The sequence below is a fragment of the Polypterus senegalus genome, chromosome 11, assembly GCF_016835505.1.
Source record: "Polypterus senegalus isolate Bchr_013 chromosome 11, ASM1683550v1, whole genome shotgun sequence".
NCBI classification, from domain to species: Eukaryota; Metazoa; Chordata; class Cladistia; order Polypteriformes; family Polypteridae; genus Polypterus; species Polypterus senegalus.
In genome coordinates this window covers 27,183,791-27,327,969 of record NC_053164.1, presented here as the reverse complement: position 1 = coordinate 27,327,969, position 144,179 = coordinate 27,183,791, and the positions used below count along the sequence as shown (strand labels likewise).

The 144,179-nt window shown below is 37.8% G+C and overlaps 2 protein-coding genes across 2 annotated transcripts; both read right to left on the bottom strand.

Annotated features, from left to right (window-relative positions):
* Positions 1-10,581: 10,581 nt before the first annotated feature.
* LOC120539730 (cytochrome P450 2B19-like) lies at positions 10,582-37,924 on the bottom strand. The gene is made up of 9 exons (XM_039770112.1): positions 37,751-37,924; positions 37,502-37,664; positions 32,696-32,845; positions 27,864-28,024; positions 27,606-27,782; positions 20,417-20,558; positions 19,815-20,002; positions 17,371-17,512; positions 10,582-10,763 (listed from the first exon to the last, which is right to left on the bottom strand). Exons 1-9 carry the CDS (start codon positions 37,922-37,924, stop codon positions 10,582-10,584), a joined length of 1,479 nt encoding a protein of 492 aa, XP_039626046.1.
* A 22,102-nt stretch (positions 37,925-60,026) lies between these two features.
* Positions 60,027-142,689, bottom strand: LOC120539728 (cytochrome P450 2C11-like). Its single transcript, XM_039770111.1, has 18 exons — positions 142,470-142,689; positions 142,214-142,376; positions 129,647-129,796; positions 126,107-126,267; positions 125,853-126,029; positions 121,154-121,295; positions 119,499-119,686; positions 117,385-117,526; positions 114,636-114,812; positions 86,747-86,928; positions 84,550-84,712; positions 78,305-78,454; positions 74,375-74,535; positions 74,097-74,273; positions 69,453-69,594; positions 66,700-66,887; positions 66,031-66,172; positions 60,027-60,496 (listed from the first exon to the last, which is right to left on the bottom strand). Exons 1-18 carry the CDS (start codon positions 142,641-142,643, stop codon positions 60,312-60,314), a joined length of 2,964 nt encoding a protein of 987 aa, XP_039626045.1. The 5' UTR covers positions 142,644-142,689; the 3' UTR covers positions 60,027-60,311.
* Between the last annotated feature and the right edge of the window lie 1,490 nt (positions 142,690-144,179).

The window sequence follows — 144,179 nt, the reverse complement described above, 5'->3', positions numbered from 1 at the left end:
GGGCAGGAGGAGGAGTACAGGAAGCTAATCAAAGACTTTGTTAAATGGTGCGACTGAAACCACTTACACCTTAACACCAGCAAGACCAAGGAACTGGTGGTGGATTTTAGGAGGCCCAGAACCTTCATGAACCCCGTGATCATCAGTGGGTACAGACCTATAAATACCTGGGAGAGCAGCTGGATGACAAATTGGACTGGACTGCCAATACTGATGCTCTGTGTAAGAAAGGTCAGAGCCGACTATACTTCCTTAGAAGGTTGACGTCCTTCAACATCTGCAATAAGATGCTGCAGATGTTCTACCAGACAGTTGTGGTGAGTGCCCTCTTCTACGCGGTGGTGTGCTGGGGAGACAGCATAAAGAAGAGGGACGTCTCACGCCTGGACAAACTTGTTAGGAAGGCAGGCTCTATTGTAGGCAGCACTGACAGACTGAGGAGATCGTTCCTCCATCACACTATGCGACTCTTCAGTTCCACCCGAGGGAGTAAATGCTAACATTATTCAAAGTTATTGTTTGCTTTTACATGTGTTTTTATTACTCTTTAATTTAATATTGGTTTTTTTTATCAGTATACTGCTGCTGGATTATATGAATTTCCCCTTGGGATAAATTATCTATCTCCATCTATCTATCTATCTATCTATCTATCTATCTATCTATCTATCTATCTATCTATCTATCTATCTATCTATCTATCTATCTATCTATCTATCTATCTATCTATCTATCTATCTATCTTCAACAGCTTTTATGATATAAGATAACATTTTATTTGCCTTTTTAGTAGCTTCTCTGCGTTGCTTAAAAAATGAAAATGCTGTTTCAACATAAACCCCCTAAATCCTCTTCAAAGGATATATATCTTGTAGGACAGCATCCTCCATCTTGTATTTATAATAGACTAGTTGTCCTCCACACCTGCACCCACATAGTAGTGAAACAGGACAAACTTTAAAAATCAATAGATGTTGGCATTGTATCTGATCATGTTCAGGTCTGATGGGATAGCATCCCCAGCAAGGAGATAAAAGCACATGATCGGGATATCTCTTGCAATCAGAAGCTACCCTCTAAAACACATGTAGCTCTGATCTCTCAAGAATGTCAAATGTTACTCCTTAACAATCTTTAGATGATATCACTATGATAAACAGGTATCACTGGCTAAGTGGAGGCAAGTATGCTGCAACGCGTGGCAACAAGCAGTCTGACTTGAATGGAGGCTAGTGAGGAGGGCCACACCCTCGACCCCTCAGTCCGAAGTGTCTCTCTCGGATTTGCATAAATAAATTGGTACTGCAAGCAAACTATGATACTTAGCGCAATGAGAGAAGTTGTGAAATCAACCGAAATGCTCAAGCAAATTCTAGAAAAAAACCCAATCTAAGTTCGTTAAGTAGTTCTCTCGTGAAATATGGACACACAGATAGACAGACAGACGTTGGATTATTTATATATATATATATATATATATATATATATATATATATACACACACACACAGTGGTACTTCTGGTCACGATCGTAATTTGTTTCAAAACTCTGGACACGACCCAATTTGGTCGCGACCCGAATGTAATTTCCCCATAAGATTGTATGTAAATGCAATTAATCTGTTCCAGCCCATACGAACTGTATGTAAATGTTTTATTTAAAGATTTTTAAGCACAAAAATGGTTAATCATACCATAGAATGCACAGTGTAATAGTAAACTAAATGTAAAAACTTTGAATAACACTGAGAAAACCTTGAACAACAGAGAAAACTAACATTGCAAGAGTTCGCGCTACACCCTTACGAACCGCTCGCTGTAAACACTTTTTTTATGAGTTTTAAGTACAGTGAAAAATCTTTAACTTATACAAAAGCTAACCATAAACAACCAAGAAAACTAACCTTGCAAAAGTCGAGTTCTGGTGTGAAGGAAGTGAGGTGGAAGCTGGGTGGAGATGAGGTTACAATTTTAAGGGAGAGTCCGACTCCGCTAAGGAAGATTTTGATGTACAAATCGATAGATTACTATTTCGACTTCTTGTACTCGGCAGCAAGATCGATAACACGAACACCACACTCATACTTTTAAATTATTTCTTTCTTTAATTGGATTTCAATTTTCTTTGAACTTTTCTTTTCACCAACACTAACACTCATCACTTACTTAGAGGTCATGGTTAATTGCAAAATGAATGCAAAAGCACACGAAATAGAGCACAAAGAGTTCACAGTAAATGCATGCACGTCTGACTGAGAACGTTGTACAGGGAGACACTGAAAATGTGCGGAAATCATTGGCGCGAACGAACCGGAAGGGAAACTGGCCACCAGTGTTTTTGTTCACTACCAGAGTGTGTGGTTGTGAACAGATGCAAAAGTTTGACAGACTTTTTGATTGTAACCCGATTTGTACTTGTTCAGAAACATTTGTGACCAGAGGTTCTTCTGTATATATATATATATATATACTAGCAGAATACCCGCGCTTCGCAGCGGAGAAGTAGTGTGTTAAAGAAGTTATGAAAAGAAAAGCAAACATTTTAAAAATAACGTAAGATGATTGTTAATGTAATTGTTTTGTCATTGATATGAGTGTTGCTGGCATATATATATATATATATATATATATATATATATATATATATATATATATACACACATACATATATATACATATACATATATATACACATACTGTATATATACACACACATATATATACATACTGTATATACAACATATACATATCTACATATATACTGTATATACACATATATATACAAATCTACATATATATATCTATATATATATATAGGGTGGGACTCGATTAAAAAATTAATCCAATTAATTAGAGGCTGTGTAAGAATTAATCTTGATTAATCGTATGTAATCGACACGTAAATTTGCCCCAAATCGCAAATGTTTTTTTTTTTATTTAAAACGGTTTTAGTGGGCTTACAGAATCAAATAATAGACATGGACATGAATATTGTAAACTGAAGCTGTTTTAATTTCTGAAAAAAAGCCTTTAAACTGCATTTGAATTCAAAACAGAAACAAAAATATCATCCCTGGTTAAAATTGGGCAGACTTAAAAATAAAGTGGTAGTTTAAGTACTTTAAGTACATTTGCAGAATAGTATTGTCTTTAAATAATAATAACCAAAATTTCACCATAAAGTGCAGTTTTCTTCTTAAAAAATAAGTCAGAAACATAAAAGGTAATTTGACCAGCTTACTCTTTAAACTCTGAGTAACATTAGCCAAAATTATTTTGTACATTAGGCTAAAACAGTGTGATCATTGAACATTTTGTAATTAGATGTATTTAGAATTACTAACGGTCACGGAAGTCCAATGATCCCCAGTAAGAGCCACAAAGTCCGCTTTCTGTAATGCATCTAATTTTGCTTGCTTTTCAGTGTGCACAAAACCATGCTTTTATCAAGGCTTCGCTGGAAGTCGAAATGATCAGTCGTAGGAACGCTTTATTCCGACTCTAACATTTTTGTAGCTGTGATGTGTGCATCAGTGTAATGGATGTACCAGGAAATCATGCATTGACAAAAGTTCCCGTTTGCTTGGAATTGAAAGTGTGATTAAATCGTTATTTTTAACGCTTATGGAGTACATGCATCGAAGCTTCTCAGCTGTGCTTGTGCTAAGAAAGGGAAAATTTTAAAAATAACGTAACATGATTCTGCGTTAACCTAATATTTTTCATACGTCCCAAACCAAGTAGATGTGAAGGTAAAATTAATCGGTAGCGCGTACATAGTCAGTACATCCCTCTCGAATCGAACCTCGAATGTCGGCGTTAGAGGTAAGACTCTACAATTAGCCACAGCGTGTGGCTTGTCTATGCTAAAGTATGTATTGTAGATCGGGTATATATATACATTTATATATATATACCCGTGTATCGCAGTGGAGAAGTAGAAGTTATGAAAAAGAAAAGGGAACATTTTAAAAATAACGTAACATGATTGTCAATATACAGTAATTGTTTTGTGAGTGTTATTGAATGTTGCTGTCATCAAGGATTTGATTATCATTATTTCTTTCAATCAGGCTCGTATTTGTAGGATGTGTTCAAGTTACATTCCGTGTTTGTCAATCGTTGTAAAGATAAGAGGTTTCATTCATCGATTAGTTCCTTACTGCATCAATAAACAGCTCGTCTTCCTTTTTATCTGTGATGTGACAAACTGCATGCACGGGTTTTTTTTACACTGTCTTCCTTTAGCAGGACATTCACTTTTTCCACCGTGTGCTTTGTTTCCGCAGTAGCTGCACTTATGAATATGATTCTATGTATAAGTCGCTTCATATTTTTTGCTGCCTTCTCAATTGTGTAATTCGGTTTTTGTTCAGCACTCTTTGGAACTGTTGCTTTTTGTCTGTGCACTGCGTCAGTTCACGTGAGCCGCTTGGTGTTCTTGCATCGAAGGTTCCCAGCTGTACTGGTGCCATCTCGTAATGTCAGCTAAGACCCGCACTTAAAACTTTCTCTCGCAGTTTCAATGAGTTTGTGCCAAACACCACCCTGACCATCTCATCTTCCTCTGCATAAGCACAGTCCTTCACACGTGAATATTTACCGGCAGTGTTTGTATTGGATTGCCGCTGATGGACGGCCTTATATGGGCAGGCACTAAATTACAAACGCTAGTGGTAGCCTATGAACTTAATTTAATATAAACTTACGGTTCACGCCGTGCTTTGTTTCCGCAGTAGCTGTACTTATGAATATGCTTGTATGCATCATTTGCTTCATAATGTTTTTCTGCCTTCTCAATTGTGAAATGGCGTTTTGTGCTGATCGCTGTTTGGAGTTCTTCCTTGTGCTCTACGTACTTACGTAGGAGGCGTGATGATGTCACATGAAACTCCGCCCCCCGCGGCCATCTCCAACTCAAGACTCCATTACATTATATGGGGAAAAATAGCTTCCAGTTATGACCCTTATGCGTAGAATTTCGAAATGAAACCTGCCCAACTTTTGTAAGTAAGCTGTAAGGAATAAGCCTGCCAAATTTCAGCCTTCTACCTACACGGGAAGTTGGAGAATTAGTGATGAGTCAGTGAGTGAGGGCTTTGCCTTTTATTAGTATATATATATATATATATATGTTCCTTTTGCCATTTTGTGACAATTTGTACTTTTCTATGTTAAACTGCATTTTCCAAGTGTTCACCCATATCTGCAATTTGTCCAAATCTTTTCGAATTGGTTTTGTTGCCTCCACAGTGTCTGCCACTGCTTCAGTTTTAGAGTTGTGTACAAACTTCACAAGTTTTCTGACTTTAACAAAATATATGACATTACAATAAATCAGATAAACTGTTTTCAAAGATAGAACCCTGAAAGAATCCACTGTTGACTTTGACCATTCTCCTCTTATCTGTACTTCTTGTTTTCTGTTGTATAACTATTTTAAGATCCAGTTTCTTAGGCTACCTCTAATGCCTACAGCCTCTAGTTATATTAGATATGGGAATCATTTAAACGCTTTTTGAAAGTCCAGGTGAATTATGTCATAGCTTTGTTTTTGTCAACTACTCTACTTGCCTGTCCAAAAAATCAAGATCGGTTTTGCAGGATCTTTCTCTCATAAACCCATGCTGACAGTTAATTAGCAAATTATTTTCATACGGGTACTTTAATAGCTCATTTCTATAGTTTATATCATTTTGCATCATATAGAAGTAATACTTATTGCTATGTACTTACCAGGGTCCATTTTCTCTTCCTTCTTGAAGAAGTAGGTGCTTCTAAATCTTTAAAACTTCAGAACAGGTGAATCAACTTTATCAATACATTCATAAAACTTAAAAACGTGGATTGGGTTCCTATTCAGCTTATTGTCATAAGGACTATACAAGTTTATTTCCCTTATCTTGTCACAGTGATAAAAAGCCTTGTCGTCCCTAGGGTACACTTGGTTGCAGTTCTCAGCACATCTTTTAGACATACTAATGTTTTATTTGCCTCTTTTAACTGCTTCTACATAATGCTAAGAGAATGAGAATTTTTCACCAATATAAACCCCTAAATCCTTTCAGACGTTACTTTGTGGAGGCCAGTATCGTACATTAGTTCTCGTTTTGCCTACAAAGAGCACGCTGGACATCTTTGTATTAAACTGCATTTTATAAGTGATCTCTCTGTTTTGATGATTCCTCTTACGTTATATTTGCTTGCTCCTCCAGTTTTGGCTTCTGTAACTGCATATTTCATATATTTACTGACTACATGCTACTAGTCCAGTGCTTCCCGATTGGGGGTTCTGGCACCTCCAGCAAGGGTGCCAGAATCCATCGGGAAAGAAAAATGAAAAAAATGATTTGTACAAAATCTTAATTTATCTATCCATTCCTAAATAATTAAATGGGCAGGCTATTTCATATCAGTGCAATACGCTGCTTGTTAAAACAGATGACTTCCGCTCTTACACGCACTTAGTGCTGCGCGGGTATTATGAACTATCGTATCTGTTCAAGTTCCATTTAAATTTTAAATGTAAATAAGTTTTATTTAGTCGACAGAAATATCTTTGGTAGGAATGTAAGTTAAATGTAGTCATCATTGCATAAATTTTTCTTCACCATAGAAATTTAAAGAGTAAATTCAACTTACATTCCTACCAAAGATATTCTGTCGACTAAATAGAACCTACTTATATCCAAATAGAACTCGAAAAGATTTATTTTTTCGAATCTGACCGCACATTTTAGATCAACTTGATGCGCATTACATCAAGCCTGCGTACTATTGTGCTCTTGCCTGCCTGCCTCAATAAGTCACCATTGCTTCGCTCTTACTTTTTTACTGTTCATTTAATCATGGCTAGTCGCGAAAAAATTAGAAAATGGAAGGAGGATTACACTGAGTATGGCTTTACCAAAACAATTATTGATGGAGAATAAAGTATCCATTATTCATTAAGCGTCAATTGGTGATCTGTTTTTCTGCGTTAACCTCATATTTTTTCATACTTCTTCTCAAACCAAGGGGGTGCGAAATCGGCCTCGTCCGTCACAGTGGGTGCGAGGGTAAAATGAATCGGGAAGCGCCGTACTAGTCCATTGTCCTCTTCTCTGTACTCTTTGTATCTGGCTGATTAACCAACTTAATGTCAAGTTTTTAAGTTACCTCTGTTCCAAACAGTGTTTTATTTCATAATTATTATTTTATGTAGAACCATTAAACAGGCTTTTTAAAACATAAATAAACTATTGCGTATGCCACAGTTACCACTGAAAACATCTAGCATCTTGGTTAGATGGACCTTTCTCTCATTAATCCATGTTAACTGTTATTTAGTATTATTACTTTCATGCAAGTTGCTTTCTGATTTGTTTGGGAGGCCTGAGAGGAGTGACAGATGGATTGGCTGGCGGAACAAAAAGATACATTTCTGCCAAGCTGGTATAAAATAATGGATTTACCAGTGGAAGACAGAACTTGGGAACAGTTCAATTTTCCATAAATCATTTGGTAGTGGTTCTCACATGGGAACCAAGCTGGGACACCCGCAGGGATGGTTGGGGTATCGAGCTAGTAAAGGCAGCCCTGGTGGGGTCCCCGCATTCCAACAGAGGGTGCTGTTCTCCCTACTTTTTTTAATGGCCCAGAAGTGCTTCCCAGAAAATATGGCACAGAAAGCATTACCAGGTCTGGCAGAAAAGGAGAGCCCTCTGCCACACATAGATGAGTCAGAGTCGAGAGGCAGCAGGCATCACTCAGTAGAAGAGAGAAGGAAGAAAAATGATTGGTTTACTCTTAATTTATTATATAATTGTGGCACATTTCAGAAAATAAAAGGTCTGTAAAAGGTGCTTGGTTTGAATAGATATTCTTTATTCTATGCATATATCGGGGTTGTGTTACTGTGTCTGTTGTTTGGGGCTCTCTGGCGCCTGCGTGAGGTCACAGGGTATGAAAATAAAATCTTTTATTTATTTCAGATCATCTGGTAAACCTTATCAAGTTTTCAGGTTTCATTCATCTTCAACATAATGAAGATTTGAGACAAAGATTCATGTGCTGTTATTAGTTGTTGGATGTGGAGGTCTGTGGCTAATTATAATTCAAATTTCTTAAACATAGATTTTTCAAATAACTACCTGATGGAGATTTGAAATGTTTGCAAAAGTCTCAAGCTAAACTTCTTTGCTGACTCCTAACTGGTTAGATAGTAGATTATTGTGGTGTTTTGCCAATTAATTACAGATTCTAATGAGTCAATGTGGTCTGTAGACAGTAGAATTCTGCAAATAAGCTGGATAGACAAGATAATGAATGAAGAGGCATTACTTAGAATTAAAACAATAACAACAAAAAATCTGCCAATAGATTTAACTCAAAGAAAGATGAAGTATGCTCGTCATGTGTTAAGGGGATCAGCTGGATGTCTGGCCTTGAACATCTTAGAAGCAAACATGGATAGTAAAAAAAAAACAAAAGATTAGGAGTAAAAATGAGGCTAGCAGAAAATCAAGTAAATGGAGAACCATGTCAGACAACCCTCTGACAGAGAATAGCAATTGTTGATGATGAGGTTGTTTTCAGTGTAGCAGAAATCTTGAATGTGTGTTTAATCACTGTGGCATAAAGTGTTACTCCACGATCTTTCACACATTTCTACTGTCGCACATGCATGCCAGAGGATCGCCTTCTGGGCTAATCTTAGATATTTGGTACCAACGCAGGATGAAAGGAGGTGTTGTCATTAACAATCTTGACTATTTTTTTCCCTCACATCCTCGAGAAACTGTCACTTGTCCAGTTAGCACGCCAAGTTTTTTGGAACTTGCCCCACTACGCTACATAAGTTAACTTGCTTTTATCTTTTAGTTTTACAGACATGAACTGCATGTCATTTACCCACTTAGATTTCAACAAGCAGGAAAACTGAGCTGCTGTATTTGAGGTTTTCATAAGATGCCACACAATCGCAAAAACAAGTGAGAGATAAGGCTGATGTAGAAGCCAGACTGTGAGCATTCAAGGGGACTTCCAGCTGCCTTTGAATAATAAGTGAATGTACTTTCCTTGTACACTGATGGATAAATTAACAGTATCATTACTACCATATAATATCTACTACCAATAAATAAAGAATATCATCTTTTAAAAATGGAATAATTAAATACACAACCAACATCATGCCTTTCGTATTTATAGTAACACTCAGCCAACTGACCCCACCTATATCTGATCAGCTTCAGCAAACACAACTGCAAGTGTTTCACTGCTTTGCCATTGACAGGGCTGTCAAGTGAAGTAAAGAAAAAAAACTATCAAATATACCAGTTGAGGAAACTGTTCTCAAGGTAAAATTAAAACAGTAACATAAATCATATTTGAAGCTGTACAGGTTTCTTCATTTTAAAATAAACAAGTTCACAAATTTACCAATGACTTCCAAGGGGAAATTTTGAAATGTCAAAAAATGTTTACAGAGTACTGTAGCCTAGAAATTTCAGTGAAAACTGAACTCTCCTGACAAATTTCCTTTAAGAATAAGTGAGCTAAATTTCAACAAAATTGGTCCACTTGGAGCCAAGCTGGTTCATGAAGAAAGGCAGACATGGTTATCGCAATAGGTGATTACAGATTGTATTTGAACACACCTAAGAAGAGTTTTCTGCACACAGTAAAAAACATCAATGTTAAAGTAACTCCTATATTAGTAGGTTTTAAAACTGTATATATTGAAACATTCTTTTCATATTACCAACTTTAAGTGTTAACTGAACTCAGGTGATTTGAGTGTGAAGTGAGTGCAGTTCCATTCCACTCTCTACTGATGAGCAGTTGAGGTTATTTGGCATCTCTTGATTGACTCAGTGTGCATGCATGTGTTAGTCTCGTGAAGGTCTAACATGTCCCAGATTGGTCTCTGCCTTGAACCTGCATAATAATTTGTCACCCTATACTTCTTTAATTAAAAAGTGGCTTCAGAAAACTGATGGATAGATACCAAGTAATAAAATACAGAGGAATAATACATATGAAAGAAATATTATCTTTTATTTTCTGCACAAGTTCTTTATTGTTTTTTCAATTTACTTTCTCAATGAAATGAAATCTCTGAATTACAGCAGACTTGCTAAAAGTATTTTCAAATATTCAATTTTCTTAATATTTTTAATAATTTGAGTTAATTTGTTTTTGAGGTAATTTATCCAGTTAAGTGACTTTTTATTACAAGTCTTTTGTCTGCTCGGTAGGTGGGTGAAGGGGTTTATCACAGGGACATGAGGGGCGTTCAAAAAGTTTCTGCACTTTTTTTTAACTCTATTTATTAAGAATTTCGAATTTAAGAACTTTTCTACATAGTCACCTTCCTTTACGGTGGAATTTTCACAGTCACGTGACACTCTCCGACACGACCAATTACTGTTCCTCCCACCTTCACGGTTTCCAATGAAAAAATAAAAGTGCCGGAAACTTTTTGGACGTCCCTTGTAGATTGGTAAATTCTCTTCAAAGTTTTTACATCACAACCATGATAAAAAAAAAGAGATCAAGCCATCAAAAAATGTAAGTCTGTTCATCTTTTCTTTTCTCGTTACCGAGGATAGACCAGGAAGTTGTAGGGTCGTGGAAGTTTAACAAAGGAACTTTCATCTGGAGAAAGATTAATTTCTGCAGGGCTTACAATGGAGCGAAAGGACAAATTCTGTAGGAGGATTGTGAAAAACAAAAACAGCTCCATGCGGGCCAGACCCTCTCCTAAGCACACTCTCTTTCCTGCAAAAGAAAAATAGTTTGGTTTATGATTTGGTGATTGACTATGGTGATTAGGAATGCACACATTTTAGAATCAGTGATATGCATTATTTTATTGTATACTAAGGGGCATTGCCCCCTGCTTGCTTTGCTCACCAACCCCTAGGTTTGGTCCTGTGGAAATACAATTTAAAGTGTTTTTTTTTCTTTCATGGGAAGTGTTACATATGCATTACGTTCACTTTTTTTTTTAGAACTTCAGTAAAAACAATATTTGGAATGAACTGTTCTTCAAAATCGTATTGAATTTTGATTCCTTGTTTGGTCTTACAGCATGATAATGCAACATATAACTGGCCGTGAGTGAATATTATTTCTTTGTCTTTTATAGATAAACCGACTTTTTCAAATGTTTGTCCTTGTGATTTGTTAATTATCATTATTCTAATGGGAAACTGTAAACATTTTAATACGAATGGCATATTCCCGTTTCGAGGTCATTCAATAAAAATCAGACTTCCTGATTAAACAATCTACTTACGAAAGTGGGAATATCCAGAGCCGATGTAGCCGGTGGCATTGTTCTCAAGAAGCTCCGGATTTCTGGCCATTGTGGATTGCACATCATTGTAATAAAGAAATCTGGCCGACTGATAGTTCTGGTTGCATCATGATATAACTGTTGCAATGTTCTTGGACTTCCTTGATATGATGATGGTAATATTACTGCTTTACCTATTTTTAATTTGTCTGACCTATTGATATTTGAATTGTGAATGGGATCAATGAGACCTTGCATATGTTACATTCTAAGTTTAGCGTGATTCGATTTAATAAAGGAGAGACGATTAGGTGTGACTTTTACCGGAAATACTGTGTGGGTATTATCAGTTTTTCTGAATTCTTTTGTTTCATATTGTATGACCATCCTGTTTCACCATCTGGGAAAAACAAAGGAAAGACTACAGGGTCGGCATGTGGCAATGTATTTGACATACACTACGAATCATGCTTTGCCTTGGGATATACATGAATATCTACTCTGTTTTTGATATCTCCGTTTTTCGAAAGTATTATCGCTGACAATTCCTCACCCTTGGGATTTATCTATCTATCTATCTATCTATCTATCTATCTATCTATCTATCTATCTATCTATCTATCTATCTATCTATCTATCTATCTATCTATCTACATGAGGTTTTATTATAAATGAAAATATGATCTTTCGGATTCATATAGACATCCAAGATAATTTCTTTGTCCGTGTTTTGCTGACAACTTTGTGTAAAGTGGATACTTTCGGACGTATGGATTTGTATCCATTATTGGCTGTATAATTTCCATTACATCGGATCATTTAACTCTTTCAATTCTATGTTGCATTACTTTTCCATGATCATAAATATACACCTGACCAAATTGTGTTTATATCGAAATTAAACTTGTCGTAGCTGTAATTGTTGCAGGAACACAGATTCTCATAGCGTATGGTACTTTTCCCTGATGACAACACGAATTAGACGATCTACAAGTCTCCGACGTAAACTGTACAGCCTTACAATATCTACATACTTCCGACATATCACCTATGTCCATATATTTGATCTCTTTTTGCTGTTCCATCATTTCACCTAGTAATAATTTATGTTTGTTTGTGTGAATGTGATCTGTACTCTCTGTTGTTTGACACCTTCAAATTGTAGTACTGTCATATTTTTTGACTTGCTCTGCGTGTGTATCACACCAAGGTTTGTTATGAACCTTTCGAATTCCACTGCTGTCATAATCTGTAACCTGCTCTGCATGTGTATGTTTGGACCTGCAAGGTTTTCAATTCCACTTGTTCTGGGCTGATTATTACTTTCATTGCATAGGTGACAGTCTCACGGGAACATGCTTCTAATGGATGTCAGTATGATGTGACTTGCCCATGTCGTGGGAAGTGAAAGTGTCTCTGCCTCTCTGAAGTGTCTCTCTGTCTCTCTTCCAGATCATGTCTTGTTGCAAGATTTTTTTTTATAATAGAGAGATATTAAAGTGTTGAGGTTATTATAGACAATTGATGCTTATGATGAGTTAATATTAAATATTATTTTTTCAGTTTATCTTTTAATTTGAACTGTTGTATCATTGCAGTGATAATTTGTCTAAAAAACACAACAATGGATGTGCTTGCAAAGGTATTTTTACTCCTTAAAGCAGAGCAGCAAAATGTCAGGCACCAAATAAAAGATTTAGATGGTCATGTCTGGACTATTTGCACTTAAGGTTCATTAGAAAATGTTGTGCATCCAGTCAACGTGAACATTAACTAATTGGATATCCTTGTGCATGAAAATTGCTTGAGCATGAGCCAGTATCATCTGTCAAAATGTCACTGGACATAGTATATAGAGGTGCTCATCTTGTGCCCCCAAAAACTTTAAAAGCCTTAGAGGCATTAAACAAAAGAAGAATGGGGAAAAACAAGCACCCGCACACTCATGCTGTGATGCACGCACAGCAGAAATAACAATTAAAAGTCACTTAACAGGGTCACACTTTGGGTGTGTCTGTCAGCACTGTCAAAGATAGCTGCTAAATATCCAGGAGATATGTTGTGATTGTCACACTCATTTTCTTTGCTTCTGCTTCAGGCATATTACCTTTTTTCACGTTTTGCTGTGTATAGCCTTGTGCTAAAATCATTTCAATTATTATTTTTTCCTTTGTAACCCATACCCCAGAATAACAAAGATAAAACAGAATTTTAGTAATTTTACTAAATTCATTAAAAATAAAAAACTGAAATGTCATGCTATGGGTTTGTTTTTCAGTGAGAGGGATTTTGAGACTACACAAAGTTGAGGGAGAGCTGAATAAAACCAAGTATAGAGGTATCCTTAATGAAAACATTCTCCAGAGCTCTATGAACCTCAGAGTGTGTCAAAGGTTCAATTTCCAACATGACAACGGCCATAAGCACAAAGAAAATACAACACAGGAGTGACTTAGGGACAACATTGGGAATGTTCTTGAGCTGCTGAGCCAGAACCCAGATTTGAAGTCCATCAAACGTTCTGGAAGAAAATAAAAATAGCTGTCCATTGACTGTCTCCATCAAACCTGACAGAACTTGAATGGATTTTACTAGAAGAATGGCAGACAAATCTTCAAATTCAAGTGTGCAAAGCTTGTCATGTCATACCCAAGAAGACTTCAGGCTGGAAGTGAAGTTCATGATAAAGGGTCTGAATACTTGGGTCAATTTGGTATTACAGTTTTTTTATGTCAGTCACTCAGTCAGTCATTATCCAGCCCACTATATCCTAACAAAGGGTCACGGGGGTCTGCTGGAGCCAATCCCAGCCAGTGCAGGGCGCAAGGCAGGAACAAAATCCTGGGCAGGGTGCCAGCCCATCGCAGGACACACACACACCAAGCACACACTAGGGACAATTTGGGATCGCCAATGCACCTAACCTACATGTCTTTGGACTGTGGGCGGAAACCGGAGCACCCGGTGGAAACCCACGCAGACATGGGGAGAACAATGCAAACTCCACACAGGGAGGACCTGGGAACTGAACCCAGGTCACCTAACTGCGAGGCAGCAGCGCTACCACTGCACCCCCGTGCCGCCCCTTTTTTTTTATTTTTAATAAATTTGCAAAAAATTCTGAAATACCTATTTCACATTGATACTAAGTGTTACTTGATGTAGGGAAAAAATAATTTAAATAATTTTAGCACAAGGCTGCCACATAGCAAATTTTTTAAAAAAGTGAAGGGGTGTGAATACTTCTGAATTCAATACATGTGTGAGTATACATGATGAAGGATCTAAAAAGCCTTCTATGATAAAACATAGACATATTGTATGGTTTTGTCTTATCTATTAATTTTATAACCTGATGTTGGAACCATCATTGGATGAGGTTTCAGTCAATTGCTAGGTGCATTCATTGGAGTTATTTATAATTACCAATGAACATTATCTACATAATTTTGGGATACAACAGAAAAAATTAAGAAAAAAGCATGGAGTCACAGTGCAAATATCCTCCAGGCAGTGCTTGGAACACCATTTAAAGCCAAGCTGTTGGAGCTCTGAAGCAACCATGCTGACCACTGCAGCACCATAACATTGCTCATATTATATGTCTCCCATATCTGATCTAGAAGACTGCTAGAGAAAAAGAACAACTTCTTAATACTGTGGACTTTAATACAGCCCACCAGGATCTGAGTTTAAACCTGCCAATCTAGACTATCCACCCAGAGCTGATTAACCAGCATGAGTTTGTTCTAACAGTAATAACCAGTCCATGCACTGTTGTGATAGATTGGGCTCAAAGTGGGAACTAGACAGGTGATGGGCCTGACAATCATTATATAAAAAAACAATGTGGTTGAAGAGAAGCTAATATTTTTTTAAGGAAATTTCTTTTAGGACATTAAATTAAGAGAGGTTCTACTGACACCCTCCTGTCCCCCTTTTTAAAGAGGGGACCGGAGGGTGTGTTCCAACTACAGAGGGATCACACTCCTCAGCCTCCCTGGAAAAGTCTATTCGGGGGGTTCTGAAGAGGAGGGTCCATCGGATAGTCGAACCTCGGATTCAGGAGGAACAGTGTGGTTTTCGTCCTGGTCGCGGAACAGTGGACCAGCTCTTCACCCTTAGCAGAGTCCTGGAGGGTGCATGGGAGTTTGCCCGACCAGTCTACATGTGTTTTGTGGACTTGGAAAAGGCGTTCGACCGTGTCCCTCGGGAATCCTGTGGGGGTGCTCCGGGAGTATGTGGTACCGGACCCCTGATAAGAGCTGTTCGGTCCCTGTACAACCAGTGTCAGAGCTTGGTCCGCATTGCCGGCAGTAAGTCGAGCCCATTTCCAGTGAGAGTTGGACTCCGCCAGGGCTGCCCTTTGTCACCGATTCTGTTCATAACTTTTATGGATAGAATTTCTAGCCGCAGCCAGAGTGTTAAAGGGGTCCGGTTTGGTGGACTCAGGATTGGGTCACTGCTTTTTGCAGATGATGTTGTCCTGTTTGCTTCATCAGGCTGTGATCTTCAGCTCTCTCTGGATCGGTTCGCAGCTGAGTGTGAAGCGACTGGGATGAGAATCAGCACCTCCAAATCCGAGAGCATGGTCCTCAGCCGGAAAAGGGTGGAATGCCCTCTCAGGGTTGGGGGAGAGATCCTGCCCCAAGTGGAGGAGTTCAAGTATCTTGGGGTCTTGTTCACGAGTGAGGGAAGAATGGAGCGTGAGATCGGCAGGCGGATCGGTGCGGCATCCGCAGTGATGCGGGCTCTGCATCGGTCTGCCGTGGTGAAAAAGGAGCTGAGCCATAAGGCAAAGCTCTCAATTTACCAGTCGATCTACGCTCCTACCCTCACCTATGGTCATGAGCTATGGGTAGTGACCGAAAGAACGAGATCGCGAATACAAGTGGCTGAAATGAGATTCCTCCGCAGGGTGTCTGGGCTTTCCCTTAAAGATAGGGTGAGAAGCTCAGTCATCCGGGAGGGGCTCAGAGTAGAGCCACTGCTCCTCCGCATCGAGAGGAGTCAGATGAGGTGGCTCGGGCATCTGATCAGAATGCCTCCTGGACGCCTCCCTGGTGAGGTGTTCCGGGCACGTCCAACCAGGAGGAGGCCCCGGGGAAGACCCAGGACATGCTGGAGGGACTATGTCTCCCGGCTGGCCTGGGAACGCCTTGGGATTCTCCCGGGAAGAGCTGGAAGAAGTGGCCGGGGAGAGGGAAGTCTGGGCCTCTCTGCTTAAGCTGCTGCCCCCGCAACCCGACCTCGGATAAGCGGAAGAGGATGGATGGATGGATGGATGGATGGTTCTACTGATTACTGCCTGGAAACAGTTATATGGCAGCAGAATATTCAAGGAAAAAAGCATGTCTCAGAATGTTGTGTTATAAAGGTACTTTATTGTCTGTGCTAGAGGGAATATCACGCCCTTAATAGAAAATGAAGTAGAAGCAGAAACATCTAACAGGACACCATGCTAAAGAATGTGAAGTGCCAGGAAGGTTTTTGTTGTGTATAAGACAATCAGCCATTATATTGGTCAGTTACAGTATAAAAAGGAGTGAGAGAGCAGCTACAATGTCTTGTCTGTCATTTCTGTGGTGCTCTTTGGAAATTGTTCCTTCATTTTGTTTATATTCAACAAAAGCTAATTTTCTGCAATACGTAAAGTAAGCACAGCACACAGAGGTGACTCATGTTATATGTTACGTATAGATACAGTATAAGTCTCTCTTAACATTGCAGGACATTATAACAATGAGTACACAATGCTAGGTATATTTCTTCAATACTTGCATGACTATTACATGTTTCGTATCTGCTGATTTTTCTTGATTTGTACAGTTGGAATACATGTTGCATAAAAATATCATGTCTTATCTTAATATCACACATATCTAATCAATAGATTTCTAAAATATGTTTTCTACTTTCCTCTGTCACGTTCATTGCTTCTGTCAGTAAAATGTAATTGGAATTGGATGATGATGTGAATTAGAAAGTGGAGGATAAAAGAGTCTAGAAGAGATTTTTAGTCTCTCGTAAAGAGCAATGGTGCTTACTATAAAAGGTGAAAAAAATGTATGTCAACTATTTATTTACCTGCAGAAAATGGTAGGAACGCTGGATTCATTCTGAAGCAGCCATTCTCATCCAGGAAGTGATTTGGATTGAAGGAGTAGGGGGTCTGCCAATGCTTATTGTCAAACAGGCAAGAGTGAAGCAAAGGAATTACTGCTGTACCCTGGGTGACAATGAAAAAAGATATCATTCATTAATTGTTTTCCAAGATGTTTTCAAGAGCTCAAAAATGTCACCATTATTGTAGCATTCTGCATGGTGTCACAGTTTCATACAAACAAGCCATTTAAAAGTAAAACACCAGCTCTAGAGCCTGTAGTTACTGATTTTAGGTTCTCACATCTGATGACTCTGCTAAATCAAACTTAGTTCTTTTTACAAAGTTCAAGGAAATTATTTTGTGGTTTACACTCATTGCTCCTCTGTAAAGGACCTAATAAATATTCTAGTAGGATTACCAGAATAGATTTAATATTCTAAAAGTTTGTGTTTTTATCTGATTAATTTATTTCTCATGTAATCTCAAATTAACTCACAATTTGCATTAAAATGGATGATGAGTGATGTCGTAATTTTATAGCACCTTGAGATGCAAACCTTTGTTGGAAATCATGATGATGTTTTCTGACACTAACACTAAAGCTTTACCTAAAAAAAATAAAAATAAAAATGATAAAGTATAAGAAAAGGGCAACATAATAAAGCAGATTATCGAGCAAAGCTGCACAAAAGTGTTGCTATTTCAGAAAACAATCAAGGATGATATTGTAACAAGCAACAAAATGAAAAGACTGAGACATACAAACTGAATGAGAGTAAAGCCTGATAACAGGCACATTAACTTTGCGCTGTTATGGCCACGGAAAAGACCTAAGAAAGTAACAGCTACTGAAACTAGCCACTGCTATTCAAGTGCTGTTACTGAAGTCACGTTTACTCTTCTAGTGATCCCAATCATCTTCCAGAGTTGCGTTGCTTGCCTCTCTTCATGATCACCTCTTATCTTCTTCAAGGTTCTATTTATATATAATATTATATTTATAAAATGTTATGCAAATGTTCTAGGTGAAATGTAGAGCTTGGCATTCCTGTACAACATTTTGGTGTCAATTACCCATACAGGCCTGTCTATCTTCAGTGTAGTATACTGGCTACTACAATACATTTTGCATTCATAGTCACCTGTGTGTTGATATTTTTTGCGATTCGCATATGTGTGCTCATCCACACTTGGAGCAATGATCTTTATGTATGTTTCATCGTTGACATTGACAACTTCAGGAAAAACAGTGAATTGCGGGAGAGCAGCCTGCTTTAAGATTACCACACATGGAGTGGAAATGCATAAATCTGCGTATTACGTCATTTGCTGTTAGGATGTTTTGCTGCAAAATTCAAGAAATAGTTGGTTGTGACATACCCACATCATCTTTACTGTACTGCTGTGTTTTCATCGTGGCCAAAAAAACATAATGCTACTAACACTTTCATTTTGGCTGACAGCACATGGCTTCACCACGTAGATGGAGTGATCATGTGATGCACAAGATTCATTATGAATAATATTACATATCTGTCAAATCAAAGCCTTTTTATGAGTTCATCATAGTGCAGAGTTTCCAAAACATTCAAATCAAAATCTTATGAAATAAGCATAAATACATAAATCTTTTTACCTCTCTTTCCATTACATCAATTCATTTTTTAAAGAGAAACCTACTGGTTTAACTAGAGTAATAACATTGTATTATTATCTAATGTATTACATAAACTGAATCAAAACGTTATAGAAAAAGAGCCTAATTTAATAAGTAATTTATTCCTGATGGCTTTCATCCATTACATCAGACTTGATAATCAAATTAAATAATACTTCTAAGCTCTTTTGTGACCAGCATGGTGGTACTGCAATTAGCACTAGGTTAGGCCATCCCAATAGCAGAAGCCACTTATTACAAAGTGTTTACTGGTGAAAAGCCCAAATGAAGAGTTTTGACCAGTCTACCCACACTCATTTTTGATTGACACATAAAGTTAGCATACTGGATCTCAATCAATGGTCCTTGAAACTATGAGACGTGAGTGCCAATGACTGCATCCCGAAACTTTCTTATAAACATTTTAATATTTTCTGAAATACATTATCATTAAATGTTAACTTTCATGAAAAAATAAACATTTGTAAATAATAAGTATTAGTGATATGCTCTGCATGTGCCAATACGGCATACTGAGATGTTAATGTACTTTATTATGCTTAAGAAGTAATTATGCAAACCTAAGTAAAATTAAATACTTAATTTTTCTAAAGTGGTACTACATTTTCGTGTGTTAATTGGAATTCACTGTCATGTTACCTAGATGGTGGATTGTGGATTTTATTGCAACAATATAAAAACTGTAAAGATAATTTTGTTTAGTATGGTAGCAAATTTTAGGCAAAATAAAAAGTCAATGTTTCTTACCGAAGGTATAGTGTATCCTCGAAAAATGGTGTCCTTCGTGGTTGCATGCATTAAATTCACTGGGACGAGATCAATAAACCTCTGGACTTCATGAATCACAGCTTCTGTATAGTGCATCTTCTTGCGGTCTTCATAGGCAGGGTACCGCTCCCTTCCAATCACCGTATCAATCTCGTGCTGGATCTTCTCTAAAAGATAAGGTATCAGGTCTTTGATTAGATGGACAATGTGACCCATGATCTTGAGTACATACTACATTTCTTCATTTCACTGAGACCATTGCTTATCCCTAGAAGATATAGTTTTAATATACATAAGTGTCTTGTCTGTAATGTTAAGAAGAGCTGTTTTCACAGTTTCATGTTTTTTTTTCATCTGTACCACTGCCTTGTGAGCTGTGTGTGATTACATCAAATTATTCCACATTTCAAAGGCTACTTCTTTAGCATTTAGCTTATATGTAATTATTGAGACCATATGCATTTTCAGTGACAAAGCCATATGATTTAGTCATTAGAACACAGGAAAGTTGTTTTTCTACTAGTGACTTTGGTGCAGTAGCTCAGGAGTGTCCATATGGGAGTGACCGTCTTGAGCTTTACCCTGGATGTGGGGGTACTTGATGAGGATCAGCAGTCCATAGCGCAGTGTGGTGCTTGACGTCTCTGTTCCACCCATAAGGAGATTTGAAACTGTTCCATTCAGATTCTCATAGGTGTAGTTTGTGCTTGGGTTGTTACTTTCCTAGAAAAAAAAATAATAATAGACCTCACAGAATCTCCAATTTGGTCTTCATTGGGAGCACTGCCATTTAAAGTATATAATTCATCTCCTTTTACTGAGTTTAATTTAACCTCAACCACAGGTAATAGGACAGTTTCTCCGTTGACTAACTGTGTTGTGCTGATTTGGAATGTTTTGATGTTTAATTGATAAAGCAACATCATTGTAGGAGTTGCAAAAAATCTACTGCCATATTGAGTTAAGGGACCTCAGCACCTTCTAAACTGGATATATATATATATAATTTTCTGTTCAATTCTAGTTGAATCCATCCTTCCTCCCAATTTCAAATCTTCTTCGTCTAAAGTGAGAGGGAAAATGTCCCAGAGATTATTCTAATAATATCAAATACAGGGCTGGAGTAAACCTGGAGTGAATTATTGGCCCATCTAAATCAAATAAATCAAATCAAATTTATGGTAAGTATTCCTGAAAAACATTTCCATCCCTTAAAACAGAATAAAAGGTCTAACATGTCAATGACAAGGATGATCATAAAAATGTACAATTCTTAGTCCAACGCCAGGGGCCTCATGTATAAACAGTGCGTATGCAAAAAAATGTTGCGTTCGCCCATTTTCACGTTCAAATCGCAATGTATAAAACCTAAACTTGGCGTAAAGCCAAGCACATTTTCACACTAGCTCAAACCCTGGCGTACACAAGTTCTCCGCTCGGTTTTGCAAACTGGCGGCACCAAGCATCAAAGCAGTGCTTTTGTTCCAGTGTGGTTTCCTTTTATTTTTTAGATCCACATCTCTGATGCGGCTTTATCATATACATTGAAATTAACCACATATTGTTGATTAGTTTAATATATCTGATTGTAATTAACCTGTAACAATATAATGCTCCACGGAATGGCCAAACTATTCTGAATACCATAACTGCTTTAGCATTATTACTCTCACTGCACCTTTTTCTTCTTCTTCTTTCAGCTGCTCCCATTAGGGGTTGCCACAGCGGATCATCTTTTTCCATATTACCCTCACTGCACCACTCGGAGTATTTACAGTATATCACTCTATCTGAGTGTGGAATAACAGCCCTATAGCGGCTGATCGGAAAGAGAATTATCGGTATACAGCATCTAGCACACGCTGCCTCAGCCATTCTGCCTATTGAACTGCTCTCATATGGCAAATGCTTCACCTCGCCGTTCAGAAACAGTTTCATCCCAAGAACTATAAACGCACTCAATCAGTCCATCAAGTGCTCCTTGTAGAACTGTTTGTACTTATTAGTACAATCACCACACTGTAAACTTGTGATACAGTTATAATATTGCACAACCTCCTCCACTTTATAAGGAGCGTATTTACATATGATGACAATATCATTTTTAAGATGAATTACAGCAAAATATGTTTATTATATTATACAGATAAAATGTTAACATCATTTAAATAATCTATATTGTTAATAATTAAATATGTCAAGACAAGGTGTTGCAGAGCTAGCAAGGAGCTGGCGTCCCATTCAAGGATTGTTGCTGCCTCGCGCTGTATTCTTGCTAGGGCTGGCGCAACAAGGGAAGGATAGATGGATAGAATAATTAAACATGTACTATGAAGATATTTCAATGTTCCTTAAAAGTTTTGAAGAATCAGAATTCTAAGCTTACAGATGGCTTATTGTCTATTACTGAGCTGATTCTGTGGCAATTGGGTTTTTGGAGCAATAAAAGGAAGGACGGGAATTGGGGGTTAGTACGTTTGAAAGAGATCGTACTGCTGCAATAAATTATTTCATCGATGGTTGCGCATGGCGCAGCATGTATCTTGCGTGAGACATGAACAATCTCTGGACAGGGTGCCAGTTCGTCACTATCACTGTGCCACCGTGTTCCATGTTTAATACATGCTTTAATTTGATATGATATAAATACTGAAATGATATCAAGTATACATCTCAGTATTTTAATTATTCAGAGAGCTGTAATATTAAAAATGTAATGGATTCTGTGTCCTCGAAGAGAAAGCCAGTTTAAGAAGCATGTAGTATTTCACACATACATAGAGCACAAAAAGATCAAATACAAAACAAAGCATTTACCGGGCTAATTTAGTTACAATGGGATTTGAGAAACTAGTAAATTTAACGATTTTAAGATTAAGTTTATGATGTTCTACTTTAATGACAAAATAACCTAGGTGATTAAAGAGGAAATTTCGAGATTAAAGTTGACATTTCAAGCTTTTTTCCCACTGTGTGGCTTTTTTTTTTTCTGTACCTTAATAAGCTTTCATATGACACTCAGACGTTGGGCTACGACTCGCCTTTTCACTGTGACTTTGATATCTGACAACTTCTTTTTTATTTTGGCACTGTGCGACTTTGTGAGCTTGAGAGTTCGAGTTTCTTCGACACGCTATGTCACTCGATCAACTTCCTTTTGTTGTTTATACCACTGTTTAAACAAAGAGAACGTTTTTCCTTTGCCTCCACTTGGTATTCGCTGAAATTCTTCTATTTTCTCCCGTGCTTTTGCCATTGCCTTTTCACAGAATGCTGAGCATAAGGGATATTTATATTGATTTGCATATTCAAAGAGGCGTACTTCTTGGAGGAGTTGGGGCGGGACAGCAGGCGCATGCATTACTTTTCACGCCGACCGGGATTTATGTAGCGGAAGAACGTAAAAGTTACCGAATGCACAGATTTATGCATCTGGATTTTTTTGTAAGTACGCACATTTCCGCTTCTGTACACCATTTTTTAATGTGAATTCTACGCACGGTGTTATGCATGATGATTAATAAAGAAAATAAAAGTTTTCTAGATTATTTTAAATAATGTTTAATAATATAATGCAATAGCAAATTTTAAATAAAAGGCAAAAAAGACAAAGAGGATTGTAGAGTTCATTATGACTTTTGAATATTTACTTTTACACCTAGCTAAACAACTTTGTGTTAAGCTTAAACTGAACACTGAAAGAGTGTATGAATCTCATGCCTCTGTAAAAAGGTTTTCCCATGAACAGGGTGATCTATAAGAAAATGCTTTGTTTTTTATTCTAGGAACTACAAGTTATCCTTGTGATTGGAACAGACAGGAGAGACTGTAAGGAATAAAAAGGTCACTCAAATATTGAGGTCCAAAACCATGCAAAGCTTTATGAGTAAGCAGCAATGTCTTATAATCAATACGGAATTTAACAGGAAACTAAGCACATTCTTGAACACACCTGACCAACTTAGAGACATGAAGTACACAAGTATGTATTCAGGAAAATTCTAGGCTGGAGTCTGAATCCAGGCCTCTGGAGGAGTGGGGTGTACGATAATTAAATTTAACTGAAGAACATAGTGTGACCAACAGGGGGTGCCACTGTGCCTCAAAACCCCAACACAATTCCAAAATCACAGTTATGAGTTCAAAATACAATGAATTTTATTCACAGACTGTATCTTTACAAGCTTCTTCTTTATAATATCATAATGTAATTTATCTTCTTCCACTTCTTCCAGGCAAGTGTTGACCCAACTTCTTTTAGACCTAGGAGGGCACCTGGTGTCACACAATTACACCTAGAAAGCACTTCCGGGTCAGATAGTTCTTCCTTAATGTACGGGAGACTGCTCTCCATAACTAGCTCAGGCAGCACCAAAGTTTCCTGACAGGGCTGTCCATGAGAATTACAACTCCCGAGATGCCCTGTGGGTGTAAAAATGGGAGCTCCAATAGAGGCAAGTTACCACCTGGCACACTAGGGAATTATATGACCTCAAGAGACAATCCTTCCCTGTCCATCCATTATATTTTCCCAACCAGGAAATGTACCAGGAACTACCCTGACTAGGGTGCCTGCCCATCCAGATCCTTCCTTTATGGCCTCTCATCTGGGTAAAGGACCACCCTGAACAGGATGCCAGTCTATCCACCTTGGCTCCTATAATAGTTTTTACATATGTCACCCCAGTACCACTTATTTATAGTGTTCAATGATGTCTAAAGCTATCTCCAACTGTCGAAAAAAAATTGTAGTGCTTTTGCTTTAATAGGAGTGATAGCATTAATTTTGGGTCATGGAATAGCCTGCAAAGAAATTGTAAAATTAAAATATAACGTCTCTGTAAATTCTAAGGTTAAAATGTAACATCTTTCTAAATTGTAAGGTTAAAATGTAATGTATCTGTAAATTGTAAGATTAAAATGTAACATCTCTGTAAATTCCTGCTACACTTGCTCAATAAACAGGCCTTAGCCTAATGTTATTCGATTATCTTACCTCCTTTATAAGTTGCTTTGTATAAAAGTGTCTACCAAGCAAATAAATAAAAATGTAATGCAAATTGTAAGGTTAAAATGTAATGTATGTAAATTATATTGTGCAAGACAGGAAAGAGTGTAATGCTAAATATGTCAAACTGCACATACACAGTTTGGACTTTATCCCTTTAGAATAAAGGAGATAAAGTGGACAGCACGTGATCAGCATGTGAATGTAAGAAATAAACAAATCAATGAAGTTTTGCACATCGTGTTTAATCCATTATCTTGAAAGGGCTAATCAGTAAAAATGTTTGCTTTATATGATGTGTTACGCCTACTCTGGTTATAAATATGATTTTGTGCCTCTGTTCAAGGATCATTCCGCCTGCTACACAACTGGTCACAGCGATGCTCCCTTCTCTCGCTGACAAGCTTCCTCCTGCCTGGGTTTTCTCTGTCTGACTTTCTTCATAACAACACAAAAGGTTTTTATAAACAAAGTACAGATCATAAAAACAATAATGAGAAGCATGAAAAGTAACTTTCTGCTAGATCAGGTGTGATGCCAACCATAGAATAATTCTAACAAAAATACAGCAACTATAATAGTGGCAAAAAAGGATTGAGACAAAATGAAACAAAACAGACATATGCAAGGTAAAATTTTAGATAATCTACCATTTGTGGCTTTCTATAATACGTTTAAAACATCTTGTCAACTTCTATTTAACTCTGCTCCCCTATAGAACGCACATTTTCCTTAGGTTAATCTCTGTTGTGTATGAGTTCTAACACACTTGCTCATCTAAGAAAATATTGCTTCAATATCTAATCTTGATATTGGTATATGGAATATAAATGGGGATACCATTTTTAGAAAGCTAAACCAAATATGGACACTGAAGATACCTGAGTGTAAGAGTGAGAAGCGAGGGTCAAAATAATACATCAAAAAGAGAGAATCATCAGAGCCAAAACACATGCTAGAAAACAAAGTCAAAATGCAGAGCTTGTTTTGAAAACAATAAATCAAAGTAGTCAACAGGTATTTTAATATAAATTGGGTTCAATCTCAGAAACTGAATGACTAGTTGGGGAAACTTTATACTGGTGCACTCGGCGATGTCATACTCCAAATTCACCAAATTGCAATGCCTATTTCCAATGCTAATGACATCAGAAAACACGGGAAATAAAAAAATGAAAGATATGATTAAAATTCTGATTACAGAATTTGATTCCTGTTGTGTAAAATCTCCCAGAATGACAAGAAAACAATGTTTTTAGCTCCACAAAAGCTGTAGAAAAATGGAAAAAGATCACCAATTATAAGTCCATAAGGGAATTTAGGATGCTTAATCAAGCACACCACCGTGTTTTACACTGATAGTGTTGTGACGCCGAATACCACAAATACCAGAGTCACCTGGTCTACAACTGTGTATAGCATTAGTAAACATGGCTTCACCCATAATTGTTCCCATAATTTATTTCACCATCTGACTGTGACGATGTATGCCCACCTGCACAGAATCATTTTTGTCTGGTGGAGAAATGGACAGGTGATTTATTTATTGAGCTAAACCAGGAGAAGTGCATACAAACCAAAACAAAAAAATAGAACTAGCTACCAAATCCTAATGAGAGACAAGAATTCAATTTGAAAAAAACAGGCAAAGAGGTCAAACCAAACAAAACTCATGAGAAGCACAACTAAAGATTTCTTTTAATTTTTTTTTAGGAGTTTTATATCTGCAGAGCAGATAACAAAAGGAACCCTGAGCCAACCTTTTATTCTTTTATTTGTGTTGAGTACCCATGGGTCATGACCCTAGACTTTAAAGGCCATGTCATAGTACGTCATTTTTCCAGAGATGTTCAGTCACAGACTTCATTTACATAATCTTAGTGAGTTTCGTACACTTCCAAAACCACCAGCCATGTAGTCCGAATAATCAGTGACTCATCCCTACCATATCAAGGAGGTTTGTCTTAAGGGGTGGTCTCTGTGTATGTGGCAGCTGAGATCCAACAAGCACTTACTTGGAGGTATAGTGTATATAATGCAGCTACACGGAATTGGGAATATCAATATTTTGGACCTCACAAACAGTGGAGAGGCTGATTCGTCTGATGTCTCATGTTTTATATACCACCATGGAATGAAAAAAGAAAACAAATGACAGAGATTGTGACTGGACTGACCACACTGTAAATCCTGCACGTGTGAACCAGCTCCATTATGCAGCAAATTATTGGCTGTCAGAAAAAGAAGAGAGCTCACAATACAATACTTTGGAAATAAAAAAACCGTGCTGGAAAATCATCATAATTTGTCATAATTTGACATGCTCTATGATTGATATTCATATGATTTAACACACTCTGGTGACGAGAGCACAAAAAAGTTTGAAATCCCCTGTTGCTAGGAGTTGTGCAATATGACATTGGCTTAAATTGGCCCTAAAGAGAATGTGAGGGTATATAAGTGCTTATGTCCTATAATAGACTGGCTCCATATTCAGAGTTCTTTCCTGTGTCACACAACAGGCTACTCAGAAAGGCTCCAGCTCTGTGCAATCCTAAAAGATATAAATTGCTCAAGAAAGAATTGATCTCCATACTCTGAGCCAGCCCCATACATGCTGCATTTTGTGCTACATTTAATATTTTTTTAAGAAAGTAACATTGCCTGTGGTTAATTTTAACATTTAAAAGATGGTATTAAAGGACACAAGTAGCTGAGATGTGAGGCTAAAAATGATCAGCCGATGATTTATGATAATTCACCTGCTTCATTTTCATGATGTAGACGTCAATAAAATCCCGGGGACTGCCAGCAGTCACTGTATCCATGTGTTTCTCAATTATTGTAGCTATCATCTTTTGGTACTCTTTAATCTTCCGAAGAACAATGTGTTGCGGTCCAGGCAGGAATCTTAGTATATTTGGAAAGACATTGTACAACTAGACCAAAAGAAAAAATATCTCAATTGAAGAAAGAGAACATTTTTCTCTGTATATCATACAAGATAAAATATGTTTTACCTGTGCTAAAGGAGTGCTCATTTGATAAATTATGGCATTAATAACAGACATGAGTTCTATGAAGTTTTGATCCTGGTATTCAAAACGCTCTCCACATACAACTGAACAGATGACATTACACACAGCAGTGCTCAGAAAGTACATGGGATCACAAGGGGAACCTTAAAGAGAAAACACAGCAAAACTTGTTAATTTAACTTCATTCTATTCTATTAGTTTTTCACTATAACTTAGAGTACAATGAAAGTACACTACATGGTCAGTCTTTTGTTGACAGCTGACCATCACCTATATGAACTTGGTGGACATCCCATTTCAAAACCATAGGCATTAATGTGGAATTGGCCTCCTCATTGTGACAACAAAAGCGTTCATTCTTCTGCAAGGATGTTCCACAAAATTTTGAAGTGTGTCTGTGGAAATTAGTGCCCATTCAGCCAACACAGCATTTGTGAGGTCTGTAACTGATGTTGGATGAGAAGTCCTGGCTTGCAGTTAGCACTCTAATTCATCCCAGAGGTGTTCAATATGGTTTGAGACAGGGCTCTGTGGAGACCACTCGTGTTTCTCCATGTCTTTATGGACCTGGCTTTGTGCACAGTGGCACAGTCTTGCTCAAACAGAAAATGGCCATCCCCAAACTTTTGTCACACAGTTGGAAGTGCACAATTGTGTAAAATGTCTTTGTTTCTGTAGAACTAACAGTTCCCTGTTACTGGAAGCAAGGCACCAAGCCCAGATCTTGAAAAACTGACCCAGACTACAAGCTCACCTCTACCAAACTTTACAGTAAGCAGTATGTAATCCAGAAGGTGGCGTTCTGCTCGCATCAGTCAAGCTCATATTTATTTATCAGACTGACAGATTGTGATAGTCACTCCTAAGAACACGTTTCCACTGCTTCAGAGTGCAATGATGGTGTAAGAAGCTCGGCCATGGAAGCCCATTTCATAAAACTCCTGATGCACATTTTGTGTGCTGATATTGCTTCCAGAGGTAGTTTGGAACTTGGTTGTAAGTGATACAACAGAAGATTATTTTTACGTGCTATGCACTTAAGCACTCAGTGGCCCTGCTGTATGAGTTTGTGTAGTCTACCTTTTCATTCCCAAACTGTTCTTCCACCTTGGCACTTCCACTTTGCAATCATAGCTCTTACAGGTGACTGTGTCAGATCTAGGAAAGCTCACATTTAAAGTTATCTACCTCTTCAGTATTGCCCATTCTCCTGCCAATGTTTGTAAATGCAGATTGCAAAGCTATGTGGTTGATTTTATGCACGCTGTGAACAATGAGAGTTGCTGAAACACCTGAACTCAATAATTTGGAAGGGTGTTTACATACTTTTAGCTGTATAGTGTGCTTGTTGCTAATTCAACTAAAAATAATCCCTTGACAAAATAGTAAATGGTAGAACTCAGCAGCCATAATTTAGTAATGTATCAAATTAAATAATAAAAAAGTCAAACATATACAGTTTGTAAGCTACAAGTAATAAACAATGCCTTAGATAAAGATGGTCAGTTACATTGAACTGAAAGTATAGGTGCGGGTATGTGACACTTCAATGGCCTTCTGGTAAATGCTATTTGCAATTCCACTTGGGTGAAAAGAGGTTAATTAATTATCAGTTTTGCCTTTGGCAATGTGTAATATAGAGGGTCCACAGCTTAGCAATTATTGGTCAGTTTTTAAATAAATAAATAAATAGCATGCTTAATTTCCATGCAAGACTGGTGGAGCAGTCGAGACAGTTTGCTCCTGCATATGAGTGTGTGGTCTGCCTTGATTGCTTCATTGGCCCTAATAGTTTGTGTGTGAGGCGTTGTGTCCCTGGAAGTATATAAAGAGAGAGAGACGCTGAATAGAAGGAAAGGACAAACAGAAGGAAAAAGGGCAATTTGGAATTTTTGAATCAGTCAATATGTAGAAATTGAGTCAGGTGGTCAGGGCCCCATGGTGGAACGAGCCAAGGGGGGTAGTTGGGAACGATAAAGAATCTCCCTAGGGATCCAGAAGGTGCCAGTCTTGAATGTGAGGAAAATGGAAGAGGCGGCTTGAAGGATGGAGGAAGTTGTGTTTGTTTTACCTTTGGTTTTTAATTTATTGATTATGTTTTAACCTTCATTTTGAAAAACAGATTGCTTATTTATTGTATTTTTGCGTGGTGTTTTTCAAGGGAAAAAGCATTACGCTTTCTGTTTGTTTTATCCTTTTTAATAAAAGCAACTGCACTTGTACTCCTATCCATTGCTGATCGTGTGTCCTCACTTGCCGAGAAGATACAGTATCTGACAAACAATAAAACATATAATATATCTATATATGTATATATATATATATATATATATATATATATATATATATATATATATATATATATATATATATATATATATATATATATATATATATATATATATATATATAGTATATATATATATATATTACACACCCAAACACATATACAGATATAAAAGTGGCAGTAACAAAAAACACCAAACAAAATTATGAAAGCTTAACTGTACTAATTGTACTTTATCTCTTTTATAGAAAAACACACATAACTTATAAATTCTGACCTTTCAATTAATAGGGTTAAGCTGGATAAGTTTTTAAGCTAGTCATGAAACCTCTCATGTCTGCACCATGGCATTCATCTACTCACAGCTAATCTCTACTGACTTAACTTCCACCACACCACCATGCTTGGAGTTGTCTAGGGTATGGCAAGCTTTACATCCCTGGATCTGGTGATTTTCTGCCATTCTTTCCTTAAAGATCCAGTCAAGCTATTGGATTGAATGGATACTGCTGGTGGACAGCTATTTTTAGGTCTCTACAGAGATTTTCTATTTAGTTCAAGTCTGGGCTCTTGCTGAGCCACTCAAAAACATTCATAAAGCTAATCCTGCATCGTTTCTCTGTTGTTTTTGCTTTCTGCTTAGGGTCATTGTCCTGTTGGAAGATGAACCTTCAGTCCTGTTTGAGATTCAGAGTGCAGTGAAGCAGACTTTCATTAAGGATATCTCTGTATGTTGCTCTCTTCAGATTTCATTCAACCTTGACTAGTCTCCCTGGTTTCATCAGACCAAACAATCTTGTTCTTCAGAGTCTGAGAGTGCTTTAGGTGCTTTTTTGCAAACTCAAAGCATGCTTTTATGTGTTGTCTGGTCGCTATGCCATAAAGTCCTGATTTACTGGAGTGTTGCAGTGATGGGATTCCTTCCGGACGTTTCTCTCATCTCCACACAGGATCTCTAGAGTAGTGTCAGAGTGACCATTGGGTTTTTGGTTACCTCTCTTATCTCTTCTCTGATTGTTCCGTTTGGACAGACAGCCAGGTCTAGGAAAAGTTACATTTTTTCTGAGTGCCTTCAATTTGATGATAGATGTTAGATAGAACATTATTTGCCCCAGGGGGAAATTTGGCATTTAAGAATTATGAAGGCCACTGTGCTCTTGGGAACATTCAGTACTGCACAATTGTTTTTAGCGTTCCCAAGATCTTTGCCTCAACACAAACCTTTCATTAAGCTCTGCAGCCAATTCCTTCGATATCATTGCTTGGTTTTTGCTCTGATACACATTGTCAGATGTGTAACTTTATAGAGCCAGGTGTGTGTCTATTCTAATCATTTTCAATCCATTGAAATGATGACAGGTGGACTCCATACAAGGTATAGAAACATCTTAACAGTTATCAATAGAATTGGATGCACCTGAGACAAATTTCAAGCAGAAGAGAGAATCTAAATACTTGTGTTTATGGGAAATATCAGAAATTGAAATCACATAAACAATTATGAAAAAAATGAATTAAGGATTCGTACAAACACACATATGTATCCATTCATTTTCTAAACCCTTTCTAAACTTTTTATGATTTATGTTAATGACATTGATTCTGGTATAGTTAGTAAATTTGTCAAATTCGCAGATGACTCTAAAATTGGAGGGACGACGACACAGTAGAGGCAGCAGAAGGAATTCAAAAAGATTTGGATAACCTTTAGAATAGGGTGAATGCCTGGAAAATGCAATTTAATATCAAAAAGTGCAAAGTTCTACAAATGGGCTAAAGTAATTTCAATCAAAAAAATATACATGGGAGACATTGTTATGCAGGAATCAACCTCTGAAAAGGGTTTAGTTTTTGTTGATGCAATATTTTTATCATCGAAGCAATGCACAGAAATAATTAAAAAGGCAAATAAATTATTAGCAAATAAACTGTTAGCTAAACAAAAAGGCTTGATGGACTAAATGATCTCTGATTGTTTGACAAATCTTTTATGTTCTCCTAAAATGAACCCGCTCATCCAAATCAAAGTCACAGGGAGGCTGAAGACTCTCCAGCAAACTTCAGGTACAAAATCAGAACAGTATCTGGACAGGACTCAGGCCCATCACGGGGTGAACACACACAAACACACACACATCAGGGAGCCAATTTAGCATCCTCTTTCCCTGCATGTCCTTGGACTGTGGGAGGAAACCCACATAATATAATATAATATAATATAATATAATATAATATAATATAATATAATATAATATAATATAATATATCTGCGGTGGACTGGCGCCCTACCCGGGATTTGTTTCCTGCATTGTGCCCTGTGCTGGCTGGGATTGGCTCCTGCCTTGTGCTCTCCTTGTGCCCCCATGACCCTGTAGGATATAGCGGGTTGGATAATGGATGGATAATAATATAATATAATATAATATAATATAATATAATATAATATAATATAATATAATATAATATAATATAATATAATATAAAGATATGACCCATTTTTTGTACTTTCATTTAAAATTTATCTCACCTTCATACTTCTGAAACTCTTTCACAAGGCATTTGGCTTCTTCTCGGATACACTCCTCAATACTCCTCTTTCCAACTCCAAAATCTTTTAGTGTTGCCATTGAAAACCGTCGGAGCTGCTTCCAGCATTCTCCATTAGTCATGCCTATTCCTGAAAATCAAGACATAGGAAATATACTACAGGTAATTGTTTTTCAAGACATAAAATATTCTGCATTATAGGGGTTTACCTGTAGAACACTATTAAGAAAAGGGAATACTCAGTACATAACTACAGTCAAATTTACACTCCAGTATACAAGTCAATATTATTTGCTTGAGAATCTGATAGTGGTGTTTGCAGAGATGCCTAAGAATACACTTTGTGTACCTTTAGAGCTAAAATATACAATATTTACACTCAACAAGTAAACATAAAAAACAAAATGATTTGCAGGTGACTCTTTTTTTAGTGAAATGCAGTATACACTGTGAAACTAGAGGCCGCTGTTGCTCCTCTAAACCTCACAGACAAATGTCCAGACACCAGGTAAAAGTACCAGAAATAATTTCTTCTTTTATCAATTGTGCCACAGTGCACCGCAATCACCACCATAAACCATAAACCATACAATAAACAATAATAATAACACAATAAATCTTCCTCTCCTCCCAACTACGGCTCTGCCTTCTGGGACTCGAATAGTCCTTTAAATAGTCCTTGATCCAGAAGTGCTCCTGTCCTTCTGTCCATGTGATTCCATAGCACTTCCAGGTCAGATAAAGACTTATATTTTTCTTCAGCCCAGAAGTACTTCTGTTTCTCCGTCCTCGGGACTGGGGAGTACTTCTGGGCTACAGGGAAAATAGAAATCCCTGCGTCTTCCTGCAGCATTACACGGCGGCACCCACAGCACCCAGCAGGGCTGTGAAGCCGAACTCCATCTTCCATGATGCCCTGCAGGAATCCGGGGTACCTCTAGGCTGCAGGGAAGACGCCATCTAGCGTCTTGGATGTGTCAGCTGGGATAAGCTGCTGGCTGTCCATCACAACACCCATGCCACACTCATGTATTTCCATTTTCCTCCCATTTATAACTAATAACGATACCCCCATCCACTTGTTCCATTATATATTCTGCTTCATTAATTCAGTCTCTTGGGTTAGAATCCCGTGCTCATTTGCGTTTAGTACAGACTTCAGGCTCTCCCTGTAACTGAGTGGATTTTTTTCCTAACACAAGAGTATTTGATTAACTGGCTCCATGTCAGCAGTGATTAACATGAAATGGCCCATACAGAAGACTAGCCAGCTGCATTTGGTTCCTGTGTTGCACCTGATGCTAAGTAGGCAACAACTGAACTGGATCAGGTAAATTCGACAGCATTGTTGTGTGTCAGTAATGGAACTTTTTTTTTTAATTCTAAATGTAAATTACAATAGTTTTATATTGCCAGTTAATAGTACTTTAATTTAAAAAAAAAGGGAAATCAGTCTAGGCAGAGGAAGATGGTAACAGGATGCCACAATCCAGGCTGTAAGTCATTAAACTCATGCTAGGAAAGCTAGTGTTTTTGGTGTGCTTTGGATTTATATAGTATTGCTTGCCCATAACTTTGTTGGCAAAGATTTCTTTGAAACTATGTATAAAATATACAAAAACAGAACATGACAAATAGATAGATAGATAGATAGATAGATAGATAGATAGATAGATAGATAGATAGATAGATAGATAGATAGATAGATAGATAGATAGATAGATAGATAGATAGATAGATAGATAGATAGATTGGAAAAGTACTATATAATATACTATATAAGCATCTGGCATAAAGTAAGAACAACCCGCGGACAAGGCACCAGTCACAACACAATGTTGAATTCACCCAGTCTCCACGTCCTAAAGTCTGCACCAAACACTCCACCGCTCCTGCAAATGAATTGAGGTTTAAACTCAGTAAGCAGAATCTATGCATTGGCAGCATTTACCACTACAACACCACACCACTAAATATGCAAACAAAGGTACTTTATTGTATCTGTAAAGCACCTTAAGGCATTGCTTGGTGTTTGGTGGTCCATAATAACATTGACCTAATGGATCAGAGTCATGTCCAAGGATGGTCTCCCATGACCCTAATTTGGTTCAACAAAGTTTAAGAATGACAAGCTGTAAAATAAATAAATAAAAGGGTATATCCATTTTTCATTTTTTTTTAAACTGTGGGTGGGCTGTGGTTAGGCTGACAAGTATGTTTGGTTGGCAGGTATTTCTTAAAGTGCCATGGAGTAGTAGATCTGTTTGCGGATTGATTTCTCCTTGCCATATCCCTGATACTTCAGCTCCCTGTGACAATGCAGTCATAGATGTAGCTGGGATCAGCATAGAGATTTCAGGTTTGAGCTTCATGAAATCTATTGTATAGCAGTTCCAACTGATTAATCATAGATGGATCAAGCATCTTTTCATCCCAATAAGTTCCTGGCTATGCCCTTGTTTGCAGTGGAAAGTGTGAGTTCAGGAAATGGATAAATAAACATGGGAAGTATTTTATGCAAAAAGAAACTGAAAATTAAAATTATAAAATGAAAATGCAATCTCCCTTTTGCCATTTATTTTTCAAAGTGTATTCTCAATAAAGCTACAAAATTTAAAAATACTGTGGTGGGTTGGCACCCTGCCCAGGATTGGTTCCTGCCCTGTGTTGGCTGGGATTGGCTCCTGCAGACCCCCGTGACCCTGTATTCGGATTCAGCGGGTTAGGAAATGGATGGATGGATGGAATTTAAAAATAAAATGAAATGATACTATTTGCAATTTCATTTTCACCCTGAGCTGCAATGAAGCTGCAAAAATGAAAACTCAAATGCAGATAAGCACTGGCTCCACCTGTTGCTCTTTGAATTTTCATTTTCCATTTTGCATTTTCATTTTCAAGTTCTCAGCATGCAAATAGTATACTTTAATTAGAGTTGGTCAACATGTGGGGCTTTGCATCTCGATTCTGCACAATTATTTGTTCTTTGTAGCTGTTGCCCCTTTGATCGATTGAATACTTCTCACTTTAACTGTGTTTAAGTCACCTGATTTTGATCATATTTCCTCCTTACTGCGAGCTTCACAGACTGTTTCTGTTTCACAAACTCCGAAGACCTTTCGTAATTATAGTTCTGAAGTAACTAACTTGCTGTATAATAAATAAATATTTAATATATTTAACATGACAAAAATTAACCTTTATTACGTCATAATTTACATTTATTTACACTGAAGCAGAAATGGGACATTTGGCATTTTTGTAGTATTATCTAATACATGTATCCGTCTACTGTTTTCACTAGCTCATCCTCTTACAGTTACGTCACATTCCCCTGTAGCCGATTGATGACTCGATAAGACTCTTTATTGTTATAACATTTATAAATAAGGTGATACAGTAGTGATTATTTTATTCACTATGAAGACCTTCCATAATCCAGAATTTTCATTTAATTTATGGTCCCTTTTCCATCATTAATAAGATGTTTTAAATCCAACTCATTATATGACTAACAAATACGAACTGTACTACACAACAAAAATTTATTTATAAAGCACATTTTTAAAAATTGCCAACGATGACCAAAGTGCTGTACAAACAAAAATAAAATGAATCACATAGAAACTGATCACACAGAATTAGAAACAAACATAAATAAAGAAAAACAGAATAAATTAAAAGCAACAGCCAGACAACAATAAGAGAAAAAGGAAAAAAATCCTTTTCAATTAATTTCATATTTATGAACCAAATTTTTTTTTAAACAAAGCGGAATCTATTTTCTGACCATTCCAGAAAGTATTGAATATATCATTCCAAAAATATAACTCCAAAATATGCTTCAATAGGTGCAAGAATATTTTTGAATTCCATTATTTTTATATTGTTGTTTCATAATATCTTTATATATGTATCTGTATGTGATCAGAAAATTGTTTCTATAAAATTACGTCATTAACCCGTACTAATTAAAATATATTTGCATGTTGACAACTTGAAAATGAAAATGCCAAGGAGCAAAGAAAATTCAATGAACAGCAGGAAGCGCAAGTGTAAGAGTAAAACGTCATTTGCGCTTTACTCTTCATTTTTGCAGCATTCTTGCATTCAGATTTTGAAAAATAAATTGCAAAAAAGATTGAATTTTCATTTTATAATTTTAATTTTAATTTCCCTTTTTTGCAGAAAATACCTCCCATAGATAAATAAATTGATAGATGATCTCACGGGTTGCTCACTTTATTTATGTAATTTAAGTTATAACTTAAAATAATCATACTTGCTGATATAACATTTTTCAGTAAGACTTTTAAGTCAGTAATCGTCGGCACCACTGCCGTTTAATTTTGTAATTAATATTCAATCATCCCATTTTAGTATACTGTAAAACTTCACTTGCAACGACATCTCTTGTGTGTGTGTGTGTATATATATATATATATATATATATATATATATATATATATATATATATATATATATATATATATATATATAGATATAGATATAGATAGATAGATAGATAGAGAGAGATTGATTTTTAACTGCATTATGTAAAGTACATTTTGATCTTTGATTAGGCTCTTTATAACTAAGCATGCACTAAAGCTTCAAAAGTTCTAAAACGGTCATTTTTATCCTTTGAAAAAATATTAAGTTCTCAGTCAGAAAAACTGTACTAAGGACTATACCCCCGTCACACCTCCGGATCTTCGTATTGCTTAGCAAGATAAAACGGAACAGCGCTTTAGAATGAGAAGCTCCTAGCAGGTGTTCCACTCACCTGTACCGTCGGTGATTTTCATGAAGAGCGGTATGTTGGCTCGCCCTGCGAACACGTCTGCCTGCTGCACCAGCGCCTCATGGACCGCGTCAAGGCCGACCAGAACCACGACGGGCTGCGGCCCGAACTTTACCGTCATTACCGGTCCGTAGGTTTTACTCATCTGTGGGGAGATGCGCACGTTAGCAGGTCGATACCGCGATCCTCTGAATTAATAGTATGCTTTTAAGAAAGTCATTAGGCGCTCACCTCGACCAAGCTCTCGTGTGGCGTCCTGCCGTTCACTTTTAGTATGTTACCTATCAGAGGTAACGGTGTCGGCCCGGGAGGCATCTTGGAATAGCGGGCGGAGTCCTTCCGAGACAAGGCAAATAGTATTAGCAGAACAATCGCGGCCAGAACTAACGTGCTACTTGGCTCCATGATCCGGGAAGTATTAAAACTGCTGTGCCAGACCTGTGATGGATTTTAAATAGGGTGTATTTTCGTTACCCAATACATTTCTTCCATGTTTGGACACTCCCTTCAGTTCTTTCTATACTTATCCCCAAAATAAAGCGCTGCTACATAAAACTAAAGAACACCAATCAGCTATGCCATGCCATCTCCTGGAACAACGTGAGCATCTACCCAGGTATGAAACATCCTTTTGAGGAAATGATAGATATCCATCCAACTGTTTGAATCTTTGGCAAAAAAGTTCAAATCTTCTATCACTGTCTGCTTCTATGTCTTTAAGTATTATATTCTGTTTGGCAGAATGTACTCCTCAGTATTTCTCTCTGTGCAATAGTATTACAAAATGCCCTATTAATAAAAGTATCCTGGACAAGATGACAGTTTTAACAGGCAGCCGGACCTCAAAACTCATTTTTGTGTTAGTGAGATCTGTGTGGCCCTGTGATGCCCTTCCAGGTTTCCTGTCTTACATCCAAAGTGACAATCAGTATTTATGATGTTAGTATTCAATATTGCAAACCAAAAAAAAAAATCTCTTTATCTTTACTTATCACAATTATGTGATGTATTGGATAAAGTGCTGGACTTTAAAGTAAGCCTCTGCTAATTTTGTAATTCTATACTAAATCCGTCCATTCAACTTTTGAAACATTTGATTTCATTTCAGCCAGCACAGCAAAGGAATTGTAGAAACAAGCAGACCTGCACATAAAAGACCCACAGAGGCTATTTGTGCTCCAGCCTTTTACACATAGAGTTATTTTCTGGATGTTTTAGAAATTATACATGTCACTTGTGTTATAGCTGTGTCCGAGAAGGCTTTTCCTTTTGGCAGCACTGGATACATCTAAAACACTCTGTGATGTTATTCACTGCAGAAAGTCATACTTGTGAAACAGCAATAACTATTATTATCTTTATCCTCCACCTCTCCATAAATTATTAAATCTGGGTTATAAGGAGTGTAAGGTATAATGCCAACTACTGTGCCAATGTGCTATCTGAACGATTCATATGTTTTTTCTTAGGATTATCACCCATCTTTCCATTTTCTAATTTTATTAAACTAGTTCAGGGTTGAAGGAAGTTTGAAAATGAATAGATATTGTTGTATTTTCATTTATTATTATTATTATTATTATTATTATTATTATAACAAGAAGAAGAAACTTCTCCAGCGCTGGTCAATACCTTGTGCCCATCTGTAGATTCCAGCTGTCTAAGACCATAAAATTAAATTGAGTTGGTTCAGTAATTGGATGACTAAATGAATAATAAATAAATAAATGAATAATAATAATAATTAATAATAATAATAAATAAATGAATAATTTTGGCCAAAGCCAAAAGTGTGATCGGACAGATCCAAGCAACTACAGGCCAGTTAGCTTAATGGGCATCACAGGTGAATTAAATAAAGGAATTATTAAGGGAAAGATTGAGCAACACACAGCAAGAACAGGAGTTATACTGAATTATCAGCATGGGTTCAGAAGAAGGTCATGTTTTATTAACATGCTGGAATATTTTGAAGAAGCAACAAAACGATTGAATCAAAGTGGAACGTTTGATAGTGTTTAACTTGACTTTCAGAAAGCATTTGATAACGTGTCTCATGAGAGGAGACAGATTGATGGTGCGAGGAACCTTATCAAAATTGGCTGATGTTAATTAACTATGGTGCTCTGCAGGGGTCAGTACTGGGGCCACTGTTATTTTTACATATAAGCTGGATAAGTTTGCAGATGAAAACAAGATATGTGGATTAGCAGATGGTGAAAAATTTGTGGAATTGTTACAAAGGGTCTTGTACTTCCGTGAGAACCCTAAATACAAAGAGGACTATTTTATTTATGTCAGGTAGAATGCACAGAGGGGACTGGGTGGTCCCGTGGCCTGGAACCCCTGCAGATTTTATTTTTTTCTCCAGCCTTCTGGAGTTTTTTTTTGTTTTTTCTGTCCTCCCTGGCCATCGGACCTTATTCTTTTTCTATGTTAACTAATGTTGTCTTATTTTAATTTCGGATTTTGTCTTTTATTTTTCTTCATTATGTAAAGCACTTTGAGCTACTTTTTTGTATGAAAATGTGCAATGTAAATAAATGTTGTTGTTGTACTACATACAAGCAGATGAAATTTAATGTAAGCAAATGTAAAGTATTACACATAGGAAGTAAAAATGTTAGGTTTGAATACACAATGGGATGTCTGAAAATCGAGAGTACACCTTATGAGAAGGATTTAGGGGTCATAGTGAACTCAACACTATCAACTGCCAGACAGTGTTCACAATCCCCTAAAAAAGATGCATATTTACACACATAAAATAAAACTACCATTTGTCTTGACCTAGGATCGATATACAGTAAGCGGTAGCAACAGGACTATCCTAGAAAATACTTTGAATAATAATAATTAAGCTAGATGACTGCATTAATAACAATAACATTAATAATAATAATAATAATAATAATAATAACATGAAATAATGGTTGACATTGCTGCCTTACAGCACTTTTTTGGTGAAGCTGGGTAACATAGCTAGTGTTTAAATATATAATACATATTAGTTAACCCCGGACACAGACAGACAGGCACCGGATGTTGCAAACACATGGTTCATTTACAATAGTCCGGCACACAGCACATTGCTCTTGCACCAAACACCTTTATAAGAGTCCTTTTCTCTCCCTCCGGACTTCTCCTGCCACTTTTCCTCCACTCCTCCCAAGCTTTGTCTTCTTCCTCCCGACTCTGGCCATCGACTGGGGGAAGGCAGCCTCTTTTAAATCCAACCAGGATATGCTCCAGGTGCCCTCTAACAATCTTCCTGCGGCACTTCCTGGTGTGGCCGAAGTGCCGCATGAGCATCTGGAAGCACTCCAGGTGTCCCCAGTATTCCTTTCAGCAGCACTTCTGGGTGGGGCGGAAGTGCTGACATCCAGGGCTCCACAATCCTTCGGGTGCCCCCCTGTGGTAGCCATGAGCCCCAGTAGGGTTCAGCTTCTATCCTCGGTTCCCGTGGCCCCCATACAGACCAGGGCGGCTGCCCTCTCATGGCCCAGGGGAGGTATAAACCCTCTCCTGATCCTTCCAGGCGTCCCGGTTGGGCATAAGCCCCCAGCCAAACTCTACAATATATAAAATTCATGGGACACCAGCCAGGATACCCATTCACTGTATATTCATGGGAAGCAGCCCTGAACGGTGCAATACCTCCCCGTGGATGCTAGATAGCTGCCTCCCTGGGTTGGAGAAGTGCCTAGGTTTCCCGCAGGGCTCCATGGGAATTGGAGTTGGGTGCAGCCCTGTTGGGTCCCACAGGCATAACCCGGAAGTGCAGCCGGAACTTGGCAATCAACCACCTGGAGCACTTCCAGGTGGACTAGGCCCTTAACTTGCAATTGCTTAGTGCTTTGAGTAGTGAGAAAAGCGCTATATAAATGCCAAGAATAATAATTATTATTATTATTATTATAAAAAGGCCCAGCAACCACCACTCAATGGCCAGAGTGGGGAGGAGGAGTGGTGGAAAAAGAAGAAAGGAGAAGAGTGTGTTTTGGGTGCTTTATTTGTACTGGGGACTGTGTTGTGCCTGTGGGGATTACGGGGAACACGAGTCCCACAGGTGAAGAAAAATAAAAGTGTATTTGTTTAAACGTGCCTCTGGTGTGAGTCTGTGTCGGGTCAGGTACCCATATAACGCCTTTGTTAATAACACCTTAGCATGGACTAGTGACTCATCTAAGTTAGGCTCTCTCCTTATACAGTAGCTGATGCTGCTCCTGATGAAGCACCAAAACTGTGTAATAAAGGTCAGAAATGGATGGATGAATCCATGCATTTCAGTATAGAAGTGAACCCCAATCAATAGATCCACCATGTTACTAAAATAAATCTCTAATAAATGTTTTGTTTTTTTAATCAACATCATTTTTTTAAGGCCACAGCTAATGTAAATATGATAACAAACAACAAATATGGTAATTTAATTCTTATCCAGTGTTTCTTGCATTTCACCTACCCTTAAAACAGAGAAACATTCTTTATAAATTACGGATTACTTTACTCTTTCAAATTTAGTTTGAGAGGGGTCACTTCAATTTGTATATTTTATATTCAGTATATTCCTCTTTTATGTGGTAGAGAGCCACTCCTGTCAGCAAAAGAGACCCTCAAGCAGCCATTTAAATGACAGCATGCATGTTGGCATCTTATGCCTGAATGTGCCACCTGTACAAACAGTTGACGGGGTGATCTTTGTCACATGCATTCTACTTATTCGTTTGACATCTTTATTTATGATACAATTTGAACCCAAAATCTCAGGCTTTGAAGACCAAAGCCTTAGCCACTGCACCACACAACACCCTGACATCTTTAAAAATGAAAATGTCTCTTAAAAGACCTAAATACATTTTTTTAAAAGCTCCAGCTTTACATCAATCCAACCATTATAGGTGTTGTTGTTTATTTTGCCAAAAAAAAACCAAAACATTTAGCACAGAAAAAAGTTTTCTGTCATTGCAGTCATTAACAGAACTCATTTAGTTTTTCATAACAATGTAATTTTTGAGATTTATGTTATACTGTAGATTCCAGAATATAAACCGAAAATTTTGTCCTAGATTTTTGGCTTGGAGTTTGGGGGTCGGCTTATACAACGAGTATCGTTTCAGATTCAAGATTTCCAGCGCAATGCCAGTTTTGCCGATGAATACGGAAGTACATAATGATGAAACCACAGCGCCATCTTTCAGATGAAGAAGTAACTTTGCATGCCGGTAATAATAAAAGAATAAAAAATAAAAATAAAATAAATAAAGAATTTATTCAAAACAGTTTTTTAGTTGTTGATTTTATTAATAAAATTTATAATAAATTATCGGGAAGTTTAAAATAAAATACCATTGTTTTGATTTACGACCAACATCTTGCGTTACGACCCGAATGCGGTCACGTGTATCCGCTTGCGCGATTGTAAACAAACAACCGAGAGCGTTAGTAACCGTCAGTCGGAACCCAGATACATGTGTTTGTGGATGTAATTTCGGTCATTGCAGTGATTTACCTATATATATATAATTCACTAAGACCATGCAAGCAAGACACATAATTGCTAAGGAAGGAAGAGAAGGTAACGAAGGTAAAGAAAGCGATCACAATCGAAACGAAGATGGAAATTGTGTGGAAATATGAGAGTGCTGTTCGTGTGACTGATCGTGCTAATACAGACAGCATGTCGAAATCCACCATCTCGACAATTTTACAAAGAAAAGATTTGCATAAGGAGGCTCCTTCTAAACAATAACCACCTTCCGTTTCATTCTCCTCCTCCTCCCTTCCTGCATCCCAAAGATGTCAAATTAAATGGTGAGTACAGTATGAAATTGTTGTTTCTAGAATAGAATAGAATAGAATGCCTTTTATTGTCACTATACACATGTACAATGAGATTAAAAGCAGCACCTTCAGTGCAGACATCAAGTAAATAAACAAATAAACAAATGGTGCAAAAAAGATGCAAAGAAGTTGCAAAAAAAAAGTTTTGTATAGGGCTGGTATGGTTGTTTCTTTAGCCTTAGCATAAAGCCGGATCTGTGGCTCCGCTTCTGCTTCCTTTCTCTCCTCCGTCTGCGTCGTCTCCTAGACCTGACAACAATCCACAGAGAGCCCGCTGGTCTCACTATGTTGTCTGGGATGTTGTGCGTGTGATGAAAAACACTCGAAACAGATGTCTAGCTCTGGACACCGATGTCTATAAGGTTCTGACGGGTGTAGCGGATGTTCGCCGAACCGATCGTGCACAAACAAGCAAAAAAAAAAAAAAAAAAAGTGCACTGAAAAGGAGAGCCCTGAGCTTCATGCTCCTAGCTTAATCTAGCCTACTTCTGGTAGGCTAGGCACTTTTAATAACTTTTTGGTTAGTACATTAGAAAAATTATTGGTGTTTTCCCTTTTTTGTTATGAAAAGGTTAAGTAAGTGTTGCAGTGGGAGGTTCGGAATGCATTATGGGTATTTCCATTATTTCTTATGGGAAAAATAGTCTTGACTTACAACCAACTTGAGTTACAACCAGCCCTCGTGAAAAAAAAAAAGTTCGTAAGTCAAGGGTCCACTATTGCGTATTTAAGTTAATCAAATTTAGAAAGAGTCTCTGGAAATCCACCCACCGATGTACCGTATTTGCGTATATAGTTTCAACACAAAGGTTTCATTTTACCAAACCTCTGCGCAATCACTTCCTGGTTTCCATCAAAAATGCTGGTAGTCTCAAATTCTCACCAATAAACATGATAAGTATACCTGAAGAGACACTTTTAAGGAAATTTTGAAAATTTTGCTTGGAGAAGGGGGTCGGCTTAAATACCGGTCATCGGCAAATACAAGTAATTTAGTAGGTAGAAAAGGGGGTCGGCTTATATACTGAGTCGGCTTATATTCTGGAATCTACGGTATAGTAACTTTGCATTACAAACAATTTATGATATAAAACTAAGGAATTGATGTAAATATGTAGCAGTATGGTTGTGACTCTGAAAAATGCTATTCTGTTTAATGATTTGTCTGCCCCCTCAAGCCTAAATATCAAACTCCACAAATGTATTTTTGGTGTTTCATGGGAATGTCAAACTTTATTTATATTGGAGATGCTTTCTTATGGAAGACTATTTGTATCAAAATAAAATGCAATCCAACGTATTAACTGTGTCTTTTGTTTTAACTTTGCCCCTTGCCACACCTTTTGATGTTGATTGGTCATTTGTTTACCTTTAGATTTGGCATGATTAAAGTGTGGTCTCAAATTGAAATGCAGTACACTTTTGTATTGCATTTTAAATCGACATTAAAATTGCATGCCATAATGAAAAACAATCGATTGTTTGTTTGATTGCTATATTTTTAATCTTGACATGTGCCAAAATCGAGTCTCCCACTTGCATATGTATTGCATTTCAATGTAGATTAACACATTGGGTTGCATTTAAATTTGGCATCCATAATCTTCCATATTTTGGGTTACTGTATCACTTACTGAGTTAAGGATGTAGCACATTATTTGAAGGGGCACTGTGGCGCAGTGGTAGAACTGCTACCTTGCAGTAAGGAGATTTGGGCTCGCTTCCTGGGTCTTCCCTGCGTGGAGTTTGCATGTTCTCCCCGCGTCTGCGTGGGTTTCCTCCAAAGACATGCAGGTTAGGTGGATTGGCGATCCCAAATTGTCCCTAGTGTGTGCTTGGTGTGTGTGTGCCCTGCGGTGGGCTGGCACCCTGCCCGGAGTTTGTTCCTGTTTGGCTGGGATTGGCTCCAGCAGACCCCCATGACCCTGTGTTAAGATATAGTGGGTTGGACAATGACTGACATTACCTGACTGGTGCCGTGCTGCTGCCTTAGAGTCCCAGAGCTCTGTGTCCAAATCCAGCTACTATTATTTCCATTTCTGTTTTTTTCTGTGTATCCTCTATCCATATAGCCATGTGTGTTAGGTTAACTGTCACATCTAAATTAGTCCTGTATGAGTATGTGTGACTGTTGGTCTGTGATCGTGTCCTATGACTGGTTGAAACTCTGCCCCAGACAGTCAGGTAGCTAAATCTGAACCAAAGTAAGCATTTTTGATAATCGATGGAAAAATAACTATTTCAGCCCTGTGACAGACATGAATAGTTTGTCGAGCATGTTGATGTTTTTTTTTATTTTTTATCAAACTTTACAGAAGAATTTATATATTCCATCTTCAAAAATGGTACCCAATCTATACAGTCAAGGCAATTTGAGACTAATGAACCTTGCAAAAAGAATACAAGAGAAGACTACCTCTATATGCCCATTCTTGCAAGTAATATCATTGCCATTCTGTCATGGTGACAGCCAGTTTTTAGACTGTGAGTGATAATCCAGTGTATGTTTGGAGAATATTATGGTTCCACACAGATGGCAACCCTGCTAAGAGTCAAACCAGGGCCCAAGTAGTGTAAGAGAGATCACTGTTTGCTGCTCCATGGGCCATCCACTTGAGATGAATATCTCATTTCAGGAAAGGGATTCACCTTTAGGAAAGCATCCATCATAATCAGCAATCCCATTAATTAAAGTAGCCTATAGTGACAGTAAATTAAATTATGAGATTAGCTTTGATAAAGCATGCAATCATTAGATGTCATTCACCTAGTTATTTACAAGGAATACAATCCTCAAGCAATTCTACACGGTTAAATAACAATGTTTTTTTCAGTTCGGATTAGTTTTAATTATGTTGTAATTCAGTAGCTTTAAGAATTTCTGTTGATAACTTGCTGGCACGCATTTGGCTACTGACCAAGTATTAAAAATTGACCCAAACATTTTCACATACACAAGAAAGAGACCTGCTGGTAGCAGACAATAAACCATTAACAATAACAAAATATTAACATAAATTAGATGTAGGATCTTTGGGATATTTTACACGGTGACAGGTGCTAAATTAAATAAACTGTGATGTAGTATAGCACTAAATGAGCGACATCTGTCAGGCCAGTAAAACATGTTGCTTCACCGCTTAACTTTTTTATTTTTTATAATGATGTTGCATGTAAAGAAGAGGAAGCAGAGAAAACTACCACCAACTGTCTCTTGGCATCTAACTAAAAAAATGTGTCTAATATTTAAGGAGCCTAATCCCTCCAGCAAACATTTCAATGTGTAACCCCTCACCTCTAAAGAGCTAGCAATATTTTCTCCCTTCAGAAAACCCATATTTTCTACTTCTACTTCAAGGGTTACGGACAGGGGCAGCTTTCATCAGCTTTGCAAGATTGGTTCCATATGCGTATGATTGGTGACTATGTAACAGACGTCTTACATGTAAAGTTTGAATTCATCATCAACATGTTTGTTACTCCTTGAGATGGTCCAGGTAGGCTCCACTCTCCCTTGTCACTTCTGGGAGGCTCTTGAAACCAAAACCGTCGATATTCATGAACTGAAATGAGCTGGGCAAATGAGGACACACACATTCAGCAAGGGGTTGGTGCAAAAAGTGTTAGTGCTTTTATTAAAATCAATCATAAACAAAGTGTCCAATAGTGCGGTGCTTCATCCATCAGATAAATAATCCCTAAAATCAGCAGAATGTGGATGTTAAAATATTAAATAAATAATTCTTTAAAACAAGGTTAAAACACAAGTGCGAACATTCTTTTAAAGCCATGAGCCTTGTGCTTCCTTCTAAAATCAGACATCTCCGCATCTTATCCTTTTCAGATTTTGCAACACGAGGAGACATCACCCAGACGGCGTAGACAACCCTTAATCCAGCAAGGGCCCCTGTGGCCAGTCCGACAGCATCTACTGGGTGCCTCCCCGAGGTTTGCTCCTTTCTCCCTCTCTTGCCACAGTCTGTTGGGTTTCCATGGGAGCCTCCGGAACACTTGGACAGTCCTGCTCTAAAAATGCTCAACAGGAGCAGCCCTCAGTCCCCTCTTGAATGTTGGTTACATGCTCCTCATCAGGGGCTCACCTTCCTGTCCGCCTGCTTCCACTCTATGACGTACCATCTCTCATCCTGTTCCTACCCTTTTTTCCGTCCTTCCTTTCTTTAACCTCCATTCCTTCCTTTTTCCTTTTCTTTCTGTTCTTTTTCTGTCCTCCCTTTGGCCATGCAAGTTCCTTTATATACAGCCTGATTTGGTGCAGGTGTGATAGACCGCTGCCTTCGAGGTGTGAATGAGGTTCCTGACTGATGCACTCACTTTTGCACATGCATGTGTGATCAGTCAAGCATCCCAATCAACCCCAGATGGAATGCGCTCACGCACATCCTCATGCGATTGGAGACCATGCCTCCCAGGATGTGATTATTTATTTAAAAATGTGCAATGAACTTTGGACCTCCTTGTCATTTGTGCTGCACAAAACAGGTAACTTTTCATTCACATACAGTTTTGCAAAACTGACACTAAGAATAATTTTACAGGCAAATTTCACAAATGTGAAACCCACTTAAAACAGTTTTTGGAAATATTAAAAATGTTTTTGGGATGGAAAGCAAAGAGTTCACGTCATTGTTTACCTGAGTTCTTTTCTTCAGCTCTATAATGCATGTCATTTGTCGTTGAGCAGGAAAATTTTATTCATATTTTTTAATTCTTTGAAGATTAGTGTTTTTTTTTACATGAAGTCACAGTTGAATGTAATACTATATACATTGCTGTGTTTGGTACACAGGAGGCCAACCCCTATTATCACACTTGTCCTTTCCACTCTCCAATGAAGAGGTTGAGGACAAGCAATCTTCAAGTGTCATGAAACTTCAAATTTCATCTTCTATCACTTATGTATCTTTAGGATTGTGATTGCTAAGATTGGCATCATAATTGGCAAAGTGGGGATTGGACTACCACAACACATCTGGCAGCTCAATAAAATGTCAACGCATGAGTCCGGTGATTTTGTGTTCACTAAAGACGTTTATTAAACATTAAATGATAAGCAGACCAACGCAGCAAACTCTCCTTTACTGGCCTAAGAATCTTTCATCTTGTGTGAATGACAGAAATTTTGCTTGAAGTGAAATGAAATTAGTTTTGCACAATGACATCCAACTTCCATAATTTTTTTGTGTAAATATTTGTGCAGTTCCTATTAATTTGTATAAGGATTAAATGGTTTTGAGACTCAAGGAATCAAAATATAGGATTTGATTCAGTCCAGAACCTGTTTACAGAGTTCATTATTTAATCCTGGTTTGTCACAGTGCCATTTTTGTTTCCTGTTTAAGCACCACCGCTATGATAAACTTCTGTTTCTTCCATCTCCATCTATGTCTTGCCTCAAATTCTTTGTAGTATGCTCATTTGTGATGACAAAGCATTTCTAGGTTATCAAAACTTGACAGATAAACCTTGTTATACTGCAGTAAAAAAAATCACTATTTAGTCTTTCTGGTTTTTCAAATTCATGCTGTTTTTTTTGATTCCAACTTCTCTGATCACGTTTTGGCTTTGACTTGACTGCCATTTCTGACCTTTATCCCATTCTTTAACTTACAATTCTCTCGATCTTTTTCATTTGTTATCAGTTGTGTCTTGTGAGTCAGTATATATGAATTGTTCCTCATTAGTATTTGTTATTAAAGATAATGTCCGTGCTGAACTGGGGTTGAGCACATCCTTCTCTAAAAAAATCCATTTTGAGAGTCCTTTATGTAACAGTGGATTGTAGCGAGTCCTGAGTAATATACAGTATAGTCAGGAATTGCCCCAGGAGAAAGGCACGGCACACTGGAAAACACACCCAAGACCAGTTTGAAGTTACCAGTAAATAGAGTTACCAGATCTAATGGATCAATCTTTGAGATCATCAAAGTACTGCTCATGGTCACATGTCACATGTTGCATAAACAGAAGATACTAATAGCAAAGTAAAAATAAAATTTTGCCTCACAAAACCACACAAAATGAATTCTCCCTAATAAAGAGCTACAATCCATTTATAATATAAATAAAATAATGTTTATTTTTGGCAGCTAATATTGCTCTGTTTAATGATTGTTTTGTAATAATGAAGTGGTGTTCTATATTCTCTTATATTCCTTGTGTTTTTTGGATGTAGCTCAAAGAGGCGGGGTCACCCTGACATCACTGATGAAGGACCACCCTCAGTATTTATATTTGAGGCTGGGGAGTAAATCATTCAGTACTACATTATGACTGTTTCTCTTTTGAAAAGTGCTTTCCCGTGAGTATTATAGTTTTTCTGGTTTCTGAATTACAGAACAAGATTTATTACTCTGAGTAGCCTTGTTAGGCAAACCCTTTTTGCCGCAATATTTTTACCTTTGTTCTACTTTTTTGATATTTTTGATTTATTTGAAAGATTCTTTGTTGTCTTGCTTCTCAAGCCAAGTTTTTGATGTTTTTTCCTTTTACTTCTGGGGCAATTTGGTATATATTTGGCCAGTTAAAATTATTATGAACAGTTTAAAAGCCTAGTCCACATCTCTGGGGACTTCATAGGCCAAAGCCTGACAGTAGAGTTTGGGTTAAGGATACTTGATGTGAAATCTGTTTTTGAGTTCCAGACCAAGGAAGCACTGGTCTGGTTTAAGGCCTGCACCCCTTTACACCCTTTTGGTTGCAGTGCTTCGCAAAAACTTCAAGTTTAGCTTGTTTATCCCTCGAATCTATAGTAATTCCTGACCTCTTTATGATGAACTATGTTTCTAATTGGGGATTTCTAGCACTGAGAAATCTGAATGTGACATTTATGTTTCTCCAGAATGTATCCTTTAAAAGTTTAATATTTATGGCCATTATTGTTGTGTTGGGGGAACCACTACAATTTCGGTGTGTTTCCATGAAAATCTTACCCAGTGATGGTCAGGTGTTTGCTGCTTGTGGCATCATTGTAAGCAATGATATAAAGTTTGACCCATCTATTTACACATCATTTGATATTAGAATTCTGTGAATTATTGCAAGCAAACTTTTATTTTGTTTTAGTCTACGTGAATTTTGATCTCTACATTTGTCTTTGGAAAAACATAGCAAAAGAGATCAAAATCCTGCTAATCAAAGAAAGGCTGGCTGAAATCATAGACAAGTGATCACACAAAGATGCATACACTGTACCACAAAGGACTGTCTGTTCCCTCAGCCTTAAGAAGACTGAGTGTTGTCCCTTTACTGTTATGGGCAGGTGGCCCCTCTTTTTGGAGAACAACCCACAAAACACATGGGATATAACAGAATAAGCATATGCACACAGAACTTAAATAATGCTGAAAAATAGTGAAAAACAGAATAACAGAACTAATGAATAAAATATGAACACAAAAGACATAAAACAGAAATTTAAACACCAGCAGGCCAAGGAACCATGACTAAACATAACACTTGCAATCAGTTGTTAGATTTCCCAGTAAGAACTCAGCTTGTTTATTTACCTCATCTTTCTTCTGGTCTTTGTTTGATTAAAATTCTTTCGGTCGTTATTTGAGCCAGAATTTAACAGCTCTGTGGAGAGGGGTCTGACTACAGACACTGTCAGCTATGGAGTTCCATGCTAGACAGGAAACATGTGAACTACATGCAAGTTTATTTTTGTCACTTTGTGCCAGAGAACCCACTCTCAACACTAATTATAACCACTGTCTAACCACATGCATTTGAGCCGGATAACCCCACCACAGCCCTAGTGTATGCAGGCATATCATGGAAGATCATGATTTTGACCATGGACAAAGGATCAGTTATTGAGCAGGATAAAGTTAGGAAGGATGATGAGATAGAGAATAACATTAGAACATTAGAACAACCTAGATGAGAGTAGGCTATTCAGCCCAACAAAGACCCCCAGTCCTATCCACTTAATTCTTACAAAATAACATCAGGCTTACAGAGCTCAACATGAATATGTGTTTTTAAGCCTAAAATAAAGAACTGAATCTTGATGTGTAAACATGGCTATGAATAATCTGTGTGAACATACATAGTTCTGGACTGTTGCGTGTGTTTGTCTTGACTACTACTTAATGCTATTGAAAATTCTTTCAATACAGATACAATAAAGGTATTAGATACAATAAGGGTATTAGAGCAGCAGAGCACGCCTCAGACTTCTCTAACATAGTCCAAATTACTAGGTGAACCTGAGCCTTCTTTGAATGAGGAGCTTAAAATGTGTTACAGTACATTTTTTTATTAGTTATGATGACATTCAATTTTGGGCTTCCACCACATCTTTTTTGGGACAAAGGAGTTTTTCATCCATCGAAGAAAAGAAACAGGAAAAATGAACTGCAAGTAAGAAATATGACACCCTGTGTTTAATCCAGTTCTCATAACAGTTCAATCAAGAGGCACCATGGTATTAAATATAACTTTTACATGAAATACAACAGAGTTAGGATCTGAAGTAATTAAAATGATCTTGCATTTTCAAGCAGTCAAAAAAAACTAATCCCTTGGGTGTTCTTAAATTTGTCCCCATTGTCATTCACTTGGCTATGAGATCTCTTCACTCAGGGGCACTTATATAAATGGAAAACAAGCCAGAGCTGCCACTCGTCAGGATATTTAACACTTAAAGGTTGTATGTGGATATGTGCTAAATGTCTACAGTTATACAATGCCTAAAACTTTAGCTTATTACATAGTCACTAGCCAAACCGCAGCGTACCATACGCCGCATAATCAGGCCGGTTTTTTAATGATTTTTAAGCACAGGGAGAAAATTAACATTTGAAAAATCGGTAATGTAATAAATCAGCAAGAAAAGCAACATTGTAACAATGCACGGAATGAACCAACACACAATCGTCCGTGACTGAAAACTGGCGGACCGCAATTGCGCCTTCTCTTGCCAGATGGAGTGATGGGGGTGCACGGCGCGGAGTGTAGAACGGGAGGAGATTAGAAGGACGTCCATTCAGCTCCCTCTGTCATGCTAGTCTCCTGAATTCTCGTTTAGTATGTACTGCCTGCTCATGTGCCCACCTTCAACTCGTCACTTGAGTCGTTGGCTGCTTTTCTATATATAATCCACCCGACCACAGTAGTAGCGAGGTGGGAGGGGGGTGTGCACAAAGGGTAGGGACGCAACCAGTGGGAACATATGAGTCGCACTTAGTGGGAATTTCACGGTTTGCAGCCCGAATGCTTACCCACGCCTCTCTGCGCCGTGTAGAAACACGCTCAATCTCATGCATAATTATTTGTTGGATGCTAAACAGTTCTGGAAAGACACGGTTGTGTAAAACAGTAAGTGAATGAAAAGATGGAATTCTGGAGAGAGCAAAATACAACACAATAGTGAACCCGTAGCATAACAAACGCCGCATAATTATTTATTGATGGTTGAACACTTCTGGAAAGACACAGTTGTCTAAAAAGGGAGGGTTTGAGGATACAACAGAAAGTGAATGAAAAGATGGAACTCTGGAGACAGCAACATATAATTGTCCGTGAGTGAAGAAGACGCATGTTTGTCACGGATGCGAATTGCTGTATGTAGCGTGTAAAACAGTTTGCCATGGTGCACGAGGTCGTGCATCGTAACCGAAAACTCAGTTTTTAAAGACTGCTTACTTCATTGTGTTTTAACCTCAGTTGTAAAGGATTGTTTTAAGGATCCCATGGGATACCCCTCGCAAAGTGTTTTACATGCTGCATATGGCAACTCACCTCCGCGAGAAACATGCCTCTATGAACAGTCAAGGTGGCTCGGAGGTACATGAGGCCTCCACGACAGATGAATATAAATGACGCCGTTCTTTCTGTGTCGTCGCGCCCGAGTTGATGGGCGTGGCTCTGCAAGTTGTCATATCCAATGGTCTTGAAGTTGGTGGGCGTGGCTCCTCCCTGCGTGCGCCATAGGTGTCTTACTTGTCGGGGTTTAGTAAGCTTTCCATGGGTGTCTTGCCGAAGTATATTATATTTACTGTAGATTATAGGTTTAAAGGGTCATTATTATAATTGTATGTTCAGAGCATGAAGCATATTTTACATTTACACAAACAGGCATGCTTGTTAACAGTTATGTTAGGATTATTTTCAAGTGGTGGTTGTCACACTTAAAATATATGTTTTTTATCTACAGTATATACTGTCAATATTTTGTATTGGGAGACAGTGTGATTCAGCTAGTAGCACTACTGATTCACAATTCCAGGTGTCTTGGTTTAATTGTTATGCCCAGTTTTTTTGTGGAGTCCATATGTCCTCTAAGTGTTTGAGGGAGTTTATTTACATTTATTTTGCTTTCTTCCTACACCCCAAAGATCTATATGATAGGCTGACTGGAAACTCTAAACCAGTCCAGTACCCCCTGTTGTTCTTACCTGACAGGAATCGAGGTGCATATGTGTTTTAGAGTTCTAGGGCATCATGTATAAATTAATAGCACCACCGACACATGCTCTCTGTTCTCCACTTTCACCTCCTTTCTTAGCCGTCCTCCTCCCCGATCTCCTTGTCTGCTGGTGACTTTCCCACCTTTTTTCAGGATAGGGTGCCCACTATCAACAGTCAGTTCTCACCCTCACTAACACCCATTATGCCTCCTTCCAAGTATCACCCAACACTCTCTCCACTTTTTGCCACAGATGTTTCCGACCTCCTTTCCAATCACCCCCCACTACCCGTCTACTTAACCCTATCCCCTCACATCTCCTTCAGGCTATCTCCATTCATTCATTTCTGCAATTAAACACATCAATAATACTCACTTTAGCTCAGGCACATTTCCAACCTGTGACGATGTGGGTTCTGCTCCATGCTCCCATCGGCAGTTCAGGAGCCCTTGAACCCAACACCGTTGGTAATGCTACCAATGAGCTAGACAGTGAGGCAACAACATAGCAAAGGGGATGGTGTATAAAAGTGCACAGTGCTTTTATTTAAAATAGTCAAACAAAAACAAAGTGTTTTTTAAATAGTGCAGTGATTCATCAGTTCAATAAATAATCCATAAAAGAAAATGTGAATTGTGGAGGTTAAAAATACATAAAAACAATCCTTTAAAACGAGGTTAAAACGTTCATCAGGAAGCAGTCTTTAAAACAATGCCAAGCCCGGTGTCTCTTTCAAACTAGCGTCTCACCTGCTTCTCCCGGTTGGGCTTTACAGCAGGCGAGATGCTCTCTCTGCAGCTGACCTTCTCAGTGCCTGCTTCTGCTGTCAGTTGCCTTACCGATCCTTAGCGCCGGTTGGCTCCTCTGGACAGCTACTTGGGATTCCCCTAATGGCCAAGGCTCTCACGTTGGGGACACCACGTCCCAAGTCCCGACTCCCGCTACCTTCTGCGGAGAGTACTGCGCCTTCCGGTCACTCCCATCCTTCCAAACAAACTCTGCGGGGTCGACCACAACCACTACTTCTCCCAGGTGTTGGCCAAACACCCAGGCTGTCTACTCAGCTGCCGCAAGCCTAACTCTCGCTCGCTTCCTGCTGCACTAACTTGCTCTCTCTCCTCACTGCTTCCTGCTTCCTCCTGCAACCTCCGTTTCCTTTTCTTTTTCTCGTTTTGATCTTTCTTCCTTTCTATCCGACTCACGCTTCTATATATTGAGAGGGGCATAGCAACTGCAACACATTAAAAGCCTCAGGAACAATCATGGATGAGGGCAGTCCCTCACCTGTGCACCAGGTGAGAAACGCCCACACCACAGATCACCCCGAGATCCGCTACAGCCACCATGCCCCCTCACTAAGCCGCGAGCACGGTGATTATTTATTTAAAAACTGGCCCTTGCTGAGAAGGCTGTGGACCTGCTATACCACACAACCATTTTAAAACATTCTCTGATAACCTCACTTCTCAAAAAACCATCATTCAATCCATGCCAAGTTAACAATTACAGGCCTGTCTCTTTTCTTTCTTTTCCTTCCAAAACACTTGAATGTGCTGTTTCTAACCAGGTCTCTTCATTACTTGTTCAGAATGAATTCCTCAATACCAACCAGTCCAGCTTCAAGAGGAATCACTTGACTGAGACAACTCTATTAACAGTGGTCGACCAGCTATGACTTACTAGAATTACTAACGTGTCATCGGTCCCGATCCTGCTAGATCTCTCCTCTGCCTTCAACCTATCAAGCATGACATCTTTCTGGCCACTCTCTCTGACCTTAGCATCATTAGGATTGCTCTCAGATGGTTAGAGTCCTACATCTTGGGCAGATCATGCAGTGTGCCCTGGCGAGGAGATTTGTCAAAGGCACACCAAACATGCACAGGTGGACTCCAAGGACTGCTGCTGGGTTATCTACTTTTCTCTCTGTACACCCCTTTGCTGTGCTTCATCATCCAATCCCCTGGGTTCTCTTATCAATGCTTTGCCAGTGATACACAGCTGTACATGTCATTCTCTCTGAAGGACAATACAGTATCAGCTGGAGTCTCTGCATGTCTTACTGATATCTGAACATAGATAAAGGACCACCATCTACAGCTCAACCTGGCAAAAACCAAGCTTTGTGTGGTCCTGGCCAGCCAGTCTGTTCAACACCCTATCTCTGTACAACTTGGCTCACTGTTGCTAACACCTGCAAGTTAGTATGCAATCTTCAGGGTGGTGATTAATAAGCAGATATCTTTTTCTGACCACATTTCTTCTGCTCCTTGTTCCTGTAGGTTCATGCTGTACAACATCTGCAAGATCATACAATATCTGACAAAGTATGCAGCACAATTTCTGGTCCAGGTGCTGATCTTCTCACATCTGGCCTACTGCAACTCACTTCTGGCAGGAGTACCAACATGTACTATCAACAGGCAGATAGTCCAGCATTCAGTGGCCCATCTTGTATTTAACCAACTGAGACAGACACAGGTTGCTACATTGGCTCCCTGTAGCAGCACACATTAAGTTCAAATTCTTCACGTTTGCCTATAGAGTAGTCAATGGGTCAGCTCTTGAGTATACGGAGACACTGGTGAGGTCTTATATTTCTTCTTGCCCACTCAGGTCTGCCAGAGAACAGGATCTGGTGATGCCGCCTTTGTGTGGTATCAAGTCTCAATCCAGACTCTTTTCCTGTGTAGTTCCTAGTTGGTGGAACGAGCTGCCCACCTCTACCCATACTGCTGACTCCATTTAAGAAGCAATTGAAAATCATTTGTTCTGTGAATATTTGTCTAATTGATTGAAAAAAAAAAATGCTCTGTGATCGGTCATATTCTTCTTTGATTTGTTGTTACATTAAGTTTAATTGCTTTATTAATTGTTAATTTATGATTGTAAATTTATTTTTTATTACATCTTTTTACTTGCAGCAATCAGCTTTTGTTACATGTCCAACTATATTTCCTGAACAAACAGGCCCTAGCCTAATGTTACTCGATTATGTTTACCTCTTCTGTAAGTCACTTTGGATAAAAATGTCTGACAAGTGAATAAATGTAAATGTATAAAACTTTTTTTACATTCGGAAATGTACCTAAGCCGTTTCTTACACAAAAGTCAGGATTTATAAAACCCAAACTTGGTGTGAAAACTGGCTTTCAGTTTCATCAAGCTTCAACCATCCTTAATTATTATGGAGACTTTTTTGGTGTTGGCATTTTAGCAACTCCAGTCAGAATGACAATAAAGTGATCAGAAAATCTTATTTCATTGTGCATTTTAATAATGCATCAGTCACATTCCAACGTCCATCCATCTATCTATTGTTCTAAACCTGGCTGTTAGAACTTGAAATAATCAGGGATTGTGTGTGTACAAAATTCCCTGCTTTATGCTGAACTTAGGCAAGACACGCCCCACAAGATTATTGTGCATGCACAGTGTTTTGTTCCAGAAGTGTAACGTGCTCACAGTCTCTACCTGCTTGCTTGTGTTTTTTCAAGTTATAGTTTGCTGTTACCTTCTGTAACTGTGTGTTGTGTGTTACTGACAAAGTAAGTCGTTTCTTTTTTTGCAGCATTCACTGTAACTTAATATCTTAGCTAATGTTGCAACTTACAGTATGTTGATGTTCAGTGCAAGTATACAAAAGCGCTATTATAACTATGTTTGGTGTTTGTGAATGAACATATTGTTAAGTCTGTGCACTGTTGACCTTTGGGGAGAGATGCGCTGTACTTTACTTTGCTCCAGGACATTAAAATGTGTTGATTCTTGCAGTATTATATGTAAAGGTTTTTATTTTTGTAAACAAATGCTATCTTGAGCGTTACACTGTACCTTTTATTCTGGTTAATAGTGCCACCTACTGGTTTGATTAAACAATACATAAAGTTGAGTAATTAATGTTTAATATTGCTTTTCCTGAATACTATGTAACTTTGACATTTAATTAGTTGTTCATATATGTATTCCATTTGTATTTGTGCACTTATTGTATTCATTTATTTTTGTTTAGATACCACACATACACTTACATATACAAATCTATTAAAGTACTTGAAGCAAGCTGGAGAAGTGTGTTATCTACTCTATGGTGTAGCTTGCTTGTCTTTCTAGCTGAAGAATTAGGCCAGCAAGTGTACAATCAGCACAGTAACGTACAACTGTCCCATACAGTATGATCTCTGCTTAATAGTGTTCATAACGGAGGCTCAAAATTAACCACACAACTCCAAGAGGATGGTTCTAGGAAATCTACGTTGGATTATAAACAAGCTGATAAGTCAGTCATCACAACAAAAAAAAAGTACCATTAACAATATTTAAATGACAGAAAACCCTCAATATTTGTCTACGTGTAAGAGCTGGTGTTGAGAATTCGCTACTCTCCTTCCCAGAATTCGGCGTTGGTTCTTCTTGGCTTGAGGGCGACCTCGGTAGTGTAGTAGACTGAGACTTCGATACGTGGAAAGGCACAAAGAGATGACCACCCCAGTTTGTGGACTATCCAGTCTCTATCCGGGGTTTGGATGTAGAGGTTGGGCATTGCTACAAGTACCTGGTGGTCCACATCAATGACATGAATGGACTTGTCTTACAGTATAACACAAAGAAACTAGAGAAGAAAGGGCAGAGCAGGCACTTTTCCATAGTAGACTGTGTTTGTTTAATGTGAGTAATGACATCCTAGACATCTTTTTCAACTCTGTGATGGCCAATGCGATTTTATGCTCTGTGTTGTGCTAGCTGGAAACATCACTTCAAGAAAGGCGCACTGAATCGACAAGGTAATTAAGAAGGCAGCCTGAGTTTTGAAACACACTCTTGAGCTGCTGGAGACAGTACTGGAGGAGAGAATGAAAAAAAGTTGATCGCCACTATGAGCAATGCTGCACATCCCCTCTCTGACACACAAACACTGAGTACTTTTAGCCAGCGATTTATTCAACAGAATCTGTCAAGAAACACTACCGGGGGCCCTTTCTACCAATAACAATACACTTTTAAACTGTGACTGCTCTTTTTAGCTTTACCCAAATCAGAAGTTTTCTTTTTAATTAAGTTTTCTTTCCTTTTTAATCATTCCATTTATCAAACTTTTGTAAAAAGCCAAATAAAATTTCCATTAGAGAACAAATAAAGTTCTATCTATCTATCTATCTATCTGTCTGTCTGTCTGTCTGTCTGTCTGTCTGTCTGTCTGTCTGTCCGTCCGTCCGTCCGTCCGTCCGTCCGTCTTTTTTTAATAGTAAGTCTTGTAGACATGTCATAGATTCACTCCCTTGAATCATCCTTATGGCACCCTCTAGCATTTGACAGATGATAGGTAATAACCATGTGTAAAACTTTGGTGATTTTTTTCCTCCTTTCACTTGTAGGGTTAGGTGATCAGCTGTTTCAATTTGTTAAATTCAATCTGTTCTCAATCGCATTTACATTGCTGTGTGATATTTCTCTCCCAAGTTACCCCATTGATAATAAGGCCAGATTCCTTCTAAGGTAGAAAGCACACATCATTGTTATTACTCTGTTGTTGTTGTTGTTTGTAGCACTTAATACATATATGGAGACACCATTAGTGACCCCATCTCACCTGTTTGAGTGTTGCTTTTAGTTCATGGCTACTTGTTCAACATGAAAACCTGTTAGCTTCTTAGTTTATCCTCCATATTGGGAGACCACTGAGTACTTGCCATGTGTTGACATGTCTCATCTTAATTTCAATTTGTTTAGATTAAACATACGCAGTTCCTTGAGGATTTCCACATACTGTAAAACACCTGTTTTATTTTGATATGAAGACCGTTTCTAATACTCACACATTGGCTGGTATATGAACTGGTGTGACACATGTGAGTCCTGACCAGTTGTGCTTTCTGCACAATGCCTGGCTTGCGTGTCCATACAGATTAAACACTACTGCACAATACCTCAGAGCACAAAGTGTGGACGAAGACTTCAGACAAGACAGCAGGTGTGGTTATATAGAAGCTTTATTTTGCAGAGTCACAGTGAGAAGAGTTTCAGAAAAGCAGACAATAATATACATGACAGCGTCAGGGCTCTTCTGAACCCCGTCTGTTGGGTGGGGCAAAGTTTTTATACCCCTAGAATGCGTGATTTTATATCATTATGAAATGCAACAGTCGACACTTTTATTATACACAATCCTTGAGCCCCTTCAACGCCCCTTGTGCAACTTGATTTCTTGGCCCCTTTGTTATGGCGTTCAGATAAGGGAAAACGTGATAAGGCAGACTCATGTGTGGAATGCTTAGACCTCAAGTCTTTTGGACAAATATTTTTCTGTTTGCTCAGCAAAGCATGCTTTTATATAATGTATGGTTTCATAAAGCTTATTTCTCAGACATGAATTAGTACAAGGGAACGAAGAGAACATTCATCTTCCACAAAAGACACAGATATAAAAGCTTGTTTAAGTTAAAATAATAAGAACAAATGAAGGCAGAACATAAGGTGAATTTTGTGGATTTTCTAAAAGTTTCAGTGCTCAGCTGTCAGTGGTGAGGGCATATCAGGAGCTTGTAAGGCCGTGGCACTTTTACAAAAGAACTTTCATCTGGAGTTAGGTCGATGTGCTCTGGATCCTCGATGGAACGGAAAGAAAAGTTCTGCAGTAGGGTGGTCATAAATAGGAAAAGTTCTGTGCGGGCCAGGTGTTCACCTATACAGATTCTCTTTCCTAAAAAATAAATAAATAAATAAAAGCAGTAGTTTTCCATCTCATGGGACATTCTCAAATCTAAATAGATGTTGAACCCTCCAGTATGATGACCTCTTTCTATTTTTTTCCATTCTCTCAATTACACTGATGGAACAGTAATACACGGTTAGTGCACATGTCTCAAATTAGGAGTGAAATTTCAAATGTGTGTAGAGTGTACCAGTTCGCTCTGTGTCTGTGTGACTTTTTCTGCAGGTTCTATGTTTACATCCCACAGTTCAATGATATGCAGGTAGTGTTCATTGGGGACATTAAACTGTCCAAGTATGGGCATGTGCCCTGCAACCAACTAGTGTACCTTGTCACTGATGCTGATTGAATAAATTCCAGCTCCTCGCAACTACTGTATACTTTGGATTGTATAAGTGTGAAAATAGATGGATAAATTATCAAGTAAAACCCAAAGCCCTGCTTCAGATCAATTGCATCATTTGTCTTTCATTAAACAGTGACACGTGATGTTATTAATCCATTGGGCAATATGGTCAGATTTCTAAAGCTCTTGATTATGACACTGAACCCATTTTAAAGTTGTGTTTTACCTGTACAGTACATCCAGTTGAGCATCTGTGAGATGGGATGGGAGAGCTCTTTGGAGCAGAAACCTACTAGCAGCTATGGGACACTCTAGAGATGACAATGGGTAATATCACTGTGGTGCACCTTTGACACCTTGGATGACTCATCAGTTAACCTCGTAACATCCATTTCATAGGAGGGAGACATAAAAATGGAGTGCAAAAAATAATTCTTCAAGTACAAAAAAGAATGTAAAGATTCAACACATATTCCAACTAGAGCAGAAAAATTTTATAGCTGTTTATTCCATTGGCAGACCTACATTTTTGGGGGTCTGAAGTATGAAATGTTTTAGCGGCCCCTTCACAATCAGTAACATGGTCTGGGTAACCGCTGTTGTCTTCTTCAATGGGGTTGTTCCATGATAGACTATCACTTTATTTTTAAATGTACTGTATCTACTATATCTCGGATTTTGATTTAATTGCTGTAGTAATGAATTACACTATATTATTATTATTTTTTAAAAAACACTTTTCATACAGTAGACTCCTATAAATTGAGGGCAATGTTGAGTAAGGTTAATTCTGTGGTCCCTCTGGGATTAGAGGCTCTTAAGCTAAAGCTTTATTAGTTTCATAGTTGATCCACCCCTGGTTTGGTTTAGTTTAGTTTATTTGTAAAGAACATTTAAAACAATGAACATTGACCAAAAGCCTGCATATTAAAATCAATTGGGGAAAATAACTATAATAATAATATTAAACAAAAAACATAAAACTTAACAAAGATATTAAAGTAACTAATACTACTAATTAAAAGTGAAAAGATGTGTTTTCAGCCTGGATTTAAAAATGGCCACAGTTATTGCAGACCTGAAATAAGCAAGTAGATTGTTCTAGCTCTAGGGGAGCCTAGGAGCAGCTGAGGCAAAAGCACACTCACTTTTAAACATTAGTTGAGAACGTGGCACAACTAAGAGTGTCTGATCAAAGAAATTAAGTTGGGATGCTGGAACGTAAAGGTGTAAAACGTTGAAAAGATAGGAAGGCTGTTAATCCATTTAGGCACCTAAAAACATATAATAGCACTTTAAAGTCAACCTTGTAATGGACTGGAAGCCAAAGAAGGGAAGCTGATGTGGGAGAAATATGGTCACGCTTACATATGCCTGTCAAAAGTCTAGCATTAGCGTTTTGCACAAATTGTAGAAAGTGATTGCTGAATAACACCAGTGTATAATGAGTTACAGCTGTCCAATAAAGGCATGAGTCATCTTTTCAAGATCAGCAACAGACCAAGCAGGAACACTAATAGATGGAAATAACAGGCCTTTACAACTGAACGTATTTATTGATTTTGAGGTTACTTTCAAATATCACAATTATGTTCCTAGCACAAGGTTTAATGTATGGTTCTAGTAGACTAAGATTAAAATCAGAGACACTGTGGAGGTCAGAGATCCCAGATGTCACAATCTCAATTTTCTTTACATTTTAAATCAAGAAAATGTAACACCCAGGACTTGATGTTTTCCATACTTTTTTGGACATGGGGTTTTTAATAATGTCTAAAATGTAATCAGTTTTAGCATCCTTGACAGCATCATGGTAATTTAACAAGCAATCCCCAAAGACATCCGAAGACACCTGAAGCTTATCTTTCTTCCATTTGGCCTCAGTTCTCCTATATGTTTGTCTAATAGCTTTCATGGAATCATATAACCATGGCTCAGATAAAGATTTAGTACACCTTGTCTTCAGTGGAACAACTTAGTCTAAAACCTTGGAATTACAAAAAAATATTAGGCCCTCAGCACTACAGCATGCCTGAGTAGCATCTTTATACAGCAAACTGTCTGGCAGTAGAAGCGTAAATAATGTCAGAAAAGCAAGTAGAGGGGCGAGATTTAACACAAAGAAGATCTCATTTAAAAATGACATATGATCGTCAAAGAACATCACAAACGTATCTATTACGAACTTGTAATCCGTAAGATAAAACATGATCCAGTGTGTGCCCATGTGTAGGAACGCTCACTGACTTAGGATTAAAAGAGTAAATAAGATTTAAAAAGTTCCTAATTAGAGGTTTTATCAGACAACATGAATATTAAGTTCATCAAATGTTAAAAAAGTGTCATACTTTAACATAGTTCCAACCAAGAATTCAGAATATCTCTCTATCATAATAAAAAAACTTTGGGTCGAGACGTTATCATCTTGGAAAGACGCTTTGACGCTTGTGACTAAACTGTACAACCTTTGGAAACAAGACCCGTGAGATGGCCACTTTTGCACATCACACCCTACTTACAAACAATTTAAAACAAGATCATGGACATCTAACATCTCAGTTGTTGTGATGCTTTTGGCAGACACACTTAATGTGCTCCCAGCTGGTGCTGGGCGATATGACGATATATATCGTGGGGACGATAGAAAAGTGTCTATCGTCCTATTTCTCTTCTATCGTTTCTATCGTTTCTAACCTAATTTTATCAATTACTAAAGAAAATATTGCATTAAATAGCCTAAGACAAATGAATGATAATGTCTTGTCGCTATGCAATGCATACTCTACCCTTTATATAAGTGATAATCAAGAATAAAAATGAACTTTTTCGCAAAGAAACTCTATCTTGTGGTTTTGTGACAGTTCAGTTAAATGTCACTTCAAAATAAAGTTGCAAAAAAAAGTATGCAATGATATTTTTGTCAAACTTTTCAGAGAATAACTGGAAACGTACTTTATTGTGGGTGGTATATCGTGATATATATCGTTATTGTGATATAAAATAATCCATATCGTGATATATGATTTTTCCATATCGCCCAGCACTACGAGTCCCAGCTATTAAAAATTTTATATGTTCTCGATGGCACGTCAATGATTAAGCGAAGAAAAAAAAGCAGCTCTGTGCAAATTCTGAAAATAAGGAAAGTAATTTCAGCCTGGACCAAGTGGAATTGAAAACCAAGTTGTTCCAATTGGGGTCAGAAATAAAAGACTTAATAAAGACGTTCAGAAACGTTGGTGTGATAGATTCTAGATACAGATTCTAAAAGTAGTAAAATTCGAAAGTATCAAAAAAAAGAGAGTAAAGATCGCATTAGCACAAACAAACGGAAATTATTACTCAGTGAAATAAAGGAACAGCAAAAAGAGTTCAAATATATGGACATAAGTAATATGTCAGAAGTATGTAGATATTGCAAGGCTTTAAAGTTTAAGTTGGAGAATTCCCATGAAAGTAACAATCTCTTTAAATTGTATATCTGGATAACCAAACCTGGGGGTGGGCATGTGAAGCAAGCAGGGGGCGGAACCCCCTAGTTCTTGAATAAAATTCTTAATAAATTTAGCTGGTTGATAAATCACTGCAAAAAGAACTGAGTTAGGGTCATTCATTTCAAGCAGTAACTCAAAACTGGAATAATTGTCTGCAGTTAAAAGCCAGCAGTGCAAACAGTTATGATTTGATCTGCATCCATGAATGAAATATCAAAGAGTATGATGAATAACCTGGAAAAGCAGGTAAGCCCTGAACTTTGCCGTTACACCTTCCCATTTCCCCTGCAGTCTGTGACGTTTTCTATGGTGAAGGACACAGGGTGTGTGGTGCAGGCTAAGTGGTACACACAATAAGAAGGGTGTTTGACAAGTTTTCCTTCCATTCAGATTATATTTACATAGATCATCACTGGAGAATTGAATGTTGAGGAAGGTTTGGTTATCTTAGACTGGCAGAACTGAGATATCCACAAAGAAAAATGAAAATAAAGGCAATATAGACAATCCACAAACAAACCAGGAATATAGCAGATGGCTTTCCACATAGACCAGTACAATTTTCCATCAGATATATACCATGTCACATCCACTGTAATATACATACATTATAACAGTTACGATATTTTAACTATAAACTTGGAGTTCATTGGAGAGTGGTTAAAGGAATACTGCACCCAAAAATGATATTTTTTTTTATAAATCACTTACCCCAATTTTTTTAAATTAATGTTTCCATGAAAATGGACATAAGAAAGCTTCTGACAGAAGAGACATCTATGGCAACCAACTCTGAACAGCAGTAAACTATATCAAAAGGCTCATGAGAAAAATATTTTGTGACAAGTGTTGCATAATCCATATATCAAGTCATCCAGTCATATGCCCACACAGTCCTAAATGCTTGTATTTTTATTAAATTATTATTAAATGAATCCACCACCAGAAAATCTTCATGTGAATGAAAGTTGAGCTTGCTTAAAGTGCATAGCATTCTGGGTAATATTATTAAAGGAGAAGGGTCACAGGTCACATACAAATTTATTCAAAAAGACATTACCTTTAAAACATAAGTATACCAACACATTTCCAGTTTCTTTCTGCATGCACAACTTGTTTTTAAATATGTTTGCAAGTTTTATGCAAATTATTTACATATCAGTTAAACAGTTCTTATTAAATCCATACAGGAAGAAGAATTTCATCTGATATGCTGGTTAATCCAGCATATTACTTATTGCTAGGACCAGCTTTATTATTATCATGCTGGTTCTGGAGAAAACAAAAATTTCAGGAAAATATTTAGTGAATGAGATCACCTGAAGAAAAAAGCTTTGAAAAATTTTGATGTTAAGCACTTTTCTTCATCATTATCCTCATCTGGTAACTGGACTGTGTTTGTGTGTGTTAGTTATTTGTTAATTATGTTGCTGTCATCTGGCTTATTATGGCGGGTTATCGTGTTTTGTTAAATGCAGTTAGAGGATCAGAACAAATTAAAACACTAAATGGGAAAGGGACTACACCATTATCCTGAGCATTTTAGCATTAGCTTTTCTATATCGGTACAGGAAAAATATGAAAATACAGGACAACATTTAAACACAGGAGCTACATCACAATTCAAAGGTATAAATATTAACTTAAAAAAAAATTAAAGAAGATAACAAAAATGTGTGTACCTGTAGAAAATGGAAGGAACGCAGGATTCATTTTGAAGTGACCATGCTCATCCAAAAAGTGACCGGGATTGAAGGAGTTAGGAGATTCCCACAATGTCTTGTCGAACAGCAATGAATGAAGCAAAGGGGACACCATGGTACCCTGTATCATGATGAGAAACAACAAAATACTTCCACATTAGCATGAGTATTATTTTAGGATTTTGGTAGGATTATGGTGTGAGGAGTGGCAGTCACCACATTCTGTTAACTCAAGAACATGATAGTCAATCTGCAGGTAAGTGGACTGAAAAAGAGACATGACATTTCAATCAGGGCACACAGTAGCTTCAGATTGCAAGCATCTGGAGTGTCACTACAAAATGTAGGATCTAGTAAGCTCTCCTGTGTGAAGAGAGCTCCATTTGTAATGGGCACCTGATGTCACATTCAGTAATTGACATAATATTCTTATATAATGTTTACCATTGTTGCTGCCATTGGGTGTACATCTGTATATTCTGACATGTTTTTATTGTTTTCATCCTCTGGATAAAGACAAATAGAACTCCATGTGAGAGGGGAAAAGGTTGGTTTGAAGGATTTAATGTAACAAGTACTAGGTCCCCTTGAGGATTTTTAACAGCAAATCTAAGATGATAAATCAAAAATGAAATCAGATTCTCTCACCCCTGGAATGAAGTATCCTTGAAAAATGGTGTCTTTGGTGGTGGTGTGGATTACATTCAAAGGCAGCAGATCACTAAACCTCTGGATCTCGTGAATTACAGCATCCGTGAATGGCATCTTCTTCCGATCCTCCATACAGGGGCTACGTTTATGACCAATGACAGCTTCAATCTCTTTTTGAATATTTTCTTGAAAGATTAAAGTAGACACAGAAGTACAGTAGTTTATATTTTTTAGCTAAAGTCCTTTTTAATTATTGTTGTGGAGTTTGTCTTATTTTTACACTTTAGATGTTACAAGTATTTAAAGCTGCTATGAAAATACTTATGTTAAAAATGATGTTAAACTGTTCTGTTTTTTTAGGCTTGTTTTTCCTCTAATTTGAACTTTTTTATGCCTGTGGTATCAGTGTGTCTAACCCACACAGAAAGAGAAATTGTTAGTAGAGAAACATCGAAGTAGGCAACCATGCAAAAAGGGGCTTTCTGCAGAATGCAGAGGAGCAGCCAGATGTCAGAGAAGACACACAGCTAGAAAGGATTAGGAAAATGTCAGGCTCCAAACATAACCCAAACATCAAGTTCTAATTGTCATTTTCTAGACTTTACACATGCATAAAAGGCAAGGCCCTTGAACCACTGGATACTTTTATTTTGCAAAATGTACTGATATGGTCTATCAAAATGACATTTGACAGAAAGGCGTGTTCCCCTTAGCCCCCTCAAAATTTAAAAAGCAGAGAAACCACGGTCACTGAGAAGACCGACATACACTGCGGGATGTTTGAGCTGTAGCAATTTAACCTTAACACATTGACTGCTGAACCATTGATTACCAGGACACCGCAGTATAGTTTGATGCAAGTGTGATAAATAATGAGCTCTATCAAAACTCATAAATATATAAAGAAATGTATTAGAAAGCAACTGTTTTATTAATATTAACTCCATCAAAAATGTAAAGAAACTCTTAATTATTTCATTTTCACCAGTAGCATTACTAAAAGTCTCCATTGGAATAACTGTCTTTGAAGCACAGCACCATACAGAGTGCAGGGATAGGAGATAGGAGATAGGAGAAATATAACACATTTCTTTATACTGTTCACAATTGTTACATACAACACATTTGGTAGCTGGTGACTGTTTGAGTTCAGTTGGCTGCAGAATTTCCATGTAGTGCTGGCCTGATAGTTGTGACAAGTCAGACAGCTTAGGATGAAGAAACACCATCAGTACCAGAGCCTACACATTCATTCAACTGATTCTCACTATCTCGACCACTGTCTTTATCATCAAAATATTCATCTTGCAGTAAATCTAGTTATTTCAAAACATCAACAGCTTTATGCCTTTTTTGCAGTGAAATAACTATGGACTGTCTATTTATAGCACTATTTTCCTGTGCCATCAAAAAAAAAAATAATTCATGGCTATCCACTAAAAGGCAGCACTACGGTAGGTAACTGAGATGTGACAGTGAAACTCACCAGCAAGCTGGCTACATCTGTAGTGGTTATATACTGAGATATGACTTGTCTCACGTGTCACATTTTAACAGACTCAATGAGATACAACTTAACTTGCACATCGAGTTCAAAGTGTTAAAAGACTGAATGCTGGCACACATTGGATGTGTTGACCACCATTACCTGTAAGTGCTATTGAAATATCCATGTTACCATGCTCACTTATGCTCCTCCTGAGGCTGAGTGCACTTTTTATACTTAAATAGCTGCACACTATCACACCCCTAAATACACTTTACCACATATCACTACACTCCACCTGTCCACAGTGCAAATCCCACTTTTGTCACCAACTGTATTGCTGTGCACTCACAATGTCTGGCTCAGAAGCAGGTCCCATACAGCGTGAGCTACTGCAAGGGAACAGCTTCGGAGCCTGACATTGAGTGTTCATGGCTGACTACCAGTAGTTCATCAAATCTTTGAACTGAGTTGTCTCCTGTGTTTGAAAAAGATTAAAGACCCACGTGTTCATAGGGTCATTTGGTGGTTCTTAACTATCTGTGTTTAGTGTGTAATCAGTAATGGTGCTGATGTTGCCAAGATGCATGGTGTCACGCACGAGCGCATTGGGAGCAGTCGAAGGACCCAACGCTCACCGCGGAACAGCCGGCCGGGGGACGAAGGCAGCATACTAACCTCTCTCTCTCTTATTTCATAGAAAGGATGAAGCGACGCCACCATAAACCAGCCAGGAGCGAAAACAGAGCAACACTTCCGTGTTCCTTTCTTCCCTCTGGTCCCACTATGATCTCCCATACACCACCACACCTACCCAGCAACCATCACGCCTGATTTCCGATCCCTTCCTTTAAAAATGTCCCTCCAACCCTCCATATTGTCTTGTATTTTTTTCATGCATTTTGTCTGGAAAGAAAAAGACCTTATTTTCATTACAGTATACGGGGCTCACAACCCCAAACCTTGCGAATGCGATTCTTGTCTTTATTTACAATGGGTAGGGACAGAAGATGGATGGGGTGTGTATTTCAAAGTACTGTTCAAGGCAATCAGAATTTCAATGGAAATGAAATCAATAAACAGTATGATATGTTCATATTTACTGATAGAGAGTAAACATGAGAGGTAAATATAAGACTTGGTGTTGTTCCAAGAACGTTTTTCGCTGGATACCCTTAGGCGTGTGTTTCAGTGCTGGGATGGGTTGGTTTCACACATACAGAATAAAATAAACCTGCGTAGTAAGAAATTCTAAAACACCTACCCTGGATATGGGGGTACTTGATGAGAAGCATCAGTCCATATCGTAAAGTAGTGCTTGTAGTCTCTGTACCAGCCATAAAGAGGTTTGAAATGGTTCCCAGTAAATCATCATAGGTGAAAGAACTATTGGGATTTTCTTTTTCCTTAAAAACATGGAAGAAAGCCATACATTTTTCAAACCAAGCGGTTCTAAAAATAATTTTAGAAAATGACAAAATCATGTATTTTTTGTTTCAATGCATTTTTATTTATGTTAACTATTTTTTGTATTATTCCATGGCATTGTTTTGTTTTTCCTGTGCGCTTCACCGTTGTAGGACTCTATACCGTAGTGATACCTAAAACATATACATTTCTTGTTCCTTCTACAAATTTTTCTCATAACCTCATCTGACCTCAGGGATTATTATTTCATTCTCATGTTTTAAAGTTCTATAATCAACTAATTAAAATGAATTATTTGCTGTTTTACTGCAACACCATATTAAACTCTTGTAGTCTAGAAACAATTACAGGTTGCTATAGGGCATTTACTGTAGGGATATTTAGACCACAGAGTATATTTGCATAATTATCCAAATTTCAAGAAACAAAAATCTTTCTGTACTTTGCTTTGCACTTGAATTTCTGTGTTTATGACCTTGTACTCCTTTGACGATCCCTGGTTCTTGCTTTAGCATTTCTCTCAGATCTATCTTTCTTGTTAATGATTCCTGAATGCTTTCCTGACTACATACATTCTTCATCATTCTTCCAGCCCTTTCTTTTCTGACAGTAGCAACTTTTTTAGCAGTATACTTTAGTGTTGAAAGTTGCTATATAGTTTTTAGGGTTGGATATCAGGGGTCACAGACGACATAATAGCATCTTAGTTTGTCTAAGTTTTGTGGATTCAAACTAAAACTCTAGTGAAATTGTTTGATATAGACTCTCAGGTTACAAATTCTTTGTTGGCCCTGACTACAATTTTTGCCATACATTTCAGCTCTGGATGTGTGAACATTTGGTTTGTGATCCTCTCACTTTGTTCCTTGGCCACGATTATTGTTTCATGCCCTAGGCCTTATTTATTAGTTTCTTTGACTCCTAGTTACGACTTTTGCTTGTATATTTCAACCTTCTTCCAATTCTAATTTCTAAAATAAGCTGTGATTCTGTACAGTTTCAACATAGAAATGATTTTCAGGGAAACGTGTCATTCATGAAAAATTCAGGAGCAGATGAGTGATTTAGAAATGTTTTCATTCGATAGATGTAACATGATTTAATATATAACTGAAAGTAGAATAATTTATGATTTTGCATTGACTGACTGTGGTATAGCGGGTCCACGGCTTCAAAAAAAAAGGGCCAGGTTTTAAATCTGTATAGCCAAGTTGTTGTCCGTGGGCGTGATTGCACGACCACGGGTAGTTAATAAGGTTGTTGGAGCGAGTCACACCTGCATGTGTGGGTGCGATTGTTCTCAGTTGCCTCATTGGCTTCCTGCGGTGTGTGATTAAAGCAATGCGCCCACGGAGGCGTGCAGAGGTATGTATATATTCGGGTCGACACCAGGAAAGGGGGAGATAAAGAGATGGCTTCAGAAATCAGGAGGAATTGAGGAAGAAAAAGGAGGATAAAGAACGGGAAAGAGTAGTCTTAGTAGGTACGATCTGGCCACCTGTAACAAGGAAACAGAACGAGCTAGGGCCCCACGCAAGAGCGTTAGTTGGTTGCGCCCTAGGGGCTAGTTCACCCCACTGGATGTTCGAGTGAGTGGGGTGAGCAAGGCAGGTGTCCTCCCGAGGGATCCAAGGAGCGACTACAGAAGTGCAAAGGATGGAGGGAGGAGAGCCAACCTTTACGGTCTGGCAGTGAATTCCATATGGAAGTCAAGATGGAGGTGGCTGAAGGAACTCGTTACTGCTGAGTCTCAGTAGGCTGATGGAGCAATGGGTGAACCAGGGAGAAAGAGAGACGGAGGTAAACCGGAGAGAAATGAGAGAGATTGCGTTAACTTCTGCATTTTTTTTTTAACTTCGAGTTTTATCGGATTTATTTATTGATGTATTTTATCCCCACTGAACACCTGCTTTTATGGATTTATGGAAACCTGATGCACTGCACTTTTAGTTTGGACACTGTTTTGTTGGTTAACTTCTTTGGACACTGTTTTGTTGGTTTTAATAAAACCACTTATGCACTTTTTGGAAATATCGCCTGGCTTCATTTGAGAATTGCCCTCATATGTCAGCTCATTACCGACATTGTCGGGTTCAGGGCACCCAAAAGGACATTGGGAGCGTGGAGAGGACCTGCATCATCACACTGATTAAGAAACTTTTAAATTGAGTAACATTACTAGTAAAATATTTTAATAGATCTAAAAAACAGTTTCCTTTAGTTTTTCAGATTTTAAAATTTTGTACCATGGATGAATAACTATTGGTTTAGATTTAATGAGATGCTAATTGCAAGGTGAATACATTAAGAGGTCTTGTGCTTTCTCAAACCAATCATTATTCTTCAATGTCTCTTACTATGATCCTGTTTTATTTAGTTCTATAAACTGACATAGAGAGGCCAGTGAGGAAACACTAGAGGATGGTAACACCTTCTGACAGCTAAAGAGCACACAGTCCCCATGAATAAGATCTTTCAATCTCTCTTAAGCAGATAACGACTGAAATTGCTGATATCATCACCTCAGGATGTTGGATTAGACATCTAAAAATGACAAATTAAGTGACTCTGACTTTCTAGACCTGTGTTACATTTACAAAATATTATAAGTGCACCCATTTTTGTGACAGACTAGGGTGTACGGTGTTGTTGAATGCTTTTCAGGTGCAGAGTGTTCAGCTACAATCTCAGCCCTTTTTTCTGTTTTCTATTCCATCATGGTAAGTAAAATATGAGACATCAGACTCTTCTGTTTGCAAAGTCCGAATACTCCCATCATGCACGTGTGCTTGTGAGACAGTTTAAGGGCTCTGATGATAATTTTCCTGTTGAACCAGGGGCTGGTGCTGTTGTCTGATGCCGGCTGCAGAACATGTGATCGACAGCCCTGCCACTGCTGACATCACTTCCGCTGTCTGACCTCTTGGACCCTCCCCTTTTCTGCCTGGAACATATATGACCTCAAACCTTGCCATTGCTGTCACTTCTTTGTACTTGCAACTGAAAAGATGTTACTGTTCTTTGTGAAAGACCGTTTTATTTGTTTTTTTGCTTTACATTATAGAGTCACAGACTGTCCTAAACCTGTTTCAGCATTGGTTCTTTTATTTTACACCCAATTCCTTATCTTCCTCATAGCTACATTATATGCATTGTACATCCGGCTGATCATTCATTGGTTTTCAGTTCCTGCATAAAGTACATGCAGCTCACCTGTATGATTTCAGACAACAGAGAGAGAGTTGCAGACTGGTCTGAATGGGACACTGGGTATTCCAGACTATATGATTGGTTTCATGGGAGTGCAGCCCAACTCGTCTGATTCACTAAGATTAAATACATAGGCTCACAAATACATGGACAGTAGTAAGACTATTAAGAGTTTTAGCCTGGGGCACTAAGAGCAAAAATAGGACTGTTTTACTAGAAACCTTAATTCTTTATTTTTTACAAAACCTGCTTATTTCAGTTCTGGGTAATAGACAGCTGGAGGCTGTCCTTACAGCAATAACGGAAAGTATACATTGTCTGTTTATTAGCGTGCCACGCAATTAAATAACACATCTACTCTCTCACAAGGCCAATAGACTTTCCCAGTCAACCTGATCTGCACGTGTTTGTAGCTTGGGTGGTGCCCAAGCAGGGATTTTTACCTGTAATGCTGAGCTCTGCGAGCTGCCTGTTCTGCTTGTCCCGATCATTTCAAAGCCTGTATAGCAGCTGTCATTTTGCCACTTCGCATGTCAGCCGCTTGCATTGTGAAGGTTTGGGGTGTGGGATTTTGTTAGGGTGGCTGAACACACACTATGGAGAAGCGGTTGAATCATCTGCTGGCTTTCTGCTGCTGGTGAGCTGCGTGTTTTGCTTGTCGATTGTCGTTTTCAGAGCTGAGAGCAAGTTAAAGTGTCTCTTGCGGACTTCATATTGTCTTCAGAGAAGATCACGTCTCTTCTCGCTAGTCTCCCTTCCAAAGATTTTTTTTATAATAGAGAGATAACTTTTCAGCAGCAGTCAGTTTCAGGTTTAGGACTAGATTATAGAATTAGTCCAAAAAGTTCATTATTTATTAAACTATGAGTCATAATGCTCTTTTATCTTCCTTAAAACTCTTAATCACTGTTTATTCATTTGAATATCTCAGTTCACCCACATAGCAAAGATTCAAGCTTAAAATAATTTTTCAATGATCACAAACATATTGTTGCTATTTCTACTTCTCCTGTAGACTGGAAAAGCAAGACAGTCAGATAGCTGAGCTTAAATAGCATTTAGCCTTAAGGTTTCTCTTGTCGTTTTTAAGTGTTGGGCCCCTTATATCAAGTTCTCACCCTGTGGCAATACAAGATTTTTTCTGGTCAACCTGCCTATAGATGTAATAATTTCAATAACATTTATGAAAAGAAGATACTTCTAAATTGGTAGATAATCTTCTCTCCATCCTCTCCCACCCAGTAACCATCATGCATGTGTGATATGTTACCTCTTTCATTTTAAGAAGGAAACTGTCGACAAAATTCTGAGGGGTGTCATTGCTCAGATTTTCACTGCATTCTAAGATCGTTGATTTGATTATGGTGTTCATTTCTTCTATTTTTTTGAACAATTCTTTATGAGATCCAGGCAGGAATTTACACAGGTTAGGAAATATATTGTACAACTGGAGAAAAAGGATATAAAAAAAAGAAATAAGAAGCAAATCATGCACCATGCAGTTTCACTGGAATAGTTTAATTAGTAAGCATAAATATATTTATTTACCTGTGTCATCGGGGTACTAAGGAGAGCAATCACTGTGGTAACCACAGACACCAAGTGAGTGAAAATGGCATTCTTATAGTCAAAACGTTTTCCATACAGAACAGAGCAGATGACATTGCAAACAGCACAGCTTAGAATGACTTTAGGGTCGAAGGGAGAACCTGAAATTTTCAAACAAACGCTTATGATTCCTAAGTATGGAAAAGAAAAATCTAAGAAATCCTTTAAAAATATTGCACTCTAAGATGTACATTTGATTTTCAGATTTCCCATTCAACTGCATTCAAACCTAACATTTTTACTTCCTACATGTAATATTATACATTTATTTACATTAAATAAATTAACTGCACAGACAGATGTTGCCCTCATTAGCCTTTGCAGTGTTTTAAATATGCTCTTAGGATGTTTTTAACTGATCCTGTTTGGACAACTGTCCAACCCCACCCATAGGCTTGCACACTACTATGTTTGCACCGTTGCATTCGATCCCCCAGTTACATTTCCTGTTTCATGGGGTCTCAAATCCTGCTGCATGTGCATGCTCTCATGTGAAATGGATTAACAGTCTAGTCCTTTCCTGAACCCTACTCAGGTAAACCTCTCCGTAAACTCTTCCTGGGTTCTTGCATGGCTTCTACTAACCCAAAGCTCGCCTGTTGATTTTTTCCATGCAGGCAGCAGAGCATCACCAGAGTGTCGGCACCTTCCATAGACACGTGTGTGGTCCAATAGGCCTCTCATGCTAAAACACTTTGTTTCAACACAACCACCTATGGAGCTCTCTCACGCAGCTGATCTGGCGGTCACACTGGCATGCCACACTGCACCCATGTAGCTATCCAGCATACTTTGCCAACTTCCTGCACCCCCTCCTTCCACTAAGTGAAAGCGCAAAACTTTTTTTTTCTTTGTCTAATTCAAAAGCAGGGTAAACTAGCCTCAGGGCACAGACTTGCCTCAAGGAGGTGCCCATTTTTTCTTGGTTGGGTTGGGTTCCCAGATAACTTATCCACTTATCCAAATCTGAAATTTGATGCCAGAAACATGTAGAGTCCACCTCTTTTTAAAGCAGTGAAAGTTGAAAAAAATGAGCTATGTAGCTGACACGATTTCGATAAACAGAAGTCAGTACCATAAATGAATGCCCATGGTAATGATTGTTATTTCTTTTTGTTTAATAAAGGATTCATATTATTGGGCTGCACCAATAAATGAGAAGAGGAGGCAGGTCTACAGTTTAAATGATCAATCATGTTTAAATGCATTTCATTTTCAGGTATTGTGGCTTGGCTGGTTAAAGTGCCTGTGTAGTAACCAGGGGCCTCATGCATAAATGGTGCGTACGCACAGAAATGTTGCATACGAACCTTTCCACATTCAAATCGAGATGTATAAAACCTAAACTTGGCGTAAAGCCACACACTTTTCCACGGTACCTCATACCCTGTTCTCCGCTCAGTTTTGCAGACTGGCGGCACCCAGCGTCAAAGCAATGCTACTGTTCCTGTGTGGTTTATGTTTCTTTTTCAGATCCACATCCCTGACCATTTATAAATGCACTGAAATTAACCACATATTGTTTATTAGTTTAATGCATGTGATTGTAATTAACCTGTAATAATATAATGGTCCACAGAATGGTCAAACTATTTTAAATACCATAGCTGCTTTAGTGTTGTTACTCTCACTGCACCTTCTTTTTTCAGCTGCTCCCGTTAAGGGTTACCACAACGGATCATCTTTGTCCATATTACTCCCACTGTACCACTCGTAGCAGCTGATCAGAAAGAGAATTATCAGGATATACAGTATCTAGCACACGCTACCTCAACCATGCTTCCTATTTGAACTGCTTCTCACACGGCAAACGCTTCAAAACCTTTACTGTATGGAACGCACGGTTCAGAAAGAGTTTCATCCCAAGAGCACTAAACACACTCAATCACTCCATCAACTGCTCCTTGTAGAACTGTTTGTAATTATAAGTACAATTACCTCACTGTAAACTTGTGATACACTTATAATATTGCACAACCTGAGCCACTTTATAAAGCACGTATTTACATATGATGATGATATCATTTTTCAGATGAAATACAGCAAAATATGTTTATTATATTATACAGATAAAACTTTAACTTCATTTAAATAATCTATACTGTTAATAATTAAACATGTGAGGACACGGTGCTGCAGCGCTAGCGAGGCGCTGGAGCTATGTTCACAGATTGTTACTGCCTCGCACTGTATTCTTGCTGGTGCTGGCACGACACTAGAAGGATAGATGGATAGAATAATTAAACATGTACTACGAAGATATTTCAAGGTTCCTTAAAAGTTTTGAAGAATCAGATAACAGATGGCTTAATGTCTATTACAGAGCTGATTGCGTGGTGATTGGGTATTTGGAGAAAGAAAAGGAAGGACAGGAATTGGAGATTAGTACGTTTGAAAGAGACAGCACTGCTGCAATAAATTATTTCATCGAAAGTCGCGCACCGTGTTCCCATGTTTAATAACATGCTTTAACTCCTATCATCTTGAAAAGGATATCACATATAGATCTCAGTGTTTTAATTATTCAGAGAGCTGTAATATTACGAATGTAATGGATTCTGTGTGCTGTCGGAGGAAGAGAAAGCCGGTTTAAGAAGCACATAGTGATTCACACACATAGAGCACATAGAAGATCAAATACAAAACAAAGCATTTAACGTACTACTGTAGTTACGATGTGATTTCAGAAACTAGTAAATTAAATGATTTTAAGGTTAAGTTTATGATTTTCTACTTTAATGACAAAATAAGCTATGTGATTAAAGAGGAAATTTTGAGATTAAAGTTAACATTTCATGCTTTTTCCCCACTGTGTCCCTTTTTTTTTCTCTGTACCCTAATAAGCTTTCATATGACACTCAGATGGTGGGCTACGACTCACCTTTTCTCGGCGACTTTGATGCGAGATTTCTTTTTTATTTCGGGCACTGTGTGACTTTGTGAACTTGAGCTTTCGAGTTTCTCCGACACGCTATGTCACTCGATCAGCTTCCTTTTCTTTTTATACCTCTGTTTAAAGATAACCAAAAAATAGTATGTTTTTCCTTGCCTCCACTTGGTATTCGCTGAAATTGTTCCATTTTTCCTCGTGGTTTTGCCATTGTCTTTTCACAGAAGGCTGATTTTAAGGGCTATTTATATTGATTTGCATATTCAAAGAGGCGTAATTCTGGGAGGAAATGGGGTGGGGCAGCAGGCGCGTGCACGTGCATCACTTTTCACGCTTATCGGGATTTATGTAGCAGAAGAACGTGGATGTTTGATTACGCACAGACTCCTGCATCTGGATTTTTCTGTGCATATGCACATTCCCGCTTTGTGCTTACACAATGTTATAGTGTGAGTTCTACACACGGTGTTATACATGAGGCCCCAGGAGATCCTGAGTTCAAGTTTCAGTGGTGCCTGCTCCTCATGATCTTCCTTTCAGTTACTTTAGGCAGGCAGTGTAGTGGTTAAGGCTCTGGGTTTAAATCCCGCTACTGACACTGTATGACCATAAGTAAGTCACATGACCTGTTTGTACTCCAATTGGAACAACCAAAAGAAATGTAACCAATTATATCATAAATACTATAAGCTGCGTTGGATAAAGGCATCAGGGGAACATTTATTGAAATTGATTGAAAATCATTCATTTAGATGACATGAGATGTGGACTACGCAACACGAGTAAATGTGAGATTTTCAATTTACGATTATCACATAGTTTGATCTGTTCAACTCTGCTATCAGAAACTTTGTTATCTCTGTTCTCCATAAGATTAAAAAAGATTCTGAGCCATTATAACAAACTACTTGGGATAAGTAACATATAAAATATAAATATATGCAATTTTTGGGTGGGGGAATTCCTTTAACTCAGCTTACCTTGATATTTCTTGAATTCCTTTACAAGGTTTTGTGCTTCTTCTTGGATCCACTCCTCAATGCTACGCCTACCTACTCCATAATCTCTGAGTGTTTTTATAGAAAACCGACGAAGTTGTTTCCAGTTCTCTCCATTAGTAAAGGCCACTCCTGCATAAAGAAGAAACACTCATGCATAGAGTATACTGAAGTGACATTTTCACTTTAATTATAAAGTTCTGTCATTTTGAGCTGCTTTACCACAGTTAGTTTGATATTCATTTCATCAATGTGATGGCCAGTTATGCTGTAACAAAAATATTTCCAATTACTCTTGACTTGAAGAGAATGACCAGTCCGAGACTACAGTACATAATGGTATTCATTTATTCACTACTCCCAAATACAATCTAAAGGGATAAGGATAAACTGAAACAGTGTCGTCAAATATGACCCTGGAGTCCTACAGGGGAGGAAAACTTCTGTTCCAAACAAAGTTTTGAATTAGAATTCAATTATTGCTGCTTAAGTAATTTATGTGCTTCAGTTCCATTAACTTGCTTCTTAAGATTCTCACCTGAGGAACCTTTGATCTAAAATATACACTCTGAATGTGTCCCTCCGCTACTGATGAGATTAGTCAAACAATTAACAATTTCCAACTACACATTCAATGGTGGCTCCTACATACTGAATGTTAGTAGACCATCGTCACAAAATGAACATAAAAGTCAAATGCAAAAAAATATTTTTATAATGATAAACGGCAAGTATGTTACATAATAAACTATAAAATCCTCATAGTTTGTAATTTGATCAAATACATTGCAGAAATAGTGCAAATATTCATTTATTTTTTAAATCTACTTATGTAGTTCAGTATCATAGAGCACTGGAGCCCACCATGGAAGATTTAGAAACAAGACTGCAACCATCTGCTAATGACATGCCAGTCTATACCAGTGCACTATCACTGTCCCAAAGGAAATTTAGAGTTGCCAGTTAACTGGCACAGCTTGAGTACCCAGACAAAGACCCATATGGATATGAGCACAATATCCTACGCATGCAAACATAAGAGAATAAATCAAACCCAGAACTGTGTGGTAACAGTACAAACCACTAAACAACCATGTTGCCTGCAGACTGAAATATACTTTGAATAAATCTTAAATCATTTGACATCTACTTATAAAATGTAAAATTTATTTCTATGGTGATGTTAAGATTTCTGTGGAATACTCCATCCAAAAATGATTTTTATAATGCTACTTACCCTTTGTGGTTTATAGTGATGGTCGAGAAAAAAAATTGATTTCATGATTTCATTGGGAACAGAGATAACAAAGTGTATAATAGAATGGCATCCTATAGTGACCAACACTGGACCACTGCAAACAGTATTAAAAAACATGCACGAAAAATCTCAAGTTACTTCTGTCACTTAATCAAAACATCAAATTGTTTGGCAAAATGCATGCATGTTTTGCTAAAATATTGTTCAATAAATATTTATGGAAAATTACAGAAGTGCATGCAGAGGAAACAAATTTGAACCGAAGGTCCGCCTCTCCCCCTCATTCGTATGTCGGGAGATTTGCCTTCAATGTAAAAGCTCATTACCATGAGAACACATTTCCTCTGCAGGTACTGCTCTGATTATCTGGAAGTGTTTATTTAACAATTTTTTTGTCCATTGTGAGCATACGATTGAATGACTTGATGTTTGGATTATGTGACATTTTTCATGGACATTTTTATATTGTTTGCTGTCATTCAGTATTGATCTTCATGGATATCCATTCTATCAAAAAGTTTGTTCTCACTGCTCTCCAGAAAAAAATTTGAGATTAAAATCTTTTTCTCAGGCTTCACTACAAACTACATGGCATAAGCAACATGTAAAAATATTTTGGGAAGAAAATTCCTTTAAGGTTGTGTATGTTAGGAGTCAGTTTTAAATATTTTGTCAGCTTTCTTTTATGATAATTCTTTAATTACCCCATGTTTTAGGGGTTTTCTTAACTCTACAATTCAAATTTGTTATTGGTTTTGTTACCAATTTTTTTTTATCTTATAACAATTGTCACCGTTTTGTCCTTATTACGGGTGTATCCTTGGAGGCCATGACCTTTTAGTGTAACAATTCGATGGTCATCTAAGGTTTGCTTACTCATCTCAGTTTGCGGATACCAAGACCCTTTTTGCCTCGTTTACTTTTTCTTAGAGAAATAATTAGTCTGTATTTTTCAACTCTGATATTTACTACTCATTTTGGTTTTGTTGTCAGTATAGTTTAACCTTCCGGTTTCAAACCTTTTTCACTATTTATGACTATGCCTTTTCTCCTGGTCTCACTCTTAGAACATTGGAACATTAGAACATAAGAAATATGACAAAAAAGAGGAAACCTTTCAGTCCATCATGTTTGTTTGTTTAGCTATTAGCTAAGTTGTCCAAATATCTCATCCAGATACTGTATCTTGGTAGTTTGTTTCAGATTCCCACAACTCTTTGCATAAACAAAAGCTTCTTGGCTTCAGTCCATAATTTCCACTGGTGTCCACGAAAGCCATTTAGCTGAAAGATTTTTGGTGGATCTATTTTATCGATGCCTCTGAGAATTTTGAAGACTTCGATTAGGTCTCCTCTACTTGAGACTAAAAACGATTAATTCTTGAGCCTGTTACTGTAGGACATGTTCTTAGGTCCTGGGATGCACTTTATTGCTCTCCTCTACCCAACTTCAAGTGCTGTTATGTCTTTTTTTTTATTATAGTGTACTGACCAGAACTGCACACAATGCTCCCGGTGTGGTCTCACTAGTGTGATACATAATCTGAGCATAACATCCCTTGATTTATATTCAAGAGTTTTTCTGTTATAACCTAACATGTAATTGCTTCTGCACCATGCTTTGACAATGGCAACGTTATATCAACTTAAACCCCTAAATCCTTTTTAGTGGTTGATTCCTATAGCACAGTGTCTCCCATCTTATAATATAATTTTCCTTGCCATCTTGTAGCAAAACACTGCATGGCACTGGCATGTTTTCCCCCCTTGTTCATATTGATTTTTTGTTTGTAGGGTCTACAGATTATTCTCAAAATACCAATGGACAATGTGGCTTTTTGGGTAAACTAAACTAGAACCCATGTAGACATTTATATGTGGACCATGACATTTACTGGATCCCACTCTGTACCTCATGCTGTCAATGTAGGCTTTATCACACAGCCCATTACTCTGTTAACATCCTAGAAGGCGGCAATGGTTTAAAATTTTATTTTATTTTCAGCCAACTTCCTTTTTTAATAGAGAGGAATTCTTATCAATTCACATTTTTAGTGTAATTTTAGCTCTTGCCGGTTAAAATTCTAAACATTTATTGCAGTCACAATTTAATTAACAATCATTATTTTTTTGTCTTCTTAAGTTTAGGCTTATTTATTTATTATGGTTTAACAATTGGTGTTTCCTACTGATCATGTACTTAGCTCTATCATTTTGAGTTTAGTTGTTAAGATACCATATGTTACTGGATGCACATCTGACATAGAATTATTGTGAGTCAACTTACAGTATATGCAAGGTGGGCACAAAATAGAGTTAGAAGATGACTGTTTATTACATGAAAACTTGTTTGATGAGTAAACAACGATGTCATAAGGATGAAAAGGGAGTCATAAGTAGCAGAAGTCACAAACGTAACAGTCAACCAAAAAACAAACAGGCACATGGTGACTCCCTTTCTACTGTAGTATAATTTTGTCCTCTTTTGCAAACATTTAGTCTTTTGCACCTAAAAGACAGTTATACAGTCCAGGTGAGGAAATGGGGTTCCCACGTGAAACCGAGGTGGTGTGGCATGATATGCATACCTTCAATGGAAGTGCAAGCCCCCATAAACATTTGTGGTGTGTGATTCAGTGACATTGGATGGAAGAAGTGAGTCCCCATGTGAAACTGCAAGCAGCAATGTTGCACGGTGAAATACAAATACATTTGATCACGGAGTGGTCCTCCATGAAAGTTCATACAGTCAATGACATTCAATCAAAGGAAAAGGGCTCCTCATATGAAACTTCAAGAGGGTATGCAAAAAAGTTGAAACTGGAAGAGCACTGCTCTGTTAATTAAACCCATGACGCTTAAACTGTAAATGTGCCAGACACAATGCTTCAAAGTTATACCAAATAATACTCACAAATCAAGCATAGCAACCTTCAGCAAACATGTTCTTAATAGTCAAAACTGTGACTCTGGGTCTTCATATACTGTATCACTAACATTCTGTACCTTTTCCAGGAGCTCCTTAGCCATATGTTTTCCCATTTTTGTAGAAGACATTTCCCTAGTACAAACCTCAAGTCTTATTGTACATCCGAGCAATCTGCATCAGTGGCGGCTGGTGAAAATGTTTTGAGGTGGGGCTGTGGTACAGCAAACAATTTCTCAAACAATTCTTCACAAATCAAAGCAATATGATTTATTGCAATGCAGACAAAGTTAAAGAACATTATTAAATCATGTCTGATCAATTATTTCAGTATATATATATATATATATATATATATATATACACACACACGACAAATGTGAGGACAACCATGTACAGGAAAATAACTGTGGTGGGAAAAAAAAATAACTGCATCTTTTTTTTTTTTACTTATTTGTACAGGAATTTTGCTCTTCTCTCCTTCTGATTAACAAACTTCTCAATTACTTTCTTATTGAAGTCAGGAATGTCTCTGACAAGTTTCTTCTCAATAGAAAGCATTGCCACAAAAGCCCCACAAAATTTAACACAATCAATTATCTTGGATAAAATATACCGATTTTTATCTACCTCCTCGTTGTGTTTTCTTATCGCAATCCTGTGACCGTCGTCTAACTGAGTAGCGATGTTTACTCTTCCCAAAATGGCTAGTTTGACGGAATTATCCATGTGTGTCCTGGTGTTCTCATGTTTTCTTACTTTCTCGGACAGGTGCTTCATATCTCTCACTCCCGTAACTGTCCAAGCAGGATCTGTCCCAGTTGCTTTAAACAACAAGCACGGGAAACAAAATAAGGCATTAGCAGAAACGCATCCACATAGCCAGGCCTTTTTGGTGTACCAACTGGAAGAGTAGCTTCGCGTGTACTTCTTCCCTTTTTCGCTTATCTGCTGTCTGATTAAGAGGTTAGGCTGATCTGGACCCAGCTCCTTTACCTTCAGTTTTTCTGCCAAAGTTCTCTTCTCAAACGGATATTGGGTAGAGATTGAACAGAGTTGGGTTCGTGTCTGGAATTAACAACACCTGAGTCCACCATTGTCACGTAATGTTAATTGAAAATTGCGCCACTACAGACCATCCTTGATTTTAGCTGCTTGGGCGACAGAAAAATCGCCCATTTCAGTTAAGATTTGAGGACGCTGATTGGCTAAATTTTATGTCACATCTTGAATATATTTATATCTTGAATCAGCATTTGACTAAATTCTACAAAGACCCGCCTCCTTTGGGCGATATCTCGATCGCCCCTCAGCTGAAATTGAGACGTGCTGACAGGCAGAGAAGTTATATGGTGATGGTGAAAACATTTATTTTTTACAGAAGATTTTCTAATATATCACATCATATAATTATACATTTAAATAATTTATATAATTATTATTTTGTGTGTGTGGTTCAGGGAGGGCGGCGCCCTAGCGCCCTCTATTGGCCAGCCGCCACTGATCTGCATGCACTCTCGCAGAAGCTTGTGTATAACAATACATAAAGATGCACTGTCGGATATGCAGTATTTTTTCTGTCTTTTACTCACAGCTGTGATGTTTAGCACAAATGACCAATCATAGGCAATTATACAAAATTGGAAACATCTGAAACTCAGCTGTCCAGTAGTAATGAGTCTTTCACTGTATGTGGAGTGACATAGATGGGATCTTTGATAAAACCAGTATTACTCAGCTATGATGTGCTGCTTGGCTTTGGATGTGTGTGTGCAACTCTTATCTTTTACTAATTGAAGAGAGCAAACAACATGGAAAATTATAATTTAATTGAAAGAAGACATCTTTGGGTATTTGAAAATACCATTATTGCTTTTTAACTGAGTTGTGGATTTATTGCGACATACACAAAACATTGATATATATGGCAGTGTTCACCTTGTGCAGAAGTAGCTACATTGTGATTTCATTCATAACAAACAAAATTCAAAACTAAAGATGAAAAAAACAAAAATAAACTAAAATATATTTATGAAAAACCTACCAAACCCATCTGTGAGCTTCTTAAACATTGGTAGACATGCTCTCCCTGAAAATGCATCTGCCTGCTGCAACAGCGCTTCTTCAATTGCCTGTAGTCCAACCAAAACAACCATTGGGTGTGGGCCAAGGTACACTGTCATCACAGGTCCATACGTTTCACTCAGCTGTGGATGGCAGGTGTGCAGTAGAGAAAAACAAGTAAAAGCATTAATGAGAAGAGAAGTTAGGTAATGTGGCTGTGAGTATGAGTTAACCCTGTAATAAGAAGGTGGAGTGGTGGCTCTGAGGCTAGGGATCTGCACTGGCAATTAGAAATTTGCCGGTTTGAATCCTGTAAATGCCGAAAGAGACTCTGCTCTGTTGGGCCCTTGAGCAAAGCCCTTAACTTGAAATTGATGAGTGCTTTGAGTAGTGAGAAAAGTGCTATATAAATGCAAAGAATTATTATTATCCTATAATTCACTAGGCCTGAGTCCCTGTAACCCTGACATGAAAGAAGCAAATTCATAAAATTACCCTACTCAGTCAGTTTATCCTTTACAACAAAGACTTCCCTATTGGAATAATGGTTGACTGAAGAGTACCTACATCATAATACAATTTAGACCAAAGAAAAATTTATTGCAAAATATAAATATCAGTGATGCAAAAGTATAGAAAGAATAAATAATAGTTACCCAAAGGATATCCATCCATTTCCTAACCCGCTGAATCCGAATACAGGGTCACGGGGGTCTGCTGGAGCCAATCCCAGGGCACGAACCAATCCTGGGCAGGGTGCCAACCCACCGCAGGACACACACAAACACACCCACACACCAAGGCCAATTTAGAATCGCCAATCCACCTAACCTGCACGTCTTTGGATTGTGGGAGGAAACCCACGCAGACACGGGGAGAACATGCAAACTCCACGCAGGGAGGACCCGGGAAGCGAACCCGGATCTCCTAACTGCGAGGCAGCAGCACTACCACTGCGCCACCGTGCCGCCACCCAAAGGATAGATAAATGGAATTGTAAATCTGAATGCCACCAGACAATTTTATATACCATTTGATGCATGGTTCTTCATATAATCCCCAGTTTGCAATGTAACCTTATTGTTATATTAAACACAATCAACAAATTACTTTCATATTTACTATCATTACACATAAGGTCTGAAATATGTTGAATCCTTCCAGTAGACATGGGGTAACTGTAGCCCTTATATCAGAAGAATGGCTGAAAAATAAAACAACTTCTGAATATTGGGATAAAATATGGTCTACTGGAACAGGTAAAAAGTTCCAGTTTCATATTTAGAAGGCTGGAACTTCTAATCGACACATATGTTGAATCCAGAAATTATAAAGGAAAAGAGTATTGCTATATATGTGGATCAGGAACAAAGTCTCCGTTGCATTTTGGAAATTTATTGGTTCTTTTCTCAAAGCTCTTCTAATCCAAATATACAGCAAAACCACATTAAATGGTACAATAAAACTCTACCCAGTATTCTAAGCTGAACTAACATTTAGAGATTCCTCAAACTGGATGTCAGATATCTTAAAATTCATTTCACATTCCAGTTTCTGCAAAATATATTCCTTCACATAGAACTATAGGCACCTGGAGTAAACTACCAAGTAGTGTGGTGGGGAGTAGGACTCTATGTACATTTAAAACTCAACTTGATGTTGTTTTGGAAATGGATTAGATAGATACGACTGATGGTCTGTTCTTGTCAAAAGTTTTACAGATTTTCTAATGTTTACATTTTAAGATATCTGCAATGCATTTTGAGATACTGTAAAGTTTTCAGAACCATTCACCTTCTGTGCTTCAAATCCATTAAAAATCAAATTTACAACACAATAAAGTGTATGGAAACTGAAGGGTCCTGAATTCTTTTAAAAGCCACTCTATTCTAAACTGCACATCATCTTCTACAATTTTTCAAATAACTAAGTACAACCTTAGTAGTCCCTATTACTGTTTAGAGGTGATCAGCTTCTTTACACTTGTGTAAAAAAAATGTATGCACAAAACTTACCTACAGTTTATTACAATGAATTAAATATCTCAAAATATTTTTTCTTAAAGAGAACAGGTCTCATTTAATTTCAATCTATTGAATTTAACATAAAAATTAAGCATATTCTGCCCATACGTGAAAGCTATATGATAAGCTATCAACCATAATTCAAGTCCTCACCTTCATGAAGCTCTCATGGGGAGTCCTGCTATTCACCTGAAGCATATTTCCAATTAATGGGAGGGGTGTTGGGCCAGGTGGCATCTTAGCATAAAGGTTTGATTTTTTTAAGAACATGATAAAAATCAATCCGATTATGACAGCAGCTAGAATCAGTGTGCTGAATAGATCCATGCTGGAGTGTTATGGAGAAGTTAAATCTGAACCTGAACAGGGTATATAAAGAAGACTAAAGAGACAATGCTGCCAAGTTGGCATCGTTCATAGCTAATCACTGCCAAACAAACAAAGAAAAAAAAATCAAAAGTAAATAATGATGAGAGTCAGCACAGGAGGTGAAGTGAGGTTTTTCAGTGCAGAAGCAGTTTTCTGGGTTGCATCCAGATAGGATGAGATCCAGCAAGCTTTTGATAACAACTTTAAAGGGTATGGCTTCTCTTAATTGTCTCTTGACTGCTGCTTCTTTTAAAATAAAGATACTTAAGGTGAAGAAAAATTCACATATAAGATAGCTCTAAAGTTTGGACAGTAAATAGAGTGTAGTGAAATAATAAGATAAAGGGTTGAGGAACACCAAGATACCCTATTTAATGCATTGGTTGCTGAAGGTAATAACCTTCAGTAAAACAATAAATGTAAGAAGAGTCTGGTTACTCGATCACAGGTTTGGTTGCTTCTGTGGAGGAAGCTCAGTCCTCTACAGTCTCAAGTTTGTGACTGAATGCAGACTTCACATTTTTCTCATCTTAAATAGTTTTCCAACTTAAAGAGGAGAAAACAAATAGAAAGATTATCTTGAAAATCCTCCTCCATTTGATAAATGAAAAATAAGAAGGTGTTAAAGATTGTGACACCCCATTTTCACTCACTGCAGTTTTAAGCACTTTTCAGCCCTGATGATGCTCCCTATTGTCACACACGTGCGCATGGGAGGCAGCTAAAGGGCTTGAGTGAAGGCAGTTCGGAGGCATGCCGGGGTGTGGCAGAGTGCACTGACTCTTTTTCTCCCTTGCCTGTAGACCATCCCCGGGGGATTTCACCTGGATCTCCTGACATCACTTCCGGGACTGAGCCAATGGAAGTCGGCCACACCAGCTCCAGTCCCTCTGATGTCACCTCCGGCTACGAATCAATGGTGGAAGACCACGTGCCAGATCCATACGACCTCACTTCCTGTCTCCCCCTTTAAAACCTGCCCCTTTTCCTTTGTTTCCTCAGTCTTGTACTGGACTCCGTTGAATGCACTTCAGTGCTGATTATTTTGTGAAAACGACCTTTTGCAGCCAGGATACTATATTATACGAGTGGCTGCCCCAACTCTTTATCTGTCCATGTCTCGTTCTTGTGACACTATTTAAACTTATATTCAACCAGGAAAGAAAAATCCAGTAGAAGACTAATGAGTGTTTAGAGATTTATTGTGAGTAAAGCCTTTTCATATTTATAAGTAATAGCTGTTTGACAGATAATTTATATTATGTGATTGCAAGCTTTGATTTTTAATGATATCAATAAATCTTAAAGTACTATTAGTATTTAAAAGTCATATAGCTTTAAATTGACTTCTCAATGCAAAGGGAAGCAATACATAAGGTGATCAAATAATGATCTTGAAAGTTTAATTAATACAAGAAAAATAATCACATTTGTAATAATTAAATTTAAAGTATACTTATGACAGAATGTAGAAATTTTCGGAATTGGACAGTCCCCACAGAAACAATTGGAAAAAGGAAACTTTTACTGAAGGTGATATTTACCAGATCTATGTAAATAATAAAGTGAATCAATAATTAATACATAGTTTGGATGAAAGGTTGCCTAGCTCACTTAAGAATAAGAATAAACAATAAATAAATTAGTGATATACTGTAACTGTTCAGATTCAATATTTAACATTAGGACCTCAAACGATGTAATATTATTGACACTTGTTGGTGAAATTCAAATTACAACTATTAACAATCACTCCACTTCTGCCTCATCAGAATCTAATGGGTGATTTAGGAAGATAAGTAAAACCATTAAGAGAGGTCTCAAATAAAAGGTTACTTGTGTGTTTAAGCAAAGTTTTATTAAGGAAACATTTGTGATCAAATAATTCCATTAACATTTCAGAATATTTCATATAAAATGAATTATTTATACATCCTACCTGATGATTTGATTTTAATTTGATGTTGAATTATGACCTGTATACGATGGTTGCTGTGGTGCTTTGTCATTAACTTTTTTGAGATTTCCTATAGTAGATTTCAATTGTTACCTTTGTTTTCATCTAGAAGAATTCTTGTTAAAGTAACATAATTGTACCCAAAGGCCACCATACCATTTTGTATAGTTACAGGCACCATGATTTTTGAGACTTTAGCATCATCATTTGCTATGACAGTCTTCCCACAAACCATTTCTGGTTTTCGACTTACTTTTGGTATTTAGGACTTTGATTTTGATTAACATTTTGAATTTGGAAAGAGATCAGTCTGACATTTGGTAAAAACATCAGCTTGAATTTCTGAGTAAGTTTGATCTCCTCATCTTTTTATTAAAATTCTGCTTCTTTTTGAGTCAGTACAGTCACAATTATTATTTGTAATTGATTTTAATATTTTAGCAGAAAGTTATTTTAGATATGTGTCTATTGCTATGAAAAACCTCAAATGGGGAAGGCCTAATACTTTAAAATATATTTCCTAATAAGTTTTTATCTTCCAACCAATTGAGTTTTTTAAATCAATAAGGTAGCTTAAAACCGAGTAGTATTACAGACACTAAGAATTCACTGATTAATGAATGAAAACAGCAAAGGTTTTCAAAATTGTAAATTCATTAAAAACAGAAGAACAAAAACCTAGAATAAGTTAATAAAACTAGACAAAATTAACTACAAACGAATAATGCAATAACCAATATTCAAAGACCTAGATACTGAAAGAACAAGCCTTAAGCCAGAAAGCCTAAAAAGGCCAAATTGATCAAAACACACAAAAACATAAGGGCAAGCATAAAAGCGAACCAAAACTGTTAAATCAAGTGTGAAGCCTGGGCACATACAACCACCCTAACCCAAAACAGACAGGCAGAGACACGAGCTCCAGAACACAACACACTTTTATTCAAGACTGGGGAAGAGCTTTTCTTCATTCCCCGGAGCACAGCACAGTACATACAATTCACAGTCCTTCCACCTTCACTTCCCCCTCACAAGTTTCGTACTTCTTCCTCCCTACTCTAGCTCCTCAAATGTAGTGAGGTGGGTCCTTTTATTCTAATCCTGGGAGTGCTCCAGGTGGAACATTAGTATTACCTGGAATCACTCCCAAGTATGGTGGAAGTCCATTGTAGGACTTTGCAGCTCCCCCTGGTGGCCCCCATGGAATTTAACAGAGCTGTCAAAAAACTCCAAGTCCCAGAATTCCCTGTGGGAACCCATGGTGCCACAGCCACCCAGGTGGGCTGCCCTCTAGTGTCCCAGGGTAGGTAGTGCCTCGGAGATGCTCTCCCCCTCAGTCCTTCCATCCCATCTTTGTTCCGGCTGGGTAATGGCTGAGGCTGCTCGTCACACAAGCTAATGCCAGTGTAAGTTGTCTGTGGCAGCAGGTGTCTTAAATAGGCCTCTCAGCTAATTCATGATTGCACACTTGAGAGCCATAAACAAGCAAAACTACGGAAGGGGACAGGTAGTTTATGAACTACATGAACTATATGAACACATAACCCCAGTTCTTAAATCTTTACACTGGCTCCCAGTTAAGTTCAGGGCAGATTTCAAAATCCTCCTTTTAACATATAAAGCATTAAATGGCCAAGGTCCGGCTTACTTGTCTGAACTTATCATGACTTACAAACCTGAGCGCACATTAAGATCTCAAGATGCCGGTCTGCTTAGGATTCCAAGGATTAATAAAATAACAGTGGGAGGTTGAGCTTTTAGTTACAGGGCCCCTAAACTGTGGAATGGTCTTCCTGCTTCCGTAAGAGATGCCCCTTCAGTCTCAGCCTTTAAATCCCGGCTGAAGACTCACTACTTCAGTTTAGCATATCCTGACTAGAGCTGCTGATTAACTGTACAGACTGCATCTCTGTTGTTAGTCATTAGCACTATAACATAAGTAACATGATAATTATATTTGAATACTAACCCTCACCTATTCTGTTTCTTTTCTCGGTACCCAAATGTGGCCATTGGTGCCACGGCCCACCTGCCAAGTTGTTTGCCTGCCTATGGTAAAGTCATCCCTGATGGAGGATCACAGGAATCATGGGAAAGAGGGGTCCTTTCATCCGAGCAACGTTTCAGCCGTGGCATGGCCAAATGGGGAGGCAGCTAGATGGATGAGGTCTCCAGGACTCTAAAAATATCCAAACCTAATTATGTCATATCATCTACTGTTAAGCCGTACTACTAAAATTTTTATTATTATGCTGTCTTAAGGAATTGTTCTGTTCTGTATATTGTATTGTATTGACCCCCTACTTTTGACACCCACTGCACGCCTAACCTACCTGGAAAGGGGTCTCTCTTTGAACTGCCTTTCCCGAGGTTTCTTCCATTTTTCCCTACAAGGTTTTTATTGGGAGTTTTTTCTTGTCTTCTCAGAGAGTCAAGGCTGGGGGGCTGTCAAAAGGCAGGGCCTGTTAAAGCCCATTGCGGCACTTCCTGTGTGATTTTGGGCTATACAAAAATAAACTGTATTGTAAAATTACAAAGACAGAATAAAGCAAATTAAAGCAACAAACATGACAGTAGTACATAATGACAAAAAAGGAAACAGGGAATAAACCCATATGCAGTGCTAATGTCTCCAGCATACAGCAACTATGGGTATAATTCAAAGCAAACTACTTTAATAACTAGGTAAATTAATCTCTCAGAGCAACGCTCTTTATAATGTATCTGACATAAAAGGTGCTGCTGCACATGTGCAAATGCAAGACCCTGTCTGCTAGAGTGCTGTTACGTACACCTTCCTTCTATAGAATAGTTATTGTCTGTCATTAATATTATATTGTATACTGTAGAACATGCAGTTATACATGACTGTTCAGTTTTTCACATGTACGGTATTTATTTTAATTTTTTGAATAAAGTAAAAAATATAATTTGACTGATGTGTCACAAAAATGTAAAGCAATATCTTTAGAAACTAAAATGTAGATCATAAGAAGGCTAGAGAAAATAAATTGTGTACAGTGGATTCAAAAAGTATTCAGACACTGTATTATATTGTATGTATACATTTTAATGGAGCTATTTTCCTTTTTTGACAATCACTCAATTACCCATAATGTCAAGGTGAAAACATTTTCAGAAAGGACTGCAAGTCTATTTTAAAAATCAAAAAATGAAATTTCTCATTCATATAAATATTCAGACCCTTTATTCATTACTTTGTAGAAACCTCTTTGGCAGCAATTACAGCTTCACCACTTCTTGGGTAAGTTTCTAGAAGCTTTGCACAAATAGGTGTGGGCATTCTTTGTGGCCAAACTTTTCAAGTTCCATTATATTGAATAAGAAGTGTGGAAGAAAACTCCCCAAGGAAGACAGGACAAGTTCAGTCAATTAGATTTTTTATTTGGTCACAGATGAGTACCTGGATTCTACGGTGCAAGGCAGAAAAGCAAAGTTACACTTTTTTGATTGGCTTTTTATAAGTTTTTCTTCCTTCCCCTTCCCCTTAATTAACCAAAGAGAATAATATTTTTACTTAAGCATTTTATTTTATTACGCTAATAGGCCATTAGTTCTTATTTTTTCACTTGTTAGATAGACCCTAAAGAAGGAAAGGCCATCTTTCCTGTGTCAAATAGACACATTCCTAAAGAAACTGGAAATTGCCCTAGGTCACCTTACTGCACCATCTTATGACAGACGCCTGTATGAATAACCTGCCATTATAGCAAAACGGCTTTGTCAGCTATTAACCATAAGCAGCTTGCAAGCAGTATCTTTTTTTTCTTTCACAGAAGCATCTGTAATCAACTATTTTCGGGTCTTTTCACAAATATTCTATAAGGTGTCACACATGTGCACTTAGGAGACAACTTTAGGACTCACACAAATATAATTACACTCCCAAGCAGGGGTTGATGCTGTTGCCAAAAGCCTTTTCTGTTCCTCCCACTCCAGAAGCAGTAATTGATGGTTGCATCCCTAATGATGTCACATCTGGTTCCCAACTTCTGAAGCCGCCTCTTCCTATCCCTCCAAGTGAAAACCACCTCTGTCACTATCTAGGAGCGAGATGAAGATTCTCTCCAACCGACTGATGATACTTATTTTGTTTTTGTGAATTATTTTTCAAACTGCCAATTATATGGGGATTACCACAGTGCCCCAACACTTTATTTGTGTTTTCTCTTTCTTACAGGGGTTTGAAGTCTAAGGGTAGTCAGAGACCAATCCTGATGCTGCTTCATTGTTTTCTTGACTCTATACTTTGGGTCATTTTTGTGCTGAAAGATGAACCATTGTCTTTGTCTGGCATTGCATGTTCTCTGGAGTAAGTTTTCTTCAAGGACCTCTATGTATTTGGCTGCATTCATCCATTCTCCAATTCTGACCAGTCTCCCTGTTCTTCCACTGAGAAGCACCCCAATACCATGATGATGGCACCACCCTGCCTCACTGCAGTGGTAATATTAGACCAGTGATGAGCAGTGCATGATTTTCACCACACCTAGTGCTTCAAGTTCTGCTCATAGAGCTTAATTTTTGTCTCATAAGACCAGATACAAAGATCCCTCATGCTTTCAGTCTTTTTAAATGCTGTGTGGAAAACTCCAACCAGCAGTTAGTCACTCTACCATAAATGTCTGATTGATGAAGTTCTGCTGAGATGATTTTCCTTCTGACAGGTTATCCAATGACAACAGAAGCCTTCTGATATAGAGGCCGTTAGTTTCTTGGTCACCTTCCTGACCAAGGTCCTCCTTGCCTGGTTACTCAGTTAGGCCAGATGGAAAACTCTTGGAAGAGTCCTATTGGCTCCACCTGAGCACAGTTTGGAGTGTCACAGCAAAAAGTCCTAATTGTCATGACTGGGGTGTCCCAAAAGCACAAATGTTTCCAAAAGCACTTCAAAGGTTATCCTCTAGGAGATGAAACACCAAAAAGTGCTTTGAAAAATCTTTAGAAAATAAAAGGTTAAGTTTATCTAAAGGCTGTACAATAGATGAAGCAAAAGCAAGGCAATCATAACAACAAAATCCCAAGACAGAATCCAAAGATGTAGTTGAAAAACAGAGCACAAGTTCAAAATACCAGAAAATCACAAAAGCAATAACAAAGGCACTCTAAACTCCCAAACATGTTTGAAGTAAAAAAAAAAATTTTGCCAGAAACTATGGAAGGCCCCCCAAAATATAGTGTGGCGGGCCATTCCTGACAGTGATTGGTTTGCAGATGGCCCCTCCCCTTGGCAGGATCCACCCACAAAGCACATGGGACATAACCTAGGCCATTCGTTTTTACAAATAAACACAAAGAAAAATGTCCATCCATCCATCCATTTTCTAACCCGCTGAATCCGAATACAGGGTCACGGGGGTCTGCTGGAGCCAATCCCAACCAGCACAGGGCACAAGGCAGGAACCAATCCTGGGCAGGGTGCCAACCCACCGCAGCAAAGAAAAATGTACATAATAAAATAAACATTAATACAGCTAAATCACATAAATTAAACAATACAAACAAGAAGCACAATTGTGAACCCCAGGCAGCGGAGAAATGTCGGCTGAAACAAGACACTAATCTTACATGAGAGATTTCAGTGTTTTCATTTTTTAATAAATTTGCAAAACCTTCCTGAAAAAGTGGTATGAATACTTTCTCAGTCCACTAAAACAGAATGATTGGAGTTAGTTTTTGGTATCGAAAGAAGCCATTGCAAAGCATGAAAGTTTGGGCACAGACAGTGGTCACTTATCTGCTGTGACAGTAGTGCTGTTGCTCCTCCAAACCTGTACACAATACGTTCAGACACCAGTTGAAATATCAGAAAAGAATTTAATTTCGTAATACTGTGCACAAAGCACTTCCACAATACTCAATAATAAATCAATAATCACAATAAATCAACAATAATCAATCCTCCTCTCCTCCCAGGAGCTCTGTCACACTCCCTCCCAACTCCGGCTCAGTCTGCTGGATTTCTCACAGTCCTTTTTATAGTTCATGACCCGGAAGTGCATCTGTCCTTCAGTCCATGTGATGCTATAGCACTTCCAGGTCAGATGAAAACTTCCGGGATATGATAGAAACATTCGTGCCTCCATGCAGCGGCCCCCACAGTCTCCAGCAGGGCTGTGAAGTCAGACTCCATTGTCCACAATGCCCTGTGGGAATTCGGGGCACCTCCATGTTGCAGGGAGAACTCTATCTAGCGGCCTGGGGGTGCTGGCCGGGATTCCTCACACTGCAGACACTTTAGTCTGGTTGTGTGGCCATAAGAAGGTCTTCTATAATGTACACTTTCAGAGACTACTATAAATCCCTATATACTAGATAGATAGATAGATAGATAGATAGATAGATACTTTATTAATCCCAAGGGGAAATTCACATACTGAGTTTAAGGAAGAAAATAAACAATCTAATGCATTTCTGGATACATTACAGATACCACAAATAGACGCTTCTAGTGTGGAGGAACTTGATAAACCTCTGGCATTATCAGAATTACTAGATGCTATAAAGTCACTCCAAGGGGAAAGCAGCAGGCCCTGATGGCTACCCTGCAGAATTTTACAAGAAATTCTCCGCTCAGCTAGCTCCCCTCCTATTAGCAACATTTACAGAAGCCAGAGATAACCAATCTCTTCCACAAACCTTTCGCCAAGCACTAATCACTGTCTTTCCAAAACAAAATAAGGACTTATTACAATGTGCATCATACAGACCAATTTCACTTCTGAATAACGATGTTAAAATACTCTCTAAAATCATAGCTAGAAGGATGGAGAAAGTGCTCCCCTCTGTAATATCACAAGACCAAACTGGATTTATTAGGGGCCGACACTTATCTTCAAATCTTCGATGCCTGTTTAATGTAATATACTCACCAACTAAATCAAACACCCCAGAAATATTATTATCATTGGATGCAGAAAAGCATTCGACATAATTGAATGGAAATACCTTTTTACTATATTGGACAAGTTTGAGTTTGGCCCAAACATTTGTGCATGGATTAAATTACTGTATACTAACCCAGAAGCTTCAGTTTGCATCAACAACATTTGCTCAGACTACTTTAAACTAGAATGTGGCACTAGACAAGGATGCCCTTGTCACCGCTGCTGTTTGCATTGCCATTGAACCACTGGCAATACATTGTCGAAATACTGATCAGATAAAGGGGATTAGCAGAGAAGGACTGGAACAGAAAATCTCATTATATGCAGATGATATGGTACTGTATATTTCGGACCCAGAAAATTCTGTGCCTGCAGTCTTAGCAGCACTCACAGAATTTCAAAAGATCTCTGGTCTCAGAATTAATCTGAATAAAAGTGTACTCTTTCCAGTGAATTCTCAAGCATATAATATTAGATTAGATACCCTACCTTTTATCATTGCAGAACAGTTTAAATACCTAGGGTAATCATCACAAGTAAACATAAAGCTCTATATCAACAAAATTTCGCGGTCTGCATGGAAAAAATTAAACAAGACTTGCATAGATGGTCAACCCTTCATCTCACACTAGCTGGAAGAATTAACACTGTTAAGATGAATATTCTTCCTAAGCTCCTTTTTATTTCAAAATATCCCAATATACATTAATAAATCATTTTTAGGCAATTAGATTCAACAATAACCTCATTTATTTGGAATTCAAAACATCCACGCATCAAAAGAGCGACCCTACAAAGACAAAAGGCAGAAGGCGCATGGCTCTACCTAACTTCCAGTTTTATTACTGGGCAGCAAATATACAGGCGATAAGAACCTGGACACAAATAGAAGAACATACACAGGCTTGGTACGCAATAGAAGTAAAATCCTGCAGTACTTCTTTGTATTCCTTGCTCTGTGCTCCAATAAACACACGTTATCGGCAATATACAAATAACCCAATTGTGCTCCACTCACTTAGAATCTGGAACCAATGTAGAAAGCATTTTAAGACGGAGAAGCTTCTATCTGTGGCACCCTGCAAGAGAACCACCTCTTTCAACCTTCACAAACATATGCAGTTTTTAATATCTGGAAAAAATTTGGAATTAACTTGCTTAGAGATCTTTATATAGACAACGTCTTTGCATCCTATGAACAATTACATTCCAAATTTAACATTCCAGCTACACATTTCTTTCACTATCTTCAAATCAGGAACTTTGTTAAACAGAACCTTCCAGATTTTCCTCATCTTGCACCCTCATCCATGCTGGAAAAATATTGCTCAATCTTAAGGACTTAGACTCCATCTCTACAATATATAAAATCATTTTACAATCCCTCCCTTTCAAAGATCCAAGAGGACACTGGGAAAATGATCTTTCAATTAATATATCAGAAAAGGAGTGGAAAGTAGCAATGCAGAGAATTCACTCGAGCTCCATATGCGCAAAGCATACAATTATACAACTCAAAATTATATATCGAGCACATCTGTCTCGACTAAAACTCTCCAAAATGTTTCCAGGGCATGATCCAACCTGCGAACGTTGCAACAAAGTCCCAGCCTCACTGGGTCACATGTTCTGGTCCTGCACCAAATTAATATTATTCTAGACAAACATTTTTAATTACCTTCAGACAGCCTTGGACTCACAATCCCTCCTAACCCATTAACAGCTGTGTTTGGGGTTCTTCCAGAGGGTTTAAAGTGGAGAAGACAAACAAATTGTGATTGCATTCACTACACTCTTGGCACGCAGACTTATTCTGATAAACTGGAAGAACCCAAACTCTCCTCTTTTAAGTCAGTGGGAAACTGATGTGTTATATTATTTGAAATTGGAAAAAATCAAATACTCAGTTAGAGGATCCGTATAGACTTTTTTTCAAAACATGGCAGGATCTAATCAGTAATATTTTAAAATAAGTTCATAAAGCACAGAGAATTTATTAATTTAGGTATGTTTACAAGCCTTAAATTTAACGCCATTTGGCTTGCTCTCTCTCTCAGGGGTGGGGATCGATCTGTTCTTAACTTAATTTTTCTCTTTGTAAAAACTTGATTGCTTTGTATGGATTGTAATAAAATTAATAATAAAAAAAAAAAAGTGGGTCTTCTTAAAGATCCTATTTTGGATAAGCTCATGGAGTCGGGGGAAAGTGGAGCCAGAAGCATGAACATCTAGGCAATGAATAAGGTAAATGAGAGTATATTGATCCACATGGAAATAGGAAAATTGAGCAGGAGACTGCATGGTCTCCATGACATCCCCACTTAAAGAATCCCCCCGAAGATGGCCATTGCAATATGTATCCAAATTTCTTCTGTAGTAAATCTCCAATAATAAACTTTCTTATGAGAACTAAAATCCTGCAATGTATCTGCTGGGGTGCTGCTATGGCTTTAAGATTTTGGCACATGAAAAATATAAAGATTCTGATGTTTTTTTGATGATTGTACATTCAGGCATTGCTAATATCTTTAAACATGATTTTGATGACATTTGGCCGTTGCTATTTTCCTTGTTTTTTGTTTTTTTTTTTACTTTGGCAGCTGGCATTTTATATTTTTTGATAAAAATTCCTGGATATTGTGCTAAAAATTTGGCAGTCCAGTACTGACTTAAAATGATTTCATGAACAAAGTATATGATTGTGTATTTTGGGAGATATTTTTTGACTCAAATTTGTTTTGGCCTCAGACTTTTCACCTGAAACTCAGATTTTGAACCTTCTCTCCTTAGAGTTTTTGTTTCTGTCATTTAACAGTGTAAAAAAGATTCCCTTTCATTTCTGTCAGAAAAGAACATGAACTTAATGGATGACTATAATTTGCCCCAACATGAGTATATGCAGGAATATGCCCTGTAATGTACTGGCATCCAATCCAAGATAGTTTTGTACTACAAAACTGATGCTACCAGAACATGCTGCATTTTTTCACTAGATTGAGGAAAAATGGGTTATATAATCCGACAATATTTATTTTTCCACAGTACTTTGTACTATCAATGTTACAGCACAAATGACGCAAATGTTAAAATAATAGAAAATATCAAGGTACATTATAACAGGTTCAATCAAGCCAGGAAATGTTCTGCCAAAATAAAGAACAGTATGTTCTGTAGATACCAAAGGGTACAAATCACAGAAACGTATCAGTAGATGTGAATTTCAGGTTGCTTTTTTGATGATGACTTCTGTTTTACCCTTTCATGAAAGTTCACCTAATTGATCGAATGCCATTTGTCTCAAGGCTACAGTCCCTGTTTACTATGTTCGAATCTCTACCATTTAGAAAAACATATCACATCATGAGAATTTGGATCAACAGTATCGTGTAGTTGATGTAAAAATCTTGGCAATGTTTAAATTATACCTAGTGTGCTGACACTGCTAGGTGACAGTAGCATTCAAGTAAGAATGAAATCACAAGATGGATCGGGGTTTTATTGACAGGCAAAGGTCACATCTGGAATAGTCAGTACTCTTATGAGCAAGTCCAGTGTTATGTACTGACATGTGTTTTATTGATTTTTTTTGTGGTTTTGTTGTTGATATTATTCTAATTGTTCACATTATTTTACATTTTTATGATATTTATATTATGTTATTTTTCAAATTTTGTTGATCATTGATTAATTGTGTGCTGTCTCTTTCATTTTACTTTTGCCTCTTTCTATTTGTGTTTGGCGGTCGCCACACTGGCGCATTCATGGTACTGTGTAAGGATAGTCTCACTGAATCAACCATGAGTGAATTCTGTTTAAACTTTGTGGGAACAATTAGACGACTCTCTGAGTGACAGATTTCTAAACCAATCTAATACTCATGAATGTGGTGCTCAAAGTAGGGTGTGGTGATTCTGCTAATAGTAGAGGAGATCTTGTCAGCCATCTCCAATATGATTATAATAAACTGTCATCAGTTGATCAGCCTCCTAAAAGGACCCCTATTAAACATATACATTTTTGCTGCGTGTGCAGAGAGCCCATTGCATGTGTTAAAAATAAATATAACCTGTCGCAAGAAAAAAATCTTTTTGTAGCATCAGATTACACATTGGCATTCAAAGACATCAATGAAATAGTGGTAAAAGTGCTGTTGCATGTGCTGTGTATTACAACAGTCTGACGGCCCCAGAACCACTATAAAGAACAAAAAAACTTTTATATTGTTCAATTCCCTTTTCCCTAAGTGATTTTAGAATTTCCATGACTGCAATTATTATTTGGGAAAAGAAAAAAAATCAGTAAATTAAATCATTTTTCCTTTTTTATTTTAACACCATCTCAGTACTTCCTAATGAATGCACAGGTTTTAAAGATACATTTAGTAAAAGGAAAGCTCTAGTTTTGACTTGTCATTTTAGCTATCAGTGTACTATTGTGTTATTATTAAGAGCACCTTTGCCTAAAGGGGAAATCTATGCACTGTCTCGACCTGAGCTAAATGCTATGTATATAACTGAGAATGTCTCCTGGGGCCTCATGTATACATGACGGAGTGGTGCCTCTGAGGCTAGGGATTTGCACTGACAGTCAGAAGGTTGCCAGTTCGAATCCTGTAAATGCCAATAGGGACTCTGCTCTGTTGGGCCATTGAGCAAGGCCCTTAACCTGCAATTGCTGAGCACTTTGAGTAGTGAGAAAAGTGCTATATAAATGCAAAGAATTATTAAACGGTATGTAAACACAAAAATGTTGAGTATGCCCTTTTCCATGCTCACATCACGATGTATGAAAACTAAACTTGCCATTTTAGTTTTCACGCCACCTCAATCCCTGTCATGTGCAAATTCTACTCTCAGTTTTGCAAATTGGCAGCACCCAGCGTCAAAGCAGTGCTGTTGTTCCAATGTGGTTTCCTTTGCTTTTTAGATCTACATCCCTAACGTGGCTTTATCAAATACACTGAAATTAACTGCATATCATTTATTAGTTTGAGGCATCTGGTTGTAATGAACCTGTAACAATATAATAGTCCACGGAATGGCCAGACTATTCCAAATACCATAGCTGCTTTAGCGTTGTTACTCTCACTGCACCACTCGGAGTATTTATCCCACTGTATCGTAGTATGGAATCACAACTCTACAGCAGGTGATCAGAAAGCGAATTATCTTTATACAGCATCTACCACATGCAGCCTCAGCCATGCACACAGTCTATTTGCACTGTTTCCATACAGCAAACGCTTCAAAGCCTTTCTTGTATGGACCTTGCACTTCAGAAACAGTTTCATCCCAAGATCTATAAACATACTCAATCAGTCCATCAATTGTTCCTGGTAGAACTATTTGTACCTATAAGTCCAATTACCTCACTGTAAACTTGAGATACAGTTATAATATTGCACAACCTGAGCCACTTTATAAAGCATGTATTTGCATATGATAACGATATAATTTTTACGATAAAATTTAGCAAAGTCTGCGGTGGGATGGCCTTGTGCCATGTGTTGGCTGGGATTGGCTCCAGCAGACCCCTGTGACCCTGTAGTTAGGATATAGCGAGTTGGATGATGGATGGATGGATGGATGAATTCAGCAAAGTATGTTTATTACATTGTACAGATAAAATTTTAACATCATTTAAATAACATAGGGCGGCACGGTGGTGCAGTGGTAGCACTGTTGCCTCGCAGTTAGGAGACCTGGGTTCACTTCCTGGGTCCTCCCTCCATGGAGTTTGCATATTCTCCCCTTGTCTGCGTGGGTTTCCTCCGGGTACTCTGGTTTCCTCCCACAGTCCAAAGACATTGGATTGGCGATTCTAAATTGTTCCTAGTATGGGTGTGTGTGTCGTGTGGTGAGTTGGCACCCTGCCTGGGATTGGTTCCTGCCTTGTGCCCTGTGTTGACTGGAATTGGCTCCAGCAGACGCCCGTGACCCTGTGTTTGTATTTAAGAGGTTGGAAAATGGATGGATTAAATAATATGTATTGTAAATAATTAAACATGTGAAGACATGGTGTCACAGCATTAGCGGCGAGCTGGTGACCCATTCAGGGATTGTTCCTGCCTCGTGCTGTATGCTTGCTGGGACTGGTGCGACCCCGAATTGATAGATGGATAGAATAATTAAACATGTTTTATGAAGATATTTCAATGTTCCTTAACAGTTTTGAAGAATTGGCATTCTCAGCTTACAGATGGCTGTACGTTTATTACAGAGCTGATTGCGTGGCGATTGGATAGTTACTTGGAGAAAGAAAAGTAAGGACAAGAAATGGGAATTAGTACATTGGGAGAGACAGTACTGCTGCAATAAATTATTCCATTAAAGGTCGCGCATGGCGCAGCAAGCATCTTGCTGGAGGCAGGAACACTCTCTTGACAGGGCGCCAGTTCATCATTATCACTGTGCCACTGTGTTCCCATGTTTAATACATGCTTTAATTTCTATCATCATGAAAATAATATCAAGTATACATCTTAGTAACCAGATTGTTCAGCGAGCTGTGATATAATGAATATAATGTATTCTGTGTCCGGCCGGAGGAAGAGAAAGCCCTTTTAAGAAGACATAGTGATTCAAACACATAGAAGAGCACATACAAAGCAATGCATTTAATGTGCTACTTCAGTTACAAAGGGATTTGAGAAACTAGTAAATGAAGATTTTAAGATGAAGTTTATGGCGTTCTACTTTAATGATAAAATAAATGATGTGATTAAAGTGGTAATTTTGAGATTAAAGTTGAAATTTCGAGCATTTTTTCCCAGTGTCCCTATTTTTTTTTTCTTTTCTCTTAACCCTCATATGCTATGACTCGCTTTTTCACGGCGACTTTGATATCTGACCACTTCTTTTTTATTTCGGGCACTGTGAGACTTATGAACTTGAGCTTTCGAGTTTCTCCAGCACTCTATGTCACTCAATCAACTTCATTTTGTTGTTTATACCACTGCTTAAACCAACAAATAGTATGTTTTTCCTTGCCTCCACTTGGTATTCGCTGAAATTCTTCTATTTTCCCCTATGCGTTTGCCATTGTCTTTTCACAGAACACTGAACTTAAGGGCTATTTATATTGATTTGCATATTCAAAGAGGTGTAATTTCGGGAGGAGATGGGGTGGGACATTAGGAGCGTGCATGTGCGTTACTTTTCATGCTGACCGGGATTTATAGAGTGGAAGAATGTGGAAGTTGGTTTACGCATAGATTCATGCATCTGGATTTTTTTTGTGCGTATACACATTTCCGCTTTTGTCCATATGCCATGTTTTACTGTGAATTCTATGCACAGCGTTATGCATTAGGCTCTTGGTTATTATTAGAAGATTATTATTAGTTTTTACCACCATAACAGTCCGAATGTGCCTCTTAAAGTGACTTATGGTCTTAGTTTACTGTAGGACCTTTTTTTAACCAGAATAACTAATGATTTTAATGTATTACAGTACACCCTCAAAATTCGCAGGGATTATGTTCCAAGAGCACCCACGAATTGTGAAAAAACGTGAATTTTGGATGTGGTTAAAAAAATGCCTATTTTCATAGTTTAAACCCTAAATATGCCCCCACAAACTCAGCTTAATACATTAATTAAAAATAAAGAATGTAAAGGTAAACCTGTATACTGTACTGCTATGTCTCCTGCAGTGCTAGAATGTAAAATACCGATATTACCGCCATAAGTACTGTAATTCATGAAAGTGCATTTTCATTGCCAGAAACCTTAGATGGTGCAACTCGTTTTGGCAGCATCTTGTTTTGGCAACCGTTAAACTGCTACATACTTGGGTGTTAATGCATCCCTGGACGCCAAATACTTTTTGCTGCACTTTAAGTAGACGCCACAATTATAGAAAAAGTGAAATTTTAATGGAACACATTTTTTTCATGCAAAGAGCATCACAATTATTGCAACACTGATCGGACAGACTTCAGTATGTGCATCTCGGGAACTACCGGTCTGACATTGTGGTCAGCAACACAGGAGCACTGCAGGGAACTGTACTTTCTCCGGTCCTATTCAGCCTATATACATCGGACTTCCAATAAAACTCGGAGTACTGCCACGTGCAAAAGTTCGCTGATGACACTCCTATCGTGGGCTGTATCAGGAGTGTGAGGAATATAGGAACCTAATCAAGGACTTTGCTAAATGGTGAGAATCAAACCACCTACAACTGAACACCAGCAAAACAAAGGAGCTAGTGGTGGATTTTAGGAGGTCTAGGGCCCTCATGGACCCTGTGATCATTAGAGGTGACTGTGTGCAGTGGGTGCAGACCTATAAATACCTGGGAGTGTAGCTGGATGATAAATTGGACTGGACTGCTAATACTGATGTGCTGTGCAAGAGAGGACAGAGCCGACTATACTTCCTTGGAAGGCTGGTGTCCTTCAACATCTGCAATAAGATGCTGCAGATGTTCTATCTTGTTGGTTGTGGCGAGTGCCGTCTTCTACGCAGTGGTGTGCTGGGGAGGCAGCATAAAGAAGAAGGATGCCTTACACCTGGACAAACTAGTGAGGAAGGTAGGCTCTATTGTAGGCATGGAGCTGGACAGTTTGACATCCGTGGCAAAGCAATGGGTGCTGAGCAGGCTCCTGTCAATCATGGAGAATCCACTGCATCCACTGAACAGGATCATCTCCAGACAGAGGAGCAGCTTCAGCAGCAGACTGCTGTCACTGACCTGCTCCACTGACAGACTGAGGAGATCGTTCCTCCCCCACACTATACGACTCTTCAGTTCCACCCAGGGGGGTAAACATTAACATTATACAAAGTTGTTGTCTGTTTTTACATGCATTTTTTATTACTCTTTAATTTAATATTATTTTTTTTCTAAAGCCGGAGCACATTTCTTATATTTTAGACTATGTTATGAATCAGTGTTTTGTGATTACTCATTATGTGAGTTATCATTTTTTGCAAAACTGACACTATATGGGGTAGAATCCCCAGATATATATATATATATATATATACAGTGGTGTGAAAAACTATTTGCCCCATTCCTGATTTCTTATTCTTTTGCATGTTTGTCACACAAAATGTTTCTGATCATCAAACACATTTAACCATTAGTCAAATATAACACAAGTAAACACAAAATACAGTTTTTAAATGATGGTTTTTATTATTTAGGGAGAAAAAAAAATCCAAACCTACATGGCCCTGTGTGAAAAAGTAATTGCCCCCTGAACCTAATAACTGGTTGGGCCACCCTTAGCAGCAATAACTGCAATGAGTCTTTTACAGCGCTCTGGAGGAATTTTGGCCCACTCATCTTTGCAGAATTGTTGTAATTCAGCTTTATTTGAGGGTTTTCTAGCATGAACCGCCTTTTTAAGGTCATGCCATAGCATCTCAATTGGATTCAGGTCAGGACTTTGACTAGGCCACTCAAGTCTTCATTTTGTTTTTCTTCAGCCATTCAGAGGTGGATTTGCTGGTGTGTTTTGGGTCATTGTCCTGTTGCAGCACCCAAGATCGCTTCAGCTTGAGTTGACGAACAGATGGCGGACATTCTCCTTCAGGATTTTTGGTAGACAGTAGAGTTCATGGTTCCATCTATCACAGCAAGCCTTCCAGGTCCTGAAGCAGCAAAACAACCCCAGACCATCACACTACCACCACCATATTTTACTGCTGGTATGATGTTCTTTTTCTGAAATGCTGTGTTCCTTTTACGCCAGATGTAACGGGACATTTGCCTTCCAAAAGTTCAACTTTTGTCTCATCAGTCCACAAGGTATTTTCCCAAAAGTCTTGGCAATCATTAAGATGTTTCTTAGCAAAATTGAGACGAGCCCTAATGTTCTTTTGCTTAACAGTGGTTTGCGTCTTGGAAATCTGCCATGCAGGCCGTTTTTGCCCAGTCTCTTTCTTATGGTGGAGTCGTGAACACTGACCTTAATTGAGGCAAGTGAGGCCTGCAGTTCTTTAGACGTTGTCCTGGGGTCTTTTGTGACCTCTCGGATGAGTCGCCTCTACGCTCTTGGGGTAATTTTGGTCGGCCGCCACTCCTGGGAAGGTTCACCACTGTTTCATGTTTTGCAATTTGTGGATAATGGCTTTCACTGTGGTTTTTCTCCTAAATAATAAAACCACCATTTAAAACTGCATTTTGTGTTTACTTGTGTTATATTTGACTAATGGTTAAATGTGTTTGATGATCAGAAACATTTTGTGTGACAAACATGCAAAAGAATAAGAAATCAGGAAGGGGGCAAATAGTTTTTCACACCACTGTATATATAGCATATATCAGCAGAGTTTCTGTTTATTTCCTTGTTTAGCTCAAGAAATTTACTGCTTCTTCATTCTGTAATGCTAGTTAGAGAAGCTAGAGGCACTCCTCAGAAACAAGGAAGATATTACATTTGAAAATAACCACATTTGTATCTTCCCTGACTTCTCTCCAGCAACAGCTCTCTGGAGTCCCAAAGCTTTAGAAATGGCTTTATAACCTTTACCAGACTGATAGATCTCAATTACTTCTGTTCTCATTTGTTCCTGAATTTCTTTGGATCTTGGCATGATGTCTAGCTTTTGAGGTGCTTTTGGTCTACTTCTCTGTGTCAGGCAGCTCCTATTTAAGTGATTTCTTGATTGAAACAGGTGTGGCAGTAATCAGGCCTGGGGGTGGCTACAGAAATTGAACTCAGGTTATTTTAAAATAGGGGGCAATTACTTTTCACACAGGGCCATGTAGGTTTGGATTTTTTTCTCCCTAAATAATAAAAACCACCATTTAAAAACTGCATTTTGTGTTTACTTGTGTTATATTTGACTAATGGTTAAATGTGTTTGATGATCAGAAACATTTTGTGTGACAAACATGCAAATAATAAGAAATCAGGAAGGGGGCAAATAGTTTTTCACACCACTGTATATATAGCATATATCAGCAGAGTTTCTGTTTATTTCCTTGTTTAGCTCAAGAAATTTACTGCTTCTTCATTCTGTAATGCTAGTTAGAGAAGCTAGAGGCACTCCTCAGAAACAAGGAAGATATTACATTTGAAAATAACCACATTTGTATCTTCCCTGACTTTTAACTCCAGCAACAGCCACTAAACACGGGCAGCCTTTTACAACATCAAACAGCGGGTTACGAGGAAGGGACTGCGTCAAATACAACCTCGTGTATCCGGCAAAACTGTGGAATGGCAGGGTCAAAGAGAAAGAGAGCAGGCCTGATCTATACCTAATCTATTCTATTAATCTTTATAATTATAACTACCAACGTAATAATGGCAACAACTCTAGGGGAAATAATAAATTAAGGCCGAAGCTGTCTCACTACCAGTTAAGACTATAAAATAACATCAAAAACTCAGAATCAGTGTCTCCATGATGGGACAGTTAACCTCGTAAGCTGGAATGTTAAAGGCCTGAATCACGAATTAAAGAGAAAGAAAGTACTTCTCACCTAACAGGTCTAAATGCTAAAATAGTATTTTTACAGGAAACCCACTTACTAAGCAAGGATCAGTTCCGGCTACAAAAAGACTGGACTGGCCAAATGTTCCATTCTAGTTTTACGAAGAAAACTAGAGGTGTGGGAATTCTCATACATAGAACAGTACCATTTGTAGCATCAGATGTAGTATTGGATCCTGAAGGGAGATATGTAATGGTCATGGGAGACTTATCTAACTGTAAAATGATTTTGATAAATGTTTATGCACCTAATGTTGATGATAAGGAATTTATACAAAATTTATTTGCATCCATTCCCAATCTGAACACTCATAAAGTTATAATGGCTGGGGACTTTAATTGTGTTCTAAATCCACTTTTAGATAGGACTTCCTCCACAGGGGAACGCATCTAACACGCAAAGATAATTACAAAGTTTATAACTGATCACAACTTATCAGATCCCTGGAGGTTTTTAAACCCAAATTCAAGAACATATTCTTTCTACTCACCAGTACATCATTGCTACTCAAGGATTGATTACTTCTTTATAGACAATAACTTCTTGCCTAAGATTAAATCTTGCAAATACGATGCTATTGTTATTTCTGACCATGCACCTATGATCTTGGAGCTAAAATTACTAAGCCCCATACACTCACCCCACAGATGGCCTCAACCCGCTTCTATTAGCTGACGAGAATTGTACTGAATTTATATCCAAACAAATCAAATTCTTTCTAGAGACAAATACATCCCGAGATCTCTGCAGGAATACTCTGGGAAACTCTTAAGGCCTTCTTAAGAGGACAGATTATCTCATATCTTTCCCACAGAAATAAATCGAAGCCAAGAAAGTAGCAGAGATAAAAAGCGAAATTACTAAAATAGATGAAGAACATGCCAGACTACCAAGTGAGACTCTACATAGGAGGAGGCAGGCTCTACATTCAGAATTAAACCTCTTGACAACTAAAGAAACTGAACAACTAATTTACAAATCCAGACATCATTATTATGAACATGGAGAGAAAGCTAATAAGCTTTTAGCTCAACAAATTCACAAGCAAGAAGTGCGCAACGCAATCTCGGTAATCACTAACACGAACGGAGATAAAATCATCGAACACAAAAATATAATGCACACTTTCAGAGACTACTATAAATCCCTATATACTACTGAGTTTAAAGAAGACAATATACAATCTAATGCATTTCTGGATACATTACAGATACCACAAATAGACGCTTTTAGTGTGGAGGAACTTGATAAACCTCTGGCATTATCAGAATTACTAGATGCTATAAAGTCACTCCAAGGCTGGAAAGCAGCAGGCCCTGATGGCTACCCTGCAGAATTTTACAAGAAATTCTCCACTCAGCTAGCTCCCCTCCTATTAGCAACATTTACAGAAGCCAGAGATAACCAATCTCTTCCACAAACCTTTCGCCAAGCACTAATCACTGTTTTCCAAAACAAAATAAGGACTTATTACAATGTGCATCATACAGACCAATTTCACTTCTGAATAACGACGTTAAAATACTCTCTAAAATCATAGCTAGAAGGATGGAGAAAGTGCTCCCTCGTAATATCACAAGACCAAACTGGATTTATTAGGGGCCGACACTTATCTTCAAATCTTGACGCCTGTTTAATGTAATATACTCACCAACTAAATCAAACACCCCAGAAATATTATTATCATTGGATGCAGAAAAAGCATTCGACATGATTGAATGGAAATACCTTTTACTATTTGGAGAAGTTTGGGTTTGGCCCAACATTTGTGCATGGATTAAATTACTGTATACTAACCCAGAAGCTTCAGTTTGCATCAACAACATTTGCTCAGACTACTTTAAACTAGAGCGTGGCACAGACAAGGATGCCCTTGTCACCGCTGCTGTTTGCATTGCCATTGAACCACTGGCAATACATTGTCGAAATACTGATCAGATAAAGGGGATTAGCAGAGAAGGACTGGAACAGAAAATCTCATTATATGCAGATGATATGGTACTGTATATATCGGACCCAGAAAATTCTGTGCCTGCAGTCTTAGCAGCACTCACAGAATTTCAAAAGATCTCTGGTCTCAGAATTAATCTGAATAAAAGTGTACTCTTTCCAGTGAATTCTCAAGCATATAATATTAGATTAGACACCCTACCTTTTATCATTGCAGAACAGTTTAAATACCTCGGGTAAACATCACAAGTAAACATAAAGCTCTTTATCAACAAAATTTCGCGTCTGCATGGAAAAAATTAAACAAGACTTGCATAGATGGTCAACCCTTCATCTCACACTAGCTGGAAGAATTAACACTGTTAAGATGAATATTCTTCCTAAGCTCCTTTTTATTTCAAAACATCCAATATACATTAATAAATCATTCTTTAAGCAATTAGATTCAACAATAACCTCATTTATTTGGAATTCAAAACATCCACGCATCAAAAGAGCGACCCTACAAAGACAAAAGGCAGAAGGCGGCATGGCTCTACCTAACTTCCAGTTTTATTACTGGGCAGCAAATATACAGGCGATAAGAACCTGGACACAAATAGAAGAACATACACAGGCTTGGACCGCAATAGAAGTAAAATCCTGCAGTACTTCTTTGTATTCCTTGCTCTGTGCTCCAATAAACACACGTTATCGGCAATATACAAATAACCCAATTGTGCTCCACTCACTTAGAATCTGGAACCAATGTAGAAAGCATTTTAAGACGGAGAAGCTTCTATCTGTGGCACCTCTGCAAGAGAACCACCTCTTTCAACCTTCACAAACATATGCAGTTTTAATATCTGGAAAAATTTGGAATTAACTTGCTTAGAGATCTTTATATAGACAACGTCTTTGCATCCTATGAACAATTACATTCCAAATTTAACATTCCAGCTACACATTTCTTTCACTATCTTCAAATCAGGAACTTTGTTAAACAGAACCTTCCAGATTTTCCTCATCTTGCACCCTCATCCATGCTGGAAAAATATTGCTCAATCTTCAAGGACTTAGACTCCATCTCTACAATATATAAAATCATTTTACAATCCCTCCTTTCAAAGATCCAAGAGGACACTGGGAAAAGATCTCTCAATTAATATATCAGAAAAGGAGTGGAAAGTAGCAATGCAGAGAATTCACTCGAGCTCCATATGCAAAGCATACAATTATACAACTCAAAATTATATATCGAGCACATGTCTCGACTAAAACTCTCCAAAATGTTTCCAGGGCATGATCCAACCTGCATACGTTGCAACCAAGTCCCAGCCTCACTGGGTCACATGTTCTGGGTCTGCACCAAATTAACATTATTCTGGACAAAATTTTTAATTACCTTCAGACAGCCTTGGACTCACAATCCCTCCTAACCCATTAACAGCTGTGTTTGGGGTTCTTCCAGAGGGTTTAAAGTGGAGAAAGACAAACAAATTGTGATTGCATTCACTACACTCTTGGCACGCAGACTTATTCTGATAAACTGGAAGAACCCAAACTCTCCTTTTTTAAGTCAGTGGGAAACCGATGTGTTATATTATTTGAAATTGGAAAAAATCAAATACTCAGAGGATCTGTACAGACTTTTTTCAAAACATGGCAGGATCTAATCAGTAATATTTTAAAATAAGTTCATGAAACACAGAGAATTTATTAATTTAGGTATGTTTACAAGCCTTAAATTTTACGCCATTTAGCTTGGTCTCTCTCTCAGGGCTGGGGATCGATCTGTTCTTAACCTAATTTTTCTATTTGTAAAAACTTGATTGCTTTGTATGGATTCCAATAAAATTAATAAAAGAAAAAAAAGAAAAGCTAGAAAAGTAGGGTCAGCTGCCACTGTAGATGTGTATACCTTTGTGAAATTTATTTTACATGGGTGTAGTGTTTAAACCTTAAATTTAGAAATCTGGTATAAAGGAAGTATTTAATGTGAGAATAATAAAAGACTTAGAACTGATCACTGAGACACACCATATGTAATATACTGTACATTATTGACATATAGTCATCAAGAGTTACAAAGAATTTTATCGCTCCCGTGCATGAAACCAGTTTAAAGCACTACGAGAAAGGTTAATCCAATACTGAAGTATCAGCGTTTAGTCTTAAATCTTTAACTACTTCCATACAATTACTAGATCTTAAACTGAACTAGTACTTTAAAAATAGACATTTTATTTAAGTACTCACCAAGTTGTTTCTTAAGCAAAGGGTATGGCTACTACAGTTTAAAGAATCTGTAAATATGTGAAAGTTTGATTAACAATAAACTATAATTAGTGCATAATTGGTTAATCAGTTCCTCTTATTTGAAGTCTGTTAGATTTAGATAGATTTTAGATAGTGGACAGCTTGAGTTGAGCAATTATTCTGAAAAGTTCAAGTACATTTATTTCAGTTTGGTGCAATGAATGTGGGGAGGGTCAACAAAGTCTGTATTTGAGGTCTATATTATAATAACTTTTTCTGCCAAAGTGTCACATTTATTTCTTGTTCAATGTGTTCATCAAGTACATGGCTGGTTCTGGATATCAACAACAACAACAACATTTATTTATATAGCACATTTTCATACAAACAGTAGCTCAAAGTGCTTTAAATAATAAAGAATAGAAAAATAAAAGACACAATAAGAAAACAAAATAAATCAACAATAATTAACATCAAATAAGAGTAAGGTCCAATGGCCAGTAGGGACAGAAAAAACAAAAAAAACTCCAGACGGCTGGAGAAAAAATAAAATCTGTAGGGATTCCAGACCATGAGACCGCCCAGTCCCCTCTGGGCATTCTACCTAACATAAATGAAACAGTCCTCTTTGGATTTAGGGTTCTCACAGAAAGGATTGGTGATGATGGTCATGTAGAATTCTGCCTTTTAATCCATCAACATTGTTGGAGCATCATGAAGCTTTGAGTAGGTGGAGGTGGCGCAGGCCACCACCACAAAGAAACCGGAAAAAGAAACGGAAAAAGAGAGTAGGGGTCAGTACGGATTTTAGAGCCACCATGAGTAATTATTATGAGGAAATTGAACATGCAGAGTATCAGGATTAAGTTAAATTAAGTTAGATTGAAGTTATCAAAAGGCTATATATTGGCTAAAAGGATATATATATTGTCATTAAAACATTTTGAAGAAATAAAATGGTGTCACAGATTGAACTGATGCATTGTATCTAACTATGTAAGTTCTCAGAATTTCATAATGTACTGCTGATTTAGATGGTTCTCCATTTTCTGATTCTCTGTACACTCTGCAGTGTACATACTGCTGTAATTTACCAAGCAACTGTGGTAGCAGTGGATACTTTAACACATTTTTCTGGTGGTACTATGTGAATTGTGGCCATCAGCTTAGTATTAAAATTGCCCACCTATTTACAATTCCAGTTGTATTAGAAAAAATACTGAATTCTGTCAAACTATTAATAGGAGAAAATGTGATGGCAGTCACTGCATAAATAATAATAATGTCTCCTAAAAGATGTGTTTGGTTTTAATCATAGATGTTATGCAAAAGAAAACACAGTAGTGATCTGAAATGCCTGTATCTAGTATTTGAATCACATCAATTTGAATTCACTTAAATAATATTAAATTTAATATATCAGACTGAGACCAAAGAAATAAACTAGGTTCATAAATTCCCTTGCTTTGAAGTCGTATTGATTATATGAAAATTGAAATAACATACTATTAGAAAATTGTCATAGCTAATTATTATGAATGATAAGAAATTCTTAGAAAAATTAGGTACTATATTTTGGTGAATGGTAAATGATTAATACTGTATATGAATAAGTAATACTACTTTAATAATGACGACAAGATATCGAAAAGCATCAAAAATACCAACATTAGTATCAAAAAATGTAACAGGCTCAAGAAACTATTTTCCAATCCATCACCATTTGTGCCTTGACAATAAACAAAATAAAAAATTGGGAGAAGTTTCAAGTAGTCCAGCTGTTCCATCACTCAAAAAATCAATAAATAATCGATTTTCTCCATCAATTGTACAATCACCAACATAAAACATCTTAGTTAGAGCTCAGAGATTAAGTAAATTCATTTTACAGGTCTCAGAAAGAAACATTGAAATTGTTTCTTTTGGGCACAGTGACAGAGTGATAGAGAGAGAGTACAAATGATCAAATCCATAAAATGAGTTTTCTTTTCTTTTCTAATAAGCCTGGGTTGGAGACTTCTATGTCTAGCTAGGGACGTTGACATGCAGACAATGATATGCCGAGTTTCATGGTTTGCAGACTCAGAATAGATAAATGAAATTTTATCTTTAGCACAAACTGCCCAGTTTGACACCTTTTGTGTACAGTCACTCTGAAAGATCTACAGTATGTATGTTCTCAAGGTGATCATTCAAAAATGTTTAATATAACCTCCATAAATGTATTAGTCTATATTTGTTTTCTACTTTGCTTTTAAAAACAAACAGGAAGCTGGAACTTGTAGAAAGAAATATGTCAGTCACCTTGTAATTGGAGAAACATCTGAATTGGCGAAAGCCACAATAATTCAGGGTTGTTCAAAGGAAATTTAATGATTTATTTCAACAGATAGAAATGCATAATAAACAAGAATAGCTACATCATATATTTAAAATATTAAAATGTGTGGATCAGTTTAAATGTTTAAAGTCTAAGTATTCTTGATTGCAACAGAAAATTGTAATTTTTCACCGTCTGATAGAGATCCATAGAGAACAAGCTACCTAGTAAATGATCAAAAATTAAAAATAACATCATATTCATAACCGATAATACAATATCCTACATGATTATATTTGAGATGTGTCACCTTCTAGTAGGGGCTCTTAGTGACCTAGGACCACTGATGAAGAATCAAATATCACAAACATTGTCATAATCATGATCAGCAAACTTGAAAGAACATTAAACAACTCTCCATGTGCCTTTGTTACCGATCCCCATCCAAATGCCTGCATTACCAATACCTATTTTTTCAAAGTTTGGTGAAATGGACTTACTTTGATCCCTCATACCACATTAAGTTGTGCACCCTGGGAATCAGTTGATGTGGCATACACAGTTTCCAAGTGCTTCTGATCATCTTTGCTAAAGACATGTATTGGTTTACTCTTTATCATGACACTGAAAAAGTCATGATCGAAAAATGGCCTAAACATTAGGTGTAGAGGGCCAAAAATAGGGGGATTTCTGGGGTGGGGAGTTGTACTAAAAAGCTTGACACCTTTCACAACTAGCTATCAAGACGAGAGAAACAGTATATCATAAAAACTGAAGTGATTACAAAGCTTTCATAAGTAATTCTTATGAAGACAATAACAGCATTTCCTCTTCTCTTTCAGTGACGAGGAGTGAACAGAATCTTGTAGATCCGAGGAACATTTGTAAAGGAACTTGCACTTGGAGCGAGACTGATGTTCTTGGGGTCATCATTAGACCAGAATGTGAATTTCTGCAGTAGAGTGGTAAAAAACAGGAACAACTCCATCCGAGCCAGAGCCTCCCCTACGCAGATTCGCTTCCCTATACAAGAAAAAAAAAGTAACATTAAAAACAAGGGGAATTGAACGTTTCTTGAGCTGGCAGAAAAAAGAGATCCGATCTTAATTCTAATGTTCCCTATAATGGAATATAAGAAGGAGGATTTGTTCCTAAAGGTAAATTCACATTTTGTCTGCTAGCTGTATTCTTTTTTTCACCAAGTCCTTTTTTTATACTGTTCTTTTAAAAGTGGTCTCTGTGATATGGTACAGAAACTTTATTATTTCAACAGAACTTACTAAACAATAAAATAAATAAATAAATAAATATTGCTGCAGTACAAGCCGTGTGGAGAACAATGACCAAGAGCATTTCTGGACTGATGAGCATGTCCTGCTCTGAAAGATTAAGGGAGTTAAATTACTTTAATCTTTGGCAGAGAATGCTGCATACTGTTGAATATAATTTAAGTCTTCAAAATTCTGAAAGGCATCGATAAAAGTGAATGTAAAACAATGACTTGTGTACTAATGGACATTAGTGGAAATTAAGGAGAAGTGCATTTAAGACAATATATATCCAGAAACAGCCATGGACTTGATGAGCACATTGTCAGGAAATAAATGTGACACTTTGGCAGAAAAGATTTATTATAATATAGACCTCAAATACAGACTTTGTTGACCCTCCCCACATTCAATGCACCAAACTGAAATAAATGTACTTGAACTTTTCAGAATAATTGCTCAACTCAAGTTGTCCACTATGATCTAAATCTAACAGACTTGCACAAAGTGCTATAGGAATCAGGAACACAGTACTTAGTCATGGGTTTGAAGCAGAAATATTGACACCTTTTAAAATACCTGGACAATTGGGAATGAGCAAGCTTTGCGTGTATTGGGTGACTAACATATAGACTTCTGAAATCCATATCGATTGTATGACTCAAAAAAGCCCACACACCCAGTCAACATTAATTGCTTTAATATTTGCAGCATTCAGTCTTGGAAAAGCAACAAGGAATGCTGTCAACAATCCCTTCTCTGCTTAATGACATTACAAAGTAGACATTACTCTGTAGATCTGAAGAGATGCCACACGCACCCTGCTGTATAGATTTAGCCAAATGTGACCTTCACCTGTCCCATAGTCTAAAAGTCTGTCTACATGGGATATGCAATTATAGTAACGTCAAGATGTCAAGTTGGTTACAAAACAACAGATTCAAGACAAAACATTTTGAGCAGCTCAGAAAAGATTTATTAATGTTATAAATAGTGTATTAGAGTTCACAGTGATTATGTGTAAAAATAAACTGGTATTTCTCTTAATAGATTAGACTCTGGACTTTGATTATCCCATGTATATCTGCACTGTCTATTTGTTGATTTGGTAAAAACTTTACATGTTGTCACTTTTCAACCAGTGATGAATGGAGGATATGTAACAAATAGTAAAATATAACAGTCTGCCAGCACTTACGAAAAAGCAAATATGGGTAAAAAAACGTTGAATTCTGTCAATGTGCCAATTTGGGTTAATGATAAATGCATTAAAACACCACTTTTAATTATTGCACCAAAACCGGTTGATGTCAGATGCATCTGTCCACAAAATCCCACACTGCACCAACATTTCAGGCAAACACGAAATCAAGTAAAATGTGATGTAATGGCAAATGTGCGACCATGGCAATACTCTCAATCAATTTGCCATCATCAGCTAATTCCAAAATTTGTTATTGAGGTTGAAAAAAAGTCACTGTGCCAAACCTGGCTAACTGTACTACACATAGTTAGTGTGTCTGTCAGTGAGACATTTAGTCACTGTGTCTGTGTTGCTCAAAGATAGCAAAGGTCACCAAAAAAACACACTATAAATACTTTCTTGGCTTACTCTGGTTTAATGGATATTTGAATTTAGTAACAGCATTAATGGACATGTTTAGTCCAAACTGTTTGACAATACAAACTGATTATATATGAAACTTATACTATACAGTAAATTGTGCAATTTACCAACTTCATAGGTCTTAAACTGAAGGCATAAGGGATCAGGTCACATTCACTAAGAGAATTATATTTTGACATCAAACTGAGTTGTAGCAATTGATGCTCTTGGCCAGTGATTTAAACAATTGATCCTTATCGTTGGTACCAGGTGGCCATTACAATGACAGAATGGGGTGGTCTTGTTAAAAATACATATATAACAGTCCATATATAGCATTAGTAACCGTTTCATGATCTTAAAAGCTTTTTGGACCGTATTCATTAATTCTGTTCATTTAAATACAGTGTATATATATACAGTATATACACTTGTGCTCCCTCTCCCAAAAGATTTACATACAATAGAGGAAAGGTTTGACCCAGAGCAGCAAACTTTTCTGGAAATTTTACATTTTCATGGAAGCATTTATAACTACATTGACAATTACAAACAGAAACATAAAGGCTTTCTTGATGTTTACTAAACTGTACTAGAATACACTTTCTTCTTTTCTTTTGAATGGAAATAAGTTATAACTTGTTTAATGCTTATGACATGCAGCAATGAATATTCAGACCTTGAGATTCAGTAAGGACAACTATAGTTGTGGAACTCTTACCTGTAGAAAAGGGCATGAAAGCCGGATTCGTTTTGAAGCCACCTTTCTCATCAAGAAAATGTCTGGGATTGAAGGTGTATGGCGTTTCCCACTGTGACTTGTCAAAGAGCACAGAGTGAAGCAAAGGTAACACTGGGGTTCCCTGAAAGAGTAAAACATTTCACTTTCTAACAGTCCATGCATACTGCAGTATTTCCTACGGATGGACAACTCCCTAAAATTTTTAACTGGGTTTTGATGACTAAAGTTGTCTAAGAAATGAATGTTGCTTAGTTAGAAAGGCTTTGTTTTTTAGCAGACCCAGGCCCCTCACGGACCCTGTGATCATCAGAGGTGACTGTGTGCAGAGGGTGCAGACCTATAAATACCTGGGAGTGCAGCTGGATGATAAATTGGACTGGACTGCCAATACTGATGCTCTGTGCAAGAGAGGTCAGAGCCGACTATACTTCTTTAGAAGGCTGGTGTCCTTGAACATCTGCAATAAGATGCTGCAGATGTTCTATTAGACGGTTGTGGTGAGTGCCTTCTTCTACTTGGTGTTGTGCTGGGGAGGCGGCATAAAGAAGAGGGATGCCTCATGCCTGGACAAACTAGTGAGGGAGGCAGGCTCTATTGTAGGCACGGAGCTGGACAGTTTGACGTCTGTGGCAGTGCAACGGGCACTGAGCAGGGTCCTGTCAATCATGGAGAATCCACTGTATCCAAAAAAGTTTAACTACATAGTGAGTAACATAAGTATAGAGATGAAAGAAAATATAACAAATCTAAGTGTCCCTCTAAGTGGACTCTATCTACAATGTGGGGTTGCTGGACCTCTTTCCTCCCAAATACAGTCAAACGCTACCTTCTCACCTCTTATTTAGTATTGACAATCTTTGCACTGTGCACACTAATTTTCTGGCTTCCACCAGTGGAATATCTGGCTAGGACTCCATTTCTGTCAGATTTGTTGTTGTGCTACTTCCAGGGTGTCATGTTCAAATAGGAAAAATGATGTGTTTATCAACATAAATATAATGCATTCCTGAGGGGTACAACTTTGGTACAGAAGCCCAAAACTCAATTTTCATGTAGTTTAAAGCCCCATCTAACACTTAAAGATAAAGATGTCCTTTCCAACAGCGAAAAGGTCCATAAATAAATAATGCAAGGGATCTCTAATGATGCCCTCTAACCAACTGAATACCTTCATGGAAGCCATTCCCTGCTAATATTCGGCTACCCTTCTTCCCCTGTAAGAAATATCCTGGAAATTTTGATCCTATTAGAGTCACACATTCTGCCAGTATTTGCCAAGATTCTGCTTTTTTTTCCTCTTTGAAGAAGTCAGAAATATTTTTAGTCATCTGCAGAGATTGTAATGGTTTTTAGCTGTTTTGTTATTTGTTTATTTTAGGAGAAAGCAAATCAGTAGGTGTTACTGCTGCAAAGGTCTTAACACAAACTCACAAGATCACTTGACAGTGACAGAAGCTGTCGAAACCAAAATCCTTATCCTAAACCATTTGATTGTTAGGTTTTTGCTCAAGTGTTAGTCTCTTTGGTAGATTTTTCTTTAATTGTTAAAAGTTCAAACATTGTTTAATGTGGACAGCCATGAGGTTTCAGGCCATGTGGCACATGCAACATCAAAGCAACCAAATGAAGTGGCAGTACCCAAGTAAATAGATATAGAAAATGGTGCCATGATGACATCACCAGAAAAAGTGATACAAATATAAACAAATTAAAATAACAATGTACAATGTATCAAAATAAAGGGCACTATGAAGTCATTTATCTTATGTTCCTTACGGCATTTTATTCATTTGTCTGGCAGCATGGTGACCATTTCTGCTTATCTTGTAAGGTGCTGTCCTTGTCTGGTAGGTTTCAAGGTCTTGTTTTTACAGTATGTATAATTTTAGGTAATTTTTGCACTGCATTTTTTAATGTTTTCTCTGTTTTATGTTACTCATAAATTTTCTCAACATGCTTATTACAACTTATTGTTCAGTCTTAGATTCTACCACGTATATGTACTGATATGCCTATGCACTGTAGGTTTGAATTCCAAAAAAAAGAACACATATTTTGTTGCAAGCTCCTGCAAACATAGGTGGGTTTTTCACCTGTGGTATGGTGTAGCCCCTGAAGACCGTGTCCTTAGTTGTGGCATGAGGCAAATTCAAAGGAGCAATATCAAGAAATCTTTGGATTTCATGGATCACAGCATCAGTGTAGGGCATCTTCTTGCGATCCTCCATGCATGGGGGGCGCTCTTGACCAATCACATCATCTATTTCCATATGAACCTTTTCTGAAAGAGAATTAAAATACAGAGCTGTTTTAGCTCTAGAAGTCTCATGGATTCAATGAGTTTGAAGTACTCATGTTGCAATCTAGCCAAAAGGCCTTTCTATTTTTCATTTGGATAATTTGGATAATCAAATATTTAGATGTTTAATTATGTATTTCTATCCATCCACTTTCTAGCCTAATTATACACTTCATGAGCTGTTGTAATTTAGACAGAAGTGCACGCTTAAAGTGGGAACCAGCCCTGGGAAAGTCATCGGTTCTTCTAAATGTGACATTTTAGTTTGAAGTTTCAGGTGCAGTTCCCAGTATTCACCTCCTCTTAAGTTTTCATATTTCCTTGTTATACAAAATTGAAATACAGTGCATTTAATCTGCCTTTTTTGACACACTGATCAACAGAAAAAGACTTTTTCATGTCAATGTCAGCCGCCATACAACCGGCACTTGAGAACAGGTCACCCACCTGTACTAAGCATGTTTGGGCCCTGCCAGTACTTAAATGGGAAAACCATCTAGGAAAATTTTGGGTCAATACTGGAAGAGATGTTGGTGAGGCCAGCAGGATGCACCAGCCCTGTAGTCTGAAAGTGGATCCCAATGCCCTAGTGCAGTGACAGGAACACTGTGCTGTAAAAATGATGGTGTCCTTCAGATCAGACATAAAACTGAGGTCCTGACTCTGTGGTTATTAAAGACCACTGGGCATCCTTTGTAAAGAGTAGGGTGTATCCCAATGTCCAAGCTAAATTGTCCAACATGGACCTATCCATTCTAACCCCATAATCATCCCCTGTTTCTAATTGGCTATCTTTCTCACCCCTTCACCACCTAATAACTAATATGTGGTGAGTGTATTGGCACAATAATGGAAGCCATCAACATTGGTTGCGGTTGAAGTGTTTCCCCTCCTGCTTTAAGCCGTGAGAAGAATGCTGTATAAATGTAATTAAATATTAGTATTATTATTTTATTTTTTTATTAATGTGAAAAACAAATCACTGCAAAATGGTCTAAATGAATAATGAACATAAAACACAAAATGATTGATTACATACTGTAAGTATTCACCCATTTCAAGTGAGTATTTAGTAGATGCCCCTTTGGCAGCCATAACAGCCTTAAGTTAATGGGCACAGGTCTATTTCTCAATCAGGTTTGCACATCTGAATGCTGCAAATTTTCCCCTTCTTTTAAAAACTGCTCAAGCTCTATCTGACAGCATGGGGATTACAAGCGAACAGCTTTTATCAAGATCAGCCCAGATTTTAACTGCTAACATTACTATACATTACTGTTCATGTAGCCAGCAGAAAAAAATAAAAACACACATAAACACTTTTCTGTATACACCAGGTAAGTCTTTGGTCTTTTTGCAATATTGCTGTAAAATAATTCTCTCCTGTCCCATTTTAGGATTGTGCTTAGTAAAGGTAAAATACAATCTAATCTGATTTGAGTTACCTACCTTGTATTTTGGGATACTTGATGAAAACCATCATTCCAAATGACAGAGTGGTAGTTGTTGTATCAATTCCAGCGACGAAAAGATTTATCAGTGTTGTCATTAAGTTCTTAGAATTGAACTCTGTTGCTGGGTTGTTTCTTTCCTTTAAGAAAGAAAAAAAACTTACCCACGAATTAACTTATGTTGAGTTACAACTCTTGTTAATATTTAAACAACTACAATATGCACAGGGCTGTTCTCCTCAAACAGTTTCTGCTGTATATCCATTTGTAAGCTTTGAATGAAAATATATGTTTTGACAGAGTTTACCCATTTTTAACAACACTTCTGTATGTTCCACAAAGACACTATGCACAAGTCCAGGTTTGGCGACAGGATGATACGCTCCATTTTTAGATGATGTTCATCAAATACAGTGGATTCAGAAAGTATCCAGACTCCTGAGCTTTCTGCACATTGTATTGTGTTGTAGGTATCATTTTTAACTGTTGAATTTTCTTACTTTCCCATCAATCTCTGCTCAATAGCTTAAAATGAATTAGTTCAAAAGATCTTTTCAGAAAGGGTGTCAAAAAAAAAACCTGAAATTTCTTCTTCATGCAACTATTCAGACTCTTTGCTGTGGGGCTCCAAATTGTGGTAAAATGCACCCTGTTTGTTATAAGTCTCTTTGAGATGTGTTGAGCACTTGATTTAATTGATTGGATATTAGTTATAAAGGCACACACCTCTGTATGAGGTCCAACAATTCACCCTGCACATTAGGACAAAAACCAAGATATGAAATCCAAGAAAATCTCTTCAGACCTCTGCAATCAAATTATGTGGTGGCATGGATCAGGCCAAGGGTGTATAATTATATCTAAAGCTTTGAGGGTTCCCAGGAGCCCAATGAAATAAATAATTGTAAACTAAAAGAAACTTTGAACATTTTCTAGAGTTGGCTGTCTTGCCAAAATGAATAACCAGAAAAGAAGGACATTGGTTATGAAGGTGACTAAGAAAGCTATGATTATTCCAACAAAACTTCAGAAAACCACTGCTGAGATGGAAAAACCAGTTGGAAGGACAATCATCCCAGAAGCACTCTTCAGTCAAAGATATTTGACAGCCCACTTCAAGTTTTCCAAACAGCATTTAAAGGATTCTGATAGTTTGAGAAAAAAGATTGTCTTATCTGATGAGACATAATCTGAACTCTTTGAGCAGAACTGAAGGAATGATTAATGCAGCTAAATATAGGAAGGTCTCTGAAGAAAATATATTCCAGAGTGTATGTGACCTCAGACGGCAGCAGCAGCTCACCTCTCAGCACAGCAATGTTCCATAGCATATAGCCAAGGCAATGCTGAAGTGGCTTTGGGACAAATCCCCGACTGTCCTTAAGTTGCCCAGCCAAAACCCAGACTTAAACCCAAATGAACATCTGTTGAGAGATCTGAAGATGTCAATTTACAGACACTTCCTATCTAATTTAATAGAGATTGATGAGGGTTATCTGTGGTGGGCTAGCGCCCTGCCTGGGGTTTGTTTCCTGCCTTGCGCCCTGTGTTGGCTTGGATTGGCTCCAACAGACCCCCGTGACCCTGTAGTTAGGATATAGCGGGTTGGATAATGGATGGATGGATGAAGGTTATCTGCCCAAATTCAGATATGCCAAGGTTATAGTGATTTACTCAAGAAAACTCAAGATTATAATTCCCACAAATTGGGGTTCTACAAAGTACTGAATTCAAGGTCTAAACATTCATATGAATGAGAGATTTCAACGTTTGATTTTTAATAAATTTGCAAACTTTCTGAAAACATTTTTTCAGTTTGTCATTGTAGGTTACGAAGTGTAGATTGATGGGCAAAAATGTCAAATGGGTCAATTTAAAATGTAACCAACAGCACAATAAAGTGTGTAGAAATTAATAGGATCTTTGTACTTTTTAAATCCACATGTAGCTTAGGCTGCATATCTACTCATTGTTTGCAGCTCACCTCTAATTTCCATTTAAGAATAAAAAATGCAAAATAACACATTTGAAATGTTTTCTCATTAAAGTATATGGTTTAAGGGATATCTATAAAGACAAGCAAGTCAAATGGATCAATGGTCATTATTAAATTCATACATTCATTTTCTAATCTGCTTATCCGTTGAGGACCGAATGGTGAAAAATAAAAGAACAAACAAAATACATTGGAGCTGCATATTTTTACCAAATATATTTTTAATTATTTTATTGTGTTTAAAATCTTTAAATATCCATGCTACTATTTTCTGAACGTGTCCTGCGGTGGGTTGGCACCCTGCTCAGGCTTGGTTCCTGCCTTGTGCCCTGTGTTGGCTGGGATTGGCTCCAGTAGACCCCCGTGACCCTGTATTCGGATTCAGCGGGTTAGAAAATGGGTGGGTGGGGTATTTTCTGAACTTATGTATCCATTATTGTTTTAAGAGATCCAGCCTATCAGTTTTAAAAGGGGATAAAACACCAATCCCTTTCAGGGCTCATTCACTCTAAATTTCTCATTCAAAACACCACATGTTACTTGAAGAAATCATGGTCTGGGAGAAATGCATGCATGGCTGTTTATGACGAGATATGTGCAGGAAAAAATCATTGTGATGGACAGTAAGCAGGAGCTTGTGTCCCAACCAGGACAGTGTATAATGGCTTACCTGTCCAGGAGACCACTGTAATTAAAGGCTAAGAATGATTAGATTAGATTAGATAGATAGATAGATCAGCAGCATACTGATAAAAAACAAAAATTAAAGAGTGATACACCGCATAGAAGAGAGCGCTCACCAAAACTGTCTGATAGAACATCTACAGCATCTTATTGCAAATGTTGAAGGATGCCAGCCTTCTAAGGAAGTATAGTCGGCTCTGTCCGCTCTTGCACAGAGCATCGGTATCGGCAGTCCAGCCCAATTTATCATCCAGCTGCACTCCAGCAATTAGCATAAGTGCCTCAGGGTGTTGTGTTTGTAGTTTAGCAACAGCGGAATGGATAATGTCACCCGCTATCTCCATGTCCGCTCGATGAGGGATGTAAACAATAACAACAATGATATGTCCAAACTCTCTGGGCAAGTGATAGGGATGCCGACTTACGGCCAACAGTTCGATGTCCCTGCAGCAAGTGGAGATTTTAACGTTTACATATCCAGGGTTGCATCACCTTATGTTCACATAGAGAGTGAGTCCTCCTCCTTTCTGCTTCCTGCAGGAATTTCCGTTTGTGTCCGCTCTAACTGGGCTAAACCCGGGTAGCTCCACTTTAGCATCTGGGATGTTAGCTGTTAGCCACGTTTCACAAAAACACAACAAACTGCATCTGTAGGTCCTGACATTTTTCACCATTGCTTGCAGTTCGTCGATCTTATTTGGTAATGATGTCACATTTAACCACGATCACAGAAGGCACCCTTGTATCTCCACTTTCTCTCTAGCTTAGTCTTTAGCTTAGCGCCGACTCTGCTGCCACGATACTGCCATCTTACCTCATTAGGTAAATAGGGAACCACACCTGTGCGGGCCTTTGTTCTCAGCGCTAGAAGTTGACTACCGGAATAGACGAGTCTCGGCGTGTAAAAATCCATGTCCAAGTAGTAAAAAGTAGTAAAAAGTGTCCAGTGAATGAGTCCACATAAAAGAAAGTGATTGGAGTAATCAGTGAAATAGAGTAAAATAGAGAAAAAGGTAGAAAGATAAAGTTGTACCCGGAGGTGCTGGAAAGGCTGCCACTCGCGGCGGCGCCTGAGTCATCATGAATGGCCAGGTATTCCCTGCCTTAGCTAGAATATTAGCATATGCCATCTTGGAAGAGGGATAGACCAAAGAACCTAAACCAGCTGGGACTATTAGCTCCCCCAACATGCTAGGTGTCAGCATTCCTGGGCTATGGAACCTACATGGGCTTTCTGGGAGCGGTAGTCTCATAGAGCAGCACTATTGGGTTCCATGGATGTTTCCAGGGGTTGCTGCAGGAATTTGTGATCAATTCTTTCTCGGGCTTCTGAGATAGAAGTGCTTCCTACTGATAATACCCAGGCATCAAAGGTACTCCTGGATATGAGATAAAAGAACCAATCTGCCTCATTCAGGTGAGTTGGAGTTGGGTGTGAAGGATAGACAAAGCTTAACTGATAGAAGTGGAGCAGGAGAAGAAGAAAAGGAGAATTGTGTTTGTCATAACTTTTGGAAACCTATTGAAGGTATTTGGACAAATAAATCACTGATTGAACTTGGAACTTGTGTCTGGTGTTTAGGGCTCTACTGTGCACTTTACCGGTTGCACCAGGCATACCAAAATGACTCCATTTGAATGAAATAAGTATTTTTATTGTATTTCTGTTCACCATACAAGCTTTTTTTTAATTAATTATAAAATTAACTCTGTTACCCTTCTAAGATAGGTTGAAATTTAAGTAATCAATATGGACCTCAGTGTTAACATTTGCACTGCGCCATACAATGAATATGTTTTTATTATACATCTTTTGGTATGGGATTCACAAAACCAGTGTCAATGTTTGTGATGTGGCATCTGTTGGAATGACAAATATAGTGCATTTTATTACCAAAAATGTTTGTGATATACCATATTTTGGAATGACAGAGACAGAGAGACAGACACAGGAGGATGAACTACATGTCAAAGTAGAATTCAGTTTTAAAAGAAAATGATCAGACAAAATTATTACCTGCTCCATTTTGATGAGGAAATTGTCAATAAAATCCCGAGGGTTGTTGGTGTTTAGAGTCTCTTTGTGGTAGTCCACCATCTCAGAAATAAATACCATTAATTCTTTCATTTTTTCATAAATATTTTGGTGGGGTCCAGGCAGCAAACTGAAGAGTTGTGGAAAGATGTTGTAGAGCTAAGTAAAGGACAACATAGTTCAGTACATAGCTGCAAAAAATCAGCTTCAGTAAAGGTAGCAAGATAAAATACTACCTGGGCCATAGGGACGCTGAGTTGAGGGACAATGATTTTCACCAGAGTCAGGAGATGAATAAACTTTTTATCGTCGTAGTCAAACCGCCTTCCAAACACAATAGAACAAATAACATTGGACACGGCACGGGATAGGGTGTAGGTGGGATCAAAGGGACAACCTGGTGGGAAGATCAAATCATAAGAGTTTTTCAAATACTTGTTTTATGTTGGTTTGCCTTATTTGTTTTATAAAGCAATATTGTATTTATATTAGTTGAGGTTAGTCATTTATTAATACCAGTGCCACATAGAAATTCTAAGCCTTGGCCTGACAATGCTGGAAAGAACAACTAATCGAAAATAGGACTGACAAATCCATTTCAGAACGAACTGAAGACTGATATTATTCCACAGTATAGGCAATGGTCTTTTGAGACCTTGTAGTAGAAAGCAAAAATTGGTAAAATCTAGCATATATAATGATAAATATTTTGTAGACTGTTTTTGAGTCATACTTTTTTATCCTAATTTTAAAACATTTAAGATCCTTGCTCAGATAACACTTGCTCATGGCCTAAGAGGTGTGTCAGTGGCTACGGAGTCGCAACAAGTGAAGTTTTGAATGCTGCAGTCTCTCTCACTGCCATTTGCCTCTTCTTGGCTTGTAAATATCTCTCTGTGCCTCTCAGCTGCTCCATTTATGCAACTGTCCATGCTGTCTGTGTCTACCACTCCACTAAAGGACCATGCAGGGTCACATTAAACCAGAGACCAATCAACATACTAAGGCAGAAAGCCACGAGGGAGCCTATTATCCAGGCTGGTAAAATAATATTAATACAACAGTCACATTTATGTTCTGATTGTATTTGGGCATATTAATTATAACATATGAATAAATGTGTACCATTTTCACCTTCCTGCTCTGGAACTCTAATTGCCTAGAATTTCAGATATAAAGGAAAATAATAAATATTAAACTATAATAGCAGTTAATCCTGACAGTGTGGAAAGGGTTTTGGATTTGGGGCATTCATTCATACATAAAATTTTTTTAAACATAATAAAGAGCTTAAACTGGAAAATAAGGTAAACTTAGGACCCTACCACAACAAAACAGGCCTCCAATTGATTGGTTACTGCATGCCATATCTTGACCCACTGTACTATATTTTTGATTAAAATCAATCCAGTGGATTTGTCATCTTGCATTTTGTCAAATTTGTAACGTGTGTTTTACCTAAGGACTTGTTTTTGTACTCAGAACCTGCACTTACTGAAGAATATTATACAAGAACTGTTTCAGTTTTACTAAGAATTGATATGAGATGTTTTTAGTTGAATTCAGTTTTTGGAATTGTCTCAGCAATGTGTCTTTAGTTTAGTTCTTATATTTTTAAGTTCTAATATATCAACCATTTTGATAAAATGAGGCCCAATGTGGCTTTTCAATCACTATTCAACAAACTTTTTCGAATATATTTTCAAAATGAAAAAAAATCCCTAAATACTCCTTTCTACTAATCCGTAAGATAACTTATTCAGTGTTTTATTAGTTTCATGCATGAAGAAATAAATCCTGGGGATTTTGATAATTTTACTCATAACTAATTAAACCCCGTTTTTCAGTATTTTAGTTAAAAATCTCATTTTAATGCAGAAGGCCACAGCCAGACTTCTGCATGGGCTAACCTGGGCCTCATTCCTGGGCCCTGTGGCCTATAAGGGCCCCAAAATTTAACAAGATGTATCAAAAAGTATGTGTTCCTTGTTTCCCAAGGAAATATTAGTGCATATAGACTTGCTGAATGAGTGCTCTCTGCAGTTAGTATTGAGATAATCCTTTGACCATTAATTGCGCACTCCCCTTCATCCTCTAGTTTCAACAGAACTATAGGTTGTGACTGAGGGAGGCTATTCCTCTTTGGAACATTAGGGTGAGAATAGGCCATTCAAACCAACAAAGCTCGACAGTCTTATCCAATGAATTCTTCCAAAATAACATCATGTCCAGTTTTGCAAATCCCTAAAGTCCTACTGTCTACCACACTACTTTGTCACTTATTACATATGTCTATGGTACTCTGTGTAAATAAAAACCTCCTTAATGTTTGTGCAAATTTTACCCTTTGCAAACTTTCAACTGTGTCCCCATGTTCTTGATGAACAAAACACACATAATTATAACACTTCAATCATGTCACCTCTTAATCTTCTTTAACTTAAACTGAAAAGTCTCTTTCAAAAGGCTCTTTAAATGTTTCCTCACAATTCATCCCCAGATGTGTTTGCTACAGCTGGAAAGCTGAATGCGAAACATAAAGTGCTTGAAGAAAGTGATTTGTTCGGTTATAATAACTGACAACATGAAAGATTTCAGCTCTAATAATAGATAAGCAGACAAGGTGATGATTTTACACTACACATTGACTGCTATTCCACTTCTGAATGGGTGTCATGTAACAAGAGCGTTGGGCAACTTTTATAGATGCTTTAAACTAATCTCCAGGGCACAAGACACATGTATAAGGTACAAATGTTCCTGTATAGAATTTGGATCTTTTCTTAAATGACAGTATGGAAAATATAACTGTGATTTATCCCAAAAGACTTGTAAAGCAATGCACACATTGAAACCCAGTTCCTGAGTGCACATATGGTGAAGCCTTAGTGTTAATATCAGAATATTACAATGTGTCATCAAGAGCCCATCTGTGATGTAGGACAAATTCTTATCTAGTCAATCTCGCTCTCTCTCTCACTCTCTCTCTCTCTCCTATCTCACTTTTCTCACCCATCACTCACATATGCTCAGTGGGGGCTTATCTTCTAGTGAAAGTGGTCCATAGATGACTCCCATCTCAGCCACCTTCCATTGGCCTCTGCTGGGACACACTGAGCCCAACTCTCTTGTCCTGCTACTTCTGTTGGTGTCTGAAAGACCCCTGGAACACTGGATCACTCCTCCTTTCAGCTCTTCAGCAGGAGCAATCTGGTCTGCCCCCGGACCACTACTACTTACAGTATGTTCCTCTGTGAGGCTTCCCCACTTTCAAATAACACTGGCTCCAACCCGATTCTGTCCTGTCTTGTCACTGATCTTCTTTCCTCAATTCCTTTCTCTTTTTTTCTTTTTTCATCTTCCTTTCTGTCCTACTCAGACCCCTTTATCTCTGTTGATGCTTTTATTAATAACCCATGGACCATCATTGAGAGATCGCTGAGCTGATTTGTGCCCACAACTGAGCAAACAATCACTCAGTTTCTCCATTTAAGGGACCTTGCACTGCCATGGACCACTGACACACTGCATCGCAATACTCTGTATCTATTTTCCAGCTTGTTTTTATCCTTCAACCCAGGCACAACACCAGTAGCTGCAGGTTCTGTTGCTTTTTGTTTATAGTCTGGGTTTTCTTTGTATTTAAACCATACTAATGTTTAGTTATTTAAGACATTTTCAATTTCAGCACCTCACTTTGAGTGATCATTACAACAGTGCCCTCTTATTTTTCAAAAATGTGCATTTTGTAATTATGCTGTAATAATTAAATTCACCTTTATGTTTCTCAAATTCTGCAACAAGATGATTTGCCTCCTCCTGGATCCATTCTTCAATGCTCCTCTTCCCCATCCCAAAGTCACGCAGTGTAGCCAGAGAGAAGCGCCGAAGCTGTCTCCAGCGCTCACCATTACTGAGGACCAAACCTACAAAAGCAAGAAAAAAAAAAAAAAATAGCAGTTGATCAAGCAGGAAATTATTTAATGGATAAAATGATTTCTGTGATTGCAGGATTTAATTTCCAATATGGATCAAAATCTGCTAATGTTAATATGTCTTTAAACTTCTGACATAGTCTTATTTGTAATTTATCAGTTAGATATAATTAGACATTGTAGTTTAAAAAATGTAGTAGATAACAACAATGTGATCTTGTAAAATAATAGTAAGTACTGTACTCGTCTCAACTTTGAGGAATTTTTTAATTTAAAGTTTATAACTGTGCCATCCAGGTCAAAATCATATAAATCTTTGGAGTATGTTTGAAATTCTGCAAAGAGTGCATTAAATAAACATTTTCATCAGGGTGTACAAACAAAGGACTGATACATAATCATAAAATTATATTGATATTCATAGAGTTGCGCTTGTCAGCAGTGTAAAAATATGCAGTAGGCATTAAGGCTAGTGAACTTACAACCTGGTCCACATGAACATGTTTATATTTAAAATATTTTAAAGGATAATTTAATTGTACATGTATCTGTCCATTGAAGATTCACAGCTTTTTAGGATTTTAATATTCCTTTGTCTATTTATGGCCTCACTATATAGAATACTTCTAATCATATTTTAGTTAGTTGTGATGGTGGCGCAGGGTGGCTTTTTAAGTAATCACATTCCCATAAAGATGCAGGACTCCAGTCGGGTGTTGGTGTGCATGAGTGCATTTCGATCTGTGGGTAACTAAGGTGCAGGCTGATCACACCATACACACATGCGCGACAGCGGATCAGTCAAGAACCTCAATGGGGCTGTAAAAAAAGTGGCTCCTACTCCCAATTAGGCAGCACTGCTAAAAGGATGGAAGGAGGATGAGAGGGATGGAAGGAGGATGAGAGGAAAAGGATCCAAAGAGAGCGGAGGTTAGCGGATGGAGAATGAAGGACAGGAGTGAGAGAGCTGGAGCGAGACAAATGGAAGTAGGCGAATGGGAATGTGAGTCCTGGGAGTGGAGTGTGTAGCTGGAGCTCAAGGGGTCTGAGAGTTGCTCCTGTTCAGCATGAGAGCAGGAGAAACACAATTACTCCAGGAGGACCCCTCCTCAAGACTGGTGAGGGCAGCGGTTGTCAAGGGAGTGGATGCTCAGCGACACATCATGGATGCCATGGAATGGGCAGCATGAACACGAGCAGTTCAGAAGGTTGTCTGTACCTGTTGATTGAATTGTCTCCATGCTGCGAGGACTGAATAGTTTCAGCCAGAGAGATGTTTGTTTTAAAGGGAAGCACTAGGGACTGTGATTTTTAAAGAAGAATTCTTCCATGTTTTAGCATCATTTGTAAAGATATTTATTGGATTTTAACCACCACCTCACTTGTTTTTATGGATTATTTATTTATTTTCTGGAGAGTTTGACACACTGCACTTATTGAACATTGATAGTTTGTTTTTGGATTTTAATAAAAAGCACTGATTCACTTTTGAACCTACTCTCTTGGCTGGATGTATGTATCCTCACCTTCCAGGCTCATCTCAGTTACTGTATCTATGGTGACAGGTTCAGGAGGCGCCCAAACAGGACTGGAAGCATGGAGCCAACCTGTCACAATGATATTTAAGCAATTGCAAACAAGGTAGACAGATTTTTTTATTGTATAAAACTGAAAAATTCTTATGTATTTTAAATTCAATTTGATTGAATTAAAACTGTGCTTCTGCTAAGTTACATTACATCAAGTCTATGTTTAAAATTGTCTGTCATATGATTATCTAGTATAGTATTTGGTAACTTTTCCATAAATTGATGGTTTTACAGTTGGGAAGAAACAATTTCTAATTTCTAGACAGAATTTACCCTTAGTCACCTTCCATCTTATCTCTCATAGTGTACCTGAACAAACCTATTTTAACTTAACACCTGCCATACCCTCCTCCTTGAACCGTCACCTTATCGTGGTGGAGGGGTTTGCGTGTCCTAGTGATCCTAGGAGCTTTGTTGTCTGGGGCATTATACCCCTGGTAGGGTCACCCAAGGGAAACTGATCCTAGGTGAGGGATGAGACAAAGAGCGGTTCTACAAACCTCCAATGATAAATCAAAACTTTGGACGACATTTTCCCTTGCCTGGACGCGGGTCACCGGGGCCCCCCTCTGAAGCCAGGCCGAGAGGTGAGGCTCGATGGCGAGCGCCTGGTGGCCGGGCCTGCACCCATGGAGCTCGGCCGGGCACAGCCCGAATAGGTAACGTGGGTCCCCCTTTCCATGTGCAGTGTGAGTTGGGTGGTGGCAGAAGGTGAGGACCTTGGCGGTCTGATCCTCAGCTACAGAAACTAGCTCTTGGGACGTGGAATGTCACCTCTCTGAAGGGGAAGGAACCTGAGCTAGTGCGTGAGGTTGAGAGGTTCCAGCTAGATATAGTCAGACTCACCTCGATGCACAGCTTGGACTGTGGAACCAATCTCCTTGAGAGGGGCTGGACTTTCTACCACTCTGGAGTTGCCCCTCGTGAGAGGCGCTGAGTGGGTGTGGGTATACTTATTGCCCTCCGACTTGGAGTATGTGCATTGGGGTTTACCCCGGTGGACGAGAGGGTGGCCTCCCTCCGCCTTCGGGTGGGGGGACGGGTCCTAATTGTTGTTTGTGCATATGCGCCAAACGGCAGTTTGGCGAATCCACCCTTTTTTGGAGTCCCTGGAGGGGGTGCTAGAGGGCATACCTTCTGGGGACTCCCTCGTTCTGCTGGGAGACTTCAATGCTCACATGGGCAATGATAGTGAGACCTGGAAGGGCGTGATTGGGAGGAATGGCCCCCCCGATCTGAACCGGAGCGGCGTTTTGTTATTGGACTTCTGTGCTCGTCACGGATTGTCCATAATGAACACCATGTTCAAGCATAGTTCGATGATCGACTTTGTGGTCGTGTCATCAGACTTGTGGCCACATGTCTTGGACACTCCGGTGAAGAGAGAGGCGGAGCTGTCAATTGATCACCACCTGGTGGTGAGTTGGCTTCGATGGTGAGGGAGGATGCCGGTCAGGCCTGGTATGCCCAAACGTGTTGTGAGGGTCTGCTGGGAACTGACCACCTGGCCCTGATTGCACTTACGAGATAGATTTGGGAAAATTCAACCTGTATTGAAAAGTCACATGGAGAAGGCGCAAGCAGCACAGGCCCGCTATTATGACCGTGGCACGACTCTCATGGTGTTGGTTCCCACCTCCCATTCTAAACTAGCCCATTGGCAAGGACGCCTGACCCAAGGGGTTTGGGCTGGGGGGTGGGGAGTTTGTCACACACGCACGATTAGGGAACAACTAAAGGGCTTCAAAAAAAGCAATTCCACACCTGACCAGGGGGAAGCAAAATCCACTGATTCTCTCTTTCAATTCCTTGAAGACCATTCTCGGGAAGTCCCGCCTGGTTCAGGGGCAGCCAATGACGTCACTGCTGGTTCCGGCCCTGATGACATCACTTCCTGTACTTGCATTTAAAGGCCGCCATTTTAAGGTAGCTTAATGTAACTCAAGGGTTAACTAAATGTAACTTAAATCTGAAAGTGGAAGAAGTCTGAGCCTTGTCTTAGAAAATCTACCAATGTATTTTTCCAAGGTTAGAATTAGGTAAATAAGTAACAAACACCCTTCCATAAAGTGGGGACAAACTGAAGAGAAAGTCCATACACCACTCTTATGAAATGGTGCTAAGATCAATGGGAGAACACCCCTCTTAACAAAGCAGTGTTCAGAATAATAAGAGGATCGACATGAGCCAAAAATTACTGGTAGCTTTAGTTGATTGGAGGAGGTAATAAAGTTCTGCATACTAAGATTCAGATGACATGATGTATTAGATGAGGTAATGCTTATTTTAAAAAATAAAGTATAAAAGCAGATGAGTTATTTAATTGCTTGCTCACTCTGTTGACTGAGGCATTTGTGCAGAACTCTGTGCAAATAAAGAAATGTTCTGCATTCTCATCTCGGCTCTGTGACTGCCTTCTTTGAAGACAGAGGAAAGTTTTTTCCACAACCCATCCAGCACAACATAAAAAGAACAATTCAAATGAATTGGATAACTTCAAACTTTGACTTCAGAAATACTGAGTGTTTGTTTCATCAAATCATTTTTTTTCAAATACAAATTATACATTCATACAATATGCAGTGAAATTCTTAATTGCTCAACTATGACTGTGCCTTGAGAAAATACATATAAAGGAACGATAACAATACATAATTTTATAATTCAAAAATCATTAATAGAAATATAAATATGTAAAAGTAATATCTAAAAATATTACTTCAATTATATAATTTAATGTTAGAGAGTTTACAATAGAGCATCATGTATTTCTAGACACTTTCCTTACTCAACATACAGATGTACTGTGGACAGAAGCTCCACCTCCATTCTCTCTGAAGTGGACTTTAGGCCACTGTAGTGTTTACCTGACCATATTACAGAAGAGAAACTGTTGTTGGGATGACTGTAGTCTCAGAAAATTTTCTTTGCCCTGTTTCAATGTGGACTTACAATTTAACTGAAAATATAATTACAAAATGCAAACAGAAAAAGAATGGAATCCAAATATAAAAAGAAATTAATTGGAACAAACAAAAGTAACAAAAAGAAAATACAAAGAAAACAGAAACTTAGTGTAATCTTTATATTTAATACCAAACATGCATCACAGGAAAATTAATGGAAGGAATTATTAAGAATAAGATTGAGCAACACATGGCAAGGACAGGAGTTATTCTGAACAGTCAGCATGGGTTCAGAAGAGGGAGGTCGGGTTTTACTAACATGTTGGAATTCTATGAGGTTGCAACAAAAGCATACGATCAAAGTGGAGCTTATGATATTATTTATCTGGACTTTCAGAAAGCATTTGACAAGGTGCCACATAAGAGGTTGGGCATCAAGTTAAAAGAAGTGGGAGTTCAGGGTGATGTTTTTAGATGGGTGCAGAATTGGCTCAAACACAGGAAGCAGAGGGTGATGGTGCGAGGAACCTCATCAGAACTGGCCGATGTAAAGAGTGGTGTTCCACAGGGGTCAGTGTTAGGGCCGCTGCTATTTTTAACATATATAAATGATTTAGATAGGAATATAAGTAACAAGCTGGTTAAGTTTGCAGATGATACCAAGATAGGTGGATTAGCAGATAATTTGGAATACGTTATATCATTACAGAAGGACTTGGATAGCATACAGGCTTGGGCAGATTTGTGGCAGGTGAAATTTAATATCAGTAAATGTAAAGTATTACACATAGGAAGTAAAAATATTAGGTTTAAATACACAATAGGCGGTCGGAAAATTGAGAGTACACCTTATGAGAAGGATTTAGGAGTCATAGTGGACTCTAAGCTATCAACTTCCCGACAGTGTTCAGAAGCCATTAAGAAGGCTAACAGAATGTTAGGTTATATAGCACGATCTGTGGAGTACAAGTCCAAGGAGGTTCTGCTCAACCTTTATAATGCACTGGTGAGGCCTCATCTGGAGTACTGTGTGCTGTTTTGGTCTCCATGCTACAAAAAGGACATAGCAATGCTAGAAAAGGTCCAGAGAAGAGCAACTAGGCTGATTCCAGGGCTACAGGGGTTGAATTATGAGGAAAGATTAAAAGAACTGAGCCTTCACAGTTTAAGCAAAAGAAGATTAAGAGGTGACATGATTGAAGTGTTTAAAATTACGAGGGGAATTAGTACAGTGGATCGAGACTTGTATTTTAAAATGAGCTCATCAAGAACACGGGGACACAGTTGGAAACTTGTTAAGGGTAAATTTCACACAAACATTAGGAAGTTTTTCTTTACACAAATAATGATAAACACCTGGAGTAAGCTACCAAGTGGTGTGGTAGACAGTAAGACATTAGGGACTTTCAAAACTCGACTTGATGTTTTCTTGGAGGAAACAAGTGGATAGGACTGGCGAGCTTTGTTGGGCTGAATGGCCTGTTCTCGTCTAGAGTGCTCTAATGTTCTAAACTAAAAGGGTCAAGGACTCTAAATCTAAACCACATAATTTAGCAGTGATTTTATAATAAACAAATTACAGAGAAATCTAAAACTAAACTCTATCCTTAATACAGTAACTAAGCTAAGTATGAAAGCAACAGGCATTCCATACCAGCATAAATACAAATAATGTGAAATCCACAGAAAAAGCTAAACTATTACCAGAATTCAAAGAACTAAACAAAACAGAATAAACTGTAGAAGAGGCTTTCGTTCTAACAAAGAACAACCAAAGGCTTAATGACTAAGCACCAGCCTTAAACAATGCATCAGCAATGAATTATAATAGGAAAAAGGAAAGACGACAGAAAGAACAGAACCAGGAGTGGAACACGTACAAGAACATAAGTCAGGAGAGCACACAAAAAGTTTTGCATGAGTAACAGTTTGTGTAATTTGTAAGCCGTAATAATGAATTAGATCATAATGAATTGTTCATAATTGAAACACTGTAAATGTACAATGTGGCGGACGGCCAGGGCCCTTGCCTGGCCAGGATGCCTCCATGCTGGTAGGATCAGGGGAGCAAGCGTGGCTAGAGTGTCATCTTCCCTGAAGTGCTAGATGGCAGCCACTCTAGGTTGCATCAGTGCCTAGGATTCCTGCAGGGCTCCATGGGAGTTGGAACTTGACACAGCCCTGTTGGAGTCCATGGGCACTGCCAGGGGGTGCTGTAGCAACTTGTGAGTCCTCATGGGCAGTTCTTCCACCACACCCAGAAGTACTGCCAGAAGTAGGTCACCAAAAACCTTGAGCAATTCCAGGTGCCTTATATAAGAGGGCAGCGGACACTACTCGGTGAGCCAGAGTCAGGAGAAGGGAGATGAAGCTTGCCAGGAGGATTGGAGGAGAAGAGAAGAAAGAAAGAGAAAGAAAGAAAAGGAGAAAATGTGTGTATTGTGCTGTACTTGAGACTGTGTTATACTTGAGGAGAATGGGGAAGGCGTTTCCCACAAGGGAAAAAAAAAATTGTGTGCTTTGGAGTTGTGCCTCTGCGTCTGTCTGTGCCATGTTAGACCGGCGGTGCCCACCTTGGAGGTCCACAACATAATACTCATAAATAACTGCAACATCAATTAAGTGAATCTCTGTATCCCAGGTACCTGCATGGAGAAACTGAGTAACAACTTGATTTCATTTAAAATAGTTTCATTTAAGGGTGACAAATTAATGACAAACCAACTAACTTTTACCAGATCATTTGCAATTGCACAGAGTTATAAAACAATGACTAATGAGGTTAATTTGCAGAAATCTTTGATCACATGTTAGTTACAAGTTAAAAATCACCCCATACCTCCAGTTATTTAAACATTACATTATACTTTAGCACAAGGGCTTCCAAATTTTAATAAACATTTTAAACATAATCAGATCAGGTGATTTGACATGAATAAAGCACACTGAATGTTGGCTTTAATTCAGTGATTTTTAAATTAAGGCCAAGCGCCCTGTGGAAGTAAAACTGAAAACTGTTTGACTTAGGAGTGTTTCATAATAACATGATATTGTGTATTCTTCTAATTCATTCTTGTGAGTAACATTCTGAGAATATTTGTATATAATGTAAAAGTTTTAATGAGATGCGCACACTTTTCTATATTTAAATCCATGTTTTTTTGGCTTTCATGAAAGGCTATCTTTTAAATTCCAGTTAAAGACTATTTTAGTTTAGCATACCCTGAACAGATCTGCTGATAAGGTGTGCATACTTTATCAGTCATGTGTAAAATGACTTAAATAGTAAAATATTTATGAATCATTCTAACTCTCCTTTATTCTTTTTCTTTTCTTGGTATCTTGATATGGCACATGATGCCACTGCTCTACTGCCAAGCTGCTCTGCTGTCAATGGAAAAGTCATCTCAGATGCTGGGAGCACTAGAATCATCTGATAGAATAATTCTTTCATTAGATTGGATGGGCAGGATAGACTCTGATATATAATGCCCATGACTGGGTTGATGGCCAGTTGGCCAAGATCTCCATGACTCTGACTGTTTCTGCCTCTGTCTTTGATTTTCTCTCTTACAATTGACAATGAACCACCCCCTTGAGGTTTATTTTCTCCAAGAATAATGCTGGCTGGTGTTTGTATTTTCCTCTCTTACATTGTCAACTGGCTATAGTTCAACAATTAATTAGTGAACACTGCCTTCATTTATGTACATTGTTTTCTGTGTGTTTTAATATGGGCAGTAATTCTATATTTCGTAATTTGAAACATCTATATTTGCATTTCACCCAAGAGCTGCATCTGAGTGCAGCCTTTGATACCATTGATCACAATATTCTTATAAATCACCTTAGTCAGTGGGTGGGCCTCTCTGGCAATGCCTTAAATTGGTTTGAGTCTTGCTTAACAGGTAGAAAATTCTTTGTTATTTATATTAATTATACTTCGAAGACACATGATGTTCTATGTGGTGTTCCAAAAGGATCTATCCTGGGTACACTGCTATTTTCGATGTACATGCTTTCATTAGGTAAGATTATCTCAAAGCATAACGTATTTATCAATAGCACCTGATGATCCTGACTCTCTTGGTGCATTGACCCAATGTCTTACTTCTGTTTCTGAATGGATGAGTAGTAATTTTCTCAACTAAATAAGGAGAAAACAGAAATCTCGGTTATTAGGAAAAATAGATATAGTGATGGTATTAGAAATAAACTTGATCCATTAGGCTTAAAAATCAAGACAGATGCAAAGAATTTAGGGGTAATTATTGACTCTGCCCTAAATTTTATATAACATATTTACTAGGACAACATTTTTTCACTTAAGGAGAAAAGCACTGTAACACAGTCCTTTCAGGACTACTGAAGACAGACATCAATCGGTTGCACCTAGTGCAGTTGCTGCTGCCAGAATCTTAACAAGGAAAAAGAAAATCTGAGCAGTTTTAATGTCATTACATTGGTCACCTGTGCCATACAGAATTGACTTTAAAATACTGCTAATGGTTTACAAAGCCTTAAACAATCTTGCTCCATCCTATCACCTTCCACTCCAAGTTGTAACTTTAGATCTTCAAATGAAGGTCTGCTTATAATTCTAAGAGCTAAAAGTGGTGAGGCAGCCTTCTGCTGTTATGCACCTAAAATCTGGAATGGTTTACTGATAGAAATTTGCCAGGCCAAAACAGTGGAGTCTTTTAAAAAACTACTAAAAGCCTATTAGTTTAAAATGGCTTTCTCATAGCTACATTTTAGTATACCCCAATAAACTATATGTGCATTGAATTATCTTTTTCATCAAGGCGCTGCAATCCATACTAACCCCTACTTTCTCTACTGTTCTTTTTCCAGTTTACTTTGATCGCCTTTTGCTCCACCACCACCTGATCAAGGCACCAAGCAGTCTCTACATTGATGAATTTAATGCAGTATCACAGAAGTCCACATGACCACCATCATCAGACACTTTTATGTGAAACCTAAAAGCCATGTGAATGCCCAATGGGGGCTTGGTGTTCTCTTGGCCTTAGAACCCCTGCTGCTGGACCAGGAAGCAGGTACACCCAAAGTGCTTCTGGGTGCCCATGCAGCACTTCCTGGTGTGGCATAAGTGCTGCATACCATGGCTTCTGAGCCATCGCGGATTTTAAATGTAAGCACATCTAATTATATATCACGGATTTTTCGCTGGTTCGCTGATTTATGCGGACAATGGGTCTTTTAATTTATGCTACACGCTTCCTCAGTTTGTTTGCCCTGATGATTTCATACAAGGGACGCTATTGGCGGATGGCTTAGAAGCTACCCAATCAGAGCATGTATTACATATTAACTAAAACTCCTCAATGCTATAAGATATGCATCCGCGCGGAGCTTGATTGTTTGCTTGTCTCTGCCTCTATGTTGTTCTCTGCTCCTGACGGAAGGGCTGTTTGCAGAGGTGCTGTTTTCGCAGAGGGGCTGTTTGCTTAGAAGATACTGACGCTTCTCTAAAAAATGCCACGGCAAACTTAAAAGCACACGTATTGATTTTTTGATTGTTTGCTTTTCTTTGCGAGCGCGAGCTCTCTCTCTCTCTCTCTGAAATTCTCTGCTCCTGAAGAGAAGATCTATTTGCATTCTTTTGATTGTGAGAAAGAACTGTCATCTCTGTCTTGTAATGGAGCACAGTTTAAACTTTTGACTAAAGGGTGTTATTTCATGTCTAGAGGGCTCTAATAATGTTAACAGTGTGGGAGAGTTTATAAGGGCTTAAAATATATAAAAATAACCACACAAAAATATGGTTTCTACTTCGCGGATTTTCATCTATCGCGGGGGGTTCTGGAACTGGAACTATATACTATATGTATGTATATATATATATATATCTACATATAGCTCTATAGTGAACATGGATAAGAAAAAAGGGTGGGAATTTTGAGTCAATTTCATGACAGGCAAATATCTCCTACATGAGGGATGAGGCTTTAAGATCAACATTTACTGTATTTCTATAGCATTTTTTCCTTCATAGGATGTACTTCAAAGTGCTTTACAAAATGTCAAAGAAATAGAGGCAAGAAATAGATTCTTTAGATCTATGTTAGGTATATTAAAAAAAAAAAACGATTTTTTTTGCTTTACAATATTTTTTCTTTTTAATGTTCTGGTTATTAATGCCAGTTTTTATTAAAAAGGGCACAAATCGATAGCATTGAAATAGCTGTCCTATGCCATTCACTCTTGTTGACCCTGTGCTTCTCAGTAATTATTAGTATTTAGATACAAATAAGTGAGCTAATCCACAGAGTTTAAAAAAAACAAAAACTGACAAAACAAATATTTAACCATACAGCAAAAATAAATATTGCTTTTTTTGCTCATACATGTGACTATGAAATTATTGCACTTTTATTAATGCAAAACAACAGAAGGAATAAAGGTCAGGTAATTCAAACAACAAGATCAATAAAAGGCAAAAATGATTCATTGATTGTGAATGTTTGAAACAAAACATCAACAGCTTGGGGCCAGGATTGAGCCTGACAATGGGAGCGCACTGCGCTACTTTACTAATAAATCAATATGTTCATGTACGTTAAAGGGTGCAAGAACAGTTGGTGTCTGGCCAGTTGTGGTTTCCAGGGACAATTCTCATGCCAGTCCATCATTCATTATGTGTCACTAATGCCATTGAGGAGCAATCTTTATCAATACTAGCTCTGGCTTGATACAGACTGAGGTTTGTAGAGCAACAGGAAATACGCAACACTCAGACACTGATGCCTCTTAAAAGTGATACACTTCAACAGCTGGATTTCACAGGAATCATAAATGGTTTTGCTAACACCAAAAAATAAATAAATAAAAATAAGAAGGTAAGGACATATCTCTTGCTAATAAAACACATTAGCACACATGCTCATACAAATCAATCCACAGACACATGGACAGCACGTGCAAGCCCCACGCAGACCCTGAGCAGACTACAGGAATCAAGCCCATGGTGACGTGAGAAAGAAACGGTAGCTCTCCGCTATCGCACCACCCATAAAACATTCGTATCAAATAATTTTTTTTTTGTCTCTTGATTTCTGTGTGGCAATGGTTGTGCTGCAGGCAAGAACAGGAGTTTATATGATGCGCCAGCACAGCAGAAAAAAAAATATATATATTATTTTGACTGGAGGGGAATAACTTCATTTGGGTGGGGCTACCGAAAATTAAACGTTTTGTAAGATACGTCTAATAATGTGCCCATACAAAAATTAATCTGGGCTACAAAGAAAGTAGTTAAACGCATAATATTTAACACATTACTCGAAAATTATCATTTTATTTTGAATAAAGCTTTGCTAAATATAATTCATTTTACTGTATTTGCACTGATTTTAACTTAAAATGTCTCCTAGTATTTTCACGGCATGTAGTCCGAATTTATTTTGTTTTATATCGTGTACCGCCGTATATTCGAGTTTTTGTTTGTTTGTTTTTTCCTCTCTCTCAAATTCTGCAAATAAACGAAGCTGACTTTCTGTATACAGTACCTAATTTGACTTTCAGACGGTGAATTTACTGAAGGTCACAAATAGGACATCTAAAAACATACCCTGGTATCTTGAACTAATACAGATAACGACACTGAGCCAAAAAATAAATGTATTTCTATCCAAATTTAAAAGTACAACACGATACTGCGCCTGCTTCTCAGGTAAATATCATTTACATTATCTATAATATCCGGGGTGATCCCACAAGCAGAATAGCTAGAGTTCCCCAAATGTAATATAATATATAAGTAGTACTTCTCTTGATGCCATTGCACATCACTTTACTACACATAACTATATAGAAATAATTAAAGGACATGCGCAAATAATAATTTTCCTTGCCAAATATCTTACACCATGAAAAAGAATGATACCCACCGAAGCCATCCGTCGCCAACGAAAACAGAGGTATTTCTGGTCTCCCAGCAAAGGCATCCCCATTGCGCACCAGCGCCTCATGCACAGCTTCAAACCCGACCAGAACTACCACGCGTTTTGGACCCAGATGCATCGTCATGACAGGTCCGTAGGTTTCACTCATCTACAGGGAAAAGAAATCAGCATACTATATGTGTTATTATTTATTGATTAAATGGGTTGAACAGAACTGAATAAAAACTCGTTTACCTCTCACCTTTAAGAAAGTTTTATGGGGTACTTTGCCATTCACCTGCAGCAAGTTACCGATCAATGGCAGTGCGGTCGGACCGGGCGGCATCTTTGAGAAACGAGCCGAGTCCTTCCGTAAAAACACAATCAGCAGAGCTAAAATGATCACCGTCAACACAAGTGTACCAACCAACTCCATGTTCACAGTTAAGAGAAAACTGTAGCTAAGGTGCAGTTTAAATAACAGCACTAGGAGCATAACGCACAGGTAGTAGGTGCGCCAGTGGGCAGGGAGAAAGGAACGATTCACGGGGCGGTTTTTTTTTAAATTGTTTTTAATTGCTGCTCCTTTGGAAAACTTGGTATGAGTTCAATTTAAAAAGGTAGTTATAATGTATTCCCTAATGCTTTTATTTCTAAGATATCTTAAAAAAACGCAATGGATGCACATATAGCCACTGTTCAACTGCTTATTATTTACTTTTTATAAAAAAAAAGTGTTTTAAAAATGTTTATGTGGAAAAAAATGAACGAGAATCTTTTTAGAAATAAAAAAAAGTATAACTGTGTTGGTGAAAAGCCGCAACTCTAACAAGTTAGAAAAGCATGAGCGATGTAATATACAGGTGTATTATTATTATTATTATTATTATTGATAATAATAATAATAAAACACAATATCTCCTTACAATGAAATTAAACTACATCAATAAAATAAAACAAAGAGAACGATAGAATCAAATAGAAATAAGGTACAGAGTTAGTAGCAAACATATAAAAATAACAGGCAGTAACAGTGTTAAATTCTTAATTGGTATGCCAGTTTCAGAGATACGTTTTGAGGGCAGTTTTAAAATTTATTATTGAATCGAGCTGACGTATGAGAGGGAAGAGAATTCCAGAGTTGAAGAGCGCTATGAGAGACGCTCGAGCTCCAGAGCACGGAGTCTGATGTGTGGTACAGAAAGTAGAGCTGCAGATGAGGATCTGAGTGGGTGAGAGGGAGTGTATGTCTGTAGGACATAAGTGAGGTAGGGGGGAGCTTTAAATGTTCAGAGTGGTATTTAGTATTGTATTTGGTAGTTAACAGGGAGCCAGTGAAGTTGAGTGAGAATAGGTGTAATATGTTCAGTGGGTTTTGAACAGTTTATTATCCTATAGCAACAGAATGTTGAATAAGTTGTAAGCAATGGATAAGTGTTAAAGACAACTGTTTTGAAAGTTGGGGGATTTATTTATTCATTTCATTTATTTACTTAATTAAAAAGATATAGACTTTTGTTTATTAAATTATTGTATTACAATCATTAGCTTCAAAGTACACTGTAAAAAATGAAACATTGGATCAACATAAAAAAGTACTTCAATTTTTCACACTTAATTTTCTTAAGTTAGGTTAATGAAAGTTTTTCTTAGTTGGACTTGAAAGATATTATTTAAACCAATATATTTTCTTTAATATCCCCAAAACCAAATATCCATTTAATTCAACTAATATTTTTTATGAATATTTATATATTATTTTTTTACTGTATATTCAAAAAATGAGTCAGATTAATTGAATTTTATAAACATTTATTCATAAGAAATGTTTTCAAAAATTTTTGAACATTTCAACAATAAATATAACAAAATAAAACATTTTATGCAAACCACAGGGATTTTACAAAAGATTAAACTGAGTGCTGCATTTTAAAATAATTAACTTAAAACCACTGTCTTTCTGTAATATATT

Excerpts from the sequence above, each read along its gene's own strand:
- LOC120539730 (XM_039770112.1), bottom strand. The coding sequence starts at position 37,924 with ATGGAGCCAAGTAGCACGTTAGTTCTGGCCGCGATTGTTCTGCTAATA. Across the intron at positions 37,665-37,750 it reads CACACGAGAGCTTGGTCGAG|ATGAGTAAAACCTACGGACC; the intron begins GTGAGCGCCTAA and ends ATCTCCCCACAG. Across the intron at positions 20,559-27,605 it reads ACATCATGAAAATGAAGCAG|GAAAGTAACAACCCAAGCAC; the intron begins GTGAATTATCAT and ends TTTTTTTTCTAG.
- LOC120539728 (XM_039770111.1), bottom strand. The coding sequence starts at position 142,643 with ATGGAGTTGGTTGGTACACTTGTGTTGACGGTGATCATTTTAGCTCTG. Across the intron at positions 74,274-74,374 it reads TTAGTACCCCGATGACACAG|TTGTACAATATATTTCCTAA; the intron begins GTAAATAAATAT and ends CTTTTTCTCCAG. Across the intron at positions 69,595-74,096 it reads TCCTTCTTAAAATGAAAGAG|GAAAAAGAAAATCCCAATAG; the intron begins GTAACATATCAC and ends CATGTTTTTAAG.